Consider the following 144,179-nt stretch of genomic DNA (forward strand, 5'->3'; position numbering starts at 1 on the left):
TATGCTCTGAAAAACAAAGAGGCATATTTACTAGAAAGTGGTGCATCATAAACGATGCACCACTTTCTTTGAGCCCCCCTGCAGGTACCTAACGACACCATGGTTGCGCCGTATTGTGGTGTTTTGCTACACTAGTGTCAAAAAGTTTGACGCCAGTGCAGCAAAGCACAGGGAGGTCCATTGAACATAATGGGTTAATCATTTTAACGCTTGCTCTTAGCAGGCATTAAAAATGATGCAAAAAATGGCACAGTGAAATCTTGTAAATTTCATTGCACCATTTATTTGGGCCTCCCAGCTCCAGAACACCCCCATTGCATTTATTATGACGGGTGCAGGCATAATATGGCCAAGGGGTTACAAAGTGGCACAAGCATTGCGCCTCTTTGTAAATATGGTGTGCCTGAAATGCCTACAGAGCGCCACATTAGCGTAAAAACAAATTACGCTAATGTGGCTCAAAGAGGCACAAGGGGCTTGTATGCCCCAAAATGTGCTGAAGACTTCGAAGGCTGTGGTCTCTGATGTTCTGTTTGTTGTTTTATAATTTACAGGGCATGTTAAGGATTCTATTACATGGACTACGGTGTCATGTCAGAGATACGGATAATGTGACTTATCACTTTAATTTGCAGTGGCGGATGGTAATTCTAAAAGGGAGGAGTCTGGACAGGCCCACATGCACATTTTCACACCACAACCATTCATTCAAACACGTGCACATACTCACATCCTTTCACAACACTCATGACCAAATATTCAAACATGTATGCATGCACCAAATATTAATAAATACAAAAAATCACCCTCACCTGCAGCTCTAAGTCTGAGATGTCAGGAGAGTTGGGACTGTTACCATCCCTCAGCCATTGAGGGAAGGCTGCAGGCCCAACCTCGTCACAAAATGGGAAGGGGTCAGTGAGACTACTGATTCCACCCTGTCACGTAGGCTCTCATTATCCTAATGAGACTACTGGATTTGGGCGGCAGAATCACTTGCACTGTGGGAGACTGAGTGTGAACCCTCTACAGGTGACACCTGTTGGCCTAATCCGGGTTTTGCTCCGACTAACTAGCAGTGCTTCATCTCCACCCAAGAGCAGGGATGATTGGGCAGCCGAGCGCATGACACAATTGATTCCTCATGGAAATTGTGGTCACTCAGATTGCATCAGTTTCTCTCAGTTACATTAGTCTCACATATTCAAGGATAGTCAGAGGCAGAATATATTTCAATAGGGTTTTATTGAAGCAACTGCTTCTTATATAATAAAGCATGTACTGCAATAACTAGGACGATAAAGCATGACAGGATTAAAATTGTGACAAGGAGAGTAGAACATAAAAATAATGCTAACATGTTGTCACTAGAGTCGTTAAAATAGTTCCTACCTAGGCAATGTTAGGGCACAGCATGTTAAGCTCTAGTTCTGCCCTTCAGGTTCCCCTGGGAAAACATCATCCCTCATACCTGAGCAAGAGGCCTGTAGTGTACATAAGCAGCTTTAGCAAAGCACTCAGCAATCAGCATACAGTCATGGTCATCTGGCTGGAATCTTCCTCTAACGTACATGGGTCAAAGTAGTGTTTTTATAATAAAGCAGCTGATGTTCCACGAAAGACTCCCTACGTAGGAGGATATATGTTTTTATGAACACTAGAGACAAAGTGTTACCATGTTTGCCGGCAACCTATCTTACTGCAGGCTTGAGAAAAGCACAGAGTGAAAGAAATGTCTTGTTTAAGAACGCAGTGCTGGCCTAGGCAAAAACAGCTAGATAGAGAAAGTAAAGCAAGACCGCAAATGTAGCTACTGTTAAAATAATAAATGAAGCTGAATAAAATATGTCTAGGTTAAAGTGCACAGCGGCAGGCCTAGTTTGCTAAAATATTGTGTATGAAGCTATAACTAAAATGGCTACACAACAACCCCACTTTGGAACAATGTGTCACTGATTGCCACTCGGCCCTGGGCACTTCAGGGCTTAAAACTGAAGTGCCAAGGTCTGAGGCAATAAGTAATGCTCATCACCGAGGGGGAGGGCCTCAAGGTCCTTTGCTGAGCTAAGGAGTTCATGCCCACAGGAGCTGTGACATCCTCAGCCCAGCAAAGTTCAACTCAGGCAGCCAGGAGCCTGCACAATTAGAGCATGTCTAGCTCCTGGCTGCTTGACCCGAAAATGAAGAGTGTCAATCAGGCTGGCCTTTGCTCAGCCTGACAGACATTCTTCTTCAGGGGTAAAAGGTGAGATGGAGTGGCCTCTCAGCCCCTATGGACCGGGCGCGTTGGAATTGTACATTCACAGGTATATACTCTCTATATAGGAAATGTACCTCAAAGCTATATGAGTGGAATGAAACTTAAATGATGAAGTAAGTTGTGTTTTCTGGTAGTTTTGTCATTTTCAAGTTAGAGGAAAAATTGTCTGATTGAGAGGAAAAACTGCATTCAAACTGACATTCATAAGGGCTGGGTAAACCAGATCAAAACAACACTGTATAGCTTGTTTTAGATTATTATATTTGATTTGTGTTATCTCTTTGTGAATTAAAATGAAAAACTTTGGTTATGTGAAAAAATCTGTGGCTCTTGTTCTGGGTACCCAGCCTTCTCTGTACTAAGGGCTACTTACACCAAATCAAAAGCCCCACCACCGCTGAGCTACTAATATTATTAGAGATGTAACAGTTATCACATCAGACAAGATCAGCAGCCACCACATGCAAATATTCCCAGAAGTGCATTAGGAACAGTTGATTTCGGTAATGTAACAAGCATTTGCAATGCAATGGGTCTCTCATTTGCTCGAGTTAGAGCTATTAGCGCTGTAAATTGAAAATGAAAAGTAAAACAGTTGACATAAGTGAGCCGATTCAAAGCGCCATGGCCGCCATGAGCATGAGCGTGAAGGAGAGACAGAAAAAGAAAAAGAAGTTCGCTCGCAGTCAAATATATCGACAATCCTGCAATTATCCATGTAACAGGGGCAGTCTGCAAGGCGGTAACAAAACCCCAACAAGGAGGGACAAACATAAAGCATTTGCTGATGAAAGGAAAAGCCCACCATACTTACAACAAGTCAAATCCCTTGTGCGCTCAACCTAAAAATGATTTGACAATGTGGAATGCCTCTATATCAGTAGTACAAAACAGCCATAGCTACAATGCCCCTAGTGCCAGGTTAATAATATTGCTTCTCCCCAACACCGTTTTATTTTTAGCACTCAAATGTCAGCATTGAATATATTTTAGAAATTCAGTCTTTTTTTATCAAAACTTCAGCATTGGAGTCCTGAAAATGCACACAATTTCATTTCTAGTAAATGGCTTTCAATTCTGGTTCACATATACTAATTCAACAAAGCAAAAGCTTTTAATTTCATTGACTAGGCAGCCCACAGCAGAGCACCTTAAAGATAGTTGGAGAGCTACCAGCAGCTCACGAGCTACTGGTTGGAGAAAACTGCTCGAGGTTAACACTGTGTCAGCTGATTGGAGCGTCAATAGAACTTTCTCATTAAGAGTTGGCTTAAACCGATCTAGGGAAACCCTTACCATGGTCTAGATCAGATGGAACACGTCCTAAAGTGATTATCAGTCTTCAGTCCGGTTTTATTACATCTTTGCTTACTACAGGTAGGGCTCAATCACTTCAGAAGCTTTAAGGAAATTTTGACTGCGGCCTTTCGCTCAACAGACACTCTTCCGGCTTCAGTTTTCTCTCATGCACAAGTAAAATTCGACCTGCAAATTTTACCCTTGACTAATACCATATCTTCCTTGTGCACTCAGGAATCACTTAGTACTTGCAAAACTAGCTCTCCCTTAATACACGCACTAGGAATACAACTATATCAACTGTAGACAAGTAAACAACTGCAACCAAACAAGCGTCTCATATACTTCTAATATACTCCAAAGTCTTAGACCTCGCAGGGTCTATTACAACAGCAAACACGTTGGCAATTTTTTAGCACAAAGCACCACACTCACTTGAAGTTTGACGACTTCCCTACTTTCACCCTTTGCAATACACAAACTCCCTACTAAACTACGTTGGAATACGCAAACTCCCTACTTCTCTCATACATCTCAATTCACCTGCGATTTGCCAAAGCATTGCAAGCACAGATCCTACTCAAAACTCAAACAACACTTGAAACGTACCAATTTAATCTAAACAATCATTGGCAAAACCTAATCTCTCAAAACCAGGATGAACTCTGTCTCATATTGAGACAAAACCACATCTAAACAAGCATTGGGAAAACCAAATCTCCAAAAATAAGGATAATCTCTCTCCTATGGAGACAAAACCATCCTTTGCTACCAGAATCTGTGGGCGTCTGACATCTACTACCCTCAGAGGTCGACTCAAACCTTTTGACTCAGACAAGAGTAATGAGACCATCAAATCAAACAATGAGAACTAAGAACCATAAATAAACAAAACATAAAATGAAGAGTCAATAAGTTATAAACACCAGGACTTATGTGGCCATGAATCACCACACCAATTTATTAAAGTTTAAACATTTACTGCCCTTATATTAACAATGATAAAATCGGATAAATGATGTGCAAAACCAAATGATAGCAATACGGAAACAACACAGGCTGTCCAAAGTGTCTGAAGGATCTCAATCTAATAAGAACAATCACCATTAAACACTACAAAGGAATAATACAGAATGACAACAGAATTATTTGAGCAACAGTAACAGATTTCATTAGTTGTGCAGTTGGATCAATCATAATCAATTAATAAACATTTGACTTAATTGTTGGGTCAGACAACCTAACTACAAAATTTTAATTCGAAAAGCATGTGTGTGACTGGGCTCCGTCACATGCAAAAATAAAAATACGACAAAAACTAATTTTGAAAACATCTAACTATGGCGCTAACAAAAATGTGGTTGGATTTCTAAGGGCAAAACCTGCAAAGCAAAAACAAATGCACATTGGTTATACCTCTCCTAAAGTGAGACAGCAGCCAGCAGAGCCTTCGTCAGCGGATCACAGGAGCAGCAGGTCTTCAAATGTCAGCATCAAGAACCTGAAAAGGGGCACCAGTTCAGTAATCTCGGCCCAATTGTATCTGAACTGTTAAAATCATAAGTAGCTAGATAAGAGCTGAATGGCAGAACTGAACTGAACAGAAACTAAACAGAATCTAAACTGACTTACATCACCTAAAACTTTGCTAAATTAAAGTCCAAAAAATTACTAGCTTGGCTTCTATTGGACAAGACTATGAGGTGTGAATGTGAGCAAGCTATTGGACTTCGTCCTTTTCCAGTTGTATCTTTCTTCATTACTTCTTCAAGATAGGTTCATGTTCATGCTCCTTTCTGGTCAACAGTTTTCGTGTAATAATAACTTGGTTAAAAACAACTCAGAACACAACATTGAGCTAGCATTAATTCCTACCAGAAACTAAGGCCCATTGTTAAAACTTGTAATATTTACCATAAGGAAGTACAGAAGAAACAGCTAATGAACAATTTCTTTCAGTAAGGTCAGCATAACATTTCAACATTGTGCTTCTGGAAAAGTACAAAAAAATGGCCCTTTTTACTAATGCTAATGCATGAAGAAATAAAACGATTCTAATAACTTCAAACCATTAGTTTTGTAGTACATTAATAATAATCATCTTCTGTACATGTAATTATGCTTCATCAAAATACATTTATAAAGGTATTTATTATTTCACGTAGAAATCATGGTAGCGGACATCATGTCCACCACATGCATGTTTTATCTTTCTAAGACATGTTTTTCTAATTAAACTCTTTAGTACATCTTATTGTTATATTTTAGTTACTCTTATTTTATTAATAATGTTTTTTCTCTAACACTGAATGAGTGTTGTTTCTTTTTTTGACGCTGAATGTACAAGACCTGCTTCTCATACACATTATTTCAGGAGCAACCATTGGCACCCCCATTGGCATTCCTGGCTTTGAAAGTGAAAAAGACAGTGCTGTGCAAAATGATCCAGAGAACAGCAGCTGGCCATTGCAGAGTGACTTAAAATGCTAAGAGGTACAACTGTTGCAATTCAGCCCGATCAGCCAAAGTGTCTCCTAGGACCACACTTTTAGGGTCTCTTAGGCACTGGTTAGCCCTCAGCATGAGTATGTTGTGCCGGGAGTCTTTCAGTATGAATGTACCATTCTACTTTGCTTGCATCAGGAAAGGAGTTGTAACTTGTAGCACTCCAGTGATGCAGGACATATGCTTTTCTTGCGTGGAGCCTGCTGCAATGCTTCACATTCAAGCAGAGAGTCACAGGCAGTGTTTTCATTGGCCTTCTAATTATTTTCACCAGTAGATATTGAGGGGCTTATTTACAGGCCCCTGTGTGCCACCATATCATTACTTTTAATGATGATCCAGCACCGCACACTGCAGATCCATATCCACAAGGCCATGTAAAGCCACCATGCGTGGCTTTTCATAGGCTCATAGATATGGAGTGAGGCAATGCAGTGCAAGTCGCTGCAATACCTCACACTGTGATAGGGAGGCAAGCCGTGGGTGTTAGGGTGGGTTTTCCCCTGTAACATCCAAGGTATTTGACACATTCACAGATTTACAACATGCTATAAACCTGGAAATGCATCAAAAGCATATGCCTCCCAGGGGCACTGAGGAGAAATAACATTTATTCTCCTCATTTTTTCCTCTCCCTATGTGTGTTCCATTCTGCAGCACATTGTGCAGAAACAAAGCCATTGATTATTTCTGTGTAGAAAGGTGTCCTTCCTGCACAAAAGCAATCATCCCTACAATGCAAACAGCCTTGCACCATGGTGGCAGGGTGCCTGCGTTGGCGCATGGCTGTCAATTGTGCGCCAGCTCTATGGAAGAGGACAGGAATGCACCCTATCTTAAAGATAGGGTGCATTCCTACCCTTTCATATGTTGCAGGGCAGCACAGCAAGAAGGCGTGGGTGCTGCCCTGCAGAAAACCGTTGTTAATGAGTCCCTGAGTTTGCAAACCACGACATTATCAAAAATTGTTTTTTCAGGTGTTTCTATTCACTTCACTTTTCTTCCAAGTGGTGCTCATTGTAGGAAAGAACCATCTTGCCTGGCATGTTACCCACAATTTTACTTGTGTGTATGTTTGTTTTTACCTGTGTCACTGGGATCCTGCTAGCCAGGACCCCAGTTCTCATAAAGTATGCCCTGTATGTGTTCCCTGTGTGATGCCTAACTGTCTCACTGAGGCTCTGCTAACCAGAACTTCAGTGCTTTTGCTCTCTCTGCTTTTAAAATTGTCACTGCAGGCTAGTGACTAATTTTAGCAATTCTGATTGGCACACTGGAACACCCTTATAATTCCCTAGTATATGGTACCTAGGTACCCAGGGTATTGGGGTTCCAGGAGATCCCTATGGGCTGCAGCATTTCTTTTGCCACCGATGGGGAGCTCAGAGAATTCTTACACAGGCCTGCCACTGCAGCCTCCGTGAAATAACATCCACGTTATTTCACAGCTATTTTCACTGCTTTTAAGTAACTTATAAGTCACCTATATGTCTAACCCTCACCTGGTGAAGGTTAGGTGCAAAGTTACTAAGTGTGAGGGCACCCTGGCACTAGCCAAGATGCTCCCACATCGTTCAGGGCAAATTCCCCGGACTTTGTGAGTGCGGGGACACCATTACACGAGTGCACTACATATAGGTCAATACCTAGATTTAGCGTCACAATGGTAACTCCGAACATGTCCACGTAACATGTCTATGAACATGGAATTGTCACCCCAATACCATTCTGGTATTGGGGGGACAATTCCATGCATCCCCGGGTCTCCAGCATAGAGCCCGGGTACTGCCAAGCTAACTTTCTGGGGTTTTCTCTGCAGCTACCGCTGCTGCCAACCCTCAGACAGGTTTCTGCCCCCCTGGGGCATGGGCAGCCCAAAGGATTTCCTCTGAGAGAGGGTGTTACACTCTCTCCCTTTGGAAATAGGTGTAAAGGGCCTAGAAGGAGTAGCCTCTCCTGGCCTCTGGAAATGCTTTGAAGGGCACAGATGGTGCCCTCCTTGCATAAGCCAGTCTACATCGATTCAGGGATCCCCCCAGCCCTGCCCTGGTGCGAAACTGGACAAAGGAAAGGGGAGTGACCACTCCCCTGACCAGCACCTTCCAGGGGAGGTGCCAGAGCTCCTCCAGTGTGTCCCAGACCTCTGCCATCTTGGATGCAGAGGTGTGAGGGCACAATGGACAGCTCTGAGTGGCCAGTGCCAGCAGGTGACGTCAGAGACCCCTCCTGATAGGTGCTTACCTTTCTCTGTAGCCAATCCTCCTCTGAGGGCTATTTAGGGTCTCTCCTGTGGGTATCTCACCAGATAACGAATGCAAGAGCTCACCAGAGTTCCTCTGCACTTCCCTCTTTGACTTCTGCCAAGGATAGACCACTGACTGCTCCAGGACGCCTGCAAAACTGCAACAAAGTAGCAAGAAGACTACCTGCAACATTGTAGTGCCTCATCCTGCTGGCTTTCTTGACTGTTTCCTGGTGGTGCATGCTCTGAGGGCTGTCTGCCTTCACCCTGCACTGGAAGCCAAGAAGAAATCTCCTGTGGGTCGACGGAATCTTCCTCCTGCCAACGCAGGCACCAAACGTCTGCATCACCAGTCCTCTGGGTCCCCTCTCATCCTGACGAGCGTGGTCCCTGGAATACAGGAGTTCGGTCCAAGTGTCCCCGACAGTCCAGTGGCCCTTCTGTCCAAATTTGGTGGAGGTAAGTCCTTGCCTCCCCACACCAGACAGTAATCCTGTGTACTGCGTGAACTGCAGCTACTAGGGCTTCTGTGCACTTTTGCAAGACTTCCTTTGTGCACAGCCCAGTCCAGGTCCCCAGCACTCCGTCCTGCAGTGCCCAACTCGCTGCCTTGGACTCCGACTTTGTGAGACCCTCTTTTGTTGTGCTGAGTTGACCGTTGTGCTCAGATCACCGGTTCAGGTGCTTCTGTGGGTGCTGCCTGCTTCTGTATGGGCTCTCTGTGTTGCTGAGCACCCCCTCTGTCTCCACCTCCAAGGGGCAACCTCCTGGTCCTTCCTGGGCTCTGGCAGCACCCACAATCCTCAACCGCGACTCTTGCAGCTAGCAAAGCTTGTTTGTGGTCTTGCTGCGTGGAAACAACTCTGCATTCTCCAGCACACCATGAGGCATCTATTGACCAAAGGAGACGTTCCTGGCACCTTCAGTTGTTGCAGAATCTTTGGCTTTTCCCACCCAGAGGCAGCCCTTTTGCACCTTCATCCGGGGTTTAGTGGGCTCCTGCCCCCCCTGGATACTTGCATGACTCTTGTACTTGGTCCCCTTCCTTTGCAGATCCTCAGGTCCAGGAATCCGTCTTCAGTGCTTTGCAGTCAGTTGTTGTCCTTGCCGAATCCCCTATCTCGACTTTACTGTCTTTCTGCGGTAGTATGGTAACTTTACTCTTACTTTTTCGGGTCTTGGGGTGGGGAATCTTGGACACCCTTAGAGTTTTCTTACACTACGAGTGACCCTCTACACACTACACTAGGCCTGGGGTCATTCGTTGTTCGCATTCCACTTTTGGAGTATATGGTTTGTGTTGCCCCTAGGCCTATTGTCTCCTATTGCATTCTATTGTGTTCTACAGTATTTGCACTACATTTATAACTGTTTACTTACCTGATTTGGTTTGTGTGTGTATATTTTTTGTATATTACTTACCTCCTAAGGGAGTAAATCCTCTGAGATACTTTTGGCATATTGTCACTAAAATAAAGTACCTTTATTTTTAGTAACTCTGGGTATTGTGTTTTCTTATGATATAGTACTAAGTGATATAAGTGGTATAGTAGGAGCTTTGCATATCTCCTAGTTTAGCCTAAGCTGCTCTGCTATAGCTACCTCTATCAGACTAAGCTGCTAGAACACCTCTAATCTACTAATAAGGGATAACTGGACCTGGCACAAGGTGTAAGTACAACAAGTTACCCACCAGAAGCCAGGCCAGCCTCCTACACTCATTCTCAGCATATGAGGCTTAAACTAACAATCATCTTAGCTTTAATTCAGCTTTTAGTCAAAGTAAAAATATAGGGGCAGATTTACAAGCACCTCCTTGCGGCACAATAGCAGCATTTCTTTTTAAGCTAATGTGCTGTTAGGAAGGCATTTTTGTCATGCCAGGCATAATGTATGCAAGAGGGGGCGTTCCAGAGCTAGGAGTCCTGCAAAAATGTTGCAGTAAAATCTACAAGATTTCACTGCACCATTTGTGGTGTCATTTGTACCGGCTGCTCAGAGCAGGCGTTAAAACGACGCACCCATACTAACCTATGGGCCTCCGTGCACTTTGCTCCACTAGCATCAACATTTTTTACGCTAGTGGAGCAAAGTGCCACAATAGCGTCTAAACTGTTGATGCTATTGGCCTAATGTGCACCCTGGTGCGCCGTATTATGAATACCATGCACCCATGGTGTCATTAGGTGGGGTAGGGACAACACAAGAAAACTGGCGCATCAGTGCTGATACACCAGTTTCTTGTAAATCTGCCCCTCAGTTGCTACAGACTAAGAGGGCTTGGGTGGGGGATCAGGGTAGATCAGAGGTTTGAACTGAGGTACATGGCAGAGTTCTCTTTAGGTGGATGCTTTCATCTTTTTGACATAATACCTGCTATTCTTAAATAATCTCTAGGAAAATATGTCAGTTACAATCATAATAAATTAATTTCAGGCTTGTAAATTAAAATTTCTTGTGGAACACGTCAAGGGTGGCCAGTGTCCCTGATATAATTTTCTATTCAACCCTTAGCAATTGGAATTTGAAACAATGATACAATTTACCCTCAAGTCCTTGGTATATCTAAATTAAAAGTCTACACTGATGACTTGATTCAATAAATCTCACTAAACAGATCTATATATTTTCATTTAATTATGTTCTCATTAAAATACCCAGAAATTCAATATTCAAGTTAATATCATGGTTCAATCAATCAATCAACCAGTAATTTGTTAAGCGCACTACTCACCTGGTAGGGTCTCAAGGCACTGGGGGGGGGGGGTGATACTGCTCGAATAGCCAGGTCTTGAGGCGCTTCCTGAAGGTCAGGAGGTCCTGGGTCAGACGTAGGTTGATGGGGAGGGAGTTTCAGGTTTTGGGAGCAAGGTGGGAGAAGGATCTACCGCCGGCTGTGGTACGGAGGACGCGGGGGACAGTAGCGAGGGCGAGCTGGCGTGTCGGGATGTGGAAGTGAAGATGCTCGTTGAGGTAGGCGGGTCCTGCGTCGTGGAGACCCTTGTGAGCGTGGATCAGGAGTTTGAAGATGATCCTTTTGTTGACAGGGAGCCAGTGGAGGTCTCTGAGGTAGGCTGAGATGTGTTCATGGCGAGGGAGGTTGAGGATGAGTCGTGCTGAGGTGTTCTGGATGCGCTGAAGTTTTCTCTGGAGCTTGGCCGTTGATCCCGCGTAGAGTGCGTTGCCGTAGTCCAGTCTGCTGCTAATGAGGGCGTGGGTGACGGTTCTTCTGGTTTCAATGGGGATCCATCTGAAGGTCTTGCGAAGCATGCGAAGGGTGTTAAAACATGAGGATGAGATGGCGTTGACTTGCTTGGTCATAGCAAGCGATGAATCCAGTATGAAGCCAAGGTTGCATGTGTGGGTGGTGGGCATTGGGGTGGCTCCCAGAGTGGCAGGCCACCAGGAGTCGTCCCATGCTGCTTTGTTGGAGCCGAAGATGATGATCTCGGTCTTCTCCGAGTTCAGTTTGAGGTGGCTTGCCTCCATCCAGTTGGCGATGGCGTGAAGTCCAGTGTGGAGGTTGGTCTTGTTGGTTGCGGGGTCTTTCGTGAGAGAGAGGATCAGCTGAGTGTCGTCCGTGTAGGAGACAATGTTGAGGCCGTGGGATCGGACGATGTTAGTGAAGGGTGCCATGTAGACATTGAAGAAGGTGGGGCTGAGTGAGGATCCCTGGGGGACTCCTCAGATGATTTTGGTGGTTTTTGACAGGAACGGGGGAAGGTGGATTCTTTGGGTTCTGCCAGAGAGGAAGGATGTGAGCCAATCCAAGGCTCTGTGGCGGATTCCAGTGTCGTGGAGGCGTGTGCCAAGTGTGTGGTGACAGACGGTGTCCAAGGCTGCAGAAAGGTCAAGGAGGATGAGGACAATGGTTTCACCTTTGTCGTGCCTGCTCCTGATGTCTTTGGTGGTAGCGATAAGGGTGGTCTCGGTGCTGTGGTTCTTGTGGAAGCCAAACTGGGAGATTTTGAGTAGGCTGTTGTCCTCCAGGCAGGAAGCGAGAAAGTTGGCTGTTGACTATCTTCTTGATGACCTACTCAGGGAAGGGGAGTAGGGAGATGGGCCAGTAGTTTTTGAGGTCTTCGGGTCGGCTTTGGCCTTTTTGAGCAGGGCGTTGACTTCGGCATATTTCCAGCTCTCTGGGAAGATGACGGTCTCGAAGGAGCTGTTGATGAAGGTCCGGAGCTGGGCAGCGATGATTTGGCTGGCTTTATTGAAGACGTGGTGAGGGCAGGGGTCGGCGGGTGAACTGGAGTGGATGGCGCTCATGGTGTTGGTGGTTTCCTCGTCATTGGTGTGGGTCCAGGCACTCAGGATGTTGGTGTGGATGGGTGCGTTGGAGTCGGCGTTGGCAGTGGTGGTGGTGGGGGACGGCGGTGCGAAGCTGCCATGGATGTCTGTGATCTTGCGGTGAATAAAGGTGGCGAGGGAGTCGCAGAGGTCTTGAGAGTGTGGGGGGTCGGCCTAGCAGGACTTGGGGTTGGTGAGTTCCTTGACGATGCTGAAGAGTTCCTTGCTGTTGTGTGCGTTGTTGTCAATTCATTCTTTGTAGAAGGATCCTTTGGTGTTCTGGATGAGCTGGTGATGTTTGCGGATGGCAGATTTGAGGGCAGTGTGGTTACTTTCTGTTTGATCTTGGTGTAGATCTTCTCAGCTTTCCGGCATTCCCGCTTGGAGGCCTGAAGTTCTGCGGTGAACCAGGGAACTTTCTGGCTGGTGTCGGTGTTGGTGTTTTTCCTAAGTGGAGAAAGGGTGTTAGCGAAGTCATTGAGCCATTGCTTGAGGTTGAGGGCGTTGGAGTTGGGGTCGCTGGTGTTGGGTGGCGGGGCGAGGGTGGAGATCAGTTGGTTTTGGAGATCTTGTTCCACTTGCGGTGAGGGGTCCGATGCTGTTGGTGGTGGGTTTCAGGAAGGAGAAATGGACACAGCGGTGGTCAGTCCTGTGGAGTTCGGTGGTGTGGGTGAAGGTGATGTGGCTGGTGGTGGAGAAGATGGCGTTGAGTGTGTGGCCGGCTGAGTGGGTGGGTGTTGTAACGAGTTGCTTGAGCCTGAGGTTGGCAAGGTTGTTCAGTAGGGCTGAGGAGTTGATGTCGCCTGTGTTCTCCAGGTGAAAATTCAGGTCACCGAGGAGCATGTAGTCCGTGGAGGGGAGGGCGTGGGTGCTGATTGTGTCAGTGATGTCGTCGCAGAATTGTGGGCAGGGGCCCGGGGGTCTGTAGACGAGAGTTCCTCTCAGGGTGGTGCTGGCGTTCACATAAATCTGGAAGTGCAGGTGTTCAGAGGCATCCAGGTCGTCGAGGGTGCTGGTTGAGATCCTGATGGAGCTCCTGTGGACTATGGCGATTCCATAGTTCGTAATTCTATCTGTAAAAATCAACATGCTCGTCTAAGACTCAACTGTCTGTAATTGGATAATGAATATGGTGAATTGGCAGTAAAACAATTAAGGCTCTTCTATCAGGAAGTGTTCTCCTGCGTCCTGATGGGTTTACTGTTGTGTTCAGCTGTAAGAAATTATACATGCCAAGATCAGGTTATCTGTATGACTATGTCTGTAGCTCGTTCACTCATTTAAAAATGTTGGAAGTGTATGGATATGGTTCAATAGCAGTTAAAAATTAATCATTCAAAGTTATTAAAGTTAACATATGCTAAAAACAGTTGTTAGACCTGACATCCTGAGGGTGGTCCTCCCCCAGATATTTTGCCTGCTTTCCTCCCATTTTGCTGAATTTGTTTTTGTTGGCCTTAGGATTCTGCACTTTACTACTTATAACCACTGCTAAAGTGCTCTGCTTACTCCCCTAAAATATAATTTGATTGGTATATACCTAATTTGCATATTTAGGCCCATATTTATACTTTTTGATGCAAAACTGTGCAAATGCAGTTTTGCGGCAAAAAGTATAGTGCCAGCTTTCGCCATTCCACAGTGCCAGCCGGGCGCCATATTTAAGGAATGGCGCAAGCTGACGCTAAGCCTGGGCTAAAGTCAGAAAACAAAGACGTTAGCCAGATGGGGGTGGCGGTTGAGGAGATGGAGGTTGAGCGTCAAACAATGACGCTAGGCTGGTTGAGGCAAAAAAATGCCTCTAACCAGCCTAGTGTCATTTCCAGACGCACAATCATCCATAACACTTGACTCCCGTCTTATAAAAGATAGGAGTCATGCCCACCACCGCAATGGTCAGCACAGGTTACCAGTGTCCCCTGGGTATGGTCATTGCACCCAGTGCCATGTAGAAGGGTCCATGTCAGGGCACCCAATAGCACTCAGAAAATATTATTTTTAAAAATGACCTATTCTTACCTGGGATGGGGTCCCCCACTGTCTGGTGTCCCTCTGGTGTGGGTGGGGGTGTTCCGTGGGCTTGGGGTGGGCACCTGTGGGCCCATTCCATGGCCTTTAGCCATGGAAACAGGTCCACAGGTCCCCTAATGCCTGGTCTGACCCAGGTGTTAAATAATGGCACTAATCAAGCTTAGCGCCATTATTTTAGCATGGGGATAAATATGTCACTATGGGAAAAGCGTCATGTTTTGGATGGGAATGCCTACCTTGCATCTCATTGATGCAAGGTGGGTTCATGCATCCTAAGAATGGTGCAAACGTTTGTGCAGAATTTGCTTTAAAAAATGACGCAAATTTGGTGCAAACAGAGTGTAAATATGCCCCTTAGTTTACTTATAAGACCCCCGTATAGTGACTATATATGTCCAGGGCCTGTAAATTAAATACTACTAGTGGGTCTGCAGCACTGATTGTGCCACTTGTTTAAGTTGCCTTTAAAACATGTACCAGACCTACCATTGCAACCTGAATGCAGTGCCACACTGCCATGTCAACTTGCCATTTAAAACCCCTTGCCAAGCCTTAAACACCCCGTTAATTACATATAGGTCACCCTTAAGGTAGGCCCTAGGTAGCCTATATTGCAGGGTGTTGTGTCATTAAAAGGTAGGACATGTACCTTAAAGTTTTACATGTCTTGGTAGTGAAAAACTTCCAAATTTGTTTTACACTGTTGTGAGACCGCCCCCTCCCATTGGATAATGTGGGGGATTCCTTATTACATTTGATACGGTGTGACTCCAATTGGGAGGAGGTAGATCTGTTATGTTTAGTATTTATAGAATTGTAACGATAAAACCTCTTTAATGGTAAAGTCTGAATTATTGTTAAAATGTTGAAAATGCTGCTTTTTATAAAGGTTGCCATTTTGCTGCTCTTAGCCCTATGTGCCTGCAGCATGTTTCCAACGTACATCTGGGGTGGGTGACAGTTGGGCTTGGTGCATGCCGTCTAGACAGCCATACACAGAGGAAGCTTAGGTGTGACTAGATAGAAATATAGATAGATAGATAGATAGATAGATAGATAGATAGATAGATAGATAGATAGATAGATAGATAGATAGATAGATAGATAGATAGATAGATAAAGTGGAAAAATTCACAGCTGAGTAACTGAGGTAAAAACGAATGAACCACTGGCTCACCCAAAAGGAGCTGGAGAATAGCCAGCATCATCATGTGGTGTGGCTGAAGTGTTTATTCTTGCAATCATGATGGTCTGTGACATAAATACAATCAAACATTGCTGGGTATATAAAATCCACCTTTTCAAACTCTCAGACAGACAGGGAAAGTAAAACAGCCATGATGTGCAGCCTGCTCCCCTGCATCGCACTTATTTTTGTGGCCACGGTCTTTGCGGCAGGACCACAGTCTTCAACACCAGGTAATGTATTGTATTGCATTTTACTATTCTAGTAGAAATTCACAATAACTTAAAATTAAACTAATTAGTGAAATTGTGAAAATTAATTTTTCTCTTTTCTCAGTCCTGGTTTAGTGAACTATAGGTTCCACCAGCCATTAAGTTATATTACAGGAGTTTAGAGGAAGCTAAGATTTAAAATGAATTGATAGGATTTGTTTGCAATGCTCTGAGCTCTTATTCTAAGAATTTAAATATGTTATTAGTAAGTAATAAGCATGGCAGATGGGTGCTTATCCTTCCTGTTTGAATTTTATATTTCTAGTAAAAATTATGCTGCTGTGTTTAAAGACATTGTTAAGCATAGGCAAAACACACACAGGCATGTCCATCTGTAGGCAAATGGCATGAATAAAAGGCGAAAGTTGTTTTGCAATTGTCAAAAGGCCAATTTATGATCATTTATCAAATTAATCACATGCAATATTTTGTAGGTTAAATCATGGGCACCACTTCACTAATTCATGCACTCTGTCCCCCCCACTCACTCATGTGTACTCACTTCCTACAGGTACCTCCTGAACTATCTCAATTAGGCTCCCCCCTGTACCCATTCACACAGGTATGCCCTTCGCACACAGGCAGAAGATTCATTTTGCACACACACATACACACACACACACACTCACATACAGATATAGGGGGTTATTACAACTTTGGAGGAGGTGTTAATCCGTCCCAAAAGTGACGGTAAAGTGACAGATATACCACCAGCCGTATTACGAGTCCATTATATCCTATGGAATTCGTGATACGGCTGGTGGTATATCCGTCACATTTGGGACGGATTAACACCTCCTCCAAAGTTGTAATAACCCCCATAGTGTCACATACAGAAACATCACTCTTCTGAACTCTCACCCTCCATTTATTTAGCAAAACTTGCATATACAGGAGCACCTTACACACATCAGCAGCACACACACCCTTCAGTCTAAAACCACAATACCTTTCACACATTCTAGACAGCCCCTGCACCCACACACACACACTCTCTGCATTCACATTCTACAGGTACTTTCTGTGCTCACCGCTTACAGGTACACCCTGCACTCACCCTCTAAATGCACTGCTGTACTCTCCTTCCTAAAGGTACCTCCTTACTTTCCACAGACACCTGGCTGCACTCAGTCCCTACACATACATATACATAAGACTCACTGTGCTCAGACAGAGGCACTTATCTATTCCTGCACACCACCCTACTTTATAAAGCAATACTACTTTTTTCAAGAGTGGGTGAATCAGCTAAAAATCAACTGATAGGAAGCAAATTGTATTTACCTCTAACTAAACCATCCAACATTGGTACCCATCATAGGCTCACAAGCAACCCTTTCTCCTTCCCATTGAAACATTCACATTCTTGAGGGTGGCACTTATGAACTACCCATTAATTGGTTGAAACCAAGCAACCAAATAATGAAGTGAATGGGTCTTTTTATGCATATGTTTATATATTACTGCTGTGTCCATGTACCATGCATTCTTAATCTAGCTACGGAGATATTTTAAAGTTAGATGATTCTATGAAATAAAAACAAAGCTCAGCTGTAGTAGGCTGGCCTTGTTTGTAATGGGTACCTATGGTACTTGCACATGAAACTAGGTCCAGTTATCCCTTATCAGTGAAATGTAGGCAGTGTCTAGAAGTCAGGCTCTCTAGCGGTAGCCGTGGATGAGCAGCCAAGGCTTATCTAGGATACATGCAAAGCTGATGCAATACCACTGTGGTCACACAGTACTCACACATGAAACAAAATATGCAGTGTTACAAAAATAAAGGTACTTTATTTAGGTGACACAAATATCAAAAATATCATAGTGACTATACTCCCTTAGGAGGTAAGTAACACAAAAATGATATACACTAGTATGCAGAAATATGCAGGAAAACAGTTAGAAAACAGTGCAATTACTGAAAATCACAATAGTTAGAAATGGGCCTAAGGGGAGCACAAACCATATACTAAGAAAGTGGAATGTGAATGTCTGTCTCCAACCTAGGCAGGTGTAGTGTGTAGGGGGGAGCTGGGAGTATTAGAAACCCCCAAAGGTAAGTAGTAGAACCCACCGAGAGCCCAGGAAAGCAGGAGTAAAACACAGTAACTTTCCTAGAACACACAGAAACACAAGAAAGAAGATTATGCAAGAACCAGAAGAGACTGCAAGACACCAACACTGGATTTCTGGACCTGAGGACCTGTGGAAGAAGGGGACCAAGTCCAAGAAGCACAGAAGAGTCCATGGAGAACAGGAGCCCCTGCTATCCTGGATGAAGGTGCAAAAGAAGGACCACCGGTGTAGAAGAACAGTTGGGATTGCACCCATGAAGATGGAGTCAGGTTCCTGATGATGTCCCACGCCAGATGGAAGATTGCAGTCTGTTTTGCTTCACTGGAGTCCACCAACAAGTCTTGGCACACGCAAAGTTCAACGTTAGCATAAAATGGAGCTGCCTGGTACCAGGAAGGACCAGGTGGACTATACCCAGGAGGGGGAGTTGAAGGGGGGTCTCAGCAACTCAGAGAGCCCACAGAAGACCAGGCATTGTCCACAAGAGTCCCACAGCACGAGGACAAACAAGGTGCAAAAGGGACCCACGCAGCACAACGACAAAGGATCCCAAGCCGCCGGAGAACCACTCAGGAAGCTGTGCGTCACAGGATAGCGTGCTGGGGTACGGAGCTGCATGTTGTATGAAGAACTTCATGGAAAGATGCCAACAAGCCTTGGCAACTGCAAAACACACAGTGCACGGGGTACTGTCTTGCGTTGGGAAGCAAGCTCTTACCTCCACCAAAGTTGGACAGTAGGACCTCAGGACCATCAGGACCACTTCAGTCCACCACCCATGATGCAGGATCCATGCAGCTCAGCAGGAGAGGGGATCCATGCAGCCGGTTGTCGTTGCAGTAGTGCCTGCAGAAGTAGGAGAGTGACTCCTTCACCCCAAGGGAGATTCCTTTGCTCTTCTGGTGCAGGCTGAAGACGGGCTGTCCTCGGAGGATGCATGATCGGAAAATAGTTGCAGTTGCTGGCATGGGCTGAAGATACAATGTTGCAGAAGGCGTCTTGCTTCTTTGTTGCAGTTTGAAAGGGAGATTGGTCACCTAACCAGGTAAGCACCTATCAGGGGAGGGCTCTGACATCACCAGCTGGCACTGGCCACTCAGATGCTCCCAGAGTTCCCTGCCAACCTTGAATCCAAGATGGCAAAACCCAGAGGCCCTATGGAGGAGCTCTGAGCACCACCCCTCCTGGGGTGGTGATGGACAGGGGGTGGTAACTCTCCTTTCCTTTGTCTGGTTTCGCAGCAGGGTAGGGACTGGAGGTCCCTGATCAGGTGTAGACTGGTTTATGCACAGAGGGCATCAAATGTGCTCTTCAAAGCATTTCCAGTGGCCTGGGGAGGCTACCCCTCCCAAGTCTGTAACACCTATTTCCAAAGGGAGCAGTTGTAACATCTCTCTCCCAAAGGAAATGCTTTTTTCTGCCTTCCTTGGCTCAAGCTGCTTAAGCAACAGGAGGGCAGAAACCTGTCTGAGAGGTGGCAGCAGCTAGGGCTGCCTGGAAAACCTCAGAAGGCTGAAACGGCAGTACTGAGGGTCTTCTAAGGAGCCCCCAGAGTGCAAGGAATCATACAACCAATGCTTGCAAAAGCATGGGGGTATGATTCCTACATGTTTGATACCAAACATGCCCATGTTCAGATTTACCATTATGTAGCTACTCACATACGCACATAGCAAATCATACATGCACTGACACACCTGCTAACGTACTCACACACCCACAAAACTATCACACCCAGTCACAGACATACACAGCCACTCACACACCCACACAACCACTCACTGTCATTCACACACCCATACAGTCACTCACACACCCGCTCACAGACCCACAAAACCCCTTGCACGCCAACTCACAGACTCACACAGCCACTCATACATCCACTCCCACTAAACCACTACCATACTCAGTCACAGACCTACACAGCCACTCACACATCCATTCACACACTGACTCACCCACTTACACACCAACACAACCACTCATACACCCACTCACACACCCATACAGCCAGTCACACACCTGCTTACAGACCCACAAAACCACTTGCACACCCACTCACCCCATTCTTTTCTGTGCGCCAGCTCCAAGACCTTCAGTCACCATAGTGCAAGAATGGCTGGTAGGCAGCTGAACCTACCACCAGCACTAGGGAAAACACAGGGGTGTGCTGTATTTTTGTAAATACGGCGCATCCCTGCATTTATGAATTGACGCAGCACGGCTCTACCAACTTCCTTGTAGATATGCCCCATAACTTATGCCCTAAAGTAACAATAACTCATGCCTTCACCATATACTGCTAATTGTCTCACATATTACATTGGTCATGACATCTTCTATGACATCATTGATAATATTACTACAACATTTACAATACCATTATTCATAAGAAAACTGTCCATGGCGGGGTTTTCTTGTTATATTTAAAAATGTAAATTGTATTTTATTAAGTGTATTAAAGCATACTTTGCTGGATGATTTAATCAGTGATGTCATTTGAGATGCCATCAGTGATGTCACTGACCATCTCATAAGTGATGTAATATGTGAGGTCATAAGCAGTAAATTGCAGGGGCCAAAGTTATAGTTAGCTCATGTAACTACAACTGCTGAATTCTATGTTTGTTGTGTGTAAAATAAAAGTATATCTGTAATGTACCTGTAAACTGTTGTTTGAGTGAAATTCTAAGGTTTGTGTTTTAATTCTATTTCCTAACTATAATGTCCCTTTAACTGTCGTGTTTTTTTCAGTGAATTTCTATTGTTTTTTAATGGTATTTCCTAACTATCACATCCCTGTAACCTTTGTGTTTTAAGTGAATTTCTACGGTTTGTCATGGTATTTCCTTTTTAAAATATCTCTGTAACTTATGTTTTTTTAATGAATTGTTAAGGTTTTGTAATACTATTTACTAACTATAACGTCCCTGTAATAGCATTAGCATTAGCAAAACAGTTCAACCAGAGGGGTTTGACAATTAATATTCAACATCTCCCTCATTTTCAATTTTTGGTTTCTTAACAACATCCTTATTCACTTTCATTTCCTTCCTTGCAACAGCATCACCACACTGTTTTGAAAGTTTCTGCTGTGGACAGATGGAACATTTCTCATAAACTGGATATTGTCCTAAATGAGGAGCATGGAGACTTCTTAATCAGTTGTATGGTTTAACACAACGTGAGTCTGCTTTTACTCTGCTGTCATCAAATGCAACTAGATACAAATTAGACAATGTCCTCACTCGAGACAAAGCTACATATGACATACCTTCCTTAAAGACTGTGATACCACTATTAATAAAGGCTGCATCTAAGCCTAAAGCTTGTGATTTATGAATACTAAAGGCATATGCTAGAAAAACTAAAAACTGTTTCTGTTGAACATATACATTTTTCACAAACTGAATACATATAGTACCTTGCCCAATTTGCTTTGTGTTGTCACTCTGATCAAATTTAATCCCAAGGTATTCTAGCCCATTCCTATTAGGAAAATTAATACAATCGACAACTTTACTCATAGCACCATTAACCAAATCTTCCTCAATGTTTAAGTTTTGCCACAAAATAACCCTATAGTTTTTGCATAGACTTAAACATTTCTCCAATACTTCAGTTAATGAAACAGATTTTCCTAATGAATCCATTTAGGCTTGTAACTTCTCATTTAGCATCACATTGACACCCTGGTGTTCCATTTTATATACTGCCTTCAGTGGCAAAATGTATTCTTTTTCCAATTCCAGCAAATCATTGTTGAAACGTGCATACTCCTTCAATGTAGGCATTAGGCATGTGCACCATTTTGTATAATATTGAACATTAGCTCTGTTGCTGTCTTCGTTGTTGGATAAAGGTTTTTAAGAAGACAGCTTTTTAGAACACACCTTCTTTCTTTTGAACGAACACCTATGCTAATATCTTTCAAAACATAGTTATACTCAATATAAAATGTTTGTTGCATAATCCTGATTAATTCTTTCCATTGGAAATGTAACCAAATATTCACATGTCCAATGCTTTTCAAAGAATTCCTAGCTTCATCATGCAACAGTGTTTCGAACACAGATGAACCCTTCACAGGAGTAAGTTCCAGTAGATCACAAAAACAATCAAATGATTTCCTCCAAATAGGACATCAGAATCTGTTCTCAGAACCTCTTGCATTCACAAATGCACGAAAGCAAGCATTAGGTTTCAGATCATGCTCACAGTTACAATGATTAAAAGTTTAAACTTTTGTAACATTCTTCACACTTCATGACAAGCTTCATCACATAGCTTTTTGTATTCCAGTTTGTTTTCATGCTCCACAGGATAAGTTGCACTCTGTAGTGCAATTGTAGAAAAGCTGTGGAAACTTGTGTTAATTAACTTTTACCAGTGCCAGCTTTACTACTGAAATCCAATTCAGGTATTATCCAGCAATATCAGGTCACCAGCATATTACATTACAGGGCAGTTTTGGTAACTTAATTTGGGTGGAAAGGTTTTACCCTGCAGCAGCTCTGCACGCATGTAGGCTGTGTAAATGTTAAAAAAAGTTGGGGCAATAACACAGCCCTTCTTGAGCAACTTATTGGTATATATTTTCCTGGTAGCGTAGCTATGTGAGATCCTGATACGCATCCATGTATCCGTAAAGTTGCTTTGGAATGCCCTACATAGAAAATTTTGCACTTGGGATATTGCGGTCAATTCCATCAAATGCGGCACTATAATCTTTGAAACAGGCATAGGGAGGGGGCATGTTCACTTCAGCTGGATTTTTCTCCAGATATGATAGAGAAAGCACATTATCAGTGGTTGATTAGTTTGGCCTGAATCCAGTTTGGTAGTACAGGATGATATTACTATCATTAATTCGTGCCTCAAGTTCATACAATAATACCTTTGCAAATGCCTTTCTATCGATATTAAGCATGGCAACTCACCTGCAGTTGTCAGGCGAAGTGCAATCGCCCTTTTTGTGAATGGGAAAAAAGATAGACCCTTTTCACGATTCTGGAATACTTGATGACAAGATGCATTGTTAATTAAACTATACATATGTGGTGCCCAGAAGTCCCAATCATCCTTAAAAATGTTCCCTGGCAGACCATTAGGACCGGGTGCTCCATCTACCCTAATGCTCTTAGGGATTCTTGATGTCTCTTTTCCCGTGATGTATGTTGGATTCGCTTTCAGTTCATCCAAAACGTTTGTGAAAAATCTATTAGTGGTCGTGTTCTGTATCTCTGCATCAAAGTATAAAGTTATTTCATGAGCGCACCACTTGTCTGCTGAAACTGTGTTGTCCTTGACTAATGATTTACTTGCTAAGTTGTTGATTTAATCGCAGAACTCTCTTGACTTACTTGGTGCCAGCAGAGTGTGAAAATGGAGCCATTCCTTCTCTATTTTTTTTTTTTTTTTTTCTGCCAACCAGTTTCTTATTAGATTTTCTGGTGCTTTTTGCTTTCTCTTCTGTGTAGCGGTTCTTCCAGATCCAATAGTGGATCACAGGAAGGTAACATATTTGTTTACTCTCTTGGAAGGCTTAATTTCTTGAAAATATGGAGCACTGGTTACGCTTACTCTTAGTTGGTTGCTTCCTGTGCTTGTTTATTAATAAGGCCTTGTGGAACAATGTTATTATCATCCTCCATTGTTTTTGGTACATTGTGGCATTGTGTGCTGAAGTTGAAAGAGTAGCAGCTGCTTTCCAGGCTGCATACCGACCCTTGGCTACTTGACCCCATTTGATTCTTCTGATAATAGGGCAAATATTGGATGGAAGTGGCTGCTCTATCAATTACTCCTTCATGAGTGTTGTTGCCCTTGCATTCACCACTAAAGACGGTGGATAGTTGTAACTTTCTGATCTCTGCTGTACTTAAGATGCCTCACACCTGTTTTGCAGGTTTGTGCTTAGGAATATAGAATCTAAAGTCGAAATAGTCCTAAAAGTTAGGGGTTGTGTACCATTATGATTGGCCAAACTTAAACAAAAGTCATGGAAGTGAGCCCTGAGCAGGTCACGTGTGGTACCCATTTTTGTGGACCTGGAAGGCCTATGTCATGTATGTTGAAGTCTCCCTCAATGGTGAAAGCATGAGCGGGATATTCGAAATTCATACATACCAGATCTCATTATGTTGACCATTTGTTTAACCATTGCGAATTGGATTGTACTGCAGGGGTTAATGTACAAATGTAATTCAAAAATGGAAGTTGGGGTGTCAGTTATTACCAAATCTTTAAGCTCCAGCACCTGCAAAACATTGCAGGGAAGACAAAGAGCCATTACTTTCACTTGTAGATCCAGTTTTACATAAGTCCAAAGGTCACCCATAAGCCTTCCAAACAGGTTTTTCTTTTAGGCTGATGTGTGAATTGCATGAAAACCTTGAATAGCAATAGGCTCCCTCAACCATGTTTCTTTTTATAAGAGGATGTCCTCTGATTGCAAAAATTCCACAGAGTTTGTGTTAGATACTGTAGAATTTAGCCCTGCCACATTCCAGCTTATGACCTTGATTGTGTCTTTATGAGATGACTTATTTCCCCCCTTACAGCACGGTATGGGGCTACCCCTTGGCTGTGAGCACCGTTGAAACCCATGACCAATCGGATTAGTCAATGCTTCTTCCAGCTGTCTGGCACATTAGCCTTTCGGAGTATGATTATCTCCAGTGTCACGTACCATTTTGATCATGATCCTTCTTTCCCAATTAGAGGGCCTTATTTGTTTTGTCCCTCTCAGGATACTGTAAACTGCCTTATCCTGTGTCAATATTCTAAGGTTGTCGGGTTTCTTCTACTGATTTATTTGACAGACTTGTTGTCTATCTGTCAGGTTTGCGGGTACTTATCCAGGGCCAGCATGCTCACACTAATTCCCCATTCAGTAATGCCATGATTTTTATAGTGTCACCAGAAATGGAACATTCTGGTAAGGTTGAATCCTTTTAATTTGTCAGTGTCATGTTCTTGAGCTGCCCAGACAAAAGATGTGCCATTGCAAGACATCTGAGTGTTGGAATGTTGCTCAAAAGATAAAGAATGTTGGACCTATTTAGTGTGTCTCAAGACCCTCTTGTTCCATACTGTGGGTTGAAGATCAGGACGGTGTTAGATGGTGCCAGCGGTTGTGAGAAGTTGTCCCTATAAATTTTTGTTCAGTGGAGTAGCTGACTTCCTTCATTTAGGTATTCTGCTACTTGGTCCTTTCTAACTACCTCCTTCATGGATTGTGCATCAATAGTAATTAGACAATGCACCTCCTCGGTGCATGCTTGTTCCACTATCTCCTATGGTATAACACTACATGGAACCTGGTGAAGTCCTACATGCCTGAAAGATATATTATGCTTAAATGTGGTGTCAGAAGTCTTGGAATTCGAATTTTGTTCAGACCTATTGCAAGTGGAGTCCACCACCTGAGCGTAGGTGTGCCTTGGGAGGTGCAAAGTCTTATGTTGCGTGAGCCGGACTTCAGTATCCATTTTCACTTGCACATCTGCTTGTTGATTAGATTGTTCAATTATCTTTAGTGCAGAGATCATCAGAATGAAAATTGGATACTTTGCTGGGCCCTCTTTGCTGGAGTCAGTGCCATTTTCCTGTCCATCACTGCATTCAATTGCTATGCAACACACTTTCTGGGTGGTGTGGGTGGTATGGGATATATTAGAGGGGCGACTCAGTCTTCTGCTATGTTTCATAGGCTTTTCTTAACTTTTTCTTTTGATGGCATGACAGTGAGTCATTGCTCTCCAAGCATTCAAAGGCTCCCCCACCTTCCAGGTTACCTTGCTGAGGAACGTGGTACGTTTTCGTGACTTGGCCTACATGCCCTTTTCTCTGATTAGCATAATTACCAGGTTTATCATTTTCCATATTAGGTGCTGATAAGTTCATCTGTGGATTATGCTCAGTGACCTTCGATCTTTGTGCGCTGATGGATTGAGCCCTACATTGAGCACAGCTGTCTATGTTGCCTTCATCACAAAGTTCTACATTCCCTGGTCCCTCCTGTAGGTTCTGAATGGCAGATTCATCATTATTGGGGTCATCCAAGTGCCTGGTTTTACAATGATTTAATAATGGCGACAATAGCTCTGGTAGCATTGTAAGTTTGTCAGTGATTGCGCTATTTGCTGTGAGGTCATTTCCTTTTTGGGAGAACTATTGGTCAATCTTCGTACTCAAGCTGTCCATCTTCCCATCCAGGGATAAGACACTCTGCACCAGCATATGTATTAAATCCACCCGGACCTCTAGCTTATTCAACTGCTAGGAAAGGGCCTTGACCACCGCCAGTAAGGAGGAGTTGATGGTGGTAATGATTTGATCAGCAGTGCTATCACTGAGTGCTTTAGAGTCTAAAGAACAGTCGTCTGTTCATTTAGAGTCTCCGCTTTTCCACCTCCGTGCCTATTTCCTGTTCCCCAGAAATGGTTAAAGATTGAGTCAGTGAGCATTGCATCTCAAGGGGGCAACCCAAAGCCCATTTTGATCTTCTCAAGCTTGTCAATGTCGTCAAGCTCATCCGATCAATCCCCTTCTTAGGGGGGTCCTGCTCATGTTGATATACTATTGCCTCCATTTTGATCTTATGTCGTACTTCTGATGGTGCAAGTCTCAACGCTACTGGGTTTGGGCTGTGGCCAGAGTCCTGTCCGCTGCGCTTAACTTCTGGTGACAGTACTTTTATTAAGTTTGTTTTGAGAACTATTGCCACCCTCATCCAGTGTTGAACAGATCTCAAGGATTTCAGGCCCCTCTGCCTTGACAGCGTACATGTTCGTGTCTGTGAGGTCATCACTGAGTCTGCCACCTCCACCATCTCTTCAATTACAGACTCTTCTGAGCCGCACACAGTCTTAGTTGGGCCACTTCCGTGGGGAAGAAGGGGGCTAGGCACACACTCTGCAGAGGCTGACTACAACCCCATGCTCCACACTGCCTACTTAAAGTCTCCTTGGTGCTAATATAACAGGCAGAGGCAGCAGGTGAGGCAGATAGTGGCCTAGTGGTGCAAGCAGTTAAATCGATGATGCAGAAGCACTCTGCCAAAACTCTCTGCTGCCCCAACCCCCCCCATGCAGCCCCCCTCACTGCCACACCACACCACTAATCTTTTCTACCTCCGGTTCAACAATGAGTGAGCAAATGAGGCATGCAGGTGCAGGCAAAGGCAAGCAGGCAGGTGGTCAAGTGGGGCCGATGGGCAGAATGAGGTGGGATGAGGCAAGGCGAGGCAACCATGACAAGCAGGGTAGACAGGGAACACGAAGCATGTGGAGCTTCCCATTGAAATTAGGGCCATCTCCATGGTTCATTCAGCGTCTCTTTTCTTATTGCGTCCCTAAGCGCTAAGGGCTTGAGTCTTGAGACTTCAAGGTTCTGGCCTCTCCTAACTCTCCAGCCTCAGTGGTGGAAACTCAGCTTGGCAGCTCCTGTGACTTGGCGGCATGTCGGCTTGCAGCACAGCCTGCAGCACCGCTGGCCCCTGCAAGCTCGACCCCTGTCAGCCCAGCTCCAACTGACCTCCTCTTGAGAAAAACCTGCCAAATGAGCAATGGGCTCCATATACCAAAACAACTTACGCTTCTGTAAAAAAATTATATATAGAAAGGATGGAGTCAATTTCACAGATGGATTCAACAGGATGTTCCTCAACAACATAAAAGGATGTATTTTGTTATATGTGTAATTATCATCTACACATCATAAACACAAAAGATCTTTTCAGAGCAACCCTTCTCCCAAACACTGGTTCTTTATTTAATACAGTGGATGTCTGAGTGGGTATGAGTGGCTGTATGGGTGCATGAGAGAGTGTGTGAGTGGGTGTGTAAGTGACTCTGTAAGTCTGTGAATGCATGTGTAAGTGGTTTTGTTGGTCCGTGAGAGGGTGTTTGAGTGGTTGTATGTGGCTATGTGGGTGATTGATTGGTTGTATTCGTATATGAGTGGGTGTGTGAGTGACTCTGTGGGTCTGTATGTGGGTGTGTGAGTAGTTTTGTGGGTCCGTCAGAGAGTGTTTGAGTGTGAGAGTGAATGTGAGTGGGTGTGTGAGTGCGTGAATAGGCATGTGAGTTTGAGTGGTTGTGTGGGTCTGTGAGTGGATGTTTGAGTGGCTGTGTGGGTCCCTGGGTGTGTGAGTGGTTTTCTGGGTCTGTGAGTGGGTGTGTGAGTCTCTGAATGGGTGTGTGAGTGGGGGTATGAATTTGTGAATGGGTGTGCAAGTGGGTGTGTGAGTGGCTGTGTTAGTCTGTGAGTGGGTGTGTGAGTGGTTCTGTGGGTCTATAAGAGGGTATGTGAGTGCATGTGTGAGTGGCTATGTGGGTGTGTGAGTGGCTTTATGGGTGGGTAATGGGTGTGTGAGTGTGTGAATTGTTGTGTGAGTAGGTGTGTGACTGTGTGAATGGTTTGTGACTAGGTATGTGAGTGTATGAATGTGTGTGTGTGATTAGCTGCATGAGTGTGTGAGTGTCAGTGTTTTTCTGGGTCTCTGAGTAGGTGTGTGAGTAGCAGTGTGGGTGTGTAAGTGGGCATGTGAGTGTATTGTGGGTGGGTATGTGAGTGAATGTGTTACTGGCTGTTTGGGTCTCTGAGTGGTGTGTCAGTTGGTGTGGAAGAATTTGAGAGGCTGTGTAGGTGCCTCTGTGTGTCTGTGAGTGGATGTGTGAGAGGTTCTCTGGGTCTCTGAGTGGATGTATCAGGGACTGCACAGGTATGTAAATGGGTGTCTGAGTGGCTAAATGTGTTGAGAAGGGCCACTCAACTTAAAAGCAGGATGTCTGCAGGGGCGATGGTATGCCCCCGACCTCCTGGAACAGCTCTTGGCACTTCCTGGTGGACACAGAAACCCCGGCAGGTGTCCCAAAAGGAAAGGTGGAGTGGAAGAGAAAAAGACAAAACACTGTCACATTTTGCCGGTCCAGCCAGGCACCCTGTATCTTTGGGGGGCAGGTCATTGTTGACAGAGTGATAGTAGAGTTAGTGCACTCAACTTCCTTGAAACTGAATCTCTCTTTCTGATATGGGCACGAGAGCGATAGAAGTACACCGGGATGCTCCAGAACACTGTTGGCACAGTTATTAACACTGCATTATCAAAACCCCAAACTGAGTACCATAACAATAAGTACTGCAACACTAGAGCTGGCTTCCCAGAGAGTCACTGTTGCTCACTTTTTGTAGTACATAAGCTCAAGCAGATTTCCTGAAGCACATTTAGGCAAGTAACTACAATAATAATGTAGAATGTTCAGAAATGCATTTGTCTCTTCAAGATAAGCACTCTGCCAAAATACGAGGTCTGAAGCATACCAGTTGTTCTAGGAGAGCGTGGCGCTCAAAGAACAAACTCCCTGGAGAATACTAGTCACTTAGCTGCAGTCTTTTCCAGAGTGCTGGAGGACTACCTGGTGTCAGCTGGTACAGGAACGAAGAAAAGAATTTCCTCAAAAGTCCTGAATATGAGGATGACAGCAGGGTGCTGAGATCAGGAAGCAAAACAAAGCCAAGCAGGGAGGCATGCTTCACTCTGCTATTTATAGCCAATCAGGAAAGCAGTTGAGTTTCCACATGTGGATGAGTCACCACACCCAATTAGAAGCACATGTCTACACCTGCTCACATTAGCAAACAAGCATTGGTAAAACAAGCATTGCTAAAACCAATTGTGTAACACAGCACATTGGGGGTCATTCTGACCCCGGCGGTCAGAGACCGCCGGGGCCAGGGTCGGCGGGAGCACCGCCGACAGACCGGCGGTGCCCCGCAGGGCATTCTGACTGCGGCGGTTCGTCCGCGGTCAGATGCGGGAAACCGACGGTCTCCCGCCGGTTTCCCGCCGGTTTCCCGCTGCCCTGCAGAATCCTCCATGGCGGCGGAGCGCGCTCCGCCGCCATGGGGATTCTGACACCCCCTACCGCCATCCTGTTCCTGGCGGGACTCCAGCCAGGAACAGGATGGCGGTAGGGGGTGTCGTGGGGCCCCTGGGGGCCCCTGCAGTGCCCATGCCAAAGGCATGGGCACTGCAGGGGCCCCCGTAAGAGGGCCCCACAAAGTATTTCAGTGTCTGCTATGCAGACACTGAAATACGCGACGGGTGCCACTGCACCCGTCGCACCTTCCCACTACGCCGGCTCAATTCTGAGGTGGCGTCCTCGTGGGAAGGTTGATTTGCCCTGGGCTGGCGGGCGGCCTTTTGGCGGCCGCCCGCCAGCCCAGGGCGGCCGGTATTTTGGTGGGGGAACTCTGGCGGGCGTTCTCCGCCGCCCGTCAGGGTCAGAATGACCCCCATTATGTTTACTTAGAAACATGAAGGTTAAACCACGAACAGAGATATGATTTAACCCTAATCCCTGGGGATGCTGACAGAAAACGCATGAGGCACCTTGGGGATTCCTGACAATATGGATGTATGACAGGGGTGTGAGGGGCTGAATGGGCCTCTGAGTGGGTGTGTGAGCAGGTGTGTGGGTATGTAAGTGACATGTGATTGTGTGGTAAGTAAATGTATGAGTGGGTATGTGAGTGGATATATGGATGTGTGAGTGAGTGTGTGAGTGGTTGTGTGGGTGTGGGAGTGAGTGTGTGAGTAGGTCTTTGAGTGAGTATGTGAGTGGATATATGGATGTGTGACTGAGTGTGTGAGTGGTTTTGAGGGTGTGTGAGTGAGTGTGTGAATACGTCTTTGAATGAGTGTGTGAAAGGGTGTATATTTTTTAATGGGGGTCTGGATCTGCAGATACATCATGGATTTACATGGGGGGTCACCCAGTGCAGCGGTGGATCCGCAGATCCTCGTTTGCCCTGAAAAAACATTTTAGACAATTTGTTGCCCATAAGTTATCCCTCAGAGACCCTTCTATCGTTCCCAATGGGTCATGGTAACATTTATCCTCCCCCCGTCAACAGGACTGAGTACCATTATAGAAAATGGCAGCCGCAAATTCCCTTTCAGATTGCGGCCAGCCAATCAAGGCATTGAAGTTGGTGCATGTATCTACGGTGGATCTGTGTCTCTAGATATACATAAAATGTATTTCTTTAATAACTCCAAGCTACTAAGCAGATTTACACCAGATTACAAAAAGCGATATTTCTGACCAAAATCTAGGTTCCTGCCAAATATGGTGTAATTTTGGTCAGATGTTTGGGCTGTAGTCATGTCTAAAATGACTATGGGGAATTGCATGAGAAAATTGCGTTTTGAGACCTCCCCCCTTGTTTTCTCAGCCCCCGCTTGACAAATCTACCCATAACTTTCCTGACAGGAACTGAATTGACTGCCACACTAATTTTGATCATTTGTTAAGATTCATCAAACAGCACCAAAGTTATTAGCAACACTAAAAATGATTTTCTGCGCCATGTATGTGTTCCTCTAAATACGTATAGCTATTTTAAGTGGCTATAACTCGCGTCCCTGCCATGCACAGTTTTATCTTCAATACTTTCACTGCTAATGTTTAATTTATATTTTTGATGACATTATAGAAGTTGTCATGAGTGCTGTACTATCTGGGGTAATTAACAATGCATGGTAAGGGAGCGAGTTATCATTACCTCAGGGCGTGTGTTTTTGTTGCGTAAAAGAAATCCAACTGCTGAATTTCTAATATTTTGTGCGAGTAAATTCAGAACCTAGTTTTTTTCAATGACTTTCTATGTTTTTATAACGTAAAGTAATTTTATTTACTATACGCTAATACAACCACTGCCGGGGGTTGGCCTTTGGCCGTGTGTGGCGGGGTTTGATCACAGGGCCTGGCCTTTGGCCAAACCCCTATAACTACCCAACCCTGCAGCCAAACCCTTATTACCATCCAGCCCCTAGTCGCACAAAGCCTTTAGCAGTGGCCAGACCCTGTGGCCAACCCCTATCAGCACCCAACCCTGTGTCATTTCTTGCCCCCTGTTTCTGCCTTTCCTCTCATTTCTTGCCCTCTGGTTCTGCCTCTCTATCCATTTTCTGCTAGTTTTTTGCTCTCTGTTTGTGCCTTCCTGCTTCTTTCTTCCCTGTTTGTGCTTTGGGGGCAAGACCCCTGCAGTCCCAGCTATCTCCCCACCTCCAGCAGGAGCTAGTACTGCTATTGCACACAGGGAGCTGCTAAATATGCAGCTCCCTCTCTGTGTGCAAGAGCAATCATTTCATCTCTTTCCCTGCCCGCATCTCTGTGGGCAGTGAAAGAGATGAAATCTCTGGTTCCAGCGGGCGGAAGCACTTTGACAGCCTTCACTTGCTAGAACCAGAGTGTTTGCACTCACTTGGCGGTAGCTATCAAAGCTCCTGCCATGTCTGAGCAAACAGCTATGTCCTATGGGTGTGCACCCGGGACATAGCAGGAGCCAGCCCTGGGGGCTGGCGGTTCCCAGAGCTATTACTGGCTCCAGGAGGGGGGGGCGCGTGGCCACCCTCCAGCATTTACAATTTGCCCTGGGGAGGTGGTGATAGCCAGGTGTCCACGACAGACCCCCTTCTTAGTTTGCTTAGAAGCCCCGGGGAGGCCCTGTGCACCCCCCTCCTTATTTTTTACATACTCCCTGAAACCTGGCCCACACAGGGACTTTAGTATAAGCAAGCACAGGAGACCCTGCTTGTTTTTTTGTTTGTTTTATTTTCACAAATTGGTTGCAAATTTAGGGCAAAATATTTTTTTTAAAGTGCTTTCTTGCCTGGCCGGGTCCCCGTGGAACCCCAGCACTGAGCAAAGAGGTCAGGGTTTCCCTACCCTGTTGCCTTTTCTTTTTTTTAAATCTTTTTTTCAGGGACTCGGCTGAAGCCGAGGCCCTAGATGGCTGACACCACTTCCTGGTTGAAGTGTTGATAGTCAAACAAATCTCTGCAGCAGATTGGCAGTATTCACAAAGTCTTTGCTCCTCCAGATATCTATATTTAGTTTTTTTTTTAGTAGCTCAAAAACTACTGAACAGATTTGAACACCAATCAACAAAAAAGCTTCTTTCCGGACCAATAGCTACCTTTCTGTCAAATTTGGTGTAATTCCGTCCAGTCGTTCGGGCTGTAGTTGTGTTCAAAATCTCTATGGGAATTACAAAGGGAAATCCCCCCGACCCCTTTTTCTCAGCGCTGCCTAATGAATCACCCCGAAAATTCCAATGTACAACAAGATTTCTCGGGAACACTTTTTAAAAATAAATTCGTAAAGATTCGTCAAAGGGTGCCAAAGATGTAGGCAAGTCAAAAAATGTATTTTTCTATGGAAACTAGGTCCTCCTACTGGTGACCGCATATATATATATTCACTTAAAAAAACAAAGGTTACCAGGGCGTTATAGTTAGGCTCACATTTTAAAAGAATGAAACCATAAAACTTCACCAGTTACAGTTAGAGTTACCTCAAGTAACTATAACTCATGCCCTAAGGTAACTATAACTCGAGCCCCCACCATGCACAGTTTACATTGATATCATCAATGATGTTATGAAGAATGGTATGCATATCATATTTTGAGGGGGTAATTAGCAGTGCATGGCAAGTTTCCCCCTGCGCCCACGCTAAATTAAGTTGCCTGCCTTCCACCGTCCTTTATCCACTGTGACTCTGCTTGAACAATAAAAAAATAAAAATGTTACCCCTGGGGGTGTCCCTTTGGGACCCCACCACCAAAGCTAAGGGGTCAGGGTGTTCGTAACCTGACCTCCTTTCTTTTTTTTTAAACTTTTGTTTTGGGACTCGACTTGTCCGAAGATGGCTGAAAACACTTAAACGGCTTCTGTTATCAGCCAATCAGATCTCAGCACGAGATCAGGAGGGGACGCAAATCTTTTCCATCCCTAGAAATACAAATTTGGATTTTCTATATTTTCTCCAAAACTACTGGACGGTATTACACCAAAACAAAAAAGCACTCGTTATGGACCACGACCTACCTTCCTGCCAAATGTGGTGTAATTCCGTTCAGCAGTTTTTGCGCCATCGCTGTTCAAAATCCCTGTGGAAAAATGAATAGGGAAATTGTGTATTGGACCCCCCCTTTTTCGAGCCCCCCACACAAAAACAGACCACCCCGGAACTTTCTTGGTAGCAGCTGACTTGACTGGCAATTTGTTTTGGAAAGTTTAGTGAAGATTCGTCAAGCGGCGCAAAAGATATAGGCAAATAAAAAAACGTTTTTATATAGAAACTAGGTCCTAACAATAACTACCTAGTGGCGAGCGCCATTAAATTATATATATATATACACATATATATATGTATATATATATAAATTAAATTCTCTTTATTGTCTCTTTCTGCATTCTGCAGCATACATAGAATGGGGAAGATGCCTCAAAGGACTGTTTTGTGCAGAAAGGTATACCTTCCTGCACAACAACAATCCTGCTTGTAACACAAGCATGCCTGCATTGGTGCTAGGCTGCCACAAGTGCACCAGTGCTAGGAGACAGAGGAAGTGCGTTGCATGGAATACTGGTAAATAGAACCCTTCATATTTATGAATTTTAAGGTTTGAGTGGAATTGATCTGCTAAAAGATTAAGGCCCTCATTACAACATTGGCGGTAAATGCCGCTGACCGCCGTGCCGATGGCCGCCAACATACCGTGTCCGTGGCGGAAATCCGCTACGGGTATTATGACCCACAATGAGAAATCCTCCACAATACAGACACCCACACAAGTCCGCCACACCAAAAGTCAGTGATAAATTGGCGGAACCAAAACCCACACAGTCACGCCAACAGGAATACGCCCACACTATCACGACCCACGAATCAACGCAGTGGTCATTCGACAGCGGTAAACCATTGGCGGTACACACCGCCACACTCAAAATACATACACACTTACATAACACAACCACATTGGACAATTCTAAATACACACACCTGACACACATACACACACCACACCCACAAACTCACAAGACTATAAAACACACACCCACATTACCCACAACCCCTTACACTGAAAAATGTTGAAGAAGCAGAGAGAGAGAAAAGCAAAGACCACACCAGCATTCAGAGGCACACAACACCATCACTCATACACCATCCACGCACAAAACACCACACACCCCAAAACATCACCCCACACATCACATCTAACATCACCTCACACATCACTCACACCACATCATGGCAACTCAAAGACACCCCAGGTTTTCTGAGGAGGAGCTCAGGGTCATGGTGGAAGAAATCATCCGGGTAGAGCCACAGCTATTTGGATCACAGGTGCAGCAGACGTCCATTGCTAGGAAGATGGAGCTATGGTGGAGAATTGTGGACAGGGTCAACGCAGTGGGACAGCATCCAAGAATTAGGATGACATCAGGAAGAGGTGGAACTTCCTATGGGGGAAGGTGCAATCAGTGGTATCCAGACACCAGGTAGCCATACAGAGGACTGGCGGTGGACCCCCACCTCCTCCCCCACAACCAACAACATGGGAGGAGCAAGTCTTGGCAATTATGCATCCTGAGGGCCTCGCAGGAGTAGCAGGAGGACTGGACTCTGGTAACTCAAATCTTTACTAAGATTTATAAATCCTGCATGCCATCACAAACTCCTACCCCTACCCTCACACACATCACTCCACCCCCTCACATATACCCCACCATCACAACCCACCCATCCCAATACCAAGCCCTGCATGCAACATCAATGCATGGACACCTATCACAGACCTGCATGGATACCCATCACCAAAGCATGTCCAAGAGAGAGACTCACCCAGGGCACACAATCACCACTCACACAAGGGCCAAGGCGATAGTGCAAGCACAGTAATAGAGGAAAACACACCCATTGCACAAGATGGCACACACAGATACAATAACAATGCATTTACACCCCAACAGAACCCCTACCCAACGTCACCGGACAGGAGGTGCCAGCCATATCCAGTCCCCCCACAGAAGAGGCCCACAGTGATGACAGCAACTCTGCACGCCTGGATCAAGATGACCAGCCCGGCCCATCAGGGACCTCTGGACAGTCGGTTCCCCTGACACAGTCCCAAGCCACCACAGAACCTCCCCCCTCAGGAAACACCACCCAGCACCCACCTAGTGGGCCCATGCCACTGTCCCCAGGACACGTCAATCAGCAGTGTGTCCACCATTACAGGGACCCCAGGCAAACCCACTAACCCAAGCAAATCAGGGACCTGGGATCAGTGGCAATGGGCACACTGTTCAGGGGACGGAGGCACAGGACAACAGGGAAGCTGGGAGGACTGCTGTGTGATGGGGAGGACAGGCCAAGGGAACCCATTCTCCACAAGGCACTCTCAAACATCATGGGAGCATACCACCATTCCCAGGAGACCATGCGGCTGCAGAAGGAACAGTACCTGGGGATCCGGGAGGACTTGAAGTCCATTAACACCACCCTGGTCACTACTGCAGGGTTGCTGGCAGACATGGCCAACACCATGAGGGAGACAGTGGCATACCACCGGGCCCCTGACACCAGCCCAACCTATGAACAGCCTTCTACATCCACTGGCGCTAGTGGACAGGATGCCCGACACAGGACCAACAGGCCACCAGTACCCCACATCCTGCAGAAGGAGAACCACCCGCAAACGGTCCCTGCGATCAAGGCAGAAGACAGAGAACATTGCCAAGACCCCCACCAGGGAAATAAGACTCTCCTGAATGTCACCCTCCTGTCCCACTCTGTCAACCTGGTGCAATGAAAATGACTGTGAAATAGTGCTATACTATTTCACTCAGGCTGCAATGGCAGTCCAGAAAAAGTGTTTGTATGAGCTCTTTATGGGTGACAAAATAAATGATACAGGCCATAAGGATCTCCTGGAACCCCAATGCCCTGGGTACCTAGGTACCATATACTTGGGACTTATAAGGGGGGTCCAGTATGCCAATCTGGAGTGGAATACTGGGTTACCAGTATGTAAGTACAAATTTGGAATCAGAGAGAGCATAAGCACTGGAGTTCAGGTGATCAGGACTCCAGTGACACAGTCAAGCATACTGACAACACAGTAAAACATATTGACATATAGGCCACAAACTATGAGCACTGGGGTCCTGACTAGCAGGATCCCAGTGAGACAGTAAAAACACACTGACAAACACTGACAAAGAGGCCAAAAATGAGGGTAACCATGCTAGAAGAAAGCCACCTTCCTACATGATTTTTTTCGGACTGAAATGGGGTCGCAAAACATTCGCATTTTACCGACTACTTCAAGTAGGTAGTAACCCATTCACTTTGTGAATGCATGTGAAAACATTTTTTAAGAGCACTTTTAAAAAATGAAAAGAAAACTTTGCATTTTTGTTTTTTAAACGCATCCCGTTTTCCTTGAGGAAAACGGGCTGCATTAAAAAAAAAATTGCTTTATTTAAAAGCAATCACAGACATGGTGGTCTGCTGAGCCCAGTGTCAGATCACTGTGGCATGCTGCATGCTCCACAACACCACTTTGCAGAGGAACATCCCATACATCCAGAGGGGGAGGAGCCTGCAGTGCCACCAGGTGAGAGTCCTGAAATGCCAACTGAAGATGACAGTGGTGAAGAGGAAGGAGCTGACTTGTGAGAAGATCTCATCCACAGCTATTTCTCATGAGTGTAAGTATGTCACGTTATGTTATGACTATGACTGTACAATGAACTGTTGTGTTGAGAATGTGTGGAGTTTAGTGTTTTTGAAACAGGAAGCTGACACTCTCCTAAAATCAGACAAAGGTTGATTGATGAGATAGCTTTTGACACATCCCCACCTTGATGATGTTGCTTTGTTTGTGTCAGATTCATTTCAGTGTGCTTTGTTTTCCAGATGCTTGCTATGTGACTTGTGTCATATGTATGGTTTCAAGCCTCCTTGTTCTGTCCTTTGTACAGGTGTCTTCACCATGACATCTTCATGTGGGCATTTCAGAGTTGTGACACTGGTGAGTATATAAGGCATTTCTGACATACAAAGTGGACCTGGGTTATATCCAGCGGCGGACGTCGCCAAATCTCAAGTGGAGGGGCGGGTGGGAAGAGGGACTTGGGGGGAATAAAAAATAATAATTAAAAGAAAAACTTACCCCTTCCCGTCTCCCCACTGCTGCCGTAGTCCCCTGCTGCCTCGATCCTCTTCTAGTGTCCCAGGATTCACGGGGACACCAGCAGAGGCTCCCCAGCAATCCAGCACTGTCTTCATGCTAAACCTAAAGAAGCATCAGGATTGGTCTGAGTGGCTTGAGCTGCCGCTCAGACACAACTCTGGGGTCTATGCAGTTTCTCCTGCCCGGCTGTTCAACACAGCCAGGTTGGAGAAACCTAAGTGCGCATGTGTGCTTAGCAGGCCTAACAAGGTCAGCCAAACACACATGTGCACTTAGGTCACTCTCTCCTCCCCACCCCCACTTTCCATGTCCCAGCCGGCCTCTCCCTTCACATGCAGCTGTCTCAACCAGCAGCTGAAAGATAAAACAATAAACAAACATCATTTTAACTTTCAGCTCCTGGCTTAGCCGGGGGGGGGGCGACGCTCCTTCGCCATTGCAAAGGAGCCGCTCCTTATTATTTCAGGTATTGTAGGTCACACAGTTTGGGTGCAGGAGACCTGTGCCAAGACAGTTTGCACAGGGTTTGGATGGAAGTTCAGAAGTGTCCATTGGACCTGTTTTGTGTCCTATGGTGGGGCTGATGCATTATGTGTGTCATAAAATATGTAGTCCTAGGTCACAACCAAGTAATTTCTCTTTACATTGGCTAAACATTCTTTTCGTATGACCTGTATGTAGTTCTAGATGTATTTCATCATTGTAGGCCTCGGCCAAAACACTGACATAGGTTTGTGTCCTACCACCAGTTGCATAAGCATTGGATCAAGATGACCTTGTGATCAGAAACTGTTGTACTGTCTCTATCTGAATCTTGGATTATGTGATGTTGGTTTACTTTGGTGTGGTGCGTGATAAGGCTCAAGCTGGTGATATCAGCCACTTTAATGTTTGCCTATTCTACAGGACAATATCTGGCAAATCCCTTCCTTCCATGGTCTGGAGGTCTGTACCTGTAAATATGTTCATTTACTATCAGTCTATCATTTATGAATTCCATTTGTTGAGACATATTGACAGCCGATGTGCTAAACACTGTATTAACATTCTTAGTTTGACAAGACACTTGTATTTATGTGTTTGTGTGGGATGATTGTAATCCTTAGCTGGACACTGTGTACATGCAACATATCCCATCTTGAACAAGTACCTTGGATCATCATCGTATGGTTCACATGGTTTGACATATCTACATGGCTAAATATGAAATCAATATCAGCAGACAATGAGTCAGTGATGGGTAGTTTTATTTTGAAGCTATGGCTAACAGAAGATATATTTTGAATCAACCAAAAAATAAGAAATGTGATGGGGTCAGTCATGGTGAATGAAATCATTGGAGTAGATGCCACACTATTGGAGGGCCAAAGTCCAGAGTGCTCCTCCCATTGGAAATGGAAGGTGATTCAAGATCAGTCCACAAAGTGAATGTGTAACACACAAGGGAGGACTTTAAAGAAGAGGGTTATTGCTACCAGTGGTGGGTGTCTTGCCATCCATACCTCTTGGATTCTTTGTTGGATGACCCTGTTTAGGGGGGGATCAGCTGCTACAGAGGCAGGGATGTCTGAGGCTGGTTATTCCTCTGGCAGAGCCTCCCTTCCTGTGGCTGGCGCCAATGTCAATGGGCCTACTGTTGATGAGCCAAAGGAAGGGGAAGATTGTTTTTGAGAATCCTGACCAGAGGAGTTGTGTGTATGCCCCTTAGCACACCTGTTAAGGAGGCCATGTTGGAATTGTGGTCCTCCATCTGTTCCTGCAAATTCTATGCATGTCCCTCTGTAGCTGCTCGATTTCCGTGAGTTCCTGACACACCCCCAAGACGTGACTGATGTTGTCCTGCCTGATAACTGCCCTAGTGGCCTCACCCTGCTGACCCACAGCATCCCTCCAACACACCCTACCCCCGTGAGCCTATGCCCTTGGCACAGGGTGCCATCTACAACTTGGTAGGGGTAACTCAGTTTCCAAAAGTATGAAGCTGCAACTCAGGATCCAGTGCTGGAGCGCACCAGATGGTTGAAACTCTGCTAGGTACACAGGTTGGGGTGCAAATGGTTTCCTGTGATGTTGATGCAACAGTGCTGGGAGGTGACGTTGTGGGCACAGTGAGACTCACGTTGCCATCTGATTAGGTTGCCCAGATGGGCCAGAATCTTCCTCCACATCCACAAATCCAGGAGCTCTTCATCCAGGGGTGTAGTGGTAGTTTGTTCTGTGTCCTCTGTGTGCCCAGTGGCAGATCCATGTGTTTATGAGAAATGTACATTGTTACTGGTTGAATTGTGACATCTACCTCCAAGGTTTTGTGTTACAGTAGGCAGAGATCTTGCACAAAGTTAAGTTGTAGTAAACCCAATTGTGACAAGTAAACAAAGTGTTGGGTTAATTGACATGACATGTGTGACGCATGCCAAACCTATATGATTATAGCAGCTGATGAGATGTGCAGATCAGTTGACCTTTGGAAGATGGCCTGAAATGACATCATACCACCTGTGAAGCCAACACAGAGGAGAGGCAACATATTGCATTGCTTTGACCATTTGCAAGACTAGCTGAGTGGCATGCAGACAAACCCAGGCCTTTATTGTATATGTGACTGGAGTCATCATGTGCACAGTGCTGTGTCAATGTGTCTGTTGCCAATACCAATCTGTTGATGCAGCTTGAGGCCTTAGGAATACATTTTGTACACACCTGGTAAGGTGTCATTCCTGTCCTCAATAGTTTCATCTTGGGTTAGTAGGTCAAGATGGAGCTAGGTATAGAGACACGTCTCTGAGTTGTGCATAATCTGTTTCTTGGTCACTCCCAGGTGAGTAAACTTCAATTGAGAGTTAACAAAACAAGGGTTTTTGGACAAGTGACCTCTGGGCTGGTATTTGGAGTTACAACAATAGGGCCTCCTGTGATTTGCAGTCAGGTCACTCTCTCTACTAAACACGCTATACAAATGTATCCTTCCAGGTGAGTACACCTCATGTGGGAGCTCACTAACCGATGTATTGGGCCAAGTGGACACTGGGCTAGTGTTTGGAGTTACAACTCTACAACAGGGGTTATTGGTCTTTGCAGTCATGTCAGTCCCTCTACTTCCCAACTCTAGACAAATGGTATAGTCTCAGGTGAGTGCACTTCAATTGTGAGTTCACAAACAGGTATATTTGGGCTAGTGCACAATGTGTTGTTGGTTGGAGTTAGAGAAACAGTGCCTCCTAGGAGCTGCAGTCAGGTCACTCTCTCTACTACACACACTATACAAATGGGATCCTCCCAGGTGAGAATACCTCATGTGGGAGTTCACTAACAGATGTATTGGGCCAGGTGGACACTGGGCTGGTGTTTGGAGTTACAACAGCATGGTCTATTGGTCACTCCCTCTACTTGGCAACACTTGACAAATTGTATAGTCCCAGATGAGTGAAGAGCATTAGAGAGATGACAAACAGGTGTATGGGGCCAATTGACCACTGGGCTGGTGTTTGGCATTAACACAACATGGTCTCCTGGGATTTGCAGTCAGTTCTCTCCCTCTACTTGACAACGCTCGACAAATGCTGGGTGTGACATATCTAGGATGCAGGCTCCATTTAAGTTTGAGCATACATTTATATTTTGGGACATACCAGGAATTCTGGAATGTGTTTTTGGTGTTGCGAGATTTACAGGCACCATTTGGACATATGGCATGTGATAGGCCTTGGTAGCTATGATGTTGGGTCCAATAATACACATTGACAGTGTTTAAACTCAGATACTTTGGGAACTGAACGTTGGTGAAGTACAGGAAGAAGACAGCTGAGATGTGAGCATGCATGACATTGCATTTGTGTGACTTTTTTGTGTTGTAACTTACTAGAGCCCTCTCCCCTGGTTATTCCTGTCAAGCCCTCATGATACAGGATGGCCAAGACCTTCTCCTCCCAGGGAAAGGGTCTTAAAGGGGTACTGGGAGGGCCACTACCAATCTTCTTGGCCTCCAGCTGCTGCCTGAAGACCAGGGAACGGACCTTGCCCTTGAGGTCATTTCACCTTTTCCTAATATTCTTCTTTGTGCCTACAGCATTCACTCTGTTGACTGTCCTGTCTCACATGTCCACTTTCCTACTGAGAGGAGTGTGCTGGGCTGGTGTTCCAAACAATTGTGGCTCTAGTCTTATGATTTCATCCACCATGACTCTCAATTTATCTTTGGAGAAACACAGATTTTTGGAACGTGACATGGTGGAAAAAAAGTGTGCGACAGGGGCTTACTGAACAGGGGAAGTTCAATATGGAATGAATGGACAAAAGTGTGTGCAGGGTGTTCTATGGGATGGTGGAAAAAGGTGTGCATAATCTGTGAAAAGTAAAGAAAAAGTTGCTCAGGATTCTTTGTCTTCCAATGGAAATGCAAAAGGTTGTGGTGTGTGTAGGGGTGTGTTTTATAATGTGCTTTGCAGGTGTGTCTACTGGAGCAATGTGTGTCAGCTGTGTTGTTTTTTAATTCATCCAATGTGCGGTTATCTATTACTTTGCTGAACACGGACCGATGTGGTTGACCGCTATTGGCTCACTGCAGCCAGAAGGCCACCTCAGTGACTGTGTGATTGTAATGGGCTCAGTGGTTGGCCATGACGCAGAAGGTCAGACCGCCTAAACACAAGCCACTGCGCAGCTGACGGTCTGCCTTTTATGCTTGGGGGCAAGTGGTCCTGTCTGCTTGCATTGTAATGCGGCAGGCTGGGGACCCCCGGTGCAGCAGTTTTTTTGGGACCACCAACATGGAGGTCTGGCTGTCCCACTGCCAAAGTGGCAATCAGGCCTTTAGTTGCTTTTTTAAAAAAACAGTACCTAATTTTAGTTCCCTGCACTGTCCGATATATTGTTGATATGTTAGCAGAGTTTTAAATTTGTACACTAGATATGTACTTCAAAAACATTTGCTAAAGGAGATTTACTAAAGGCAATGTTGGTGCGAAATGGAGTGATCCAACACTGTCCATGTGGGGTACATAAAATCGGTCCTTCTTGTGCTCCAAACAGATATCAGAATCTGGTAACAGTGCATTCAAGCATAATTCTACAACATTGTCTTCACCTTGTAGTGCATGAAAATGCTGCAGGGTATGCACCAATTCTTGTGGAGCGGAGTGGGGTGGCAAGATGCTGCTAGGTATAGGAACAGGCTCAGATTCTGCCAGAGGTGGGACTAGTGGTATTGGAGCACTAACAGGTGGGATGAATGGCTCCAGCTAAAGCCCAGGTAGAGACAATGCATTCCACATCATACAGGGAGGCTAAGAGAGCATCTACAGCCATACTCCAGGCCTGGTATATTCCTGCTGCTGTTGATAAAGGGAGGACAACTAGGCAAAGCCCAAGTACCACTTACCAGTCTGGTCGCAACCACAAAAGCATTGAGACACGTGGAGCTCTTCTGCTGTACTGCAGTCCTTGGGCTTGGGGGTGTTCTCGGGTGATGGTCAGGTGTTGTACTGCAGAGAGGTCTTTCACTAGTCCGGTTTAGAGCTCACTGGTCATGTCTCTGGCTGGGTAATGTTTCCAGAACAGGTCCTCCAGCAAGGAGTGTCTGTCATTACTGAGCTCTTGGGGTCGCTACTGTCTATGTAACCCACACCAAAGCATCAGCTTCATACACTCTAGAATATGGCAGCACTAGGGTTTGTGCTCCTGTATTCTGTTCAAGGACAAGAACTAGGTGGTCAGACCATGCATGCCTGCCATAGGACATCAAACAGGCCATTACCTTTATTATAAACTGTGTTAATAACGATAAATAATACATAGTAATTTTTCAAATAAACCACATGGACAAGATGAAAGCCACAAGTGGAAACAAGCCACTGTACCTTTAGATTTGAACTCAGCTTCCATGTTAGGTGAAGAAAAACCCATCATAAGCCAACCAGAAAGAAATAAGCAGTTTGTATTGTGGAAAGTGTATAAAGTCTTCCTACTATTCACAGGGACACCAACCTTTGGGTGGAGCCAAAGTCCCTCTGTCAGTACTGCTTCCTAAAGATCTTTCTCTGTTAATAACATAAGATCTGCAGAAAACTGCACTCTCAAGTCAGGCCTGCAAATTATCAACTATACTGTAGGATGAATATGAATGGTATTCAACAGATTGACCCCCAAGGGACGAAGGAGAGAGCTATGTAGGCTAACATAACATTCAAACCTATGGGCTGCAATTTACACACAGGAATTTGAATCTAAGACCTAATCCACTATGCTGTCCTATTGATCATAAAAGACACATGTCTTACCACTTTGTGAGGTGAAGACAGATTCTCATAATCAATTCATATTTATAAATAAGTGTAAATGCTGCTAGTTTTTTGTTTAGGTGACCAAATATCTCAGCAGTCATTGTAGTTTATTTGCCATTGTACATGATGCATTGTTCAAAAGAGTAATTAAAGTCAAGAGCTGAGAACAGACATAATTCTTATTCAAGACTGAAATTTTGCTAAAATGTTGACGGTTCACTTACATTACATTTCATACAGTGTTTTCATTTTATGTGTTTCATTCTGTTGGATAATACATTTAAAAAAGCAAGGAAAAACATCTCCTAACATGTCCTTTGTTTTTGTTTGTGTAGGATGTAAATCAGTCGAACCAGATAAGAGAGTTTGGTGTTGTGGTCGAAGAGGTCTCACCAAAAGGGAGTGCTTGGATAAAGGATGCTGCTATGACTTAAGCATTCCCGGAGCTGTATCCTGCTTCAACACCCCTGGTAACACATGCACTTAAGTAGCCCATTGATCATTACCCTCTTCATCTTCTTGCTCAATCTCTTTCTCATCCTACCAGATTCTCATTCCTTTATCTTAGCCCCCATCTTCATGCGTCCTTCCCCTTCCATTTGCTTCTCCTTCTAGTAATATTAATAATAATAATAGTAATAATAATAATAACAATAATAATAATAATAACAATCAATAACAGTAACTAATAACAATACTGATAATAATAGTAGCAATAAAGAAACAATGATTAAAAAATGACAATAATAAACACATAACGTGTCATCATTGCTATTATTATCATTATTATTTTAAATATTGTTACTATTTTTATTATTATTTTATTATTGTTATCATTATCATTATACTCTATGTTCTTCTTCTTTAGCTTTTCTGCTTCTGTCTTCCATTTTTCTACTTCTCCATTTCATCCTCCAATGTTTCCTTCAGTTTCTTCTCAACCACCACCTTCCTATCTTTCTCATCTATTTGTACTTATTCCTCTTCCTCTCTACATCCTTCTCCAACATCTGTTTTTGCATCTCCATTTTGATTCTGCTTTATGTTCTGCTAAGTCCTTTGTGTGCATCTTCCATTTCTCTGCATCTTAAATGAGGGCACAGACAGAAGTTGAATATGAAAGCAGATCTGAGGTGATGTTTAGGAGATGGGTCATTGGATACAGAGAAGGTGATTTTTCTGAGTTTGTTTTGACAGATTGATCTTTGTGTTTAGGATGTCTAGCTCTGTAGATGGTGTTAATCAGATATGCAGTGAAATCTTGTTGGTGTTTGTGAAGGCTTCTTCAGGACTGGGGCCCAGACTTAAGAAGCACTAGCCCCACATTAGTGTCATTTTTCGGCACTAATTTGATGTTAGGCATAAAAACTTGCTGCCCTGTATTTACAAAGTGGCACAAGAGATTCCTCTGCATCATTTTTTGCGGCTACCTTTAACACCTGCTCAGAGGAGGCATTAAAGTGGACACACAATTGGATACAATGGGCCTCTATGTACTGTTTACAGTAAGCGCTAACATTTTGGTGCTAACCCTGAACAGTACATCAATAGCGTCAAAACTTTTGATGCTATTGCCCCCTACCTTATGCCATGGTGCACCGTATTATAAATATGGCGCTCACATGGTGGTGGTGGGGGGCGCAAGAAAAGTAGTGCTGCAGTGCCACTTTTCTTAAATCTGCCCCTTAGGTGTGTTGAAAGATGCTTAATTGAAGTCAGGAAAGCAGTCACTGGGAGGAGAGTTCTTGTGGGAGTTTAAGAGGGAGAGTGTGATTTTTAGATGTTGGGCCTCATGTATCAATATTCCAAATAAGAAATTGTAAATTGCAACAAATACTGATTTGCAATTTGCTATTTGGAATTTATAGTGGATTCAATAGAAGTTTTTGCAGCAACTTTTACCAAAGGCATAAGTATTTTCTGAAACAACCTATGTAATAATAGGTTAGTTTAGAAAATACAGAGTTGTGGTGGATCGCAATTCCACCTACATCATTAATATGCAATTGGGACCCACTAGTTTCCCTCAAATCATGTGTATGGTGTCCTGTTGTGGGCAGCAGACCACCATGTCTGTGATTCCTTTTAAATAAAAGGAAAACAGGATGCGTTTAAAGAAAATGAACAATGTTACAACATTTTTTTAGTAGTAGGCCTTGTTCCCGGACATCACTGCATGCTCCTAAAAACGTTTTTGTCCACATTCACAAAGGGAATGGGGTCACAAAAGGACCTGTTCATTTTTGTGAAGGTTACCAACTCCCTTGACTTAGTGGTAAACTATTAGGGACATATTTAAAAGCCCCTAGCGCCTCCTTGTGCCACTTTAGCTTCAGGTATAATGTATGCAATGGGGGATGAAAAAATGGCACAAAGAATTCTAAAGTATTCTTTTGAGGCATTTATTTTTTGGCATTTTTAATGCCTGCTCAGGTATTTTTTCAATTTAGTAATGAATTTCAATTTGAGTTTTGGACATTGAAAAATGCCATTTTGCTTCTGCAATAGTTAGATTTGATCTTTGAAACCAAACAAATGCTTTGTACATGAGGGCCCAAATATCTTTAAATATTCAGTGCCACTTTGATGTTGAGCAGTTCATTTCGTTGAAAGGATAACTGGTTTTTGCTTTGTTGATTAGTAAGTGGCTGTAATGCACCACTCAGGGCATTCCAGTTTTTTTTACTTGCATGTGGTTTGTCTCTGTCTAGAGTGGCACAGTGGGGGAAATATTTTGCAACCCGTTATTTACCTATGACACTCAGCAACAGCACTGGCTGGCCTAAGTATAAATAATCCATGTGACAAATATTAAGGCCCATATGTGTACTTTTTAATGCAAAACTGCGCGAATGCAGTTTTGCCGCAAAATGAACGCTGGATTGCGCCCTTCCATATTTAAGGAATAGCAAAAGCCTGTGCTAATGTCAGAAAAAAAGACGTTAGCCAGGTGGGGGTGGCGGTTGAGGAGATGGAGGTTGAGCATCAAACAATGATGCTAGGCTGATTGAGGCAAAAAAAATGCCTCTAAACAGCCTAGCGTCATTTCCTGGTGCGCAACCATCCAAAACACGACTCCTGTCTTATAAAAGACAGGAGTCATACCCACCCCCCAATGGTCAGCAAAGGGGGCCAGTGTCCCCTGGGCATGGCCATTGCACCCAGTGCCATGGAGGGGTCTCCATGTCAGGGCCCCCAATGGCACTTAGAATATATTCTTTAAAAAACTACCTATACTTACCCTACTTACCTGGGATGGGGTCCCCCATCCTCTGGTGTCCCTTTGGTGTACGTGGGAGTGTTCCTGGGGCTTGGGGTGATGACCTGTGGGCCCATTCCATGGTCTTTAGTCATGGAAATGGTTCCACAGGTCCCCTACCCCCTGGTCTAAACCAGGCATTAAATAATGGCGCTAAGCAAGCTTAACGCCATTGTTTGGGTCCGCCTCCCACCTGTGCGTCATTTTAGCATGGGTGGATAAATATGGTGTTATGGGGATGGAGTAATTTTTGGGATGGGAACGCCTACCTCATTGACGCAAGGTGGGTTCACGCATCCAAAAAATTAAGTTAACTTCAATTTTTTGACACTAGACGGGTCAAAATATAAATATGGAGTTAAGTTTGCACCAAAAAAATGACGTAAATTCGGGGCAGAGTATAAATATGCCTCTAAGCCTTCAATCATTGTATAGCTCTACTAATCTTGAATGCTATGAACCTTCTCAAGCTAAAATTTGGTAAGCAGAACTGCTATTCCTCTCCAATAAAGGGGATGATAACCTTCTTAGACTTTTTACTGTAGCGTACCCTACAGTACACCAAATCATCTAAATGCCTGTTCCCCTGAACTTAGTTATGAACCAGATGCCCATATATGGTATTTTTGTAAGCCTGTTCATGGGAAATGTTTGCATGCCTTTTTATGGGAAATTCAGAGTTATTATAAGTTAGAGATAAGTGGAGACCTTCATCCCTGGTGTTCTGAAGCAGCCCAGTGCAGTGGACCCTCAAACTAGAGACCAAGGGCCAGATGTAGGTAGGTTTCATATTGCGACTTGCAATTTCCGAGTCATAGGAACACACAAATTGCAACTCGCAATATGAAATGGAGAAAGGTGTCTCAGACACCTTCTGTGACTCGCTAAGGGGTCGCAAAGACCCACCTCATGAGTATTCATGAGGTGGGTCGCTGTTTGCGACCCATAGCGAGTCTAGGCACTCATGGGGATGGTGGCCTGCTGGAGACAGCAGACCACCATGTCTCTGACTGCTTTTAAATAAAGCAGTTTTTTTTTCTTTTTGCAGCCCGTTTTCCTTAAAGGAAAACGAGCTACAAAAAGAAAAAATACCGAAACCATATAGTTTCGGTTTCTTCAGCTCTGAAAAATACTTTTTTGTGGCATTCACAAAGGGGAAGGGGTCCCGTCGGGACCCCTTCCCTTTTGCGAATGAGTTACCATCCACTTCAAGTGGATGGTAACTGTGAATTGGTTTGCGACCGCTTTCGCGGTCACAAAGCAACTCTACATCGCGATGCGGTCGCAAATAGGAAGGGAACACCCCTTCCTATTTGCGAGTCGGAACCACATTTTGCGAGTCGGTACTGACTCGCAAAATGTGACTCTGCATTGCGTAAGGCCTTTTGCGCCTCGCAACCTGCGTTTTTCACCATTTGCGAGGCGCAAAAGGCTTCCTACATCTGGCCCCAAGTATTCTTTTTAGCATTTGACTCCCAACATAGCGTGGCAGAGCAGTCCATGTTTCAGTAAGGGGCTGTTGGCTACAAAATAAGGGACATAATGTGTTGCATCACCCTTGTGCCTCACAGGGGGTCGTGCTAGTGTGACGCAACACTAAAGTAAGATTTAACAAGCCACGCAAGGCCATCTTGAATGGCCCTCAGTGGCTTGATAAAAATCTAGAGTAACGCAACATTGCAGTTCACTGTGTTGTGTTACTCTGCCCCTGGGAGATGTTTACTGGTAGACCAGGGAATGGGCTAAAATTCTATGCCTCCCCAGGAGAAATATCTTTATTTCTTCTTGTTTGTTTCCTTCCTTCTGCAGCACACATAGAAAGAGGAAAATGCCTCTGAGGATTGTCCACAGTGGAAAGGTGCCTGCATTTATGCTAGGCAGCTAAAAGGGCACCAGCACAAGGAAATGACAGGAATGCGCTGTATTATGTTAAATATGGCACATTCCTGCCCTTTCCCTTTCATGCAGTGTAGCAAAGTGGCTTGCTGCGTTGTTCTGCATGAACTATTGATAAATGTGCCACTCAACTTAGCAGTGCACACAATAACTTTCAATAGGTTAATGTCCATCCATTACTTTTACTTCGAAAAAGTTTTTTAATGTACATGTAATGAAGTACATGATCACAAATATATGCACAATTTTCTCATGCTTAAACAATTTAATCCCTCAGGAAAATAATTGTGTTGGAAAAGGGGTTATTGGTAAGGGCAGGTAGGTACCTACACTTAGCAATAGGCCACTAACCTCCACTAAGGTCCAGTTAGATCTCAGTAAATTAAACCCAGCTCAACCCTTGGTAGCTTGGCAACGAGCGTCAAGGCTTAACTTAGGAGAAAGAGTGAAAGCATTCAAATATCACAAAACAGTAATTAAATAAAACACAGGAAACAGTTTAAAAATCCAAAACCAATTTATAACAATAGATTATATTTTTATCTTTAAAATGACACAAAAACGAATAAAATCAGATAAGGGGAACGGGGATATGAATTTTTAAAGAATTATTGTTTTTTTAATGCTTAGAAACAAAAAGCGCCAATCGGGTCATCTGGTTGCACCTCGACCGGGGCAAAGTCAAAGTTTAAGGCCGACCGCGATGGAGCCCTGCTCGGCTACAGCCCACGGGAGGCCTCGGTTAAAAGTTTACCTTCACACTTAGTCTCTTTTTCAAAGATTTTCTTCAGCGAGACGAACCTGCCAGTCCAATCCGACCTCCTGGAGCCCTTCTCTGGATACGCGATGCGAGAATCCTCAGTGGAGATTTTTACCTTCGGACTTAGTCATTTTTTCGAGGTGAAAATCCTTCGACCGGGGTAAACCTGGATCTTGATCCGACGTCCCTGGAGCCCTCCTCGGATGCACTGGCTGGGAGGTCCCGGTCAACTTTTTACCTTCGGACTTAGTCTCTTTTTCTGAGATTTTCTTTACCGGGACGAACCAGCAAACCAGGCCGGGTTGCGGTTGAGGCAAGCCAGCTAGAGTTGGCGCGTCCGGTCGGTCCCTCTATGGAGCTTTTTTACAAAAGTTCTCCAAACTTCTCCAAACTTCTGGGGCTTCTCCCAGATGTCCTTTTAAGGTTTTTTGAGGTCCACAGCTCACCCCAAGGGTCCAGAAGTTCTGAGATGGTCCTTGGGGGGTGCGGACTACAACTCCCAGAATGCACCTGGTGCAAACTCCTTTTTGGCCACTGGGCAGTAGCCAGCTGGTTGATTTCTTCAGGAGTTGGTGCAGGGGACTCTGGATAGTAATTTTTCACCTGTAGCAAACAGGGAGTCCCTCCTTGAACCAGTTGAAGCCAGGCAAAGTCCTTCTTGTGGTGAAGCCCAAGTGTGCAGCTGGTGCAGTCCTTCTGAGTGCAGGTTCCAGGTGCAGGCCAGGGGTCCAGCAGGGCAGTCCTTCTTCTCCTTTGGTTCTTCCTTGTTGGAATCTGATGGGGATCTGAGGTGTAGGTGCAGGTCTGCCAGTTTTATCCTTGCTCCTGGGTGAAAAGCAAGGGGGTCCTGGTTCTCCAATCAGGTGCAAGGTCCTTCCCCCTGTGATGACCACTTCCTGGGAAGTGTGGCAAAAATCAATCCCAGGAGGCAATATTCTCCAAAAATACATCATGGCTGAATCTGATTTTTGGAGGTTACATCTGGCTGAGCCCACCCATCGGTGTGGCTAAAAATCATAAACACACCCCTCTCCTGCCCTCTCCTAATCTAATCAAGGGGGCACCTAGTTGTCTGGGGTTGCAGGATGTGGGGGTGTTGCTGGTTGCTCCAAATGTCCTTCTCTGCCTTTGAAGACCAGTTTGGCAGCCCTCCCCCTTCCTGCCTCACCATCTGCTGAGGGGAGATTCCCTCCCACAGGCACATTCCTTTGTGTGAAGCCAGGCCACTTCACACCTCATCAAGCAGCCTGGCCAGGCTGCTAGAGGCTGGCCAATCAGGGCACAGCAGCAAAAACAATGCAGGGCTGAAATTGGCAACTTTTCAGGTAAAGTTTAAAACTCTTTACCTGAACAAGTTATATTAAATCCAACAACTGGAAGTTGTTGGATTTATTACAACAATTATATTGATACCAAACTCTTGGTATGCATCATTTAAGGAGACTTTAAAAATTAAAATAAAGTCTCCCCATTCTAGCCTATGAAGGCCATTTACTACAAAGAGGGAAAAACGAATTTGGTTGTTTTTACCTCACCAGGGCTCATAAAACTATTTTTATAAAGTCCCTGCTTATTTTTACATGGCACCCAGCCCTAGGGGCACGTAGGGCACACCTTAAGGGTGACTTATATGTAAAAATAAGGTAGTCTAAGACTTTGGAACTACTGTTAATTCCAACTTCGAATTTGCATATAAATTTAATTTAAAAGCAGCCAGCAAGGCAGGCCTGCCTTTAAAATGACACTGGGCACCTCAGCAGTGCACCTATGGGTGCACTACCTATGCTGTGGTCCCTAAACCTACATGCCCTACCATACAGTATACTAGGGACTTATAGGTAGGGTAACTGAGCCAATTATAATTAGCCTAATTTGCATATCCATTTTACACAGAGCACTGGCCCTGGGACTAGTAAGCAGTACACAGGGCACAGCCAAGAGTCAGTAACCACCAGTACCTGTCCAAAAAGTGTGGGGGTGACCAGGGCAAGAAGGAGGACTTTCCTACTAATTGCAAATAGAAATGGCTGTCACAGGGTTAAATGTTGATTCTACCAGCTGCTATCCAACTCCTCTGAAATCATCAGCCTGCCAACTGCTGTTTTATAACCCTGCTAAAATTACCAATCTACTACCTCCACATTGATTAGAATGATGCAGTCAAAATCACAGGTGGAATAGACATTGTGATAGAGGATGCTTCACTGGCAACCCATGAGTACCTGCAATCTTTAGGACCTTCTGGTGCATCCACAGAGCCATTCTTGGAAATGCATCCAAGTGCAAGTACTTCTCACGTACCAAAGAAACAAAACAAACCACCATACCTCTGAATGTTTTATAATCTCATTAAATACCAGTCCACATACCCACACCCTGCACCAATTGCAAAGGAGGCGCAATTTGCACTTTATTGCTACAGCTCCTGAGTACAATGTCTACTCAAAACACAAAGTAATAAATAACTTTCACTTCAAACAAACTGATGTCAGAAGCTCTTCTGAATTGCTACCACTAGCCATAGAGTTCCCATTCTCTATAATACTCTTTATGCACACACTCAGTCGCTCATGAAAACATTTACTCACGTACTTGCTGATTCACATTCACTTGCTCACTCACTGTTTGACTTGGTCAGCGCCACAATCACTCACACTCACTCACTTTTTCTCTGCTTGCTGATATAGGCAGGAATATAAAATGTAGTCCTGAGTTGGTTCCATTAAGTGCTACCATAAATATATACTTTTTTCAGATAATGACCAAACCTGCAGCCACCATCACAGGAGTAAGAAAATAATAAAGAGGGATGACGAGAAGGTGGAGGAGGAGGTACCTGTCGTACCTGACGAAGGTGAAAAGAAACCAGAAGGTTGGTCAGCATTTTGCATTTAATATCCATATAAACAAAAAAAACATCACGTTTTCTTGAATCGATTCATCAAGGGGAGGTTCTATGGAGAATAACCACCATCATGAAAGTGCCATAGTGTGTACGTAGACCCTGGTATCAGAATATTGGAGCCTAAATAGCTACTGAAAAATAATGTGTCCCAAATATCATCTAAAACATATTGCGAAGTTCAAGTTAATAGTAGAAAATCTGCACCCAATTGAACAATATTTTCAGCAGTGATATTTAGGACAAGAAACTAGAGTCAGACAATAGTTTTGTCATCAATATATTTTGACATACAAGATGAAGGGGTTGAAAAAATTGTAGTTCATTTGTGAATGCTGGAACAGTTCCTGTTTAAGTCTCTTGTATTTTCATTCCGTGTTTGCACTCAGATTCTTTTATCTTTTTTAGTGTGAAGTTTTTAGACACATGCAGAAATGTTAGCATAATGCCTTTTTATAAACTACACTGATATGTTTTATTGTTTTCAGTTATGGATGTTGAAATGACATCATGGACGCTCAATGTATTGGCTGACATATTTTAATTATTTTTAGTTAAAGCAGCATATAATCAAGATGTGAATATAGATGGCACATTTATCACCATATGTTTTTAGTCTTGATGGTTTAGAGTTTGCAAGTGATTGGTTCTATAAACATAAGCTAAAATCAGTGATCAGACACAATAAAACACAGATATCTGACCATAGAGTACAGGGATTTCACACTAGGGCCATACACCCAGAGGTCACATCGGTTTGAAGCACCAACCAGCCTCAGTCAGAGGTGACACTGGGAGTAGTGCAGAGAAGTGGCCTTCAGGTTAGCACTGTTTTTCCTTCCTGGTAAAGCTATGATAGAATATAACTGAAAGGCGTTTTAACTTGCAAAAAACAGGCATGCAGTGTGATCCATTTTAAGAAACTCAAACAGGTTTGTTATTTATTGCTTCAGCTAAAATTTAGCTTTAAGTATAGAAATAGCTTTAGATTTAGGCTTTTCGGATAGTAATACCTTGCCAACCATGTTAGAAATATTCTTGTTGTTGTCACTGACAATAGCATGCATTTTAGCATTCTGTCTGGTTAGCGTTTATACTTTATGGACTAGACTAGGTTTTTAAAATAAATGCTTTAAGGTACCGCTCCTGTTTCTTAGTGCTAATTTGAGTGTGTTATTCATTGACAAACGAGGATCCTGATCTAATTTGGTGGGTCAGATCGTTGCCAGAAACACTTCTTGCAAAGTATTGCTCAGCGGGTTGTGTGTGGGTTGCAGGTAACTGGATTGCAAGTTTATATTAGTACATTGACTGAGTCCAGGCTTCAAAGGGTTAGTAATGCTACTGCTGTATGTAGCTCTGGGGGAGTTGAGGGGGTCTGGCCAAGATGTAATTATTTAAGCCCATTTGTATTTTTTTTTAGGTATAGTTTGAAGAAATTAGACATGTATCTTTTCCCCTTAAGAAAACAAGAAGAACAGCAGGAAAAACAAAACAGACAACTGACAATAAAACAAGGAAAATGGCAGAACCAAGAGCACAGAACTTGAAATCATGAGCGAAATGATGAATAAGTGAACCACTTATAAACTTGAACCTATTATGAAAATATGGATGCTTGAGCATCTGCAATTAAACATAGTCTTTTCAATGTTTTGGTGACACACCTCTTGTGCAGTGCCTAATATGGTAATAAGACTGCATGTTTAGGGCAGCACCACCACCGAATGTGGGATACTGAGTCAATGCCACACAGATTGGAAGCTGTTGGCCTAACTCTTCTTAGACAGGCCCCACTTCGGCAGATCATAAAACCACTAGAGCCTCATTTAGAAGGTTAAGGAGCACACATGACCCACAGCCTCAGCCATAGCCATAGCGGAGAGGGGCAGCATTCCATGCTGTGCCAGATGTCGGGGCATCCAGAGCCAAAGTGACTTGATCCATGAAGGCTGGCTCATAAAATGTGTCACAAAGCAACCACAACCTCATGGAACAACTCCAGCAATGAACTCTCATCGAAACCATCATTAGATTTATTTCTACAGAAAGTGCTTGCTAGTGGACAAGACACACTTCAATTTCATGTTTTAAAGAGCACCATAAGCAATGGTAAACGGGCTGCACACAGCAGAATACTGCCCGAAATGACATTGACCAGTCCTTCTTCCAACAGTGCAACTCCAAAGTACTGCATCCCGAATTAACAACACAATTGGGTTGGTGGGACTGCAAACACTCCTCGTAGCTGAGATGGGGCAGCCGTTGCGAATCAAAAATAGTAACAGCAAGATACTGCCAATTAACCTCAAGACAATTAGGAAACCTCCAAAAGCACTCATATAAGTGACTGAATGGCTGAATGTTTTACTCCAAAGACATTCTGCTGAATGTTTTACTCCAAAGACATTCTGGATTGTACTTATAAATTCTGAACCAACAACCTTAAAAAGTGTACAATCCCTGTGGTGTTAGATACATAAAATATGTGACTCACCAATCAACCAAAATGTCTTGGAAATCTCGTATATAAAGGGGAATGTATCTCATCTGATGATATTGCCACTTGCAGGACATATGACTCATGGGCAGATGTGAGTGCCACATGTTTTTGAAACAATAGTGCCTTTAGTCTGCATAATAGACCAATGTTGACTTTGCCCATGTTGTAAAAATTATATTGTTTTGAATAAAGTCAATAGCACAGGACAAAGTGTTGTTTAATTTGTATATATGAGTGGATAGTGTGTTCATACCATTGTCGACAATAGCTAAAGCTTTCTTTAAACTATTCCTAATCTATTTGCCTTAAATGAGCAGCTTCCATTTGCAAAAGCTTCCAAATTTCATTATATATTGCACAAAGAAATCTTTTGGAGTGTGGTTTTCTAGGACCTAACAAGAAATATTGTAAGTCTTTATCTTCAGAAAGGAGAGAGAGGTGTTCTTTTACAGCTGTTAATGTGGAAGTTTACAACTATTGCTGACATAATGTACCCACGTTGTATGTGGTGGCGATACCTGAATGCTGTGTGATGACATAACGAGGGTCTGGTCTGCTCACTCCACATGGAGTTGATAAAAAGCATATGACAAATCATTTGTGTCCACTGGCCACAATAAGCACCCATTGGGACCTTTAAGAAATTAATTAAAGGTACCTTTCTGAACCATACCATTGAACTGCTCTTCTGTAAAGTTCACAATTTTCTGCCAATTTTCAAATTTAGCTGTGGAGGGAATAATAGTCACATTCATTTCTTTTACTTTTGTTAACTCAAGGCAAGTTGTTTGCTGAACAGTGTAATTCAGAAAAGTAATTTGTAACTGAATTAAACATGCTCTAAACAAAGCTTATGTGCTTTGTATCTGCCAGTCTTTCATTCCCCATACCATTTACTTTTTCCAATAGTCATAGCCTTGTATGGCCAACTGGGAAGCAAATGCATTAGAATAAATTTATTTAGTGTCGGTTAGCACTATTTTCCTTGATGTTGATGTTGGTAACTTGAAATAATATGACTCTGCATTTGTAACATCATGCCCAAAAAAAGGGTGACTTTCTCTAGATATGTTTTAGAACTCCCCACTGGTGGAGTCCTACAATGTTCCCATTGTGTGTAATTAAAAACTATTCTTGGAGTACTAGCTAAATGTAAATTATGATGTTCACAATAATGGTAACAGAACATTTCCCCATAATTTGCAGTATTTAAATACATATCTTCACTTTCAAACACAGTATAAAATATAAGCTCAGAAAGCATCCCAGTTATTAGAAACAACCCCAGGTATAATAATGTCATTCATTGGAATTTTAGAAACATATAGGATTTGTATCATTGGTCCAAATTTGCCCAAATATATGAAAATTTACTTTATCCCAAACAACCCCATCAGACAAGTCTGTTTGCACTTTGTGAGACGACAAATAAGGCTTTAAAACCCCATCCACCAGTTTAACAGCAGAGCATTCAAGAAGATAATGGGCATTCATAAGCAGAAAGCAGACAATAACAAATCCAAACCATAGAAAGAAAGCAAGCAATGCAAATATAATCCACAGATAACACAATGGATGAATCAAATATTTGCATTTAAGTCATTTAAAAGGCTTACGTATTCCATGTGCTGTTGCAATAAGTTGTGCTGAAGAACTTGAAGAAAAATCATCAACGTCAGCAAAATAACCAGAAGCAGTTTGTGCAAAAACTGGAGCCAGTGCTGGAGAAAGGGAAATGGTAGAAGTATCCAAGGGGGATTCGTCCTAGACAATCCCATCTGCTTGTGTTAGGTTTGTAAATTGCAGATTAACATTTTGGACATTTCCTGTGCTTATATAGTAACTGGAATCAACAAAAGTTCATCCCCAGCCCTCCCAAATCTCAGGGAAATCATGTTAGTGTTATTTAATGCTTGATCAGATATCTCCTGTATAGTAGTGAGAGGGGCAAGGGAACTACCCAGGAATCCTTGTGGCCTATGTTGCAGGATCAGCAACATGATGCAACTTCATGTGATCAATAGAGACAAAGCAGTTGTCTTTAGAACCAGGTGTTGGAATGACAGTTCTTGTACTTGTATTCCAAGAACAAGCACCAATGCCCTGTAGGATGGGCCAAATTCCTTCTTCAGAGGAATCTTTTCACAAACCAAATCCCAACTTTTTGAACCCAGCCTATGAATGTTGTTGAATCCCTCATTCCCAAGGTGGCGGCATATGCTGGGAAATGTTCATCTCAGAACTGTTGTAATTCCTGCAAGACGGTGACATGTTCATTTATGTCAAAAGGTGTTTGTTGCCACTGCACCAGGACCATCAAGATCTGGGATGTACATAGGGATGCCGATCGGGACTTCATAAAGGGTACAGCCTCCCAAAGATCTTCTAGGCAGATTATTTAATGATCTCTGGACTCATACAAGTGATGGATCCAACTACAAGATGAGCCTAGTAGTTTAGCTCTTAAGGATGGCTTTAAGTCCTGGTATTTTCTTTCCGCTACCGAATTTCCCTTGGGATGGTGTGACTAGAATAATGCACTGTAACACCCATTGTTCCCATGGCATCCCTGTATGCCCTAGAGGCAAAATCAGGGACCTGGTCCGAGTGGAATGCTGCGACTGCATATGGCCCAATAAAGACTTTCAAATTTTTAATAACAGTTCGAGCTTCAGCCAATCATTGTGGCCACACCCCTAAGAATCTGGAGCAAGAGTCTACTGCAACTAGAATGTATTTGTATGCACCATCTGAATTTAGAGGACCGCAATGGGCCAAGAACACACACTGAATAGGATTGCTTGATATCAGGAGGGGTGTCGTGGTGGGCGTTTAATGGTGGAATCTTTAATTTGTTGACAGATGTCACAGATAAGGAAATACTGCTTGGCCTGTTTATATAGTCCATGCCACCAGTAGTGTTTTTGTAGAAGACAGATGGTAGCCGCCACCCCAGCATGGGCAGAAGCAATACCCTCATGAGCTGTTTGGATTTCTTAAAACCTACGATATTGGTTGGGGATCACACGATCACCCACCCCTGGTATTGTCACAAAGGCAATGTTTTGGGCACTTAAATTGTAGGAATATTTGGTGGAGTATGCTTTGATAAAGGCTTGCCATCAGTAGAAGCATCATAGCAGCTGAAATGTCATCATCCACCCTCTTTTGAGAACGAGTTATCAGAGCAAGAGATGCCTTAGCAACTGGAGATGTGGCAGCTTCATCAGCCAATGAGTTTCCTACAACATGTATTCCAACATGCTGGTGGCCCAATGTATGTATTACATGAGCCTGTGGCAGTTTGCCTTTAAGACCTGCCACTTTCCCCCACAAACGTTTAGGTCTTAAGGTATTTCCTTCCGAATCTCCGAACCCATTAAGGCACCAGTAGTATACGTGTTCATCAAAGAACTGGACACAATAATATGAATCACACACAATAAGTGTAGGGAGTTCAGGACCAGTATGTTCCAGTACCAAAAGTAATGCTTTAAGCTCAGCAAGTTGTACAATTCCCCAGGCACTGCATGTAGGTTTGTAGCGGAACTTGGCCTTCTGGACCTCATTGCATGCTCTTCTCAACTCTGCCTCTGTCTCAGTGATGAACTCAGGGCAATCAGTACGCCCACGTTCCCTAGACTTGTCTGTGCTACTTGCAAATGTGTCATCAATTGCCTGCACCCAGCCAACTCCATCATCTGCGTAACCACAACATGTTCCTGTGATTTGTCTGGGAAGGTGGGCCAGACCGCTGAGAAAAATGAGCCAGGATGGCGTAGTACAAAAACTGCTGTGATCCTAGTTGATACAATTCTGTAAAGGTCTCCCACGCTCTACCACAACCCCTCCATTTTCTGCACCTCCTATCCAGACCCAGAGAAGCAACCAGTTGCAGCACCCAAAGATGCTGATCATCCGCAAGCGAGGCCCTTCAGACCCTGCTCACCAGTATTTGTCATACCCCTGCTGTCAAGCATAAAAGATACAGGAGTGCTTTGGGACTCCCTTCCCCATCATGAGTAGCTCCGGTAGGGTGTAGGGGTCATGCAAGCCCATCAGAAGAGCCCTCTCCCAGTTAGGGTCATCATCAATCCAGCATAGTGCATGCTAGAGCTGGGTAGCTGCTTAGTGTAGAAAGAGGTCTATGAGTCCCAGCCCCCCTCATCCCTAGCCACAGTAGCTCCTCCTTCTTCCCCATACAATCCCAGAGCACACAACAGCTTATCATGCCAAAATAAATGTGCTGTAAGGTATCAGTCACATCACATTTTGTAGTACATCGCAGCAGGAACACCATTTTGGACAAAGAGGTGAGTCCCATGCTCGAGAGAGGCAGGGTGTCCCAAAACTCCACAACCATTCCAGACCATCTAGCTATCATCACACATTTAAGTATTAGTGGGCTGTAGAGCAGCTCCCCACTAATATTCCCAGGTAACAGAATTTGTCCAGCTCCCACTGTAGCCCCTGCCCCAAGAGAGAGCCTCAGCCGTGGGTCTCAGTTTTGCCAACAGAAACTGCCTAGATTTTGTTGTGTTCATTGTCAGTCAGGACATTCTAACAAAGTCTCCTATTAGACCTGGCATCCTTGGCGTGGTCTCCCCTATCTTTTTTAACTCTGCTTTCCATGTTTTGACTGTGTACTGGACTTCATTTTTGCTGGTTTTGTTACTTTGGGCACTTTACCACTGCTGACCAGTGCTAAAGTGCAAGTGCTCCCTGTGTAAAATGTATGTGTAATTGGCTTTTCCATGATTGGCATATTTGATTTACTAGTAAGTCTCTAGTAACGTGCACTAGAGGTGCCCAGGGCCTGTAAATCAAATGCTACTAGTGGGCCTGAAGCACTGGTTGTGCCACCCATAGGAGTAGCCCAGTAAACATGTCTCAGACCTGCACTTCAGTGTCTGTGTGTGCATACTGGCACTGCCAATTCGACCTGGCAAGTACCTTCCCTTTTTATACACGTAAGACACCCCTAAGGTAGGCCCTGGGTAGCCCAGTAGACAGGATGCAGTATATGTTAAAGGTGGGATATGTACTGATGTTTTCTATATGCCCTAACAGTGAAATCCTGTCAAATTCGTTTTTCACTGTTGCAAGGCCTATCTCTCTCATAGGTTAACATAGGGGCTGCCTTTAAATAACTTTTAAGTGCAATTTCCCTTTGAGAGCAGATAGAGATGTGGAGTTTCGGGTCCGTGAACACGCAATTTAAATAGACACATTTTGGTAACGTTGTTTTTTAAATTGTTTGTTTGAAAATGCCACTTTCAGAAAGTGGGCATTTTCTTGCGAAAGCCATTTTGTGACTCTGCCTATTTGTGTTTTCCCTGTCTGGGTCAGGCTGACAGTTGGGCTGTTTGTGAATCCCCTCTAGACAGTGACACAAAGGGAGCTGAGGTACAGCCTGCATATCCTGTTGAGCCACCTGGGCTAGAGTGGAGGGAGGAGTGGTTATTTACACCTGAAAGGGATGTGCTTGCCCTCACACAATGCAGTCTACAACCCCCTGGTGTGTGTTTGGGACCAGGTCTGGGGAAAGCAGTATCTTGTGAACAACAGAGACTTTCCTTTGTAGTTTGCCAACTTTAAAGGCAGAAAGGGGTCCCAAAACCCCAGATTTTAGATTACTTCTGGGACCAACAGGAACCTCTGCCAAGGAGAAGAGCTGAAGAGCTGAAGAGAAGTGCTGCCCCTGCCTGTGACTGTGTTTTGCTGGGCTATCCTGCAGTTGCTGCTTCTGCCTGAGGAAGTGGACAAAGACTGGACTTTGTGGTATGTTCCTACATAAGAAGTTTCTCCAAGGGCTTGGACTGAGCTTGCCCCCTGTTTTGAAGTCTCAGCGCCATCAAAGACTTCCTCTGCCAGCACCTGGTTTCTCTGCTGAGACTGCTGCCCTGCCAAGTCGTGCCCTATCCATTCCCTGGGCCTTTGAAAGGTGAAGCTAGTGGAACAAGGACTGAAATCCAAGCACAGGAAGCCGTGCCAGGAAATGCACCACCTGCAAAGCGGCAGTAGAAATGACGTACCACACACTTCGCTGCTGAAATCGACGCACCACCGGTATCGCGGCTGGGAAATAGGCATCTCACCTGCATCCCGGCTGGAGAAACGACACAACACCCGCTTGCGGCTGCTAAAATTGACTCAACCCCCACGCAGCGCAGTTTTCCGTCACCGTGCGGACGGATTTCACCTGCATTTTCGTTTGGTGTCAAATTCATTGTGACACTGATCCGAGGTGCCCAGTCTGGAAATCAACGCATCATTCTCTTGTGGGAGAGAAGAACAACGCAGCGCCTACCCGACTGGAGAAGAAACGATGCACGGCCTCACTTGCGAGTAAGGAATCAACGCAACCCTGACTTTTCCAATGCATGCTCGCCTGTGTGGCTTTATTTGTGACGCAAACCAGGTACTTTGTGTAACAACAACATTTCCATTGTTTTCTATTAAGTAAGAATCTGTTCTTTTGAAAATTCATATCTTGACTTGTGTATGTTACATTTTTGTTGTTTTGGTCTTGTTAGATTTCGATAAATATTACATATTTTTCTAAACTGGTGTTGTCCATTTTGTAGTGTTTTCACTATATTACCGTGTGTTGTTACATATACCTTACACATTGCCTTTGAGATAAGTCTGACTGCTTGTGTCGAGCTACCAAGTGGGTGAGCAGGGGTTGTCTTAGAAGTTTAACTCCCTTACTCTGACTAGAGTGAGGGTTCCTGCTTGGACAGAGTGCAAACTGACTGCCAAACAGAGACCCCATTTCTAACATCAGTGTTGAATGAATTGACTTGCACTAGGGGCAGACATGGGTGCTCAGTAAGAATATATGCACCTCTCAGCTGGCAGCCCCCCATTGCAGTAGAGTTGGTATGCCCTTTGCATTGACTTTCCATAGGGGTTTAGAACTAGCTGAAATATGTAAATTCTCTTTGTTTCTCCAGTTCTTAATGTCCGTCGGGTCAAGGAGGGGAAAGCCAGATGGTTTGGAAATGCCCCAAGTGCTGAACTTTGACCTTTTTGTCCTTTTCTTGTCTTTTTGACCAACTTAAGCATAGGCTGAGGAAAGGTCTCCACTGGACCTGCAAATTCCTTATTGCATAGTTGGACTTTGCCAAAAATAATGCGGCTGAGTAGTAAGTTGGACACAACTTACTGGCAGGGGGACTGGTGGTGCATTTGATGGAAGTAGATCAACTCCCTCAATAAGTGTTTCAATAGCTCTAATGGAGCAATTGGAAGCAATGCTCTGAAGGTTTGGTTTCTTTTTGCAATCACCTGTTGGCAGTGAATCACTGGCTATGCGCTTCCCCAATATTTGTTGGCCTGCAGTGGATTGAAAAAGTAGAAGACCACATAAATAATATCGAACTTCAATAACCTTAAAATTAGCTGAGCGAAGGCATAAATCTCTAGGGGTCAAAGAACAGAACCAACAGGTTGGCCCAGCCCAGCATCTTTTGGGCTCTGACCTGCACAGACAGACCCCCACTCTTCACTCTGACATGCACCCAGGTGTCCCATGTGCATGCTTAAATGTGGATAAATGCGCTGTTAATAGGCATGCATTGTGTACCCTCCTCAGTGACAGCAGGGGAGAGCTGGGGGGGGGGTGCAGTCCTTCCCCAGCTGATGCTTAACATTCTAAGTGTGTGCCCTATGCTGCAGGAGACTAGAAGTGCTTAAATGCACTGTGAAATGGCGTGTAGCATGTCTTCTCCTCAATGACAGCAAGGGAATGCTGGGAGATGTAGTCCTACCCCAGCTGGTGCTCAAAGTTTGTGCCCCATGCTGGGGGAGTCCAGAAGCACTTAAATGTGCTGTGAAATAATGTGCAGTGTGCCCTCCCCTCAGTGATAGCAAGGGAATGCTGGGAAATGAAGTTCCATCCCAGGTAGCGCTCAACTATGTTACATTATATGCACAGAACTGGGAGAAAATGTAACTCAATGTCACATATTATATAATGAAATGTCACACAAGACAGAACTTGCCCCTGCTCCATAGCTCGCTTCGAAGGCATGGTCAACATTGGACTCACCCAGCTCATCTCAGGACCAACACACACACAGAATACACACTGGGTCTCATCTTCCCACTAACAACAGCACTAATACAACTCTACTTTATCACTACATGGACCAACCACTACCTCATCCACTTCCAAGACAACAGATGCTACGAGAAACAACAAAGGGACACCAGAAAAAGAGTGCTAGTCAATTGTATCGAAGGAAGCTGCAACAGCTGCAAGGAGATCTTCTCGCTTGTCAAAGACTTCACTTCTCCCTCAGCCTCCGTTAACAACATTACCACCCCCTAACAACTCTGCAACAACTTATCTACCTTTTTAAACAGCAAAATTGCAAGCACGTACAGCAACTTTGAACACTAACTCAACCCCCAACAAACTCATTGCCAATTACCCACTAGCAACCAATCTAAATGGACAACCCTGCCCAGAGATGACACAGTATCAATCATGCGGTCCATCCACTCCAGGTGCCCAATGGATCCATGCCCCAACCACATCTACAACATGGGAACAGCGCCAATCAGCAACACCCTGGAAACGTCCTCCACACCTCCATCATGTCGACCACTTTCTCGGATGACAGGAGACTTGCAGAAATCGATGCCCTCCTCAAGAAGCCATCAGCCGGCCGAAAGCAACCAAGCAACATTTGACCCATCCCCCTGCTCTCCTAGCCAGCCAAAGTGATTGAGAAGGGCATTAACAAGCAACGTACAAATTACTTTGAGCTTCACCACCTACTAGACAACACCACATCAGTGATTCAGAAAGAACCACATCACCGAAACAGCACTCATCACAGCCACCAACAACATCCAGACTATCCTGGACTGAGAATAAACAACGTCCTTTGGAGTTACGACCAATGCCAACACACATCGACCACGCAAGAAATCTGAGGATCATCGTAGAACAAGTTCAGCATTACAGCACAAGTTAACACAATGAGCACCTTCTGCTTCCACACCCAAAACATACTTCAAAAAATCTTCAAATGGCTACAACTAAACACCAGACAGACTGTCACGCAAGCACTCATTACTAGCAGGCTGGACGATGGCTATAATGGAATCTTCAAACAAGTTCTACACAGACTCCAGACCATCCTGAATGCCTTAGCAAGACTCATACTCAATCTCCCACGCTGCACCCACATCACAAACACAGCCAATTCACACTCATTAAGCACACATACAAAGCCTCACACAATGCAGGACCAGCATACCTAAACAGCAGCATGCACTTCCACCAGCCTGACAGACACCTATGCTCTGCCTCACTCTCACTCACACACACCCTGCACATCAGCAAAAGTAAAGAAGGAGGTTGCTCTTTCTCATACATCACACCCAAAATATTGAACAACCTCCTTCAACATGTTAGATCCTCCTCCTTACTTCTTGAGTTTTGCAACAAGGTGAATGCTTGGCTCTTTGAATAACACAGTGTGAACCGCACATGTACACACCTGTTCAAGAGACATAGACAACCTGAAAACTTGGCAACTATGAATGTACTGGTAAGTCATTGAACCTTGTCACCTTAATGAGCAATAAACTTCATGAATCCCTTAGAAAACTATTCTGCAGTTTCTTTCGGAAGTTTAAGTATATCTATGAAATATTTTGGAATGCCTCTGTGGAGGCCACAGACCAGTCTGTTGAGGAAACTTGACCCTAACCTTAAACGCCTATACTTACTCTCCTCTCTCAGCCATTCCAATTGAGTTGCTAGGAAAGGCCAATTGATGTGAGAGCAGTACAAACAGAGTGCTATGTCAGAAAATGGTATAGATGAAGCATTGGTCTGGTTAGGAGCTTACCTCAGTTTTGTGCAGGATATTCAGCCAGGTTATCAGCCTCTGTTCCTGAAATTATGCGACTGTTCTCCCTAACACAGCTCACATGTTTGTAATGACACCCAGAAGGAGTGTCCTGTCTGCCATTAATGACATAATGATTGCCAGTATTTACCACTTGCTCATGGCAGTAAGTGACAATATATCATCTGTGGCAAGCAAAGCTTAACTGGAATAATGCACCCAATATATTCTATGGTTGACAACAACAAAAATGTTGACAATTCCTGTGTGTGGAATAGTTCACAAAAATTAAATCTTGTACATTTTCAATTACATTTATACCAGTAAACAGGGACAATTAGCACTGCATCCGCTTAACATTGGCACCAAAGTAGGGGCAAATTTGTAAAGTGAAGATCCTGGTATAGGAATATTAAATGCCATAAGCAAAACAGGAAATAACTGAGAAATTCAGCAGTCTCCCTTCTCTAATTAACTAGATTATCAGTTCTTTCCACTCTAAATGTGTATATATATTTATTTATTCATCTCCACACTACTGTATGTGCTCTAAACAATGTCCATTCATTAGTCCATATTTAGCTAGTTCATGGTTCAACAATATTTATTTGCACACCTTTGGCTAAGGTTACCGGTATGAGGAGGAATTGAAGTACATTATTGAAAGCACAAATAATACATAATTATATGGAATTTATTATTTATGTCCTTTTGCACACAGAGGTGGACAGAACAACAACTAGAACAAAGACAACAGCAAGAAAGAGGAGAACAACAAGAAGGAGGAGAACAACAAGAAGAAGGGGATAACTATGCTGCTTTCCCGTGGTGTATTTTCTGAAGGTGAGGATAATGCTATGTTATAAACCTTGAATTATTTTCATACGATATTTTAAGTACAAATATGTTACACAAAGAGGTACGTGTGTGTCTATATATATATATATATACACATATGTATATATATATATATATATATATATATATATGCATATGCGTATATATATATATATATATATATATATATATATATATATATATATATATATATATGTACAAAAACAAAGCAGTCTGGCAACACGGGGTGTCCTATAGCTGGGCAAGTGTTTAAGGTACAACCACTTTCTCCAAAATATCTAAACTGCCAAGAGATGACGTTGCACTCCCAGGAGCTTTGATTCCCATATTCATTTATTGGACAACAGCATTGTGAAAAAGATCAACTTGCCTATTATCACCAACGCATTTGGACAACAGTTTTTCTCAAGGTGATTTAAGCCTTTCTCGTTACTTCAGATCTTTCATTTCTACTCTGTAACCAACAAGCAGCATTGGGGCATTGTAGTTATTAAAAGATCACTAATGCTGGATTACATGTTGTTTTCATCAATAAGCACAAATATTAACAGCTTAATTTCATAATAAGGCTCCCATTGATGTAAATATAACATGATGTGTGCCAATGTTTGAACAGGTCAATGTCCCTATGCTGTCATAGCGCTGAATGCAATTAATCGTTCCGAGTCAAAATACAATTACTAACACTTCAAATTTGGTTTAATAACCAGCAATGCTACCTTTACTTCCAAAGAAAGCTTCTCAGTCAATACCTTTGGTGTTAACATTGCTCCCTCCAAAGAAGTGAAAAATGAAGCCCCTGAACCCTAATGGGCTGCACCGGTATGAAGGTTCTATTTCCCATTTTCCTGATGCTCGTAGTGCACATCCTTCTAGCCTAGTTCATAGCAATCCCTAAGGAGAACGGTTAAAAGCATGTCGGATTTGTAGTGGTACACCGGATTATCAACAAGACTGGTCAAGGATGTGTGAAAGATTTAAGGAGAGAGACTACAGTGCGAAGGTTATTACTGGGGCGAAACTAAAGCTGGATCAAATTTGCAGAGAGAATCTACTATTTAAGGTCCAGCCTAAAAAGGAAGAGAATGAAACTGTTAGATTTATAACAACTTTCAGTAATCAATTTTATAATGTAAGGAAGATTTTGAGTAGAAGTTGGCATATTCCACAGACAGACTCGGTGTTATGTAAATACATACAGATACACCTCAGATTACTTTTAAGAAGAGTAAATCTCTGAGAGAGGATCTATGTCACAATTTTGTTATGAGGGAACAAAGAAAGAAACTAAGAATGTGATGCCTTTAGGATTTTATTGTATACAATGCAAAGCATGCAAAAACAGTGTAAACTGTAACAGAATAATGGTGACAGGAACTATGACAGAATATGTTATCAAAGGACACTTTAATTGCAGTACATCATATTGTGTGTATTGTCTGATATGCCCTTGTCAGAAGATCTATGTAGATAGCACACATCATGGTGCCAAGAAGATGGTATTGGAACATAGAAGAGCCATAAAAATCATAATAGAAATTATCCAGTGGCAAGACACTTATATGATAAACACTTTGGTAATGAAAACCTACTCAGATATGTAGTGATTGACAAGGTAAAAATAAATAGTCGTGGAGGCAATCGCGAATGAGAATTACAAATTTTGGAATCAAAGTATAGAATAGAATTTGACTCACTTGATCCCATAGGGTTGTACTCCAGTGAGGAAATTAGTATCCATTTGTGATAAAAGGATAAGGTTATAGAATAGAAGATGTGTAGGACTGTATGAGCCTCCGTGTTTTCAACTGCAATACTTATGGATTTTATATCATTAGTTTAGTAAAACGGTTTAGTGGGTGTATATTATCTTTCTTTCACTGTAATTTTATCTGATTTCACAGGGAGAGTGGCGGTAGTGCAGGTAATTGTGAAGAAACAAATTGTTATTATAGAGAGGTTTCAAATAAGGGAATAAGAGATCTGACATGATTTAGAATTTTGATTGAAGAGTATACTAGGTTTTTGGACACTACATGTGTTATTAGGTAAGTCCACTTGGACGAGACTATATTTAGTGATATGATTAGTTGTATTAACAGCAATGATATTTTCTTTATTAATTTTAAATATATTATAGAAAGCGAGCATTAAGATACAGGATAAACATATATCTATGTACTCATAATCATTGTATTATATGAAATTAGAGGATAAAGAGTGTTATTTGATTCAAGATGAATATGTATTAGGAATGATTGCACTATTCTGAGGTGGCCGCCAAAGTGAATGTGTTTACACTGTGATGTAGATGGTAGTCCATTTTTTATGTTTAGTGTTATTTATAGATGTGTGTGTATACCTACTCCATCCGTGACCAAGGCTACGGCCAAAACGCGCTGGAGGGGAGTCTTTTTCTCCACTAATAATTTTTTTTTATACTGGCAGCACTCTGGAGGAGTCCCGGCTTTTCCTTGAGGACAAGAGGAAATGTTTGATAATTATATGGGCGTTCTGGAGCCCAGCTGGGACCACTGCATTTTGCTTCTACATTCCGGCCTTCATTTTGGAATATATGTATATACATATATATATATATATATATATATATATATATATATATATATATATATATATACACACACACATATTTGCTTTACTAATTGAGGTACCGGCATGCTCCAAATCATTGGTGGTGCTTACACAATGTGCCTGCCTGCGCATGTCACATCAAACAAAACCTCTTGTCGGTTACAATAGAGATCGGTACTCCAGCAGCAGCTGATAGAAAATGCATTTATTTTGCAGAGGCACTAACGTAGCATTTCGGCACAAGCCTTGTTCATGTTAGCAGCACCATAACATTTCTACCATATTTAAATATACACCCATCAACGTGAAGTCACACACACCCATGTCCAACATAAAGGAAGGACTAATATGATGTGTATCGGATCCACCCCCTTGGAATGGAACATAATGCAACTAATTCACTGATAGTCAATCACAAAACCATATGGAGCATATTATGTAAAATCAATCCTTACATATTTTATCTTGTCATAATTGTAACCAGTTGAAAACGAGCAATTGAAAAAGAGCATACCATCACGCTTATATAGTATCAGTGTTAATATATATTCAGAAATCCCCAGGATGTATTCACTAACTCCACTCAAAGTGCTACTCATTATCCAATCAAAACAATACTATATTTCTGTAATCAACATTCATCCCCCCAATCAATTTGCTTCATAGAACATATGTAATGATCGACATACAATTGTCAATCTCATCAGATCCACCATCTTGGAATGGAACATACTGTAACTCATTCAATAATAGTGGATCATAAAACCATATGGGGCATAGTATGCAAAATCAATTCCTGCATAGGTCATCCTGTCATATTTGTAACCAATTGAACAAGAGCATACCATCCTGCTTATATAGAATCAATATTGATACATATTCAGAAATCCCCAGTGGGTAATTCATTAAATTATCCACTCAATACAAGATATGTTTCTGTAATCATCATACATTCCCCCCATCCAATTTGCTTATTTTACGAATCATCACAAAACTTTCCAAAAGAAAAGTTTCAGCCACCTCATCTCCTTGCCGAAAGATTTTCCCCATGCAATTTCTTATAGAAACTTTAGACATAGTTACAACCAAGATGACTGAAAATAAATTACACCAAATTTGCCAGAAAGCTATACCTTTATTCAGAAAGCATGCTTTTTGTTATTTGGGGTAAATCTGTTCAGTAATTTTTGAGAAATTAAGGTTCAAAGTTTATAGATATTTAGAGACACTGGAGTAATGTAGGGCCAGCAGATCGAAAGATAAGATCTGATTGGCTTCCTCATATCAATAAAGGTGTTTGGCAGCCATTTTAGGACTTAGGGGCTCATTCATAGTGTCCTGAAGCACAAATCACATATAGGGGAGCAGAGTAGGAAAACCCTGAATCCCTGGCCTTGTGGGCAGAGGTTCAAGAGGGAACCCCGCCCCAGGGCAAATTCTATATTTTTTAAGTTTAGCTGCAGTACCACGGTACCGCGGGAACAATTAGGAAAAAGGTGTGAAACTGTTTCTCAAAAATACCGCTCACAGGGTAGTCCAGGACGCAGGGGTAGTCGCCCTGAGACTAAACAAGTTCCACTTTACAAAACATGCTCATAATATAGGCAGCTGAAACCCAATCACTGTAAGTGTAATGCTTCAATAACATACAAAACCCTGTAGTGGAGTGAGACGGTTACCTTGGGCTGCACAAGTTTTGAAATGACCCAGCCTTAAAGTGTTTGATCCAATTAAGAAGTCCCCCAAAATTCTGTTCTTCTCCGCATTATGAGATTCTGTCACTGACCATGTGTATATGTCTGTACAGCGAATGTAGCAGAAAACTGAACCACATTCACACACGTCATACTTTCCATTTTACTACAATGAACAAGGATGCTCATTCCTGCTTCATTGTTTAAGTCTTTTAAAAATGAAGCATACTTGAAAATAATCTGGGATGCTAATGTAAATGCAAAAGTCTGACAATGTTAAATCCAGCTACAATATTTTTTTATTTTTTCTTGAAGGGATACACTGGACATATACCTCCCACCAGCATTCTGAAGACTATTTGTAGTGAGATGCCGTCATTAATCAACCTCAGCTGATAAGCTGACTTAAATGCTCGAGCTCAGAACCAGATGACCACCTCAGCGAACTTGCTTCATCATAACTCCTGGTCATGTGAGCCACAACTAGCTAGCTGTCATTGCTTCAGAAAACAGGGAAAGCAGGCCACTCTGTTCCCACTCCTTCCTTCTTCCTCCCCACTCGTTCTGACATTCCTCCCTTCCATGCTCCCTTTCTTGATCACTTGCCACCTTTTTGATAAAGAGTCCTTAGGGTGGGGGCTGCTCGCATTCCAGAACGGGCAGGCATTTCTCTCTAAATCATCAGATTTCTGGAACAATCTTCCTTCGCAGGACTGTGGTCAAATGTGGTTTGACAAAAAAAAAAAAACTTGCCCCTGTGCCCCTCACATCCCTATCTCTTAACTTATTATTAACCCCATAGGCAAAACCTACTGAATTTACCAATGCTTGTTTGTTATTTGGTGTAAATCCGTTCAGTAGTTTTCGAGTAATGAAAGGAAAAATACATTTTCATATCCGTGTGGAGCCTAAGCACAGATCTCATGGTGAGATCTGATTGGCTGCCAACACTTCAGCCAGGAAGTGCTGGCAGCTATTGTGGGACCAATAAACATGATAGCACCTTCTGAATGATCTACAGAGCTAATAACGAGAACTAAAGCTTAAATATAGGGTAAAATGCACTTTAAGGAATATATACACTATGTAACATGCTGTAGCAGCCGTTAAAGGACTCTGGGACATGGACCCTATTGAAATGCATGGTAGTGAAGTGCAGGTTTTGAGGGTCAAAAAAATTAGAACTTATAAAGTGTGATAACAGATTTAAGTTACAATATATTTCATTTGTTTATGGTACCATACTAATTGAATGAATTGTGGTGGATTCTAAAGGTTGGTTTACTCTTTTAAAAAGCCGGCTGAGCTTTCATGAATCACGTGAGAGTGAAACTTGTTTTCTCATGATTTTCCCACAGGGGATATGGAAGGTGCTCCAGAAGCTAAAATTAGAACATATTTTCTGTAAATTCACACTATCTTTCCCAGCCATATGAGAATGAAGTCTGACATTCACAGTAAAACATGCACTTCCAACAGGAGCAGCTGGTTAGTTGGTTACCTTGCGTTCTACTGCAGCATCCCAGAGTGTTCTTAAGAAAAACTAGAGTGTTAACAGTCTTACCTATGACAAAAGTGTGACAAACCAGAAGCCATCTTGATTGACTCAAACTGGTAAAACTTAAAACATTAAAGTTAGAAAGAAACACAATCATGGGGTTCATTTTATCATAGACATTTTGGGTAGTGATGTAAAAAGAAACATGAGGACTCATTTTAAGTGAGTCCTCTAATATCTTCCTCTTCTATTTCATTGAACAATTCTGACATGCAGACTGAAACATGCACATTCAACACCAGCAGCAGACTGCCAGTTAACTACTTGGGAATCAGCAGCTTTACTACAGTGTTCTAATGTTCAAATAGAATGATAACATTCTGAATTTATGCCAAAAGGGTGGCACATCTGAATGCCATCATGATAGAATCAATGTGAAAAACTGAAAGCATTTTCTACTGAGAATACTGCAGTAAATGAGAAAATTAGGGAGCTTCATTACAGAGAAGTCTCCCAAGATGGCTCCCAAAGAAAAAGAGTCCAAATGTAGAACAAATGTCACCCAAATGTATCCCAAGCATATCCCAATGATAGAAGAGTACAGAATATTTGGGGCCTGGTTTAGATGTCGGGAGAGAGGTTTTCTCCATCACAAACGTGACGGATATCCCACCCACCGTATTATGATCCCATTCTATCCTATGGGGATTGTAATAGGGACAATGAGATATCTGTCACATTTTTGACGGAGTATTTCCTCCACCGACATCTAAATCAGGCCCTTAGTCTTTTGTTTTTTTGCAGTTTTATCTAGCGTGGACTTGACCTAAAGGTACTGAAGTGCATTACATGAGCACCTGCTACACTACACAAGGACACATTCATTTTGGTTTTAGGCATGTGGAGATTAAGGACCTGACTTAGATATTGGCGAATGAGTTACTTCATCACAACGGTGACAGATATCCTATCCGCTAAAATTTAAATCCCATTATTACCTATCCCATTTGCCAATATCTAAATCAGGCCCTTAATGATTTACCCAGAATCACAGGATGTCTAGCTGATGCCAAAACTCAAACATGATTCCCCAGTTGCAAAGTCTGCAGCTCTGGCGTAATGCCATATCCTCTCCCCTAAGTGTAATAAATAATCAAGTGATCAACTGGATAAAAAAAATAATAATAGCTAGGAAATAATTTACAAGTGCTTTGTAACTATTTGATAACTCAGAAAATATGTCCTCATTTTAGTTTTTTAGAGCACTAACCATAATTTCTATGGGAATAAGACCCTCTAATTTTGATAATTTCTAAAGGACATGCTTTAGGTATTACAGTTTTGATTGAATCAAGATTACATCAGGCGTGCCACACTTTTGTAAAGTAGAATATTAGCAATCTAGTTGTTCATTAGAATACTGTAGGGAGCAAGAGGTCAGGGGATTCGGATAATTGATGGCAGGGAGAAGGGTGCAGAGGTGACTATTTGAACACTCTGGTCAGGGGGGAGGGGCAGTGGCAGAACAATGGACCATGGGGGCAGGGGAAAGGGAGGCAGGGCCAATAAACCAACCACGCAGGAGAAGCAAGAGAAGCTGTGACAAAATAACAGACCACTGAGGGCTAAAGGAAAAGGCAGTGGCAGTACAAGCATACATGCGAACAGACCAGATTCTAGCAGGAAACTTCTATTGTTTTTAAACCAAAAAGGGCTTTATTTTATCTACCTCTTGCCTAAAATCTCCTCTTTTTCAATGCAACTCAGTGGGGAAAATCAATTCCTCAGATTTATTTCAAACTCTCCCTTTTACCAAGTTCAAAATGTTGGCAAGTATGGTACATTGGATCATGGAGGGCAGGAGGAATCAAGTAGGGACTTGGACTCGAATAACAGAGGGCAGGAGGGAGATGGGCAGGGGCACCAAACTGACCTTACAAGGCAAGTGTCAGGGGTTGCAGCAGCAGAAAAGACCACACAGGGCAAGTGGGACAGCAATGCAGCACAATGGACAATGGAAAGCAATAATAAGGGGACTGGGCCATATAAATGGAGAACAGAGAGTAATGGGGAAAGGGACAAGGGCAGCAAGCTGACCATACCAGAGAGACAGGAGGGACAGTTGCAGAATAACGGACCATGAAGGGCAGGAGGGAGAGGGCAGGGACATGTCAACGGACCAGACAAGGCAGGAGGGAGAGGTTAGGGGCCTGCACATGGAAAATGGAGGGCACAAGGAAGAGGGGCAGGAGCATCAAGCTGACCATGGAGATCAAGCAGGATGGGCACTGGAAGCAGAACTCACCATGAAGGGTAACAATGATACTATAATGGCATACACATAGACAACCAAGGGAAGGTGGAAGGGGGTCAGGGGAAGCTAGCTGACCACACAGGGCAGGTGGGAGGGGCTTTGGTAGCTTAAAAAGACATGCATGGCAATCAGAAGGGTTAGTTGCAGTGCAACGGCTATGGTGAGCAAGAGGGATGGGGCAGGCAGGGGCATCCAAAAAGGACCATAGAGGACATAAGGGAGGAGTAGGGGTTGGACACAGACAAGAGAGGGCATGGGAAGTGTGGGAAAACAGGGCTGGTTGCAGAGGCCCCCTAACTTTGTGCCCCCATTCTTCACTTTTTGCTGGTGGTTTCCTGACTCTGATGGTACCCTGGGTACTGCTAACCAGTCCCAGAACCTGTGCTCTGTATAAAATGAGCTTGCAAATTAGGCTAATTATAGTTGGCTATCTCAACCTACCTATAAGTCCCTAGTATATGGTAGGGCATGTAGGTTTAGGGACCCAGGCATAGGTAGGGCCCCATAGGTGCACTGCTGAGGTCCACAGTGCCATTATAAAGGCAGGTCTGCCTTGTTAGCTGCTTTTAAACTAACGTTAAATGCAAATTCGACTTTGGAATTAAAAGTGCTTCCAAAGTCTTAAACTACCTTATTTTTACATATAAGTCACCCATAAAGTGTGCCCTATGTGCCCTTGTTTTGGCTGCCATGTAACTATAAGCAGGAACCTTATAAAAATTGTTTTATAAGCCATGGTGAGGTCAAAGAGCCAGATTAGTGTTTCCCTTACTGTAGTGAATGGCCTCCATAGGTTAACACAAGGAGACTTTATTTTAATGAACAAAGTCCCCTTAAATGTCAGGTACCTTGCGTTTGGTATCAAATTAATTGTTATAATAAATCCCACAACTTACAATTGTTGGATTTAATATAACTTGTTCAGGTAAAGAGTTTAAAAACTGTATCTGAAAGTTGCCAACTTCAGCTCTATAGTGCCCCTCTCTGATTGGCCAGTCTCTGGCAGCATAGCCAGGATGCCTTGGTGAGGTGTGAAATGGCCTGGGCTGAACACAAAGGATGTGCCTGGGGGAGGAGATCTGCCTCAGCAGATGGGGAAACAGGAGGGGAGAAGAACAGCCAATCTGGTCTTCAAAGGCAGGGAAGGACATTTGGAGCCGCTCAGGACCGCCTTCAGATCCTGCAACCCCAGACAATTAGGTGCCCTCTTGATTAGATTAGGAGAGGGCAGGAGAGGGGTGTGTTTAGAACTTTAGCTGCACCAGTGGGTGGAATCAGCCAGAGCTAACCTCCAAAAATCACTTTCAGCCATGTTGGATTTTTGAAGAATGTTGCTCCCTGGGACTGATTTTTGCCACACTCCCCAGGAAGTGGTCAATCAAAGGGGGAAGGAACCTGTCTGTGATTGGATAACCAGGGCTCCCCTGCTTTCCACCCAGGAGCAAGGATAGATATGGCAGAGCTACACCCACACCTCAGATCCCTACAAGGAACAAGACAAAGAAAAAGAAGGACTGCCCTGCTGGACCACTGACCCGCAGCTGGACACTGCACTCTGAAGGACTGCATCAGCTGCACACTTGGGCTTCATCACTAAAATGACTTTGCCTGTCTTCTACTGCTTCAAGAAGGGACTCCCTGTTTTCTACAGGTACAAAGGAGCTGCCCAGAGTCCCCTGCATCAAGTCCTGCAAGCAGAGCCCAGCTGACCAGCGTCCAGTGGCCATTTGAGGATTCTGACCAGGTGCATTCTGGGAATTGTAGTCCCAAATCCCAAGGAGCAGCTCAGAGCTCCTGGAACTTTAGATCAAGTTGTGGGCACTTTAAAGACCCAAAAAGGAACTTTGGAAGAAGATCCAGAAGTTTGGAGACGTTTGGAGCAACTCCATTAGTTGAAGAGGTGCATTGCGGGAGTTGTTGTCCCAGACCCCAAGCCGGTGCTGCTGACCACTTTCCTGAATCAAGAAACACTTCTGAAAGTAAGTGTTACAGTTTTACTTCGTGGGTGCCCTGAGCTCTGTATCTTTTTGAACCCTTTGAGCATTATTTCTTCTATGTGCTGGAAAACATTAATACTTTAAAAATTCATATCTCCGGTTCATCTTATCTGATTTCAGTCATTTTGATGTTATTTTAAAGATACAAATATAATCTATTGTTATAAATTGATGTTGGATTTTTATTGTGTTTTGTGTTTTACTTATTTACTGTTTTGTGATTTGTAAATGCTTTACACACTTGTCTCCTAAGTTAAGCCTTGTCACTCATTGCCAAGCTACCAAGGGTGTAGCTGGGTTTAATTTATTGAGACCTAACTGGACCTAAGTAGGGGTTAGTGGCCTATTGCTAGGCGTAGGTACTTGCCTGCCCTTACCAATAATCCACTTTCCAACAGGAAGGGGCTTCACAACAGCCCAGGCAGGGCAGGTAGGAGGAGTAGTGGCAGCACAACAGAGCATTAAGGGCAGAAGGGAGTGGCAGTAAAATGGACCATGGAGGACAGGAGGGAGGGGATGGGGCATGGAACTCGGACAGACAGGGTGGAGGTGACAGGGACAGGTGGCAGCCATCTGACCATGCTGGACAGGTGGGCGGGGCAGTGGCAGTTCAACATGGCACTCAGAATAAATAGGAGGGGCAGTGGCAGGTCCATGGAACATGATGGGCAAAAAGGCAGGAACAGGGGCATCCACATAGACATTGGAGGGTAGGGGCATTAAGCTAAGTACAGAGGCTAAGCAAGAGGGCAATGATGGGGCATATGTAGGAAAGTGCCATCTTGCCTGGCATGTTCCCCCCATTTTTACATGTATGTCAGTTTGTTTTTGCCTGTCTCACTGGGATCCTGCTAGCCAGGACCCCAGTGCTCATAGTTTGTGGCCAGAATGTGTGTCCCTGTGTAGTGCCTAACTGTGTCACTGAGGCTCTGCTAACCAGAACCTCAGTGCTCATGGTCTCTCTTCCTTTAAATTTGTCACTATAGGCTAGTGACGACTTTTACCAATTTCAATTGGCATACTGGAACACCCTTATAAATCCCTAGTATATGGTACCTAGGTACACAGGGTATTGGGGTTCCAGGAGATCCCTATGGGCTGCAGCATTTCTTTTGCCACCGATAGGAAGCTCAGACAAACCTTTACACAGGGCTGCCATTGCAGCCTGAGTGAAATAACGCACACGTTATTTCACATCCATTTTCATTGCACATAAGTAACTTATAAGTCACCTATATGTCTAACCTTCACTTGCTGAAGGTTAGGTGCAAAGTTACTAAGTGTGAGGGCACTCTTGCAATAGCAAAGGTGTCCCCACATAGTTCAGGGTCATTTCCACAGACTTTGTGAGTGCGGAGACACCATTACATGTGTGCACTACACATAGATCAATACCTATATTTAGCTTCACAAAGGTAACTCTGAATATGGCCATGTAACATGTCTAAGATCATGGAATTGTCCTCCCATTCCAAATATGGTATTAGGGAGCCACTTCCATGCATCCTGGGGGTTCCACTATGGGCCACCAGTACTGCCAAAACAGCTCTCTGGGTTTTTCTCTGCAGCTACAGCTGCTGCCACCCCATAGACAGGGTTCTGCCCTCCTGGGGTCCGGGCAGCCCAGTCCCAGGAAGGCAGAACAAAGAATTTCCTCTGAGAGAGGGTGTTACACCCACTCCATTTGGTAATAGGTGTTAAAGGCTGGGGAGGGGTAGCCTCTTCCAGACTCTGGAAATGCTTTGAAGGGCACAGATGGTGCCATCCTTGCATAAGCCACTGGTTTAGGGAACCCCCAGTCCCTGCTCTGGCGCGAAACTGGATAAAGGAAAGGGGATTGACCACTTCCCTGTCCATCACCACCCCAGGGGTGGTGCCCAAAGCTCCTCCACTGTGTCTCAGACCTCTTCCTTCTTGCTTTCAGAGGTGTGAGACCCCTCCTGATAGGTGCATACCTGACTAGGTGGCCAATCCTCCTCTGAGGGCTATTTAGGGTCTATCCAGTGGGCTTTTCTTCAGATAATGACTTGCAAGAATTCACCAGAGTTCCTCTGCATCTCTCTCTTCGACGTCTGCCAAGGATCGACCGCTGACTGCTCCAGGATGCCTGCAAAACTGCAACAAAGTAGCAAGAAGACTACCAGCGACATTGTAGCGCCTAATCCTGCCAGCTTTCTCGACTGTTTCCTGGTGGTGTATGCTCTGGGGACTGGCTGTCTTCACCCTGCATAGGAAGCCACGAAGAAATCTCCTGTGTGTCGACTGAATCTTCCCCCTGCTCCAGCAGGCACTAAATTTGAGCTTCACCGGTACTCTGGAGCCCCTCTCATCCTGACGAGCGTGGCCCTTGGAACACAGGTGGTGGACACAAGTGACCCAGACTGTCCAGTGGTCCAACTGTCCAAATTTGGAGGAGGTAAGTCCTTGCCTCCTCTCTCCAGATAGTAATCCTGTGTACACGTGATCTGCAGCAACAAGGTCATCTGTGCACATTTCCAAGAAATCCTGCATGTACAGCTGAGCCTAGGTCCCCAGCACTCTGTCCTGCGATGCTCAGCTCCCTGAGTTGATCTCCGGTGTCATGGGACCTCCTTTTGCAGTGTTGAGATGACCACCATGTTCAGAATTCTTGAACCTATGTTCGAGGACTTCTGTGGGTGCGACCTTCTTGTGCATGGGCTCTCTACATTGTTGAGGGCCCCCTCTGTCTCCTTTCCCAAGAGACGACATCCTGGTCCTTCCTGGGCCCAGGCAGCACCCTTTTTCTCCATCCACGACTCTTGCAGCTCGCAAGGGTTCTTTGCAGTATTTTGCCAAGGAAACAACTCTGCATCCTCCAGCATGCCGTGTGACATCTTCTGCATGAAGAAGAACTTCCTACCTCCTTTCGTTGTTCCAGAATCTTCAGCTTCTTCCAACCAGAGGCAGCCATATTGCACCTTCATCCAAGGTTTAGTGGGCTCCTGCCCCCCATGGACACTTTCGCGACTCTTGGACTTGGTCCCTTTCCTTTGTAGGTCCTGAGGTCCAGGAATCTGTCTTCAGTGCTTTGTAGTCTGTTGTGGTCTTTGCAAAATCCTTTATCACAACTTTAGTGTGTTTCTGGGGAAATAGTAGTACTTTACTCCTACTTTCCAGGGTCTTGGGGTGGGGTATCTTTGACACCCTTAGTGTTTTTTTACACTCCCAGTGACCCTCTACACACTAGACTAGCCTAGGGGTCCATTTGTGGTTCGCATTCCACTTTCTTAATATATGCTTTGTGTTGCCCCTAGGCCTATTGCATCCTATTGTATTCTACAATGTTTGCACTACTTTCTGACTGCTTTACTTACCTAATATAGTTTGTTGTGTATATTTTGTGTATTTTATTTAACCTCCTAAGGGAGTATATCCGCTGAGATATTTTTGGCACATTATCACTAAAATAAAGTACCTTTATTATTAGTAACTATGAGTATCGTCTTTCCCATGATATATTACCTATATGATATAAGTGGTATTGCATGAGCTTTGCATGTCTCCTAGTTCAGCCTTGGCTGCTCTGCTATAGCTACCTCTACCAGCCTTAGCTGCTAGAACACTACTACTCTACTAATAAGGGATAACTGACCTGGCACAAGGTGTATGTACCATTGGTACCCACTACAAGCCAGGCCAGCCTCATACAGCATAGAATTGGGCAATAGAGGGCAGGAGAAGTGGGCAGTGACATCAAGCGAAATGGAGGGCAGTTGCAGCATATCAGACCATGCAGGACAGGAGGGAGGGGGCTGGTGCTTTAACTCGGGCAACAGGGGGTAGAGAGGATGTAGATGAGGCAGCAAGCTAACTGTTCACGGCAGGCGGGAAGGGCAGTGGCAGAATTAACGCCACATATGGCTGTAATGAAGGAGCAGGGGCATGGATTTGGACAATGGATGTCAAGGAGGAGGAGGGCAGGAGCAGAAAGCAACATATTCATATGTATACATATGTTGGAAAATGGATTATTGGTTAGGGCAGGTAAGTACCTACACCTAGCAATTGGCCACTAATCCCCACTGAGGTCCAGCTAGGTCTCAATAAATTAACTCCAGCTCAACCATTGGTAGCTTGGCAACAAGCGACAAGGCTTAATTTTGGAGACAAAGGTGGTCATTAAGACATTGGTGGTGAGTGTTAAAGTGGTGGAAATACCGCCAACAGGCTGGTGGTAAATGCCACCAAATTATGTCTATGGCGGTGATACCCCTCATAGACAGTCAATGTACCACACCAACCGCCAGGGCGTTAACACCACTGACCACTGCAGTATCCATCAACAGCCAGGCGGAAGCCAAGGTACTGCCCACCTTATTATGACATAGCAAACCGACAGGATTTCCGGGGCGGTATCAACACCATCAAAAGCCTGGCAGAAACACTGCACAGAAGATGAAAGACTCACCTTCAGGGACACAGAGGAGACCGCCGCCTCCATGGAACCGGAACTTCAAGTCTACCCGATGGTTTTCTACACCATGGGCCTCCTGGAACACCAACACTGACAAAGACGACGACAGTGAGTACAGCCATCTAGCACACAAGGGAGGAAGGGAGGAAAAGGAGAGTGACAAACACACTTACAACACACACCATTCACACACACACCATACACAGAACCAGCTACAGAGTAAACCCAATATCACAGGACCCATGTTAAATTAAAACAAAGACCACATTGAGAATTAACAAACACTGTAATTTGATGCCAACAGCCACCATATTGTCTATTTGAAAGCAAATGCAGGCATCAATGTTCAGAATGGGCCAATGGCCAGTCCAAAGTACAAAATGGCCACAGGGCACTGTCCAAGGCCCAACTTGATTCCTGACACAATCCGGAATCCATTGTGCAGGGGCATCATGTTAAAAAAGGGCAGGCACCCCAGGGGAAGAGGGGTGGGGGGCACCTCAGCTGAAGTGGGGAACATGCCCACTAGTTCAGGAGGGGGCTCCTTGCACAACAGTCCCTGGAGGGTGGCCTACATGCCCTCTGCTGGAGGTGGGGGCTGCTGTGCCTCTGCTGGACGTGAGGGCTGCTGTGCATCTGCTGGAGGTGAGGGCTGCTGTGCCTCTGTTTGCTGTGCATCTGCTGGAGGTGAGGGCTGCTGTGCATCTGCTAGGGGTGAGGGCTGCTGTGCATCTGCTGGAGGTGAGGAGAGGTGAGGGCTGTTGTGAATCTTCTGGAGGTGAGGGCTACTGCGCCTCTGCTGGAGGTGGAGGCTTCTTGCCATCTGCTGGTGGAGGGGGCCTCTTGCCTCTTTTTGGTGGTGGAGTGGGAACCTTCCTTTTCTTTGGTGGTGGAGTGGGAACCTTCCCTTTCTATGATGGTGGAGTGTAAATCATCCCTTTCTTTGGTGGTGGGGTAGGGTCCTTGACAAACTTTGGTGGTGGAAGGGGATCCATGTGTCCCCTCTTGTGATGGGTCCCCTTGGCCTTTGACATGTCACTTGTGTCCTTGCCCCCAGGACTAGGAGGTGCTTCCACTGTCCCCGTCTCCTGTGCCTTGGTTTTCACCATCCTAGTCCTCCTTTTCTGAGGCGAAGGTGTGCTCAAAGTAGGAGTGGCAGCCGTCACACTCTGGGGCTCCTTTGTGCCAGCAGCTGATGATTTGATAGGAGCAGTGGCAGACTGTTTGGCTGAGGTGCTGTGCTGGGCCATTGGGACCCTGCTCTTATGGGCAGGACGGGGAGTGGAAGGGTAGGGAAGAGGTCAAGATGTGCAAGGAAAAGCTTCTTAGGAACATTGGGGTGGGATGTGGGGGAAGGGATGGGAGTGGAGGGTGAGGGAGTGGTTGTCAGAGGTGTACGTCTGCTGGACTTGGGTGCAGGTGCATGGGCAGTGTGTGACGTGGATTGCTGTTGGGAGTCTGAGTGTGTGTGTTTGTAACTCTTACGGGGGCAGACAGGCTGGGAGAGGACAAAGGGGTCACGTGGATGGATGTTGTGGAGGTGTCTGCAAGTGATGTGTGTGTGCTGCTTTATGTGGTGATGGTGGCTGTTGATGCAGTGCATGCAGGTGTGAATGTGGATATGACTGTGAGGGAGGATGAGGAGGATGAGGGGGAGACAGTGGAGGCAGTGGATGTTGTTGTGTGTGCAACTGTCTGTTGTTGTGTGTGCAACTGTCTGTTGTTTGTGTGAGTGCTCGTAGCCTGAAGTGTGTTGCCTGTGTTTGACTGTGCTACACATGTGTGATGTTTTGCGTGCATGCTTGTCTGTATGTGTGCCTGGGATGGGTTCAGGTTGAGGAGACTAGGACTGGTAAATGGTAATTGGAGTTGGGACAGGAGGAACAGGGACACTGGCTGCCATCAGAGAGGAGGCCAAAGCCTGAAACAATCTTTGTAGGGCTTTCAACCCACGTGGATGCCCTCCAGGTAGGCATTACATTGCTGCATCTGTGATGCCAGATCCCGGATGGCATTCACTATGGTTGACTGCCCTACAGAGATGGATCTCAGGAAATCAATAGCATCTTCACTGAGGGCAGCAGGGCTCACCTGGGCAGGGTCTGAGGTGCCTGGGGCTCCTGGGTGAGCAGGCACGGACAACTTGGTTGGGAGCTACTGGGAGGGAGGTGCTTGTAGGGGGGTGGCGGCTGTACCTGTAGCTGGGGTGGTTACAGAGGTTTCTGCCACCACCAGGGATCTTCCATCGGAGGAGGAATCAGAGTCAGTGTTGTCACCTCCTGTCTCCGCTGGCGTGCTCCCCTCGCCCTCCGTCCCACTGGTCCCCTTGGTGTCAGTGGACTCTGCCTCCTGGGTCTTGTGGGATGCAGCTCCCTCAGTCGCTGGTGCCCCTGCTCCTCTGCCGTATGATGCTTATGCACACATGGACAGGATGACAGAAAAAAATAGGGGGGTAGAGAAAGGGAACACTGGGTCAATTACAGCACCAACACCACAGATGGCATACACATTACCATCACACACAGGGATCAGGATTGAGCACTATGGATCACAGTGGCATTCCATTGACTAGGTACCACAGCAAGATGAGAGCCAACCACCGCCAACTGCAGTCCTCCTGGGACCCACTAAGCCATGTCTGACATGGTATGCCACCTAGCTAAGTTACAAGAATTTGCTATACACCCATTTACCTTGAGCTGGACCACGTAGCAATGTCTGAGCTGGCATTAAGGGGCACCCCCTAACAGAAACCCACCACCAGGATCCCATGCCAGGCAACAAAAATGGTTGTCACGCTCACTGTACGCATCCCCTTGTGGCTGCTGTGCTGCCCGCAAGCGCCCATCCAGCTCTGGGTAGGCCACCGCCAGTATGAGGGACATAAGGGGGGTCAGGTTCCGACGGGCACCCCACCCTCGTTGGAAGGCCATCCCCAGCTGGGCATCCATGGCCTTCTGGACCCAGCGTCTCAGGTCCTCGCACATTTTCCTGCAGTGGGTGCTCCGTCTGCTCTAGACCCAAGGGTCCGCACCTCCTTGGTGATGGCACACCACAACCCCTTCCTCGGATGGGTGCTGACCTGCAGAGGTAGCAGAGACAGGAGGACACCATTAACCATACAATCCAGCCTGTCACACATATGGCCCACAAATTACTTTTCCATCTCCATTGGCACACACATCACCTGGAGCCCTGCATGCACACTACCACCAGACATACCCCCAACCAAATGACACACTGCCAGCACACACATCTCCATGCAACCTTGTTGCATGCATCGTCCCCATGGTGTACTCACCTGTTGGTCTGGAGGCCCATACAGGGGTAGGAGCCCATACACCAGGCGCTCTAACTCCTCTGAAGTGAGGGCAGGGGCCCTTTCCCCTGTCACACGGGCCATGACAGGATCCAGACACAGGTCACAGCAGCACACGCAGTGTAGGTGTTGTCCTGTGGAAAGTCAGGAATCAAGTGAGGTTATAGACAGAAAATGGCGGTCACGTCCGCGGCAATGTTCACTGTCACCACGGCCAGTGATCCCCATTGGACACTGTCCTCCGTAGAGCCCCATTTTAGCTAATGAGGAATAGCACGGCAGTGCAAGACCGCCTTCCACCATGACACTCAACGTCGGCGGAGTTACATCACTTCCACCTGTCCATACTTACAGGACAGGTGTCGCCATTTAATGGTGGTGGACAACAATCAGAAATTGGAAACTGTGTAATTGCTGTAAATTGTACATACATTGCCATTCACATTGTCCGATTACATACATGCTCAGTTACACCAAGGTGGTGGTTCCATTGTTCAGTTTGTGACACCCTTCTCACTCTTGTGTCCCGTAGATACCTACCACTGCGGAGGAATAGGAGGAGTAGGCAAGACCTCGTGTACAGACCCCTTGTGGACTTAGCTACCCTGGAGACAGGCACATAATACTGACTATAGACTGGACAAGGGCACAATTACAGAGCTGTGTACTCAATTGGAGCCTGATCTGATATCAGCTATCCATCAACCCACTGGGATCCCCCCTCTTGTGCAAGTTCTATCAGTGCTTCATTTCCTGACAACTGGTTCTTTCCAAGTGACAGTGGGCTTGGCAGCAGGAATGTCACAGCCAATGTTCTCAATAAGGCTGGCAAGGGTTTTTTCAGGCTTGCTCAAACACATGTGCAGCTACATAGCTTTCCCCCAAGTGGAAGGTTTGGCCACTGTGAAGGCTGGATTCTATGCAATGGGACATATTCCTAATATTATTGGGGTGATTGATGGAACACATATTGCATTTGTTCTCCCTGCCAGAATGAACAGGTATTCAGGAATCGGAAGAGTTTCTACTCACTGAATGTGCGAAGGTGTGCCTGGCGGACCAGTACATCTCCCACATCACTGCCAAGTATCCTGGGTTGGTGCATGATGCCTTCGTCCCGAGGAATAGCAGCATCACAAATGTGATGGCATAATTACAGAGGCATAGGGTGTGGCTAATAGGTGAGCCTGAGTCCAGACCCAGTACATGTCAGTGTATGCCTTCAGGAATAATCCCCATACCATTGTGTAAGGCTAATGTTTGTCCCTCAGTACCTGCAGGTGACTCTGGCTACCCAAACCTTTCGTGGCTCCTGACCCCTGTGAGGAATGCCAGGAGAAGGGCTGAGAATCGGTATGATGATGTACATGGGCGAACACAGCAGATAATAGAATGTACATTCGGCCTCCTGAAGGCCAGGTTCAGATGCCTCCATCTGACAGGTGGATTCCTGTGCTACTCCCCTGATAAGGTCTGCCAGATAGTTGTAGTATGCTGCATGTTGCACAACCTGACCCTCAGACGACATGTGCTTTATCTGCAGGAGGAGGAGATTGGAAATGCCCCTGTGGCAGCAGTGGACACTGAGGACAGTGAAGATTAGGAGGCAGAGGATGTGGACAACAGAACATCAGTAATATGGTAGTACTTCCAATGACATACAGGTAAGACAGTGAAACTGACCATTCCTCTAAGTATTTATGTTTTCAGTGTGGCTCTAGCAGGATGGCAGTCACTTCCTTTGCATCTCAACTGACTGTCACCTATGCCCTCTCAATTTGCAGATTTTGGTGTTATTAAAACTGTATACTGATGTGATGACTACAGACAGCTACAGGTCATTATTTGTATGCTATCACAAAGTTCAGGTCAATTGCACAAGATGTAACTGTTTCAAAATTGCACATTTTCATCACATAAAGCACTATCAGTCAAGTTGTGTTCAAGGGTGTTTATTGTAGTGAAATTTATTGAAGGAATAGTGCAATGGAATGGGGTGATGGTAGAGGTAAGTCCAGGGTATTGGTCCAGTCTGTTTGTAGCACAGGTCCAGTGTCCAGGGTGCCATAGGAAGGGGAGCAATGGCAGTTCAAAATGGACAAGGTGAGACAGTGGAACACAAGGGTGACATTCAGAAGGGGCTAATTTCCTGGTAGTGGTCTTGGTCTTGGCAAGTGTCTCTGGCATCTGTCTGGGTCGCAGGGAACATTTGCAGGGTGGTTCACCTTCTGGAGGGGGAAGGGTGCTGGTGGCCTGTGTGTCCTCTGGCAGGGCCTCCTGTCCACTAGCTGCAGCAGATGTGGTGGGGTGTTCAGTTGACTGGTTAGTGGAAGGTGCCTGCTGGTGTGTTGTATATTCCCTCATGATGTTGGCCATATCAGTCAGCACCCCTGCTATGGAGACCATGGTGATGTTGAGGGCTTGCAAATCTTTCCTGATCTCCTGATGGTGTACCTCCTGCAGCCGCTGGTTGTCCTGCATGTTGTTTAGAATCTGGCCCATCTTGTCCTGGGATTGTTGGTAAGCCCCCAGTACATTAGTGAGTGCCTCCTGGACAGTTGGTTCCCTGGGCCTGTCCTCCCCCTGGTGCACAGCTGTCGTCTGATTGTCCCTGTCCACCTGTGCCTCTGTTCCCTGAACGGTGTGCCCACTGCCACTGACCCCAGAACCCTGATTGTCTTGGCTGTGAGGTGTGGACAGTGGTCCCTGTACAGGTGGGCATACTGCTGATTGACGTGTCCTGGGGACACAGGTGTGGGGATGTTGGGTGGGTGCTGTGGTGTTGGATACTGAACGGGGAGGCTCTGTGGTAGAGTGGGGATGGGCTGGGGTGGCCGACTGACCAGTGGTCCCTGATGGGCCAGGTAGTTCATCCAGATTCAGAAGTCCAGAGTTACTGTCATCACTGGGGGCATCTTCTGTTGGGGGACTGGATAGTCGTGGCACCTCCTCACCACTGGGATTGGCTGGGGCACCTGTGGGGATGTAAGTAATGTATTGTGCTTCATGTCTGTGATATATTCTACATCCCCAGCTTCCCCTATAGCTGTTGCCCTGCCACCTTTGGTTGTGTATGGTGAGGTATTGTGGGATTGTTAGTTCTCCATGCTGTGCATGCATTGGTGGTGGATGTACATGCAGGGCTGGGAGGGCTGTATATGCATTGGTATGGCATGCAGGGCTTGGCATTGGGGTTAGTCAAATGTGTAGGTGCACTGTGTGGGATGGAGTGGAGTGATGGGAGTCAGGGTGAGGGGGTGTGATGGCATGCTGGTATGGGGGGTAATAGGTAGTAAATATTGACTCACCAGTGTCCAGTACTCCAGCAACTCCTACGAGTCCCTCAGGATGCAGTATTGCCAAGACTTGCTCAACCCATGCTGTCAGCTGTGAGGGAGGAGGTGCGGTCCATCTCGAGTCCTCTGGTGTCAACATTAGAACAGTGCACGCTCAACGGGCGACGTAATGCAAAAAGCCAATCCTTATGCAATGTAATAATTCATGCATTATGTGTAAATGCAGTATGTTAACCTTTTACATTACAGAGATTCATCTTGAAATGTCATTAATGTTGTTTGCAAGACTTTGCTGCAGGATACAGGGTGTGGTTAGGTTGTGGTCCCTATTCTGAGCCTTTCTAGAATTCTTTCCTGCAGTGTGGCTGGGTGTGGCATGTGGGTGGGGCCTGGGTCTATTTGAGGGACCTAGCCCAGCTCTACGTGCTCACTATTCAGAGGTCCCGGTGCAGAGCAGCAGCATTTTCCTGAGCTCCTTTTCCGGAGGCCTACCTAGGATTTCCAGGCCTTGTCCTCATTTCCTTGGTGATCTTTAAGCAGGTCGGTAAGGCGGAGGTTGGGTTAGGCCCGACTCCGTTTTCAGAAATACTCGAGTTTTGGGCCTTTTGGTTAAATCGCGTGTGCAATGTTTTTCTTGGCAATGAACCCTTGCAGCTCAGATCGGCAGAGTGCGCGATCGTATCTTGGCATTTAAACCTTGATGGTTGAATAGGCAGCAGTGTGCGCGATTCATTCTTGGCAATTAACCCTTGCAGCTCAGATCGGCAGAGTGCGCGATCGTACCTTGGCATTTAAACCTTGATGGTTGAATCGACAGCAGTGTGCGCGATTCATTCTTGGCAATTAACCCTTGCAGCTTAGATCGGCAGAGTGCGCAATCGTATCTTGGCATTCAAACCTTGATGGTTGAATCAGCAGCAGTGTGCACGATTCATTCTTGGCATTTAACCCTCCTGTTTCAAATCGACAGACTGCACAATCATTTCTAGGCATTGAAATCTTGATGCACAGTTTGATATTAAAGTGTATAATAATTTCTAAGCAATTGAATCTTGAAAGTCAAGACAGAGTCTGACCTTGCACTATCATTCATTAGTCTATCGTAGTTTATTCATGAAAACTAATGTATTCATTGATTACTGTTATAATGTAGTTGCTTTTCCAAGAAATAACTTGAGGCAGTTCAAGGTTCAGAGCATAAGATTTTATTCTAAAAAAGCTCATATGAAAGTTTGCATAATCCTTCTTTATTTTCCAGGTACCCGGAGCTAATAAGGTCATGATATAGGAAAGCTCTTGATCATTCATGTTATCAGTATATAAATATTAGGAACAAAGTTTATGAAAGTCAATGTGAATAATCTTGCTATTGTGTTCCTAACATTTGCTTCCACAGGTCTCCTTCCCTGCTGTTCCCAACCTAAAACCCCATCCCCCACTTGGCCATTCTTTAACTCTGTGCTATAATAGCTAGTAGAGCTTGGAGCTGCCAAGAGGTGGACATATTGGGAACAGGCGCAAACCCTGAGGAGCCGGACTCCCTGACATCTGGATGGCGAGCCGGTGCGTTGTTGCCATGGAATGTACCTTCCCCTGTAGGTTGTTCCACCTCTTCCTGATGTTGTCCATTGTTCTTGGATGGTGTCCCATGGGGTTCACACTGTCCACAATTCTCCGCCATAGCTCCATCTTCCTTGCAATGGATATTTGCTGACCTGTGCTCCAAACAGCTGTGGCTCTACCCTTACTATTTCCTCCACCATGACCCGCAACTCCTCATCTGTGAAATGGGAGTGCCTTTGTGGGGACATGGGTGTTGTGTGGTGTGTGTTGTGCAGTGGGTGTTGAGTAATGTGGTGGGGTATGGGGTGCGTGACAGATGGTTGGGTGTTAGTGTTATATGTAGTTGTTGCTGTGATTTTCGTGGCTATCTCTTGGCTATTGTTCGTGTTTGTAAAGGGTTGTGGGTAATGTGGGTGGGTGTTTTATAGTACTGTTGGTGGGTGGGTGTGGTGTGTGTATCAGTGTCAGGTGTGTGTTTTTGGTATTGGCCAATGTTGTGTTGTTTTGTATGTGTACCTCCAATGGTTTACTGCCGTTGAATGCCCGCCATGGTGATTCGTGGGTCATAATGTGGAGGGTGTTGTTTTGTTGGCGTGACGGTATGGGTGGTAGTACCAACACTTTACCACTTACCTTTGGACTGGCGGATATGTGTTTGTTGCAGTAGTCTGTTGGTTTAGTGTGCATGTGTCATAATATGGCGAACGGATGTTCACCTCTGCAACGGTATATTGACCGCCATCGCTGTGGCGGTAAGTGGCATTTACCACCAATGTCATAATGAGGGCCAAAGTGTGTAAAGCATTCAAGTATCACAAAACAGTAATTAAATAGAACACATGAAAAAGTTAAAAAATCCAAAACAAATTTATAAAAATAGGAAATATTTGTATCTTTAATTTGACACCAAAACTAATAAAATCCGATAAGGGGAATCGGAGATATGAATTGAAATGAAAAGCACCAATCTGGTCATCTGGTCGCACCTTGACCGGGGTAAAGTCAAAGTTTAAGGCTGATCGCGATGGAGCCCTGTTTGGCTACAGCAAGTGGGAGGCATCGGTCAGAAGTTTACCTACGGACTTTATCATTTTCTTGAAGACGTAGCAGGAGACCTCAGTGAAGATTTCTACTTTTGGACTTAGATGATTTTTCAGGACGAAAATATTCGTCCGGGACAAACCTGAATCTTGATGTCCTTGGGGTCCTCTTCAGATACACTGCGCGGGAAGTCACGGTCAACTTCCTACATTCGTACTTAGTCACTTTTTTGCAGCTTTTTCCTTCCGACGGGGGTCGATTCTCCTCAGCAAGCCGATTTCAATGCAAGGTCATTGGATCACCTTTCTCAGAGCCCCTGGTAAAGTCCTGGAAGTCAGGGGACTCTGGAGCTGTTTAGCGGGACAAACCTGCAAACCGGCCCGGGTCGCGGTTCAGGAAAGCCGTCTAGACTCACTGCGGCGGGTTCGTCCCTTTATTGAGCTTTTTCCAAAAAGTTCTCCAATCTTCTCCAAACTTCTGGATTTTCTTCCAGAATGTCTTTGAAGGTCCTTTAGGAGTCCACAGCTCACCCCAATGTTCCAGAAGCTCTGAGTTGCTCCTTGAGGATGTGGACTCCAACTCCTAGAATGCACCTGGGTCAAACTCCAAAATGGCCACTCGACAGTGGTCGGCTGGTTAGTTTCTTCAGGATTTGATGCAGGGGACTATGGTTAGCTACTGTTCACCTGTAGCAAGCAGGCAGTCCCTTCTTAAACCAGTTAAAGTCCTTCTTGTGGAGAAGCCCAAGTGTACAGCTGGTACAGCCCTTCAGAGTGCAGTGTCCAGTTGCAGGTCAGGGGTCCAGCAGGGCAATCCTTCTTCTTCTGATGTTGTTCCTTGTAGGGATCCCCACCTGCTGAGGCAGATCTCCTCCTCCAGGCACATCCTTTGCGTTCAGCCCAGGCCACTTCACAACTCATCAAGTCAGCCTGGCCAGGCTGCCAAAGGCTGGCCAATCAGAGAGGGGCACTATAGAGCTGAAGTTGGCAACTTTCAGAGCTGAAGTTGGCAACTTTCAGGTAGAGTTTTAAAACTCTTTATCTGAACTAGTTATATTAAATCCAACAATTGTAAGTTGTGGGATTTATTATAACAATCAATTTGATACCAAACTCAAGGTATCTGACGCTTAAGGGGACTGTGTTAAATAAAATAAAGTCTCCCCATTTTATCCTATGGAGACCTTCACTACAGTGAGGGAAAAACAAATGTGGCTATTTTACCTCACCAGGGCTTCTAAAACAATTTTTATAAGGTCCCTGCTTATAGCTACATGCACCGAACCCTAGGGGCACATAGGGCACACCTTAGGGGTGACCTATATGTAAATATAAGGTAGTTTAAGACTTAGGAAGTAGTTTTAATCCCAAAGTTGAATTTGCATAATACTTTAGTTTAAAAGCAGCCAGCAAGGCAGGCCTGCCTTTAAAATGACACTGGGCAACTCAGCAGTGCACCCATGGGTGCACTACCTATGCTGAGGTCTCTAAACCTACAAGCCCTACCATATACTAGGGACTTATAGGTAGGTTGATACTGCCTGATTATAATTAGCCTAATTTGCATATCCACTTTACACAGAGCAGTGGCCCTGGGACTGGTAAGCAGTACCTAGGGCACAGCCAAGAGTAAGTAACCACCAGTGTCTGTCCAAAAAGTGTGGGGGTGACAATGGCAAATGGAGGACTTTCCTACAATATATCAAATATATACATCAGATTGTGCCTGTAGTTACAGAGTCACACATTTATTACCTTGTTGGTGATCCCTAAGCGTTGATGATGAACCCTACTATACATCACAGATTTTTTTTGTTTGTGAAGGGGAGCAATCTTTGGCAGTATAGTTGTGGTGCCCTCTCCATTATATGGCAGATTAGGAGTTTTCCCCATTCTGTTACCTTTGAGGATGAGTGGAAACCCCACTAGACACCAGGGACATCATTACCAAAGGGGTGGGGACAGCCAACCTTGGAACTGTGTCATGCTTCCACCCCCAAACTAGCATTTGGTCTTTCTGACACCCCCCATTTGCACTGATAGGGGGTTTGTCCATAATCTGCCCAACCTGGGAGAGGATAGAAAGCCCACTAGACATCATGGCTTTCATTTGCCAGTTGGGAGAGGCCCTTTGAGCAAGCTCCAGTGCCCCCTCCCCTCCCAGGGCAGTCCAGTCTTTTCTGCATCCTCACTAGAGACTAAGGCCCTCATTACGACTCTGGCGGGCGGCGGAGGCCGCCCGGCAGAATTCCGCCCTCCGTAATACCGCTCTTCTGACCGCGGAGGGTATTATGAGTTTTTCCCTGGGCTGGCGGGCGGTCTCCAAAAGACCGCCCGCCAGCCCAGGGAAAAACTCCCTTCCCATGAGGATGCCGGCTCGTAATAGAGCCGGCGGAGTGGGAAGGTGCGACGGGTGCATTTGCACCCGTCGCGTATTTCACTGTCTGCCAAGCAGACAGTGAAATACTTGTAGGGGCCCTCTTACGGGGGCCCCTGCAGTGCCCATGCCATTGGCATGGGGACTGCAGGGGCCCCCAGGGGCCCCGCAACTCCCCCTCCCGCCATCCGGTTCCCGGCGGGAGAACCGCCAGGAACTGGATGGCGGGAGGGGGAGTCGGAATCCCCAAGCCGGCACAGCAAGCTGCGCCGGCTTGGAGGATTCCTGGGGGCAGCGGGAAACCGGCGGGAGAACGCCGGTTTCCCTTTACTGACCGCGGCTAAGCCGCCGCGGTCAGAATGCCCCGCGGGGCACCGCCGGCCTGTCGGCGGTGCTCCTGCGTGCCGCGGCCCTGGCGGTTCTATACCGCCAGGGTCGTAATGAGGGCCTAATTGGCTATTGTGCTCCAACCTGACCCCTTAGGGGAGTAGAAAGTCAGCTGGACACTAGGGACTGCTGCATGATGGAAAACCAAAGTGGTGCATGCAGCCCTGGCATTGGGCCTGCACTCATCACAGAGGGGTTATGCCATCTAGGGGCCAGTGTACGGGCAAACTAGGAACCATTGGAAGTCAATATGGCCCAGTGCATAGTGGGGTACTGATTTATTTTTTTTCAAAAGAAGTTTGGGGAACAATGGGTGGTCGGAATGTTGTAGATCTCTGCAAATTCCAGAGCTTTCTCTCTCATAAATGTGAGAAAAGTGTGTGATTGTAGCCAAAGTTTGATGTGGGCAAGAAGATTGAGAAGGATCCATTCAAGCCACACCACACTAGACTCCAATGGGTGTCTAGTTGTCAGAAATGTTTGGGATTGGTAGGTAGTTTCCCTGGTTGGTGGCAGAACCTAGAAAAAAATCAACAACTACTTACATCGCCAAAAATGTTTAGTGTTTATGCCAGAAATGTGATGACTCCATGTTACATTTTAGGGAACATTTTGTGGCTCATTGACAATTCTGGATATTTTGTTGAGAAATGCCAGAAAAGTGCACACTTTTAATTAATTTTCGAAGTTTGCATTGTGGGAATGAAAGCATGGTGTGATCTGTGCAAGTCACTCCACCCTGGACTTACTGGGTGTCAGAAATGTCTGGGTTTGGTAGGTTTCCCTGGATGCTGGCCAAGCCTGGGGCCTAATTTTCCCAGCTATTCACATTCCTGTCAGGGGCTCTAAGCCCAGCCCAGCCCCTCAAGTCGGGTATCATCATCATTATAATAGAGAGAAGTGATATAATTCTTGATTATAAGAATGTTATGAATATACACTGATTCTAAAACTTTTCCTCTGAGAAATGTGAGGAAAATGCAAAACATTATCTAAAGGTTGAGTTTTGCAGTTAAGAAAACGTATTGAGGTCCACAAAAGTTATGCTACCCAGACTACTTTGGATATCTACTTTTCAGAAATGTCTGTCTGTGGAAGGTTTAGATGCCTGGGTGGTGGATAAGTGAAGGCCCAAATTCCACAGCTACCCACATCATCAATAAGGGTTGTTTTTTTATTAGATACATTTTATGTTTCCACTTGGTGTTTGGTCCTTTCTTGCCTCTGGTGTAAGCCCAACCACACAAGTGGGGTATTGTTTTTATTGGGAGTAGTATTGGAATACAGAATCATAGAATATTTGCTATTATCAATTGGATTTCTCGCTATTTGTGGCTTCAGAATGTAAGCAAGCGTATGATATAGTAAACATTTTGCAAAATGCAATCTGTTAGCTGAGTAACCTCAAATTCAGAGGTGTAGGCTTACCCCCAATTGGTGAACTCAGTATCTTGTACACATTTTACTCCCATTTTTCATTCATTTGACCATATGAATTGCTGCATGGTTGGTAGGCAATGAAAATACATTACAAGCTACAGCTTAGTTGTTGTCTGTCGGTATTGTGTGTTTTTGACAACCAACAGACACTATGGAGGTCATTATGACCCTAGTGGTTGGTGTTAATGTGGTGGTAGTACCGCCAACAGGCTGGCGGTACATTCCGCCACATTATTACATTAAGCCAACCCACCAACATACCACACTGACCGCCATGGTGGTAGCAGCCACCGGGCCGGAGATAACAATCTCCAGCCAGGCGGCTGCTACTGTACTGCCGGTGGCATTTTGACCCTGTCTACCGCCATGGCTTTCGTGGCATTCGTAATGCCATGAAAACCATGGTGGTAGGCCCTACCAGTGACAGGGATTTCCTTCCCTGTCACTGGTAGGAGGCCCACCCATCCCCTTAACACTCCCCCGACGCCCCCACCCTCCCTTCCCTCTACATTGCCCCTTCCAATCCCCCATACACACACACTCGCAGACATACACCACGCAATCATACACTCACTCAGGCATACATACATACATGCATCCATTCATTCGCGCACACATCCGTACACACATTCATACAGACACGCAGACACGCATTCACATTTCCATTCATACACGCATTCTCACACATGCACACACACACGCAAACAACACTACACACACATTTGTATTCACGCACACACTCACACATTCATGCACACACAACACCCACTACCACCCTCCTCTGTCGGAGACCCAACTTACCTGTATCCAGGGGGTCTTCCGACAGAGTATGGGGAGGGGCACTGCTACCACCAGCAGCGCCCGTCAGCAGAACACCGTCAGACTGTATTATTTGACATATTATGGCTGGTGGCAGGCTACTGGCGTGGCGCTGCTGGTGGTAGCAGCGCCACCTAAACACCATCCATCAGTATGGCCACAGCCGGATTTCCACCCTTCTTTTGGCGGAAATCCGGCTGTGATCATAATTTGTCAGACGGATGTTAGCTGCAGCGACGGTCTTTTTGCGGCGGTCGCGGTGGCGGTAGGCGGCATTTACCGCCATTGTCTTAATCAGGGCCTTAATGTACTAATATGTCCCTAGCATGTGGTCCTACATGTACTCAGGACCTGTAAATGAAATGCTTCTAGTGGGCTGTAGAGCAATCATTGTGCCACTCACGAAAGTAGCAATTTAAACATGTCGCAGGCTGGCCATTGTAGCCTGTAATACAGTTTTAAACTGCCAATTCAATCTGGCAAAATAACCCTTTCAAATAACACAAATAGGTGCGTGTGGTGAATGTGGGTATACGTCTCTGTAAGGGAAATAAGTGTTTTGGTAAGGACGGTGTTAGAAATGGGGTCTTTGGTTGGCAGTCAGGTTATCCCCTGTCCAAGCAAGGACCCTCACACTGGTCAGGGTAAGTCACACACAATCCAAATTATCCTGTGCCCACCCTCTTTTGCTCTTTCTGGTCATGAGACTTCAGGGAACAGGAGGCAAGCTCTATCCAGGCCCTTGGAGAGCACTTCTCAGCACAGCCAGAGAGCAGCAAGGCAGCAGGGCAACAGTAAGGCAGTAGTCGTTCTCAAAAAAGCAGTCCAGGTCAGTCCTTTGAGCAGCCAGGCAGTTCTTCTTGGCAGGTTGCAGGTTCTGGTTCAGGGATTCTTCTCCAGCAGGTTTCTTGTCCAGAAGTGTCTGAGTTGGTAGGGGAGAGGCCCTTTTTAAATACCCAAATGTGCCTTTGAAGTAGGGGAGACTTCAAAGAGTGGCTAAGAAGTGCACAAGGTCCCCTTTCAATTCAATCCTGTCTGCCAGGGTCCCAGTAGGGGGTGTGGCAGTCCTTTGTGTGAGGACAGGCTACTGTCCTTTGACATGTAAGTGTCAAGCCCTCCACCCTCCCAGCCCAGGAAGACCCATTTAAAATGCAGATGTTTGCCAGTGAGGCTGGGTATCCTGTGTTTGGGGTGTTTCTGAGTGAATGCACAAGGGAGCTGTCAACTGAACCCAGCCAGACATGGGTTGTAAGGCACAGAAGGATTTAAGTGCAGAGAAATGCTTACTTTCTAAAAGTGTCATTTCTAAAATGGTAATATTAAATCCAACTTCACCAGTCAGCAGGATTTTGTATTACCATTCTGGCAATAAAAAATGTGACCTTACTACTCCTTTCAGATCAGCAGCTACCATCCAAACAGTATATGAGGGTAGCCCTAATGTTAGTCCATGAAATGAGCAGGCCTCACAGCAGTGTAAAAACGAATTTAGGAGTTTTACACTACTAGGACATGTAACCTACACAGGTACATGTCCTGCCTTATGCCTACACAGCACCATGCCCTATCGGGTACCTAGGGCCTACCTTAGGAGTGACTTATATGTAGAAAAAGGGGAGTTTTAGACTTGTCAAGTATTTTTAAATGGCAAGTCAAATTGGCAGTGAAACTGCACACCCAGGCCTTGCAATAGCAGGCCTGAGACATTAAGGTTAAGGGGCTACTTAAGTGGGTGGCACAATCAGTGTTGCAGGCCCACTAGTAGCATCTAATCTACAGGCCCTGGGCACATATAGTGCACTTTACTAGGGACTTATAAGTAAATTAAATAATCCAATTGGGTATGATCCAATGTCATCATGTTTAAAGGGAGAGAGCATATTCACTTTAGCACTGGTTAGCAATGGTAAAGTGCACAGAGTCCTAAAACCAGCAAAAACACTATCCAAAAAGTGGAGGGAGGCAGGCAAAAAGTTAGGGGTAACCACCCTAAGGCTGTCAGGTCTAACAGACGGTAACCGTCACCCACCCTTAGGTGGCATGCTTCCTCATCAGGACCCTCCTCACACCAGGATCAAAGGTACCTAGTGTAGGCTACAACTCTCTGTGATCGGGACGAGATTGTGAAGTGTTTTAAAATAATATGAGCCCTTGAGAAGATATTTGGTCTGAATGAGGGGTGCAGAGTGCAAGATATGTGACATAAAACTACCTGTTGGTAGACAAAATCAGAATTGTATTCAGGTGCATTCAAGGAATAGACTAAAAAATAAGAGGAGAGTGAACATTCAACCCAATATGCAAGGGGTCAACATGTTTCTGCCTTGCTTCTGACCTTATAAAGAGGTTCTAGGTATCCATCAAGACCATAAATGTATGTCACTCTACAATATATTATAGATGAATTGTAATACATGTACCTGGACCGCATGAAGAAAGGATCCACTGGTGTAGTTTCCTGAAAAAATAGTACAAAAATGCACAAATAAAACCCAGGTGGACACAAGGCCACCTTACACACTCCATTTCTAGGTGTGTATAGTATGTTTCATGGTGATCATTCATAGGTGATATTGCAGGGCATACGTGTCCCACTCAATTCAACATCATAGTGAATCATCAAGAGTTAGGTCTTACCTAAAATCATTTTGTGTAGGACTTCGACTATAGCCTTATTTTGAACAAACCTATGTTACCAGGGCTACATGCAAATAGAAAAACAAAACTATTCCTATTATTGATGTGGTAAATGAGAAAAAACAAAAGTTGTCAGTCACTGACAGACCTGTATCATAGGCAATTCTGGTAAACCTCAAACTATAAAACCAACCAAACCTCTTTCAGTAAAATCAAACTAGGCCTTACATGATTGTCATATTACCATAGTGCAAGTGTTCGCAATATATACTTATTTATGAGCAAGAATGAAACATTTGCTTCTCTTACAATCTAATTTAAATCACTAATGCCTCTTTACATTTAAAAAGATGCATTTGAAGAGAGTCATATTCAAACCATAAGAATAAACCAATCAACTAATAAATATATCATCAATCAATAGGTTAATACAATAAGAACTGATCAAATGATATAAATGTGAAAGTGGGAAGTATCAGAATTGACTGAAGAATATATAAATTGATTTCTGGCCAACAGGCATGTAAAGACTCTGTTGTGCCATTTACAAAAAAAAAAGCCCTCAAGAATCAACAAAAAATAATGTAATTCATTGTCAATATTTAGTCCTAGTTGTATTGCTTTTAAATTCATAATCCATAATGCTGCCTGTAATCTCAATTTGAGCTCACGATTTTCCCCTTCCGATCAACCGGTATTGTCTCCAATACATGAAATTAAAAGTTACGATGTATATTCTGTGCATTACAATCCAAGATGTGTACGGCAACAGGATATTTAAGTTCTCCCTGCTGCACTGCTTTCAAAGGTTCTGAAATGTTGTCTTGCATGGGTCTGATTTTGCTGCCAATGTATATTTTATGGCAATTACATACCAAAACATATACCGCAGAGTTAGTACCACAATTAATGTTGCTTCTTATTTCATAGGTTGCACTGTTATTAATTGTAGTTGTTAGTTGTTAGTTGTTACCTTATCAACCGCTAGTCTATAGGTGCAGTCATGCCCACATTTGAAAAAAACCCTTTCTAATTGATGATCACCAAGGCATTGTCGTCCTTGCTTCTGCATTACAGGAACTAATGGTGTTTCTTAATGTTCGTCCCTTACAATAAATGTGATACTGAGGTGAGAAGTTAAATATTTGTTGATCACAGTTTGACCTGTCAGAAAATGCCAGTGTTTATTGAGTAATCTACTGAGTTTATTGGCTTAATGTCTGTGATATTTCTTGTTTTTGTCTTTCATTGTAATACTTCTATCTGAATGCATTGGTTTCAAGTTAGCAGCCTTGATTATCCATCTCACAAACCCTCTCCTTGGAAACTTCTATTTAGTTTCAGGATTAGTCTCCAAAAAATCACAATATCTGTTGTAATTCCTCTTGGCCTGAAGCAACTCCCTGAATGGAATAGGAACAAGTTGACTCTTTGCATATCAGCTAGATGGACGTAATAAGGAATCACATGATTATTTTTATAATACATTTGACTCTGTAGTGTCATATCTCTAACAAACTGTTACACTTCTAGAAAGGTAATACTTTCAAAGCTGTACTCCAAAATAAAACTCATTATATGAGCTGGCATTCATTTGAAACAAATTCAATCAATTCATTAATGGTCCAGTCCAGATAATCAAATCATCATCTATATACCAACCCCAGTATGAATGAAATGCATGCTCTGGGGTAGCTTGGGCCCTGATTTATCCTTTTTTAGCGCCGCATTACTGTCATTTATTGATGCAAAAGAGACGCAAACTTACAAAATACAAATGTCTTTTGTAAGTTTGCACCACTTTTGTGCCAAAAAATGAGAATAATGCGGCTCAAAAAAAGTATCAATCAGGGCCTTGGTTTCATAAATAGTTATTATTTTTCATCACATTTATTGTCATGGTTTACGGGTGTCACTACCTCTGGTGTGTCACATAGGTGCAACAAGCTATGGCTCTCCATTATACTTAAGGACTAACAGCTTCATTAGGAGTTTGGAGCTCCCACCGCAGAACCGCCAAACTAGAAGAGAGTTCGTCCCCCTTGCCCTATTACAATGTTCCCACCTGTCTGACAGGCGGGAACATTGCACTAGAGTGTGCATTTCGGTCAGACTGGCAGGAACAGTGCTACTAGATAGCACTCAGCTTCCTTAAAGGAGCCAAGTGCTAGCCAGTAGCACAGAGGGGGCCGACAGCACCATTGGAATGGGCACTGTTTGCAAGGCAGACAGTGCATATTCCAATGGTGCTGGGTAAGGGGGGGAGCCTGCACTGCCCATTCCATGGGCAGGGGCAGTGCCCCCAGCAGACCCTCACCACCACCCTTTCCATGTTGATAAAACCATCATGGAACGGCTACCAGTGAGGGGAGTTGTGACCAGCTAGGTGGCTCTGAGTTCAGTACCTCCCTGGCTGAGTACAACTCTAACCGCAGTCATGCTGTTGGGAATAATTTTTCCCAGTAGGGACTTCAGTCCCCTGCTGGGTCTGCCCACCAGGGTTGTAATTGGCAGTGAGACTACCTGGAGTGCAGCGGTTCGAGTGTGTCGATCCTCAGATGGCCACACTTGTAATGAGGTCCTAAATTTGATTATTACTGCATAGATATCTGATGGTATTAGTATAATATGTTGTAATTCCTCTTCCCAATATGCTTGTACCTTTTAGTTCACAACACATAGGTGATGGTTTATGGTACTGAGTATTTATGTAGGTATTCTAAATATGTGGTTACCTCTTCTAGCCCCAATGAAGTTGGTTGGAAATAATGTATCCTATGACGAAACACGTGTTGGCTAGCATTTGGAAGAAATCTGTGTATCAATGATTAAATGCTTTTCCCCTTTTCCTCAACCAAAACAAAATTGTGCTATATTTTGGCTATTTTTTCAGTTCCTTCCAGGAAATCCACAAATACTGGGTGCCTTTAGAATCCACAAGTGTTGGAAAGTGGACTATTAGTAAGGGCAGGTAGGCACCTACAGTTAGTAATAGGAAACAAAGTCACATTAGATCCAGTCAAAGTCTCAAAAAATTAATCCTTGCTCATCCTTTGGTAGCTTTTCCAACCTCTTCTGCCATGTGCAGCAGTGGTTGGATTAACGTATAGTAATTAAAATTACTTTATGTTAAAAAAACATAGAAATTCACTGAAAAAACAAAGGTTACAGGGACGTTATAGTTAGGATCTGAATTTACTCGTACAAAACCATAGAAATTCAGCAGTTATAGTCAGAGTTATTTCAAGTAACTGTAACTTTCGCTCTAAGGTAACAATAACTAGTGGCTTTGCCATGCACAGCTAATTACTACACACATTATATCATTGATCATATCTTCTATGGCATCTTTGATATTGTCACTGCAACATTTGCATTAAAATTATTGATATGAAAATTGTGCAGGCCAGGAGCTCAAGTTATAGTTACCTTAGGGCACAAGTTATGGTCACTTGAAATACCTCTATAACGTCCCTGTAACCTTTGGCTTTTTTCAGTGAAAAAAAAATAGATATGTATATATATATATATATATATATATATATATAACATACTGGTGGTCACTGTTATTAGTTATAGTTATGACCTAGTTTCCATAGAAAAAGCATTTTTTGACTTGCCGATATCTTTGGCTCAGTTTGACGAATCTTCACAAAAAAGTGTGCCAAAGAATCTTGTTGTGCATGGGAAGTTTTGGGGTGATCTGACAAGCAGGGCAAAGAAAAAGGGGGGGGGGTCAAAAAAGTGCATTTCCCAGTTTTATTTCAATAGGAGTTTTGAAAATCACTAGATGGAATTACACCAAGTTTGGCGGAAAGGTAGCTTTCGACGCAGGTTACCCTTTTTGTTATTTGGTGTAGATCCGTTCAGTAGTTTAAGAGAAATTTTGTACACCTAGAGGTACAAAGGCTTTGTGACTCCTCCCGATCTTGTGCAGGAATCTGATTGGCTGTCAACACTTTAACCAGAGAGTATTGGCAGCCATTTTAAGACTTCAGTCAAGTCTCAAAAACAAAACAAACAAATTAAGAAAAAGGGTCAGGGAACATTTGCCCTAAGCCCCTAGCCTTGGTCTAGGGGTCCCTCAGGCACTGCCCTCCCCCAGGGTTTAAAAGTTTTTTAAAAAAAATTACAGTGAAATTTTTGAATATTCATGAGTTTTGCGATGATTTATAAAAAATTAACAAGCGTGGTGTCCCACTCTTGCTTTTAATGGCATTGTGGAAAAATAGGAGGGGGCTGCACAGGGCCCCCCTCCTAGGATTTATCAAAGCTGCGCGGACTGCCACCTCCCCTGGGTACTGTATATTATGTATGCAGGGGGTTCCCACCTCCCCAGGGCAAATGCTGTAAATTAAATGCGGGGCTCCGGGGACCACCACCTTCCCATGACAAATGTGTTTGAACTAATGTAGGGGTCTGTGCAGCCCCCCTGCAGTCCGAGGGACTGGCACCTCCCCGGGGCAAAAATAAAATAATGTAGGGGGTCTATTGCAGGCCCTGGGCCTGCTACCTCCCTGGGCAATACACACAATGCATGGTGGACTGCTCGCCCCCCTCCACGCCGTGGGGACCACCACCTACCTTGGGAATAGATAAAATAATGAAGGGGGTTCATCCCTAATTACCCCAGACATTACAGCACTCATAACATCATTAAAAATATAAACGAAACATTAGCAGGCAAATTACTGATCAAAAAAACTGCACAGGGCGGGGTGCAGGATACAGTATCTTATGCTGTGAGTTATAGTTACTTGAAATAACTCTAACTACAACTTCTAAAGGTATCTTTTTTTTTATTCGATTTCCTAACTATATTATCTGTGTAACCTTTGTTTTTTTCAGTGAATATATATATATACACATATACACATATACACATATAAATATACACACACGCACATATACACACAAACACAAACACACATACCACACACTCACACACACAAATATATAGATATATTTATTTTATTGCCAGGCAGCAAAGATTTATTTGGAATTAACAGGGGAAATCAATGCTTTGGGATCCCCCTTTTTTTTGGTCCCTGCTTGAGGGATAGGTGTGAAACTTTCCATGAAAAAGCTGCAGTTTATTTTTTGGAAACTTTTGTGCAGATTCGGCAAACAATGCCAACGTTATTAGCAAGACAATAACAGCTCCCCCTATGGAAACTCTCAATAACTTTACAGTGTTGAATGTACATTATATTTGATGTAAAAATTACATAATGGTTAACTGTTTGATAAGGACACATATTGCCACTGATGGGTCCTAAAGACATTTACAAAAAGTGAACTGTCATATTTCAGTTTGACATTATGCACCACATACCCACGTCTTGAGATCCTGTTTAACAATCCTTACACTTCTCTGATCCTGCCAAGTTGCGGTGACCTTTGTCATTGTTCCCCTGGCAGGTGTCCTTGCTATAAGAACCAGGCAGGAGGGGTTGTCCCTTTCTCTCATTCACTATGGAGGTGCTACCTCACAAAATTGAAAGCTTGATGGTGAAGGGGATGAAATAGAAAAGTTGAAGGAACTTTTGTCTACTATTATTCCGGCATTGTAATTTTGCATATACATGATTTGCTTAATAATAAGCCTAGGATATAAAAGTCTTATAATAACAACCAAGAAAATGACAATTTATTCATGTGATAAATGCTGGCCCTCTGTAAGCTACATGAAATATTGTGGCCTAGATTTTTTCTCAAACTGTGGTTGGCTAACAATAAATATTGTTTGACTACATTAAACTGAAACTCCTAAGATGTTTCAATACCTGACAGAACAACTATTTTTCTATTTTCATATCACAACATTATTCTATTTCATGGCCATTGTTGGTAACTTGTACCAGAGAGAGAAGCAAAACGGACAACTTACCAATGTAGTGGATGATCATCAAAAGAAATTAAGGTTTACTGATTTTTCATATTTTACTTTGCTGTGATAGTCTGTATTCAGGAACCATTACAAGTGTTGTGTAATATAGTTTTCTCATTTTTTATGGAATTCTCTATTAAATGCCCTTCAATTAAAGATGGGAAATATTATGAAAAGTCTGTTCTTACCCTTTCTTGGCATGTATCTCTTTTCTAACATACCTGTTCTCTACCAAGCAGGTTTAGTGCATGGATTATACATGTTTTGATATTTTCACTCCAATTCCCCTCAGTATTTTGGGAAAGTTGGAGGAATCGGTCCTTTTTATATCTCCATTATTGGCCATAAATGTGATTTTAGTAAGTGTGTGAACTACCATAAATTGAAACCTTAAAAGTAATGCTTCCTCCTTTTTATTTAGAGTTGTGGGAACAGAAATACAATGCAGGCGCCTTAAAATATTATCATTTTCCGCCTCAAATATATTAAAAAATTGATTGACATGGTCTAACAAACAAACAAACCCCTTGTCAAAATGCACATCCTAACAAGATCAATATAGCTAACTGTCACAGAGCTAACAGTGACTGGAGGTGGTTGGAATCAGGTGTCTGGCTTTAATAACTCATGTTTTAATATGAGTGTACTTAGTGAAGGGCAAGACCTTCTTCACACTGTTTTTCTTTCTAGAACAATTCAAATTCTGGATATGAAAGAAGAATATTATGGCCAATAATAAAATGTTTTTGGCCTGACAATGACAATTACAAGTCATACCACTAGCCTTCTTCCGGTTCATTTCACTTCTCTCCACTTTTTAAAAAGTCTGCTGGACTTTTTCCTTATTGACTTTCTCAAATGAGTTCCTAATGCTAAATCAATTTTGATTTTGCTTTCTTTATAAATACATCTTTTCAGTTCTCTATGACATCAAATTTTGTCAGCAAAGTCCTCAATAGTGTAAAGCGAACAATAAATGGGAGATGACACAGGTGTATCAGTCAGTCAGTCATAAAACTTTATTCAATTCAATGGCAAATCATAAAAGCACAAACTTAACACTTCATGTTTCAAACAACCTTAAAAAACATATTTTAAGGTGCACATACACACCAACCATTTTCTATCAGAAGTCACAAATAATTTTCTTGATGATGCAAAATTATAATATCATAAAGGGCAAATTTTGTAAAAACAAATCTCTTAAGGAGGTAAGGAACCATATACAAAGTTAAAATCGTTCCTGGGTGAAAAATACAAGTTACCACCCATTAACCATTAAATGCTGGTTTTACAAAAACAAATCTGTTAAAAGATTAAAATGCTTAGATATAATCAAGTTCTTTCTAAGCAAGGAATAATAACTATAGGTGTAGGGGTACCTTAATATGCTAAAATTAGCCATACCGCTTTCGTATGGTCAGTGCTCCGCTTATAAAACTTAAAAATGCATAACATATTTCAGTAGACTCAAGAGAATATAGATAATTAAAACCTCCCCTGTATGAACATGGGCAATATCCCCTCAGAATAGGTAGAAAAAACTTGGATCTCAAGGATTTATAAAGTGCACAAAACAATATAAAATGTATTGTAGATTGATTGGATCAATTATTAGAAGGGCATGGGGCGAGGTTATCAGACCATCCACATTGGCTTGGAAAGGCTACCAAGAAGTGATCAAAGCCCAAGTGGAACCTACTTAAATGAAATCAATATTACAAATTCAGAAATAAAGGTAAATAAAACTGCAGTTGATTTCTAGGAAAGCTTGCATTGCCCAGGCTCAGTAAACTCCCCTTACTCAGTAATTGTTGATGACATAAACTTGCCCTTGTGAGATATGTGGACCTAATTAATAATTTATAGGTTTAGCTTGAGAAGGTATTTTAAGAGGATTGTCAAAAAGCTTGCTTAACCCTATCTCCCCAAAAACACATTTCAAGCATCCCAACCAAGGGATCTTCTCAGCCTTTGCCATGGAAAGACAGTCTGTTACAGATCTCGAAAAATCTAAGTCATGGAAGAGCCAGATTTTGACCCATAGCAGCGGAGGAGCCAGACCAATGCGATCCTCAATGTACTCGAGGCCTAATTCTAAGTGGCAAAAAGGAGTCGAAGCACACCTTGGAGCCATCAACAGACTCTTAATAAATGTGTTCTCTGTTATTTGGAGCTTATTGCAACTACAAGGCCCCACATTTCCTCCCCATGAGTGGCAATAGGAAGGCTTTTTGCATTGTAGAGCATTAGCAACTCCTTCACAGGTTTGTGGCCCAGTTTTGCTGCAAGGAGAGGGCCTCTTCCACTCTACTCATCTGATTTGGTCTTAAAGTCACTAGCTGATCCCATGATAACTGTGAATTAAAGAGAATCCACAAGTAAGAGACATTTTGGACTTTAGAAATGATCTTGCCCTATACCCCAAATTGTTTTGACTTTGTTGACTTGGAGCAACACACCATAACAAAAGACTTATTGTGATTCACTTTTAAATCGAGAGATGATGTCAACTAGACAAACAAATCATTGTTTTTGTGCAGACTCATTGCTGTCCTTGCTAATAGGACAGCATCATCTGCATATAGGAGGGTAGGAATAAAATTACCCCCAATTTTCAGGTAATCCAGTTTCGCTTCCAATAAAACTGCCGCTAGTCCATTTGTGTAAATAAGAAACAGAAAAAGGGCCAGAATGCAGCCCTGGCGGAATCCTTCTGTCAAAGATATCAAATGAATTTTTTCACCGTCAGTATCATATCGAATTCTAACTGAGGTTTGGGAGTGTAATCTTTGTAGGAGGATGACCAGGGGCTTCACAACCCCCAGGTGTATCTAATTTCTCAGAAAACATATTTAGTGCAATTCAATTACTGAGAAACAATTTTGCATAAACAGTTTAATAGGATTTTTTAAGATTAATCACATTTACCATTTTATGGAAACCAATCCATAGAAGGCCCTTTTTCAAAAATAAATTGCATGCCTATTTTTCAAGGTGTGAATGCCAAGATGTAGGAGGCTGGCCTGGTGTAGTGGGTACCACAGGTACTTACACCTTATGGCAGGTCCAGTTATCCCTTATTAGTGCCATGTAGTCAGTGTCTAGAAGCCAGGCTGTCTAGAGGTAGCTGTAGGCAGAGCAGCCAAGGCTGAACTAGGAGACATACAAAGCTTTTGCAATACCACTGTAGTCACACAGTACTTACACTCAAGAAAAGACAATACTTAGAGTTAACAAAAATAAAGGTACTTTATTTTAGTGACACAAGGCAAAAAATATCTTGGAGGCTATACTCCCTTAGGAGGTAAGAATTATACACAAAATATACACTAGTAACCAAAATGAGGTAAGTCAACAGTCATGAAATTGTGCAAATAGTGAAAATCACAATAGGTTGCAATGGGCCTAGGAGGAACACCCAGGGTATTGGGGTTCCAGGAGATCCCTATGGGCTGCAGCATTTCTTTTGCCACCCATAGGGAGCTCAGACAATTCTTACACAGGACTGCCACTGCAGCCTGAGTGAAATAACATCCACGTTATTTCACAGCCATTTTACACTGCACTTAAGTAACTTATAAGTCACCTATATGTCTAACCCTCACTTAGTGAAGGTTAGGTGCAAAGTTACTTAGTGTGAGGGCACCCTGGCACTAGCTGAGGTGCCCCCACATTGTTCATTGCAATTTCCCCAGACTTTGTGAGTGCAGGGACACCATTACACGCGTGCACTACATATAGGTCAGTACCTATATGTAGCGTCACCATGGTAACTCCGAACATGGCCATGTAACATGTCTAGGATCATGGAATTGTCACCCCAATACCATTCTGGTATTGGGACAATTCCATGCATCCAATGGTCTCCAGCATTGAGCCCGGGTACTGCCAAACTAAGTTTCTGGGGTTTTCTCTGCAGCTACCGCTGCTGTCAACCCTCAGATAAGTTTCTGCCCCACTGGGGCCTGAGCAGCCCGGTCCCAGGAAGGCAGAACAAAGGATTTCCTCAGAGAGAGGGTGTCACACCCTCTCCCTTTGGAAATAGGTTTGAAGGGCCTGAGAGGAGTAGCCTCTCCGGGCCTCTGGAAATGCTTTGAAGGGCATGGATGGTGCCCTCCTTGCATAAGTCAGTCTACACCGGTTTAGGGATCCCCCCAGCCCTGCTCTGGCACGAAACTGGACAAAGGAAAGGGGAGTGACCAATCCCCTGACCAGCACCTCCCAGAGGGAGGTGCCCAGAGCTCCTCCAGTGTGTCCCAGACCTCTGCCATCTTGGATGCAGAGGTGTGAGGGCATTATGGACACCTCTGAGTGGCAAATGTCAGCAGGTGACGTCAGAGACCCCTCCTGATAGGTGCTTACCTTTATCTGTAGCCAATCCTCCTCTGAGGGCTATTTAGGGTCTCTCCTGTGGGTTTCTCACCAGATAACAAATGCAAGAGCTCACCCGACGTCAGATCCCTTCCCTGATATGTGCTTACCTGGCTAGGTGACCAATCCCCCTTTCAGGGCTATTTAGAGTCTCTCCGCTGGGTGTTTCTTCAGATTCGGATTGCAAGACTCCAGCAGGAATCCTCTGCATCCTTTAGTTCAACTTCTACTGACAGAACCGCAGCTGAACCCTCTAGGAGCTCTACAAACTGCAACAAAGAAGCAAAGATGACTTCTGCAACATTGTAACTTCAGGTCCTGCCAGCAACTGCAACAGTTTCCAGGTCGTGCATCATCCGATGCCTGCCTGTCTTCAGTCTGCACCAGAAGAACCGAAGGAATCTCCAGGGGAGTGACAGAGTCACTTCCCTGCTTCAGCAAGCACCTCTCTAAAGGCACGACCGGTGGCGTGCGTCCCCTCTCCAGATGACAAGCATGGATCCAACAACACGGGTGGTGGGTTAAAGTGACTCTGACAGTCCCAACGTCCAGCTGTCCAACTTTGGTGTAGGTAAGAGTTTGCCTCCTCACGCAACACAGTACCCCCTTGCTCCATGTGACTTGCAGTTGCCAAGTCTTGTGTGCCATCTTCCAAGAAGGCCCCCAGCACTCCATCCTTTGATGTACAGTTTCCTGAGTGGTTCTCCGACGGCATGGGTGTGGGCCTCCATTTGCACCTTCTTTGTCCCCGTGATGTGGGACTCCTGTGTGCGTTGCCTGGTTTTCTGAAGGCTCTCTGAGTTGTGAGCCCCCTCTGTCTCCCCATCCTGGGTAGAGGCCACCAGGTCTCTCCTGGTCCCAGGCAGCGCCATCTTCCGCTAACAGTGAGTTTTGCATGTGCCAAGGCCTGTTGATGGAATCTAGCGATGCAAACCAGATTACAATCATCCATCGGGCGTGGGACATCTTCTGCACCAACCAGGAACCCGCATCTGTCTTTTTGGGTGCATAACTGACTTTTTCTTCTCACCGGTGGTTCTTCTTTTGCACCTTCATCGGGTTAGCAGGGACTCCTGTTCTCCCTGGACTCTTCAGTAGTTCTTGGACTTGGTCCGCTTCTTCCACAGGTCTTCAGGTTCAGGAATCCATCTTTGGTGTCTTGCCATCTCTTCTGGTTCTTGCATAGTCTTCTATCACGACTTCTTGTGTGTTTCAGGAAACTTACTGTGATTTACTCCAGATTTCCAGGTCTCTCGGGTGGGTTCTATTACTTACCTTTGGTGTTTTCTTACACTCCCAGTGACCCTCTACATGTTACACTTGCCTAGGTGGGAAAACGACTTAGGCATTCCACTATTTTAGTATATTGTTTGTGTTCCCCCTAGGCCCATTGCAATCTATTGTGATTTTCACTATTTGCATTGTTTTCTGAATGTGTACTTACCTGTTTTTGGATACTAGGGTATATATTGTGTTTATTACTTACCTCCTAAGGGAGTATAAACTCTAAGGTGTTTTTGGCATTTGTGTCACCAAAATAAAGAACCTTTATTTTTGCAACACTGCATATTTTCTTTCATGTGTGTGAGTACTGTGTGACTACAGTGGTATTGCAAGAGCTTTGAGTGTCTCCTAGTTCAGCATTGGCTGCTCTGTTAGCCTAGCTGCTAGATGTAGGAGGCTGGCCTGACTTATAGTGGGTACCTTGTGGTACTTACACCGTGTGCCAGGTCCAGTTATCCCTTATTAGTAGATTAGAGGGGTTCTAGCAGCTTATCCTGATAGAGGTAGCTATAACAGACCAGCTTAGGCTGAACTAGGAGACATGCAAAGCTCCTACTATACCACTTATATCACTTAGCACAATATAACAAGAACACACAATACTCAGAGTTAATAAAAATAAAGGTACTTTATTTTTGTGACAATATGCCAAAAATATCTCAGAGGATCAATCAATCAATCAATGACACTTATAAAGCGCGCTACATACCCGTAGGGTCTCAAGGCCCTGGGTGGGAGGGGGGTGCCGCTACTGCTCGAATAGCCAGGTCTTCAGCTTCTTCCTGAAGGAGAGGTGGTCTTGGGTCAGGCGCAGGTCGGTCGGGAGGGAGTTCCAGTTCTTGGTGGCCAGGTAGGAGAAGGACCTTCCTCCTGTAGTCGCTCTTCGGATGCGGGGGACGGCGGCGAGGGCGTGGTTGGCTGATCGGAGGTGGCGCGTGGGAGCGTAGAAGTTGACTCGGCTGTTGAGGTAGCTCGGGCCTTGGTCGTGTAGGGCTTTGTGTGCGTGGGTGAGGAGGCGGAAGGTGATTCTCTTGTTGACGGGGAGCCAGTGCAGGTCTCTCAGATGTCCGGAGATGTGGCTGGATCGTGGGATGTCGAGGATGAGTCTGGCTGAGGCGTTCTGGATCCGCTGGAGTCTCTTCTGGAGCTTGGCGGTGGTACCGGCGTAGAGGGCGTTACCGTAGTCCAGTCGGCTGGTGACGAGGGCCTGGGTGACGGTCCTCCTGGTCTCGGTGGGGATCCACCAGAAGATCTTCCGAAGTGTGCGTAGGATGTTGAAGCACGCCGAGGAGACGTTGTTGACCTGCCTGGTCATGGAGAGGGAGGAGTCCAGGATGAAGCCCAGGTTGCGTGCATGGTCTGTCGGTTTGGGTGCGGTGCCCAGGGCGGGAGGCCACCAGGAGTCGTCCCAGGCGGAGGGTGAAGAGCCCAGGATGAGAACCTCCGTCTTGTCCGAGTTCAGTTTCAGGCGGCTGGTCGTCATCCACTCGGCTACCTCTTTCATCCCTTCGTGCAGGTTGGCTCTGGCGGCGGCGGGGTCGTTGGTCAGGGAGAGGATCAGCTGGGTGTCGTCGGCGTAGGAGATTATGCTGAGGTTGTGTTTGCGTACGATGGCCGCGAGGGGGCTCATGTAGACGTTGAAGAGGGTGGGGCTCAGAGATGATCCTTGTGGGACGCCGCAGATGACTTCGGAGGCCTCTGACTTGTACGGTGGTAGGCGGACTCTCTGTGTTCTTCCGTCGAGGAAGGAGATGATCCATTCCAGCGCCTTGTCCTTGATTCCGATGTTGCTGAGGCGCCGTACTAGGGTGCGGTGGCAGACCGTGTCGAATGCCGCGGAGAGGTCTAGGAGGATGAGGGCCGCTGTTTCTCCATTGTCCATCAGGGCTCGGATGTCATCGGTGGCGGCGATGAGGGCGGTCTCGGTGCTGTGGTTGGCTCGGAAGCCGGACTGTGAGGGGTCGAGGGATCCGTTCGTCTCGAGGAAGGCGGCCATCTGCTTGTTGACGGTCTTCTCGATGACTTTGGCTGGAAACGGGAGAAGCGAGATGGGGCGGTGATTCTTGAGGTCGGTGGGGTCCGCTGTTGGTTTCTTGAGTAGAGCGCTGAGTTCGGCGTGTTTCCAGCTCTCGGGGAAGATGGTGGTGTCGAAGGATGTGTTGATGATGTCTCGCAGGTGGGGTGCGATGACAGCGTCGGCCTTGTTGAAGACGTGGTGAGGGCAGGGGTCGGTCGGTGATCCGGAGTGGATGGAGTTCATCGTGCGGATGGTGTCTTCGGTGCTGATCGGGGTCCAGGCGTGGAGGGTGGTGGTGGGGGGTGGTTGTTCGGTCATGGTGTGCGTTGGTTGGTTGTTGAAGCTGTTGTGTATGTCCGCGATCTTGTTGTGGAAGTATGAAGCGAGGGAGTTGCAGAGGTCTTGTGATGGGGTGATTTCGTTGTTTCCTGCGCTGGGGTTGGAGAGCTCATTCACGATGTTGAAGAGTTCCTTGCTGTTGTGTGCGTTGTTGTCCAACCGGTCCTTGAATGCTGTTTTCTTGGCGGCGCGGATCAGCTGGTGGTGTTTCCGGGTGGCAAGTTTGTAGGAGGTCCTGTTGTCCGGTGTTGGTTCCCTTTTCCAGACTTTCTCGAGGGCTCGGAGGTTCTTCTTGGAGCACTTGAGTTCGTCGGTGAACCATGGGGCCTTCTTGCTGCCGGGTCTGCTAGGCGGGGTCCTCAGCGGGGCGAGCTCGTCCGCGCAGTTGCTGATCCACTTCGTGAGGTTGTCGGCGGCCTGGCTGGGGTTCGCTGAGCTGGCAGGAGGGTGCTGGCTCAGGGAGGTGGCGAGCTGGTCTGCTGTGATCTTGTTCCAGCTTCTGTGGGCGGCTTGTTGCTGGTGTTGGTGGGTCGTCGTTCTCTTGAAGGTGAAGTGGACGCAGCTGTGGTCCGTCCATTGAAGCTCTGTGGCGTGGCTGAAGAGGATGTCTGTGCTGGATGAGAAGACGGCGTCGAGTGTGTGTCCGGCGAGGTGGGTGGGGGTGGACACCAGTTGCTTGAGTCCCAGGTTGGCGAGGTTGTCGAGCAGGGTGCTGGTGTTGTGGTCGTTGTTGTTCTCCAGATGGTAGTTGAGGTCTCCCAGGAGGATGTAGTCAGCGGAGGGGAGGGCATGCGGGCTGACGAAGTCGGCGATGTCCTCGCTGAATTGCGTGCGTGGACCAGGGGGTCGGTAGATCAGGGTGCCTCTGAGGGTGGTGTTCGGGTTGGTGTGGATCTGGAAGTGCAGGTGTTCGGCGCTGGTCAGGGTGATGTCGGTGCTGGTCGTGATCCGGATGGTGTTTCTGTGGATGATGGCGATGCCTCCTCCCATCTGGTTGGCGTTTCGGTCCCTCCGGACGATCTTGTAGCCCTCTGGGATAGCGATGGCGATGTCGGGAGCTGAAGAGGCGTTCATCCAGGTCTCCGTGAGGAAGGCAACGTCCGGGGCGGTGGCGTCTAGGAGGTTCCAGAGTTCGATGGCGTGTCTGTGGACGGAGCGGGTGTTGAGCAGGATGCACTTGAGGTGGGTGCTGCTGGTGTTCGACTTGGCGGGTGCTGGTGTGCGTCTGGTCTGGGTGCGGGAGAACTTGCAGGCGTGGCAGCTGAAGGGTCCGTGGGTGCGTCGTGGTGTGGCTTGGTGGCAGTCTGGGAGTCGGCCGGTGTTGAGAGCGATGAGGGTGGCGGCGGAGTACGTCAGGCGGGTCGGTCTGGATCTTCTTTGGCCAGGGGTCCTGGCGCTGGACGCGATCCGGTCGCGGACGGGCGCAGACGGGCTTACCTTTGGCGCGCCTTCGGCGCACCATCGGCGCGCCCGCTGCGCGTGACCGCTGCGCGTTCGCACGGTCGCCATATAAGGCGAAGTGCGCGGGTGGGCGGGGCAGCTGGGAGGCGGGAGCGGGGAGGGAACAGAAAGGAAAAAGGGGCGTGGTCAGCGGTGGTGGCGGGAAGCGGGGAGCGGGGAGGGAGGTGGGCAGACAGGCAGGAGAACGCAAAGGGCTGAAACTGACTAGAAAAAATACAGGCACAAAAGTCAGACAAACGCTGGTAACACGGGAGGAAAATGAAGAAACTGATTAGAAAAAAATACAGGCACAAAAGTCAGGCAAAAGCTGCTAACACGGGAGGAAAATGCAGTTCAAACAAGCACAAATGCTAGACAAAACAAGCAAAACCGACGCCAGCGGCGTCAGCCGGCAGCGAGGCAGGCAGCGAGGCAGGGGCAAGGCGAGGGGGCACACACAGCAGCTGGTGGCCGTGCGGCGCGGGGGTGTCCCACAAGTGGGTCACACTCACCTGCGTTGCACGGTCGCCATATAAGGCCAAGTGCGCGGGTGGGCGGGGCAGCTGGGAGGCGGGAGCGGGGAGGGAACAGAAAGGAAAAAGGGGCGTGGTCAGCGGTGGTGGCGGGAAGCGGGGAGCGGGGAGGGAGGTGGGCAGACAGGCAGGAGAACGCAAAGGGCTGAAACTGACTAGAAAAAATACAGGCACAAAAGTCAGACAAACGCTGGTAACACGGGAGGAAAATGAAGAAACTGATTAGAAAAAAATACAGGCACAAAAGTCAGGCAAAAGCTGCTAACACGGGAGGAAAATGCAGTTCAAACAAGCACAAATGCTAGACAAAACAAGCAAAACCGACGCCAGCGGCGTCAGCCGGCAGCGAGGCAGGCAGCGAGGCAGGGGCAAGGCGAGGGGGCACACACAGCAGCTGGTGGCCGTGCGGCGCGGGGGTGTCCCACAAGTGGGTCACACTCACCTGCGTTGCACGGTCGCCATATAAGGCCAAGTGCGCGGGTGGGCGGGGCAGCTGGGAGGCGGGAGCGGGGAGGGAACAGAAAGGAAAAAGGGGCGTGGTCAGCGGTGGTGGCGGGAAGCGGGGAGCGGGGAGGGAGGTGGGCAGACAGGCAGGAGAACGCAAAGGGCTGAAACTGACTTGAAAAAATACAGGCACAAAAGTCAGACAAACGCTGGTAACACGGGAGGAAAATGAAGAAACTGATTAGAAAAAAATACAGGCACAAAAGTCAGGCAAAAGCTGCTAACACGGGAGGAAAATGCAGTTCAAACAAGCACAAATGCTAGACAAAACAAGCAAAACCGACGCCAGCGGCGTCAGCCGGCAGCGAGGCAGGCAGCGAGGCAGGGGCAAGGCGAGGGGGCACACACAGCAGCTGGTGGCCGTGTGGCCGTGCGGCGCGGGGGTGTCCAACAAGGATATACTCCCTTAGGAGGTAAGTAATATACACAAAATATACACACAAGCCAAAATCAGGTAAGTAAACAGTTAGAAAAGTAGTGTAAACACTGTAGAACACAATAGAATGAAATAGGGAAAAATAGGCCTAGAGGCAACTCAAATCATATACTCCAAAAGTGGAATGCGAACCACAAATGGCCTCCAGGCCTAGTGTAGTGTGTAGAGGGTCGCTGGGAGTGTAAGAAAACACTAAGGGTGTCCAGATACCCCTCCCGAAGTCCCTGAAAAGTAGGAGTAAAATTACCCTCCTACCCCAGAAAGACAGTAAAGTTGAGATAAGGGATTCTGCAAGGACAACAACTGACTGCAAAGCACTGAAGATTGATTCCTGGACCTGAGGACCTGCAAAGGAAGAGGACCAAGTCCAAGAGTCACGCAAGTGTCCAGAGGGGGCAGTAGCCCACTAAACCCCGGATGAAGGTGCAAAAGGGCTGTCTCTGGGTGGAAGAAGCCGAAGATTCTGCAATGACAGAAGGTGCCAGGAACTTCTCCTTTGGTCAGAAGATGTCCCACGGCGTGCTGGAGGATGCAGAGTTGTTTCCATGCAGAAATACCACAAGCAAGCCTTGCTAGCTGCAAGAGTCATAGTTGAAGGTTTTGGGTGCTGCCAGGTCCCAGGAAGGACCAGGAGGTCGCCCCTTGGAGGAGGAGACAGAGGGGGCACTCAGCAAGATGAAGAGCCCATGCTGAAGCAGACAGCACCCACAGAAGCACCTGAGCAGGCATTCAGAAGATCTGAGCATGACGGTCGACTAAGCACAACAAAAGGGGGTCCCACGAAGTCGGAGTCCAACTCAGCGAGTTGGGCAATGCAGGACTGAGTGCAGGGGACCTGGGGTAGGCTGTGCACGAAGGAAGTCTAGCAACAGTGCACAGAAGCCTGAGCAGCTGCAGTTCACGCAGTATACAGGATTACTGTCTGGTGTGGGAGGCAAGGACTTACCTCCACCAAATGTGGACAGAAGGGCCACTGGACTGTCAGGGACACTTGGATCCAGCTCCTGTGTTCCAGGGACCACGCTCGTCAAGATGAGAGGGGACCCAGAGGACCGGTGATGCAGAAGTTTGGTGCCTGCGTTGGCAGGGGGAAGATTCCATTGACCCACTAGAGATTTCTTCTTGGCTTCCAGTGCAGGGTGAAGGCAGACAGCCCTCAGAGCATGCACCACCAGGAAACAGTTGAGAAAGCTGGCAGGATAAAGTGCTACAATGTTGTTGGTAGTCTTCTTGCTACTTTGTTGCATTTTTGCAGGCATCCTGGAGCAGTCAGCGGTCAATCCTTGGCAGAAGTCGAAGAGGGAAGTGCAGAGGAACTCTGGTGAGCTCTTGCATTCATTATCTGATGAGATACCCACAGGATAGACCCTAAATAGCCCTCAGAGGAGGATTGGCTACAGAGAAAGGTAAGCACCTGTAAGGAGGGGTCTCTGACATCAGATGCTGGCAATGGCCACTCAGAGCTGTCCATTGTGAACTCACACCTCTGCATCCAAGATGGCAGAGGTCTGGGACACACTGGAGGAGCTTTGGGCACCTCCCCTTGGAGGTGCTGGTCAGGGGAGTTGTCACTCCCCTTTCCTTTGTCCAGTTTTGTGCCAGAGCAGGGCTGGGGGATCCCTGAACCGGTGTAGACTGGCTTATGCATGGAGTGCACCATCTGTGTCCTTCAAAGCATTTCCAGACGCCAGGAGAGGCTACTCCTCTCAGGCCCTTCACACCTATTTCCAAAGGGAGAGGGTGTAACACCCTCTCTCTGAGGAAATCCTTTGCTCTGCCTTCCTGGGACCGGGCTGCCCAGGCCCCAGGGGGGCAGAAACCTGTCTGAGGGTTGGCAGCAGCGGTAGCAGCATAGAAAACCACTGAAAGTTAGTTTGGCAGTACCCAGGCTCTATGCTGGAGACCCGGGGATGCATGGAATTGTACCCCCAGGAACAATTCCAGGATCCTAGGCATGTTACATGGCCATGTTCGGAGTTACCATGCTACATATAGGTATTGACCTATATGTAGAGCACGCGTGTAATGGTGTCCCTGCACTCACAAAGTCTGGGGAAATTGCCCTAAACAATGTGGGGGCACCTTGGATAATGCCAGGGTGCCCTCACACTAAGCAATTCTGCACCTGACCTTGACTAAGTGAGGGTTAGACATATAGGTGACTTATAAGTTACTTAAGTGTAGTGTGAAACGGCTGTGAAATAACGTGGACGTTATTTCACTCAGGCTGCAGCAGCAGTCCTGTGTAAGAATTGTCTGAGCTCCCTATGGGTGGCAAAAGAAATGCTGCAGCCCAGAGGGATCTCCTGGAACCCCAATACCCTGGGTACCTAGGTACCATATACTAGGGAATTATAAGGGTGTTCCAGTATGCCAATCAGAATTGGTAAAATTAGTCACTAGCCTGCAGTGACAATTTTAAAAGCAGAGAGAGCATAAACACTGAGGTTCTGGTTAGCAGAGCCTCAGTGATACAGTTAGGCACCACACAGGGAACACATACCGGGCATACTTTATGAGCACTGGGGTCCTGGCTAGCAGGATCCCAGTGACACAGGCAAAAACAAACATACATACAGTAAAAATAGGGGTAACATGCCAGGCAAGATGGTACTTTCCTACACTAGACACTAATTACATTTCACTAATAAGGGATAACAGGACCTGGAAAATGGTGTAGGTACCTTTGATACCCACTACAAACCAGGCCAGCCTCCTACACCCACTACAACCAGGCCAGCCTCCTACAATGTGTAAAGTGGTTGTACAGAACTTTGTACAATAACACAGTGAAAACACTACAAAAAGACAGCACACGGGTTCAGAAAAATAGAGAATAATTATCTGAAGAAAATACTGTTGAAACAATAAAAATCCAATGTAAACAAGCAAAGGTATGAATTTTTAAAGATTAAATCCAATTAAAGCACCTAGAAAACACAAAAGCTCCAACTGGGGCTATCATAGCGTCATTCCCAATAATCCGACACCACCGGTGCCAGTCATGGAGCCACACGGACCCCCAGGTATAGTACCTTTTAAAAAAGACGGAGGACATTGCACGGAGTCGGAAAGAAGCGTCACTAGAGTCGGTGCAGCGTCAGTCCCTTACGGCTTCTAAAGAGGGAGGCACCGGTTCCGCACTGCGAACCAGGTGGAGATGGTGCGGCGGTGTCCATGATGCTTCGATTCCTTGTGACCCGGCGGAGTCGCTGGTTTCAGTCTGTCAGGACGTGATATGTCGACTTCACAGAGCCACGATGACCTTGAGTGACGTCAGTCGCGGCAACGTCAGACTTGCGTTGCTGAAGTCGTTCCGGAGTTGCTGGAGTCGGGTACTAGCAAAAAGCTTGCAGATGCAGTCTTTGCAGTCCCTGAGACTTCAGAACAGGAGTCAAGCTCAATCCAATCCCTTGGAGAGCACTTTTAGGGAAAGGGAGTGTCCCTCCAGCACAGTCAGAGGCCAGCAGGGCAGCAGGGCAACAGAAGGGCAGCAGTCCTTCTCAGCAAAGCAGTCCAGAGAGTCCTTTGGGCAGCAATGCAGGTCTTCTGACAGAGTTCAGGTTCCGGTCCTGAAGTGTGTGAGTTGGTGTGGTCAGAGACGCAGTTACCCTTTCAGCCCAGTCCTGTCTGCCAGGATCCTTTGTGTGAGGGCAGGCCCTGGCCTTTGAAATATAAGTGTCAGGCCCTCCAGCCTTCCAGCCTAGGAAGACCCATTTAGTATGCAGATGAATGCAGATGTGACTGATTGTCCTGTGTTTGTGGTTGTCTGGGTGAGGTGCACAAGGGAGCTGTCAACACGCACAGAGCAGATGTTGATTGGAGACAGTCTGCAAGGCTTTAATTGCAGAGAAAAGCTCACTGTCTAAAAGTGGCATTTCTAAAATAGTAATATAAAAGCTAACCTCACCAATAGGCTGGATTTTCTATTACCATTCTGGTCATACTAAATATGACCTGATTACCCCTTTCAGATCAGAATCTACCACTCAAAAGGTATATGAGGCTAGTCCTAATGCTAGTCTATGAAAGCAGGCCTCACAGTAGTGAAAAACAAATGTAGGAGTTTTTCACTACGAAGACATATAAAAACACATATGTACATGTCCTGCCTTTTACCTTCATAGCACCCTGCCGTATGGATTACCTAGGGCCTACCTTAGGGGTGACTTATATGTAGAAAAAAGGGAGTTTAAGGCTTGGCAAGAACTGTTAAGTGCTAAGTCGAAGTGGAAGTGGCAGCGAAACTGCACACACAGGCCTTGCAATGGCAGGTCTGAGGCATGGTTAAGGGTCCACTTATGTGGGTGGCACAATCAGTGTTGAAAGCCCACTTCTAGCATTTATTTACAGGCCCTGGGCAAATGTAGTGCACTTTACTAGGGACTTACAAGTAAATCAAATATGCCAATTGGGTATGAACCAATGTTATCACATTTAAGGGAGAGGGCATATTCACTTTAGTACTGGTTAGCAGTGGTAAAGTGTGCAGACTCCTAAAACCAGCACAAAAAGTGTCAGAAAAGTGGAGGGAGGCAGGCAAAAAGTTGGGGGATGACCACCCTAAGGCTGTCAGGTCTAACACCCCCCTGAGTATTTGTCTCAATTTGTGATGGCTTTTTCCACAAATTTAAGTAAATTTTGTATTTCATTGTGGCAATTCTAAATGTAAACAGTTTTTTTGCAGACCTAAGTGGCAGAATGTTTTTTGACTTAACGTTGTGCATCAAGTGCAACATGACATCCAGTCAGTATTCAATTGTGATCAATTATTTTCTGTATGTGATGTGTGAGGGATCAGAATAGCATTGTATTCTTACCCAATGCTCTTGCTGTCATAAGTCATAAAGTTAGTTCAGTGACTGCTAATCAGTGCATTTTTTATTTTCTTCACAGAAGTCAATAACATGGTGCAGCAAATCGTGAACGTCCTGCTCTTTACCTGATTCCGAGGAACGCATGTGTGCTCTTTCTTTTTAGATTCAAGCATTTCCAGTCAAATAGAAAATAATTTCGTGCTTAATTCAATCATGCTATTTTGGGGGTGCATTGGAAAACATCAATAAAGCACTCCTCTAAGGATAATTGTGCATTGGGTGTGCATTGGAAATAATCAATAAAACAATCTTCTAAAGATGTGTGTGCATTGGAAAAAATCAATAAAACATTATTCTAAAGATGAATGTGCATTGGGTCTGCACTGGAAAAAATCACTAAAGCATTCTTCTAAAGAGAAATAGTTGTTTTTCACAACACCTCATGTGTAATTTCATTGCCTATCCTGTTCAGTGTGTAGGAGCCTACACAGTAGCACATTTACCCATACTCCCTCATAGTACTATGGTCTTCTACTCTCTCTTCATACTGGTACAACACACCAACACAACACTCTATAAAATCACATGGTTCATGGTGTCCTCCATGACGAATTCCGTGATAAATTGCAAATAATCTGTATTGTCATATCCTAAATGTTCGCCGGCATCATTAACCTCTTGTCTAAATACCAGCAAGACAGGACCAGCAGTACACTTGGCGCCAGTACTATAGGCATGATACTATCTTTTTACTAATAGTACCACCGGATTCCTGACAGTAACCTCCTCCAGAAACAAGCCGGCCGATACGTGTTGTACTGATGTGTATAACCCTACGCAAAGTGGCATAGCCAATGTGTCATGGGCCCTAGTGCAAGGAAGGGAATGGGCCCTCCGGCTGCTGTTTGGACTGTGAAATACAGAACTAATCAGGATTCAATAGGTCACTCAGGCCTCTGGGCCCGGGCTACACCTCTGCCTAATACACGGCCTCTGGTTCCGCTCACCATATTACCCAAGTAGCCCCTACAAACCATACGGAACTCTTTAACTCTGTGTGATTTGTACTACTAAGGCCCTGATTTATACTTTTTGACGCAAAACTGCACTAATTCAGTTTTGGTCAAAAAGCTTAGCGTTGACTAGTGCCATTTTTTAATGCCACCCGGGCGTCATATTTATACTATGGCGCCGGGTGGCACTAAAAATAGGTTTGAGTCATTTTTATCAATGTTATCCGCTGCGCCTTGTCGTAAGGCAAAATGCCTTTAATGGAGGAAAAACCGACTCTTATCCGTTTTACGAAATGTAAACACATTGCAAAACGTAAATGCACCATTTTTGCCCGCAATAGTGTCAAATACAGACACTAACGGAGAAAACATTGCAAAGTAGAACCGTGACTGAGTGCAAGAAATGCTGGCATGACTGCAAGCGAAGGACAAAAGAAAAATGGCAAGGAACAGGAAGGCAGCACTGCAAATTGGAGGTGGGAGTCCGGCACCACAAGAGGACTTGGACAAGATGGAGGAGATGGTTGCAGCGGTCATCCCGGAGGAAATAGTCACAGGAATCGCTGGACAGGACAGCACAAGTTACCAGGAAACACCACAAATGCAGGGTAAGTTGTATGGGGGAAATTTATGCTAAAATGTCAAGTTAAAGAGGAGGGAGGCACATAGGGCTCACACAATGCATGTCAAAGGAGTGCAGAGGGACACAATGCACGTTAAGCAATTGTACCATGCTGACATAAGCTACACATGTACCTACGCCTTGGTAGTGCCATGCACCATAACACATTCACAACCTGGACATATGTTGAACACCAGGCCTAAATACCTACATGTATATATGCAGCACATGGGACGGATGGCATGTATAATCACTGTGCCCCTGGTTGTGTCATCACAACATCCCTTGCATCATATCAACACTACCAACATGACCAAGACATCTGAGACTAGGTAGTCAGTCAATACTATTCCTGGGGTAACGTCATGGTGGTGTCTTTTGCAGTAACACCTTGCAATTGCCTTGCCTCACTGCCCAAACGCATGTGTGCTGCATCTCACAGCACAAAAGTCATTGCAACTGTCCCAACAGTACCGAGACATGTGCGGGTAGCACCACCACACAGCACATTGACAACACATGCACATGAGGCAGACACCACTCCATCATGCAGTCAAGGTGCCCCCTGGGTGCAGGGAACAATGAACTGAACAGGCGCTGGAGGAATAGCAGGCTGGTCCTGTATCATTGGTAACATGCCACTACCCAGACCAACTAAACTGCAGTAGTGTAGAACCACACATCTTGATGCTGAACTGAAATGTGCTACTACAGAAAATATGTACCACAGATAGCAAACAGTAGGTCACAACAGTCACAGGCTGAGCCCACAATTACTCTGACACAACCATGTGGTATAATGTAAGAGGGGGGGAGGGACCGGGAGATTGATTGGTCCAGTGTACACTCTCCCTACTATAATGCAATACAACACAAGTACACTGTTCCATACAGAGGAAAGAAAGAAAATTTAGAGTGACCTGAAATATCAGGAGCAAGAACCCTCAAGCATCATAATAGATGTCTGGCATCATCACTGGGTAATGCTCCTCGCCAGGTCGCCAGTGCAATACCTGACGGGCTCCCCACAAGGAGGAGCACTGAACCGTAGTGTTCGAACTGCATGAGGTTCATAATTTGGACCTTCGGCACACGCACTGATAGCCGAGTCTTGGGGACGTACTTACCAAGGAGGCTGCTCCCGACTTAGGGGTGGGCGACCTGACTGTGACTTAACCTATTGCTCCACAATGTAAGTGAATCAACTTTTGTGAGTATGATTTTTATTTGACTGGAGAAGAGCGCATTAACATTTTGGTCCTGATGAAGCGTCATTGGATCCACAGGGACCACACGACGCGAAACATGTTGACCTTGTTTAAGGAGGATTCCTAGTAGGTTTTTTCTCCGAGTTTATTTCTCATCGAAAGTAATCGAGCATTGACACTCATTATATTACTTTCTCTTGTTTTTAATCTTGGTTTCATCCCTGACTATTGATTAAAATGATGATATATGTAGGGTTGTTTTACCAATTTTATCCTTAAGCCTATTGTTCTCTCCACTGGATTTGGGTGCTCGAATGATAGCACTTACTTTTCTTGCTAGTTAGTTTTCATTTGTAACTATCAGAACACTACGGTTCAGTGCTCCTCCTTGTGGGGAGCCCGTCAGGTATTGCACTGCCGACCTGGCGAGGAGCATTACCCAGTGATGATGCCAGACATCTATTATGATGCTTGAGGGTTCTTGCTCCTGATATTTCAGGTCACTCTAAATTTTCTTTCTTTCCTCTGTATGGAACAGTGTACTTGTGTTGTATTACAACCATGTGGTACACATGTGAATGGGGAAATAAACACACACATACAACACATAGGGTATGGCTGTGATCATAATGGCGTATAATTCCACATCGATGTGCGGGGATGGTGCATGGGCAAGTCCAGTGTTAGTAAGACTGCCAGTGCAGTGTAACCTTTGCAGGTTGCAGTATGAGTCACAGGTTGGGATGGCGGCTGGAAATCTGTCTGCTCATGGTAGCTCTGTGGGGCACTTAGTACAACATTCTTGATGGATCAAATAGACTTAGTGCCAGTTTTGGTGTGCATTGGGTGTAACAGGACACGCTGCACTCAACCCTTCAAAACAGGCAGTGGAAAGGGCAAAGGGCCAGGGCATGGGACCCCCCTGCACTGCCCATGCCAAGTGCATGGGCTTTGCAGGGGCACCCAGGGGCACACCACACCCCATCACCAACAACCTTTGCATGGGGGTTTCACCGCTATGCAAAGGCCGGTGGAAATGCGGAAACAGACCTGGAGGGTAGCGTTGAACGTCATACTGGTCTGGTGTCACAGGACAACTGGCATTGCCAGTCTGCAAGCTGCTGGAAACCTGCCAGTTCCAGGCCATTGGCCCATGGGGCACTCCACATTGACAACAGTTGCAACTACCACTTGTGTTGTTGGGGGTGGTCAAATAGACAATGGCAGTCAGGTGCCCATAGGACTGATGCACTTGAAATGAGGTTCCAATGTGACTACATGCAGAATCACCTCAAACTAGCTTCTGTTAACTGGCTACGTCCATATACTCATTTACCATCAGGCACCATCACATGCATAATGATGTACACAGCAGAAATTTCATATCCATGCTGTCCATCCCTGGGTCTACCCCTGTGCTTGTGTCAAATTAGCTGCAATGCCACCATGCTGAACTCATGTGTCATAGTGTAAGGAGGGCTTCATTGAGGGGGAGGACATAGGTGTCTAGGAAGGCAAACACACCTCCACAGACAGAAGATGAAATTTAACTCTGCTCGGTCCATGAGTGCTATGCAATGTAGCACACTTACACAAACATTAGCATGTGGAGCTATCAATGGTAACAAGAACACAGTGCCCCGTCAATGCCATCCCTGGGGTGCAGCAAGGTCTCAGCACTAGATAGGTGTATGTGAAACATGTAAGACGGGGACAGGGGAAAATTGCCATATGTGGTGATGTTGCATGAGCACAGCAACACCCATTGCAAGGCATCACAATGCAAATCGATGCATAGGGAGGGTTGACAATGACAAGATGGTGTCAAGCCACAAAAAGGATAGACATCACACCTGGAAGATATGACACAGCCAATTGCGCAAACTGGGCTTCCCTTCATGTGACACGCAGGAGGGACATAGTGCTAATAGACTGCAGCCATGATGTACAGGAACAATGTTTTGGAACTAAGATGACAATGAGCCTCAAATAGCAAGTCAGTGATGTGACATATCAACTGCCACAACACAGATAGACTGATTTTACACCAACTAATTGCAAACAATGATGGCTCTCCTGCAGATCTGCCTGTCTTGGAGTACCCCGATGACCTGGGTGACCAGCTGACAACCATCAGCCAAGAGACCTTCCAAGAAGTCCTTGTAAACCTCCCGACACTACCTCCAGTCGCAAGGAGGAGTATTAATGTAGCAGCCATCCCAGAGGCCCCACCTAACACCCCAATAGCATGACCTGCCAGCACCGACACAGCTGAGAACTCCGAGGACCCAGGGACCAGCTTTGAGAGGACAGTGGTAGGAGTACAGCGGGAGCTGGCCAAGGAGGTGCGGGTGGGGATGCAAACTATGGCAGTCAGCCTAGAGGGTATGCACACGTGCATCGTTACGGCTACTAAACAGACTGCAGCCAACTGAGGCACACACTCCCCAATACATGAAGTGCAGCGGTGTCTGAGAGACGTAGCTGCTGCCATGACGGAGAGGCCACAACAAATGCCCCCCCAAACTGGCATCAGCATGCTTGAGAACAAGATGGACTCCATGCATAGGGAAATGGTCTTCCTCAGGGCAGACATGGCTGCCTACCACAGGGATGTTGCTGTTATACTAAAAAATCAGCAGTTCCTCCTTGCTGCAGTGATGCCATATGTTGTCCACAGATGGTAGCTGCCGGGAATTGGGAGTCCACATCTCCAACCACTGAAGTGTGTGTGGCCCCCTCTACCTTCCCAATACCACAATTAAGGGCAGAGGAGACACCTCACTCATCGGAGGATGAAGATGTGGATCAGATCATCTTCACCCGCTGGAGTTCCCAGTAGAACCAGCCCATGCCAAATGGGCAGTGTTTTCCTTTGTACTGTGCTTGATATCATGCTAGTGTTAGCACAGTTGGAGATATGCACTCTTCACCGACACACTGTTGACCTTTACGTTATGGACTGCAATTGTCTCTAACTTTTCAGTGGGCAATTCATGTTCCCCTGCACTGAATGACCCTTTACCCAAGCATGTCCCATAACATGTCCCTCAACCCTGGAATTGTGTTGTGTCACAATTGTATGGATTTCACTAATGGGGTCACAGACCTAAACATTGTAAATATTGCACTACAACTCTTGTAAATTAACACCACCTACACAACCAGCATGTCTTTGTGTGTTGTGGCACATCTACTACGCTTAGGAATTGTGATATGGGTAACATGTCTTTAGTCACACATTGTCAGTACAAGAGTGCAGGAATGTGGGGTCACATATCGACGCACAAGGTACCTACATGATGAACGTCGATGCTGGTCTCACGCCCTGCAAGCAATTCACTGAGTATGTCAAAAATGTTGAACGCATGTATGGTTCACCTACTACATACGGCAGAAATGGCTGTGAAACAGTTCTCGGGCAATATTGTCATCTGGGAGTACCAGTAGAACACATTGGTGTGAAACAGAGGTACTTAAGCTCATCTGTAATTAGCACTGGTCAGTTTAGCAGTATAGAAATGCAGGCTGTTGTCAGATGTCCCACAGTGCCCAACATTCCGACACAGGACCCAAACAATGAGAGCTGAATTACCACACCTACCTTTCCAACACATGGTTAACATAGTGACCTTGAGTGGTGGGTACACTGGATGGCAGATGCATAGAAAAGTAGATGTGTTGTAGCTGCCAATGTGACAGCCCCGTCGTAAGAAGGTGATGAACATGTCAAGAGAGGGATCTGGAGGGAGGATAGGATCTCTAGGTCAACACACAATTTTCACTGTACACTCATGGGAAGACCCGGAGACCCAAGCATATGACACATGAAGCAAGGGATTACCCAAAGATTTTTAATAAGAATTACAATAAACTAAAAAGAAGGAAGAACACCTATTCTAACCTAAACTATCCTAACTGTACATAACCAACAACTGAGCCTAACTACCCTATGCTAAACTTACCTAACACATTTAACAACACATTCTAAACATTAGCCCTCCACCCCCTTATATCACGAGACACATGCAGGTCAACATATATAAAACTTCATATATACTACCTATATCTAAACAAATATTTACATTTTTGGGTATTGTTTTTTATTTTTTATATATTGTTTTACATACAGCACATAAATGGCCCAACATTACCCCCACCCACCCACCCACAAAGTTACATGTAAAAAGTAGAAGACCCACCGACCAAACCTACTTATCATAACTAAACTACTAACCTGATTCATACTGACACAAACTCCCTAAAACCCACTATAAAACTTTAAAACAAATGAGGAGTGAGGGGACAGAAGCGGGTGCAACCGTCATTAAGCCAATTACAGATTGGCCCTCTTGAGTTTTCTTTTTATGAACTTCAGTCTCTTAGTGTTCTTCTGTACCTCCGTCTCCACACTCTCCAACTTTTTAAGGACCAGTGTCACATCCCTCTGTAACTCCTTTATTACATTCATATCCATGGCAGCAGGTGAGGTGGACTGTAGCACAGATGTTGTGGCTGTAGCAGCGGGGGCTGTAGTGGTGGTGGCAGCTGTGCGCCCCTGCACGGCTGTGGAGCTTGGACCTCTCTTTGTGGCCAGTGTGGGTCCCCCTTGGATGAATGCCACCATTCCCTTGTAGATCGCTCCCGGCGATAGCGACGTGCCATCCCCCGGAACCCAGATTCCACTGCCAGGATGTGCCTATAGCAGACTGCCCTCTTCTAAAATGCCTGCATTTCCTCATTGTTCATGTTGGCAGCTGTTGAGACAGGCAACCATCAGTGTCACCATTCTTTGGAGTATGTACAGATTATTAGCTTACACTCTACATCTAATTGCACATGCACTCCAACTCACATTCCGGATAAAACAATGGCCCTGATAAATACAACGACAACGCTGCTTTACCATCATTACATTGACACCAAAGCGACGCACAACAAGATTAGGAACCAAAGCAAATTAGGTGTGCATTGATTTTGTGCCATGTGAAACAATGCAAAGGCAGCATCAACTTCACATAGATCAAGGCCAATATTCCTCATCATCTGTGTCAATTTTCAACCATACATCACCAGTAACTTGAATATGTTATTGTGAGTATGGGAGGCAGTTGGTAACCATAAGAGGTCAGTGTTTATAGATACACATGCAAGCCTGATCAAAATAGCTGTCACCAACACTGTGAGAATCACATCTACCTACAAATTTGTTGTTCTTCTCCCCCTGTGCCTCAGGAGGGATGGCCGTGCAATCCATCATCTCAACTGTCCAGGTCATCCACCAAGGCATGCCCACTTATACATGGAGTCAGGAAGTGGACCATATGTTAGGAGGGCTGCCAACTAGGAAGCTGGTATCCATAGGTCTATCATATCAACATTCATGTGTCCAGGTGTAGACACCCATAAATACTTGATCTGCCAATACTATTCCTTACACACCCATATCCATGCCAACATACGCCTGGCCTTGACCTGCATGCATGCCTATTACATTCCACATAAGTGTCACATAGATGGAGTACAAAATATGAAGCACCGTGCTGGGGGACAATTGCCCACCCAGTCCTACATATACATTACAATACAGGGATGCAACAATTTGTGTTCAAAATGGTGCATCATTGTGTTGTGAGAATGACGGTGGGTCCCAGTGCCAATATTCTCACAGCGGTGCACTTCTTAGTCACATATGGGCTTACATGTGACTTGTCCTTGCCTTGTTTACACTATGCTGCCCATTCAGCACCACAAGCCTCACAAGATATGACTCTCTGCTCGTGGATGTGAACTCTTAAATGGGACACAATGTCACCATCCAGTGATATCTGATCATTTGACAGCTCATCACTTCTAGCATTGTGTGCAACACACAAGACTTACTCACACAAAAACCCTCAATCACTACACAGGACAGACATTGTCACACTTACTGGACACATCTGGGTCTTCAAATCTTGCTACTTCGTCAATGGTGTATTGGGCAGGTCCACCTGTAAGATATGAATGGAAAACCATGCTTAGTGTGATATCACTGTCACTACTAGTGGAGAACATGTTACAGTGTGTATTATTTTAGAGGAATGAGCTAGTTATCCTGGTGTAAGACAGTGCAACAGACACACCACTGCAAACTCATGATGACACTGACACTCATGTGAGTGAGAGCCACACATCTGCACACTTACACTGGGCCTGAGACTCATGTAGTGCTACACCCTGCAACAACCATAAGTGGCCAATGTATAGAAGAAGAAACTCCAATGGTATGAGGGGGAGTTGGGTGGCAAATACATGACACTATCCAGGTGGTCTGCAAGACAACTGACTCAGGTATTCTGGCTTGTCCTGCAAGGCACCCAGAGGCACTTTGTGATGGACATGAGGCTCAATTTCTAGTCTGCAATGATCATGCGTTGAGTAAGTCATGACTTATGTGGCAAAGTTGTCTAATGGTATCAAATGCCCCAGTGCCCCCTAAGGAGGGTAAGCCCCCTTTGCTAACATAATGGCAGGGATCATGTGTGTGAAATAATGACAATGTAGCACTATACATGGATTGCCCCACTTTGTTGACACAATACAGTTAAATATGGTATGCTGGCGGTGTCTTGGCGTATCATACATGACACTATGCTGGGCACAGGTGTTGCCATGGCCCCTGAAATGTGTGACTTAGTGATGGTTGTGCATGACTCACCAAACATTTGACCTGCATTGGTAAAATAGTAGGACATGTGAACTCCATGTTTAGACTTGTGCAATTAGACTTCATTCTGGTTGTATGCAACCTGTCCACAAGCATTGCATGCAGCACTGCAACACATCTGCTTCTGTCATTGAAGAGTGGTGAACAGTAAATAGTATGGCAATGGGAGACTCACCAACAGGGCCACCGATCACCACACCATGATGGTCAAGCAGATCCTGCTCCCTGGCCACCAGATCTTCCCAGCAATGCTTGAGCTGGTGCTTGTTGGATTACATGCCCCCCCCCATCTCCAACATTAATGGCAGGTAGTGGGCTACCAGCCACACGAAGACTCCCAGCTCCTCCTCCCCCATCCTTGTCAACCTCCCCCTACCAGACATATCTATCAGGTACAGGTTGACAACAATAATAAAAATAAAAAAATGAATAGAAAGAAAACTTAAGGCCTAAAAATTAATCCCAACTAACCCAACTTATCAACTATCCCGAACAGACATCCCACAGTACAAGTACAATGACACACACAAAAAACACACACATTTAGTGACACTGGGACAAAGTACAGTCAAAAATAGAAAAAACACAACAGGAGGGACACCATAATATACAATACTGAGCAAAAGCACACCACCAACTCCAGGACACAACCACACAGTCAAAAGAGGCACAAACTGTAAAAGGAAAGTGAAAGTACAGCCACTGTACCATGCCTGTAAACAGAATTTCCTATTACATTACTTCCTGTCCCTGTGCGTCACGTTTTCTGTTATTGTAGGAAAGTACCATCTTGCCTGGGATGTTACCCCCATTTTTTCACTGTATATATGTTGTTTTAGTTGTATGTGTCACTGGGACCCTGCCAGCCAGGGCCCCAGTGCTCATAAGTGTGCCTGAATGTGTTACCTGTGTAGTGACTAACTATCTCACTGAGGCTCTGCTAACCAGAACCTCAGTGGTTATGCTCTCTCATTTCTTTCCAAATTGTCACTAACAGGCTAGTGACCAATTTTACCAATTTACATTGGCTTACTGGAACACCCTTATAATTCCCTAGTATATGGTACTGAGGTACCCAGGGTATTGGGGTTCCAGGAGATCCCTATGGGCTGCAGCATTTCTTTTGCCACCCATAGGGAGCTCTGACAATTCTTACACAGGCCTGCCACTGCAGCCTGAGTGAAATAACGTCCACGTTATTTCACAGCCATTTTACACTGCACTTAAGTAACTTATAAGTCACCTATATGTCTAACCTTTACCTGGTAAAGATTAGGTGCAAAGTTACTTAGTGTGAGGGCACCCTGGCACTAGCCAAGGTGCCCCCACATTGTTCAGGGCCAATTCCCCGGACTTTGTGAGTGCAGGGACACCATTACACGCGTGCACTACATATAGGTCACTACCTATATGTAGCTTCACAATGGTAACTCCGAATATGGCCATGTAACATGTCTATGATCATGGAATTGCCCCCTCTATGCCATCCTGGCACAGTTGGCACAATCCCATGATCCCAGTGGTCTGTAGCACAGACCCTGGTACTGCCAAACTGCCTTCCCTGGGGTTTCACTGCAGCTGCTGCTGCTGCCAACCCCTCAGACAGGTTTCTGCCCTCCTGGGGTCAAGCCAGGCTTGTCCCAGGATGGCAGAACAAAGGACTTCTTCTGAGAGAGGGTGTTACACCCTCTCCCTTTGGAAAATGGTGTGAAGGCAGGTAGCCTCCTCCAGCCTCTAGAAATGCTTTCATGGGCACTTTTGGTGCCCAATTCTGCATAAGCCAGTCTACACCGGTTCAGGGACCCCTTAGCCCTGCTCTGGCGCGAAACTGGACAAAGGAAAGGGGAGTGACCACTCCCCTGACCTGCACCTCCCCTGGGAGGTGTCCAGAGCTCCTCCAGTGTGCTCCAGACCTCTGCCATCTTGGAAACAGAGGTGCTGCTGGCACACTGGACTGCCCTGAGTGGCCAGTGCCACCAGGTCACGTCAGAGACTCCTTCTGATAGGCTCCTTCAGGTGTTGCTAGCCTATCCTCTCGCCTAAGTAGCAAAACCCTCTTTTCTGGCTATTTAGGGTCTCTGTCTCTGGGGAAACTTTAGATAACAAATGCAAGAGCTCATCCGAGTTCCTCTGCATCTCTCTCTTCACCTTCTGCCAAGGAATCGACTGCTGACCGCGCTGGAAGCCTGCAAAACTGCAACATAGTAGCAAAGACGACTACTGCAACTCTGTAACACTGATCCTGCCGCCTTCTCGACTGTTTTCCTGGTGGTGCATGCTGTGGGGGTAGTCTGCCTCCTCTCTGCACTAGAAGCTCTGAAGAAATCTCCCGTGGGTCGACGGAATCGTCCCCCTGCAACCGCAGGCACCAAAGAACTGCATCACCGGTCCCCTGGGTCTCCTCTCAGCATGACGAGCGAGGTCCCTTGAATCCAGCAACTCTGTCCAAGTGACTCCCACAGTCCAGTGACTCTTCAGTCCAAGTTTGGTGGAGATGCCAGACTGCATTGCTGGGAACCGCGACTTTTGCAGCTACTCCGGCCTCCGTGCACTTCCGGCAGAAATCCTTTGTGCACAGTCCAGCCTGGGTCCACGGCACTCTAACCTGCATTGCACAACCTCCTAAGTTGTTCTCCGGCGACGTAGGACTCCTTTGCGCGACTTCGGGTGAGCACTGTTTCACGCATCCTCGTAGTGCCTGTTTCTGGCACTTCTCCGGGCGCTACCTGCTGCTAAGAGGGCTCCTTGTCTTGCTTGACGTCCCCTCTGTCTCCTGACGCCATTTGCGACATCCTGGTCCCTCCTGGGCCACAGCAGCGTCCAAAAACCCTTACCGCACAATTTGCAGCTAGCAAGGCTTGTTGGCGGTCTTTCAGCGGGAAAATACTTCTGCACGACTGTCCGCGGCGTGTGGGATCCGTCCTCCAAAGGGGAAGTCTCTAGCCCTTGTCGTTCCTGCAGAAACCTAAGCTTCTACTGTCCAGTAGCAGCTTCTTTGCACCCGCAGCTGGCATTTCCTGGGCATCTGTACTGCCATTTGTTAAATTTTGTTTTGACCAATGACTTTGTGTTTCACCACTGCGCATATTAGTTGCTCAATGTTCACCAGTAGCACATGGTATGTTTTGTTCAGTTTAGCCGCCTATTGGCTTTGACATGGCATTAGCCATTGCTTTCTGTATTCAGTTTAGCCGCCTATGGGCTTTGACATTGCATTAGTCATTACATTCTGTATTCTGCCTATTGGCTTTGACATGCTGTATCCAGTCTAGCCGCCTATTGGCTTTGACATTGCATTCCTATTGGCTTTGACATGATGTATTCAGTTTAGCTGCCTATTGACTTTGACATGCTATTAGATATTCTGCATATTGACTTTGACATGATATTATATATTGCATTTTGTATTCAGCTTGACTGTCTATTGGCTTTGACATGATATTAGACATTGCATTTTGTATTCAGCTCGGCTGCCTATTGTCTTTGACATGATATTATACATTGCATTTTATATTCAGCTCAGCTGCCTATGGGCTTTGACATGATATTATACATTGCATTTTGTATTCAGCTCAGCTGCCTATTGGCTTTGACATGACACTAGACATTGCATTTGATATTTAGGTTAGCTGCCTATTGCCTTTAACATGACATTGCATTTGATATCTAGGTTAGCTGCCCATTGCCTTTAACGTGGAGTTAGACATTGCAGTTGAGAATCCAAGCTGTATTTTTCCAAGCTGTGTTTTTGCACCAGAGAACCAAGATGTTTTTCTCACAGTAGACTAGACATGATAAGAGAGAGTACATGGGTGTTGTTCTCTCTGCTTGAGCTTGGGAACAGGAGTAGTCTTGGAGACCTGGCCAGTCTCCAAAAGGCTTGCTCAGTTTCCCAGGTCTGAGAGGAGGGGGCACACCTTTGTAACGAATGTAACAGGCTGCAGAGGGTCAGATTCGAATCTGCCGGACCTCGTGCTGGAGCTTGGCGCAGGCTGCCAGCAATCCCGTGTGGGTAGATGAATCTCTCTTTCTCGCGGCTGACAGGGGTCATCAGCTTGCAGACCTTAGAAAGATGAAGCTGTAGATAGTTCCCACGCGGTGAAGTATTTGTTTTGCTTTGCATTCAATATCTTATAAATATAACCTGCTGTGTATATTGCAAACTGATATATTTTGTTTGATTAACGCGGACTTGAAAGCTACTAATTCGTCATTCATAAATATTGTGGTTGGGGAAGAATTAACAACAATAAAAGTCTTCTTTGACCTCAGAAGTGCATTTCTGTTGTGTTATGTTAGTGCTTAGAAACTAAATAAGAGGAAAGCTCTACAATTGGTACCAGGAGTGGGGTCGGTCATTAAGAGGTGATTAAGAGGGTGTTGACGAGTTGGTAGATTTCTAAGTGCACACTTTAAAAGTGTAATTGTTTTTGTTGTTTGGAGAATTACAGAAATTGTTTTTTTGGAGAATCACAGTAGCACGGCAGACCATGTCTGAGAATACATGTGTTGATAAACTGCCTGATGGTGCTAAGAAAAACTGTGAATTGTTTTCTGTTTGGGGAATTACAGAAGAAAATGCATGTGTAGCTAAAATGCCTGATGGTGTTTTGAGAAATAATTCCTGTTGTACAAATGTAGAAAACGTGTGTTTTGGAAGTAATGATGACAGAAAGGTCTGGATACCTTTATCTGCTTACAGAGAAATGCAGGAGAAATGTAGGCAGTTGGAACATGAAAATAGGAATTTACGTGAGCAAATTAGCCAGGATACAATAATTCAAAATAAGACTGAAAGTTATAAAACTGCTGTTTTTGAAGAATCTTTCTTGTCCCATTCCAGTAATGAGGGGGTTAAGACAGCTCCGAGCTGCACTGAGTTTTCGTGTGAGCCAGGGTTTTTGGCAGCCAAAATGCATTCCTTAACTGATAACACGGACGAGAGAGACCAGAATGTGATTTACGAGTTACCGTTGCAAAATGCACAAGTAAAACGAAAGATTTTAGAGAAAGAGACACCGACTTTCATTAGCTTGTTTGATTTTTGGAAAAAGAATAGCCCTCATTTGAGTGAAATCCTAACACTTTTGTATATGGTCACTGTGAAAAATGATATGCAGCTGCGCGCTTGTGATTTGGCAAATGAAATAATGCAGACTTTAGGTTTCTGCGCAGTGCAAGAAGGAAATACTTATGTACATGTAATTCAAGAACAAGGGAAGAAAATAGTGCCCCTAGCTAGAATCATACAATGGATCTGGTACTTGCAAGACAGGGCTAGAGTAACACAGGTAAAATAATTACCGGTGAAATTGTGTGCAGCATTTGAATTCGTGTCCACTGAAGATAAAAAGCATGTTTGTTTTACTAATGATTCATTGACTGAAATGTTGTTTTCTGGCACAGTAGAAGGAACAGCGTTGTATAATGTGTGTCAGATTTTAAAGCAAGAGCTACGTGAGATGTGTCATTTTTACGCTGATTTTTGGTTCATTGCTAAAGTTTTAGCACCTAACTGGTTCAATTACCTTGCAGATGTTAATGAGAAAAATTCAGAGAGAGAAGTGTACACCCAGAATTCTGCCTTAGTGTGGATGGCTAAGTGGGTGCCCCAGAAATGTGAACAGCTGAGAGAAAAGGCCACTTACAGGTGGGCAGAGATGAGAGAGATGCACATTCCCCTAGATTTGATAGAAACTGTGCAGCACGCACAAAAGCAATCTGTCATGCAAGCAGTCACAGAGCAGTTGGGGAGAGGAACGTTACCAGAACAGAAATGGCAAATTGATCAGGTTTTAGGGAGAGTGATTGCTGCAGATTACCAAGGAAAAATCGAAATTATGCTGATACCTAGAAAAGAATCTGATTCATTCAAACAAATTGGAGACAGAATGGCCCAAATTGGCAAAAGTGCAGTGAATGGAGGTTTGTTAAAGAAGGAGTCTGCCCCAGCCCTTCTGACAGTGCAAGAAAAGGGAAGCTGTGGTGCAGCAGATAAAAACCTCAGTGCTGATGTGTGGGCTGAAGCCCCAAGTGACCCTCCAGAACCTGCAGAGAATATAACAAAGGGCCCCAAAAACGTCCTGCTGATTATAAAACAGGGAAAGAAAGAGGAAGGGTGCAGTTTAAATGAAAAATGTTGTTTGCAAGAAAAGTCCTACTTGTTTCTTTTGCAGATCCTACCACGTTTCGCCACTGTCCCTGAGTGTGCTGTGTGGTCCCCCTTCCGGTGTGTGCGTGTGGGGTCGGGGAAGGGACCGAACCCCCAACCTGAACCTGGCTGAGTAAAGTGCCAGCACCATGGATCCATTTTGCGCAAACTGCGCCTTCAGTTCAAGTTCAACTTGTTTGATTGCATTCTTCCACTGGAACTAAGCTGTGTTTTTTTTTTTTTTTCCCTTCTCGTATGGAACTCTGACTTTCGCTTACCTTCCAGAAAACCTTTCAGGTGGACCGTGCATCTTTACATGAGTAGAACTCATGCCACATCAAATTGCTAACGCTGTTGATTTAGAGACTCACTCAGAGTATAAAAATTGCCCAGTCTTTTCTATGTAGATGTATCTGATGTGAAAGGTTATGAAATGAATGTGTTAATTCACTTCTATTGCTTTACAGGGATTGCTTTGATCATAATGTTTTTTTGTTTGTGCTGATGTTTTTTGTTTTTGTTTGAAACAGGAGATATGTGAAACAAAAATTCATTGGTCAAAGGGCGGAATGTACTGCCATTTGTTAAATTTTGTTTTGACCAATGACTTTGTGTTTCACCACTGCGCATATTAGTTGCTCAATGTTCACCAGTAGCACATGGTATGTTTTGTTCAGTTTAGCCGCCTATTGGCTTTGACATGGCATTAGCCATTGCTTTCTGTATTCAGTTTAGCCGCCTATGGGCTTTGACATTGCATTAGTCATTACATTCTGTATTCTGCCTATTGGCTTTGACATGCTGTATCCAGTCTAGCCACCTATTGGCTTTGACATTGCATTCCTATTGGCTTTGACATGATGTATTCAGTTTAGCTGCCTATTGACTTTGACATGCTATTAGATATTCTGCCTATTGACTTTGACATGATATTATATATTGCATTTTGTATTCAGCTTGACTGCCTATTGGCTTTGACATGATATTAGACATTGCATTTTGTATTCAGCTCCGCTGCCTATTGGCTTTGACATGATATTATACATTGCATTTTATATTCAGCTCAGCTGCCTATGGGCTTTGACATGATATTATACATTGCATTTTGTATTCAGCTCAGCTGCCTATTGGCTTTGACATGACACTAGACATTGCATTTGATATTTAGGTTAGCTGCCTATTGCCTTTAACATGACATTGCATTTGATATCTAGGTTAGCTGCCCATTGCCTTTAACGTGGAGTTAGACATTGCAGTTGAGAATCAAAGCTGTATTTTTCCAAGCTGTGTTTTTGCACCAGAGAACCAAGATGTTTTTCTCACAGTAGACTAGACATGATAAGAGAGAGTACATGGGTGTTGTTCTCTCTGCTTGAGCTTGGGAACAGGAGTAGTCTTGGAGACCTGGCCAGTCTCCAAAAGGCTTGCTCAGTTTCCCAGGTCTGAGAGGAGGGGGCACACCTTTGTAACGAATGTAACAGGCTGCAGAGGGTCAGATTCGAATCTGCCGGACCTCGTGCTGGAGCTTGGCGCAGGCTGCCAGCAATCCCGTGTGGGTAGATGAATCTCTCTTTCTCGCAGCTGACAGGGGTCATCAGCTTGCAGACCTTAGAAAGATGAAGCTGTAGATAGTTCCCACACGGTGAAGTATTTGTTTTGCTTTGCATTCAATATCTTATAAATATAACCTGCTGTGTATATTGCAAACTGATATATTTTGTTTGATTAACGCGGACTTGAAAGCTACTAATTCGTCATTCATAAATATTGTGGTTGGGGAAGAATTAACAACAATAAAAGTCTTCTTTGACCTCAGAAGTGCATTTCTGTTGTGTTATGTTAGTGCTTAGAAACTAAATAAGAGGAAAGCACTACAGCATCTGCCCATCTCCGACTTGCTTGTGACTTTTGGACTTGGTCCTCTTGTTCCACAGGTACTCTTGACTGGAAATCCATCGTTGTTGCATTGCTGGTTTGTGTCTTTCCTGCAGAATTCCCCTATCACGACTTCTATGTCCTTTGGGGAACTTTAGTGCACTTTGCACTCACTTTTCAGGGTCTTGGGGTGGGCTATTTTTCTAACCCTTACTATTTTCTAATAGTCCCAGCGACCCTCTACAAGGTCACATAGGTTTGGGGTCCATTCGTGGTTCGCATTCCACTTTTGGAGTATATGGTTTGTGTTGCCCCTATCCCTATGTGTCTCCATTGCACCCTATTGTAACTATACATTGTTTGCACTGTTTTCTAAGACTATACTGCATATTGTTGGTATTGGGTACAAATATCTTGTGTATATTTCCTATCCTCTCACTGAGGGTACACTCTAAGATACTTTGGCATATTGTCATAAAAATAAAGTACCTTTATTTTTAGTATAACTGTGTATTGTGTTTTCTTATGATATTGTGCATATGACACTAAATGGTACTGTAGGAGCTTCACTCGTCTCCTAGTTCAGCCTAAGCTGCTCTGCTAAGCTACCATTATCTATCAGCCTATGCTGCTAGACACCCTATACACTAATAAGGGATAATTGGGCCTGGTGCAAGGTGCAAGTACCCCTTGGTACTCACTACAAGCCAGTCCAGCCTCCTACAGTTATGCGTGTATTAATTTGACATATGTGATATTTGTGTGAGTATTTCAGACTTATGACCTTCATGTATATATTTTTTTACGCATTAACTTTAGGCGTCAAATTAATCCAAAATCTGCATTGAGATGAGTGTGAAGGTGGAATTCACGCTAAAGGCCCATGGGTCATATACTTTGCGTTTGTGGATGTTTTCAACACATTTGCGTCAATTTGTTTGACTCTATTCCTGATTACGTGATTTTGTTCCATTGTCTATGGATGCGCCCTGTATCATCATACTAATGGAATGGGCTGTGCTGCAGTGTAGCATATTGTTCATGGCCACATGTGGTAGTCCATGTAACAATGTGATTTACCTGTGATTGACATGTTATACCGATGTGTGTGTTACAGAGTCAACAGCATGCAAATATTTGCACGTCGTGCATATGTATGCATGTGTGACAACATTGTATCCACATATGTTTGGCAGTCAGTACTATGCAACAGTTCTGGTATGTGATTGTGAATTGTATTTACTTATGTGATGTGTTGCCTTACAGAGCATGACGTTTAAGACAACATACACAGCTCGGGCATTGTTGATGATGGCTGATGAGTGCTATGCAGGAAATGTTACCTGACAACTGTTTCCAAATGTAGATCTTGAGTTTATGGTGACTTCTGTGTGGACTACACATATGTCTGACATGTGTACATATTTGGTACATACTGTGATTGACACACTCTGCCTACATTCCACCCATATCATGCCTTGAACTCAAATGTTTGATTAAACTCATTACATTGAGCAATCGTTGTTGTTTTTGTGTGGTGGTCCTGCAGCCCTAGCTGCATATGTTCTCATCCATTCTGATGTGCATTCCACAGACGTGTCCATGCAAAGTGTGAGGTCGGGTGTACCCTATGTCAGGATTGGCCCTGTGGCGGGACTGATTTTGACAACCACTGCCTCATGTGTGGGGCCCTTGTTAACCTCCTATTTGGAGATGTTGAAGTTGTGTGTGATGAGCTATTGTTGTACAAGTTGGCAACGTGGATGATGTAATTCATATGTTGTGGTCCATAGTTTGTGTCCTTCAGTTGTCACATTCAAGTGATGAGGCTATTTGTGATGTGTGTGATGGTAGCAGTACAATTTTACACATCACATGTGATGTAGCTACAGTACTTTTCAGATTAGTGTCTGTAACATGCTCCCTGAGGTTGGACTCACAATCCTGAGGTTTATGTTGTGGAGATTGAAGAGACCAAAGCCGGATTGTGTGAATAAGTAAGGTGTTTATTGACAAAATTTACAAGGTGAGTTACTTGATTATTAAGTGAAGAAGTTCTCAACGAAGTGCAGTCTGCGGCTTATCCCAGCAGCTGTGTTGTGCTGTTCCCCCCCATTTTCTTCACCACCATCCTCCCTCTCCTCCTCAAACAGGTCATCAACCTGCTCATAAAACGGGACGTTCATCCGCACACACATATATTGTGCAGGGTAGCACATGTCATTATGATCTTGCAGATGATGTTTGGAGCATATGGGAGGCTGCCTCCTGTGATGTCTAGGCACCTGAATCTGGACTTCAGGATACCAAGGCCCATATTTAGACTTTTTTTGCGCCACATTTGTGTCATTTTCTGATGCAAAGCAGCGCAAACTTAGAAAATACTATTATATTTTGTAAGTTTGCGCTGCTTTTGCATCAAAACATGACAAAAATGGGGCTAAAGAAAAATATAAATATGGGCCCAAATATCCTCTCCACAATGGTCGGTGTCCTCCGATGTATCTCATTATATGTACGATCTGCTGCAGTGCTTGGGTTGGGAAATGAGGTCATTATCCATGGCTGTATGCCATAACCTTGATCCGCTGCAAAAGTTTAAAGGAGTAATTTGTTAAGGCTTGCAACAGGTTTGTCATGTAGCATGGCAGTTGATATTTTGAGTTGATTGTGACTCATATGTGTTTCTGGTATGCTGTGAGTTCCTATCCTTGTGTAAGGTCTCCTCAGCACTGGGTTGTTGGACATGACAATCTTGTGTTTGGCTCAAGGACCTGTCACATGTGATTTGGATTCCAAACTGATGGTCAGTATGTATGTACCATGCGTTGAGTAGTGCACCTTTGTATCACTGGGCTATCACTAGAGGGGACATGACACATCCTCACAACATAGTGGGGTCAGATGAGGATACAACATGGTAGCACTACAGAGGCTGGACATCTCATACATTTTGACATGTGTCATTGCAGTTGATGTGCGACACTTAGGGCTTTAGAAATTGGTAAGTGACAATGCACAACATGTCTCTAAAATTGGGTGCACTGTCCTGCAATATTCAGACTATGCAAGAATGCCCCATGTGTGACATGTTACTAGGCAGCCCTTTGTTGTCCCCTGCACCAGTTGCTCATATGCAGCCGTGCATCTACACTATCTACCTTGCACCAGGGTACTTGGCTAGCTGCCTCGTGGAGGTGGATGTATCTGTGCAGGAAGGGATACCGCCTTATACATATTCTGTTTTGATGGCCAATTGTCTCTTTCTGTGTGTGCAGCAGTATGCAGCATGCATTGGTGGCACAATCATCTGATTCAAAGCGCAATCTACCTCCTTATTGCAACCTGCAAACAGCACCCCTGGGTTGGTGTTTGTTGTTGGCACTGCCTCAGATTTTAGGTGACACCTACATCTGAGTCAGCATTATGATGCTATGCACCTTGTGGTGACAGCCCTGCAGCAAAACACATTGCACACCCTTTACACGCTACATATTGCATGGGAGGGTGGCTGATTTACAATGTGGCTTCAAGACATTAACAAATGGTCATCTGCAAAGTTGTACATACAGTGCAGGCCATGACAACGGCACTGTGGGCTTTTACATAGGTCCCTTGATGATCCAGAGTGGCAGCTAATGTTTGTGGCAGCCATGAGCTGTCCAAGGGTGAGTATCCCAATGTTACAGGATGATCAACATAACTACCAATGTCTCTCCTATCTTCCAACACATGAATCAGCATTTATACTGTTAACACATGCACAGTGCAGGCTATGGGATGGAGCTCAGCTACTTAGCAAATGTGTCCCTTGGCACAGTGCATGTGAGGTCAGTGATGTCCTGTATTCTCCTACAGGGTCCCACTATGGCATCCTTGTTCTGCACTGTCTGACAATGACTCTGCCCCATGGTGGGCCATTTATTGTATCTGGTACAGACATGATGGTGTTGTGGATCAGCAAGTGGTGTATGTGAGGTGGCACTACAGTAGGTGTGGTACCACTTCTCACACATCAGGAACATGTTATGTGATGGACATTGATCTTGTATTCCTTTGTGTGAGAGTCAATGTGTCAGGCAGACGTCTCTGCACACTACAGGTAAGTCAGGTATGTGTTGATGAGAGGTAGTTGAGACAGGCAGCAGTTGTCTGGTTTTTGATATTTGTTCTGGCAATGATTTGCACGGCAGGACTTGAGGGACCTGTTCCTATATGGAACTTACATGACATGGGCATGGTGTATGCCATTGACATGGCTCTGTTGTTCTTTGTTTGGTGTACTGTGTGTGAAGTCTACGTAGTAGGCAACCTGTGGGCACTTGTAGTGCTCTGTGTAGTCCTTCTCTTAGCAAAGTGTATATGTCTGCACTTGTCCTTCACGTGGTGTGCCTGTCAATTTGTGGGTGTGTTACGAACATGTGGGTTTATGTGTTTGTGGTGTGCACTGATTGTGCTGTACTGCAGCATGGTGCATATCGGTTGTTACCTGCACATCTGTGTTATCCTGGCCATGTGTTAATGCAGTAGTGTATGTCTTGTGTGTCCTACAGGCTTGGTGTGTTGTGTGCATATTGCTAGGTTTGTTGACTTACCCACAAGTAGGCCATTTCCATATTATCCATCTTGGAATTTTTCATTGATCCTGCTGTGCCAGAATATGAAGGCATCATGGAAACTCCTAAGATACTTGGCCAAGATGCTTATGAATAGTCCCCGGTGGTCGACTATGGCCTGCACATTAATGGAATGCATGTGCTTGTGATTCCGGTATAAGTGCTTGGTTGCTGCAGGTGGTACGAGCCGGACATGGGTGCAGTCAATTGCACCGAGCACATGCAAGAAGCCATGATTTGATGGAAACTGGTGTTGGGGAAGCTGATGTGAGGGGGTGTCAGGGAGATTATAGCTTCTAACACCTTTTGCAGAAATGCAGAGAATGACGGCTGTGAGACAGCAGCAACCAGGGCACCCGTTGTTTGGAATGAGCCACTTGCCAGCATGTGTAGGACAGCTAGCAGCTTTGTCAGAGGTGGTATGTTGTGTGGGGTCTGCAGGCTAGCTGTGATTTGTGGCTCAATGTGGTGCAGCAGGTATAGTATGGCTTGCCGGTTCAGTCTGTAGGTCCTAATGATGTCCTGGTCCCTGAGGCAAAGGAGGGTTATCCTGGTTCTGAAGACCCTCTCCTGCCTTCTGCATTGCCTTTGAGGGCCGCGTTGTAGTGGTGGTGATTGCTGCAGTTGTTGCTGTCCTCTGATTTGTCTTGCAAGCTGGATCAGTAACACCGACATCTTCGCCTGTTGGTTGGTAATGTTGCTTCTGTATGTTCTCCTTCAGTAGTGATGAGTTTGCCTCATTTTAATGCCTGCCCTGACCTAGGCAACAAATTTTGATGCAAATCGGTGTTAATGTAATTTTTTGAGTCTGCCACCCACCTGTATGTCATTTTTGCCCAGGTGGATAAATATGGCGCTAGGGGTTAGAGTCATTTTATGGACGGGAACACCTACCTTGCATCACATTGACACAAGGAGATTTCAAGCATACAAAAAATTAATTAACACCAATATTTAGACATTAGATGAGCCTAGCGTCAAAATATAAATATGGCATTGAGTTTGCGCTGAATTCGTTTAAAAAAATGATGCTAATTCAGCACAGACAGAGTATAAATATGCCCCTCAGTGTTGACTATTTGAGCATAATAACTATAATTCATGAATTTAATTGTGATTACAACTTGTTCGTTAGTGTGGGCAACTTTACAAAGTATTTTGTTGTACAGGACAGCGAAATTATTTTAAAATGTTGGAATCTTCATTAGCTTCATAAAGAATGCAAAGATGTAAAAAACTAAAGGAAGGCATCTTACATAACATTCAAAATTAAGCAAGAAAACTGAAAAACACTTTTGTGCAGTCATTCTCTGCACAACAGAATATGGAAAATTTGGAAACTGCAGCATAGAGCACAAATTTCAGGATGTGCAATGTTTAGCACCTTCACTCATAGTTCAAGGGCAAAATTTACACACACCTCATTTTAATCTTCTTGTGAGTAGAAATGTATTTACTCCTTATGCATCATATTGAACCTACGTGACTGCACGCTATGAACTAAGACAACTATAACTTGACTGTCTGTTTTGCATAAAACTTTGTCGAATCCCAATGTAAAATGAACAATCTTAAAAGACTCTATTCCTGATGCCACCACAGTGCCTTGATTCCATCACCACAACCCACCATATACCCTTCTAATCCACATAGTTTCATCACAGCAACTCCCTGCAACTTCCTCCTCTGGGCGATCCTTGGATCTTTGTAATGCACAGAAGAAACTGATAGTTGTAGAAGAAAAGAGCAGGTGAGAAAATGCCCAATTCAGGAATTTTCAGACAGAGCAGAATAAGATGACGTACTGCATTTTTTCTCATAGCTTCCCTCTGACCTACCACAAGATAACCTTTCTCCTTGAATGGTATTTCAAAGAGTGCACATAACTACACATTGTCGAAAAACACCAAGTCCAATTGTAGCCTGCTTCATCCGACACCAACGAGCATGACAGGTCATATTGCTGGTGCAGAATAGCAGCGGCCCTTGCACATACCATAACCCCAACATCTTTATTACAACTGAATTTCCCATGAGACCAGCTTAAAACGCAGGAATCTCTTGGCTGTACACCCACAGCTTAAAAATGGGGAACCAGACATGGACTGCGGGAATCTGCCACAATATTGATGATGGTAAAAGAAATACCAATAAACCATGTTTTGATCGAGAACAATTCCCATAATCTATGTGTTGGAAATTGGGTTATTGGTAAGGGCAGGTAGGTACCTACACTTAGCAACAGGCCACTAACCTCCACTTAGGTCCAGTTAGGTCTCAGCAAATTAAACCCAGCTCAACCATTGGTAGCTTGGCAACGAGCGACAAGGCTTAACTTAGGAGACAGAGTGTAAAGCATTCAAATATCACAAAACAGTAATTACATAAAACAC

The 144,179-nt window shown here is 44.9% G+C and overlaps 1 protein-coding gene across 1 annotated transcript; it reads left to right on the forward strand.

Annotated features, from left to right (window-relative positions):
• The first annotated feature begins 15,930 nt into the window (after window positions 1–15,930).
• Window positions 15,931–119,958, forward strand: LOC138249252 (trefoil factor 2-like). Its single transcript, XM_069203222.1, has 5 exons — window positions 15,931–16,046; window positions 44,836–44,970; window positions 53,171–53,287; window positions 66,414–66,535; window positions 119,672–119,958. Exons 1-4 carry the CDS (start codon window positions 15,965–15,967, stop codon window positions 66,500–66,502), a joined length of 423 nt encoding a protein of 140 aa, XP_069059323.1. The 5' UTR covers window positions 15,931–15,964; the 3' UTR covers window positions 66,503–66,535; window positions 119,672–119,958.
• Window positions 119,959–144,179: the final 24,221 nt, after the last annotated feature.

The sequence above is a fragment of the Pleurodeles waltl genome, chromosome 8 (genome assembly GCF_031143425.1).
Source record: "Pleurodeles waltl isolate 20211129_DDA chromosome 8, aPleWal1.hap1.20221129, whole genome shotgun sequence".
Classification (NCBI taxonomy): domain Eukaryota; kingdom Metazoa; phylum Chordata; class Amphibia; order Caudata; family Salamandridae; genus Pleurodeles; species Pleurodeles waltl.

What these genes read in the sequence shown, in the direction of transcription:
- LOC138249252 (XM_069203222.1), top strand. Translation starts at nt 15,965, where the DNA reads ATGATGTGCAGCCTGCTCCCCTGCATCGCACTTATTTTTGTGGCCACG. An exon ending in ACCACAGTCTTCAACACCAG is followed by an intron (nt 16,047 to 44,835) that starts GTAATGTATTGT and finishes TTGTTTGTGTAG; the next exon opens with GATGTAAATCAGTCGAACCA. An exon ending in AGGTGAAAAGAAACCAGAAG is followed by an intron (nt 53,288 to 66,413) that starts GTTGGTCAGCAT and finishes TTTTGCACACAG; the next exon opens with AGGTGGACAGAACAACAACT.